At 42.2% G+C, this 124041-nt stretch overlaps 2 protein-coding genes and 1 long non-coding RNA gene across 8 annotated transcripts; 1 reads left to right on the top strand and 2 right to left on the bottom strand.

The window, feature by feature from the left end:
• Positions 1-2697: 2697 nt before the first annotated feature.
• On the bottom strand, positions 2698-92980 carry Herc3 (HECT and RLD domain containing E3 ubiquitin protein ligase 3). 5 transcript variants are annotated; one of them, NM_001108631.1, is given in 26 exon segments: positions 2702-4392; positions 6226-6328; positions 6546-6729; positions 32914-32996; positions 33417-33483; positions 37497-37663; positions 38948-39091; positions 40208-40378; positions 42768-42857; positions 42944-42967; positions 50845-50958; positions 51080-51243; positions 53208-53397; positions 53774-53885; positions 56994-57053; positions 58419-58543; positions 61615-61691; positions 64498-64658; positions 65772-65902; positions 67114-67205; positions 68092-68313; positions 69098-69174; positions 69990-70149; positions 80895-81149; positions 91881-92021; positions 92485-92909. In NM_001108631.1, coding segments are annotated over 24 exon segments (3153 nt in total). In that variant the 5' UTR covers positions 81121-81149; positions 91881-92021; positions 92485-92909; the 3' UTR covers positions 2702-4183.
• Nap1l5 (nucleosome assembly protein 1-like 5) lies at positions 20650-22520 on the top strand. Of its 2 annotated transcripts, none has more exon segments than NM_001044293.1 (2): positions 20650-21256; positions 21516-22517. In NM_001044293.1, a coding segment is annotated over 1 exon segment (468 nt). In that variant the 5' UTR covers positions 20650-20772; the 3' UTR covers positions 21241-21256; positions 21516-22517.
• Positions 92981-93072: 92 nt separating the features above from the next.
• LOC120102287 (uncharacterized) lies at positions 93073-103268 on the bottom strand. Its single transcript, XR_005503614.1, has 5 exons — positions 103150-103268; positions 102326-102383; positions 97231-97374; positions 97103-97127; positions 93073-93467 (listed from the first exon to the last, which is right to left on the bottom strand). It is a non-coding gene; the product is annotated as an uncharacterized LOC120102287 (long non-coding RNA).
• Positions 103269-124041: the final 20773 nt, after the last annotated feature.

Raw genomic sequence — 124041 nt, 5'->3', positions numbered from 1 at the left:
AACAACTCCTATTCGGTACTATGCTCATTGGTTAGTGGTTCTCTCAACCCTCATCAGAGACCCTTCTGTTTGCAGTAGATGGCAATTTACATACAGACCCACAGCTAGTGTATGTTCAGAAAATAAAAGATTTTCAGTCTTCAGCCCTAAATGCGATGTCTCTATCATACTCCTCCACTCAAGATTGCAAGACGCAGGAGTAGTAGATAATAAACTCTATTTTATAGACACAATGGGGCAGATGCACACATAAACTAAAAGAGATCATAACAGTGTGCACAAGACCTGTGTACAAGCTCAAGTCAGACACAATTAGTATAGAGTAGGGGGGTGGACAAAAGCCCCATCCCTAGCTGAGGATCCATTGGCATTTGATGGCTGCTTTGATAGGAAGAGTCAAATGTTTCTAAAGTGGGGATCATTTAATGGGCTGTTGCACTCAAGAGTATCTGGGCAACACAAATTGCACTCCATGGCTTTAAAACAAAAAGAATAGAGAAATAAATGGGTAGGGAAGAGGGGTAGATCTGGGAAGACTATGATCAAACTGCAGTGTATGAATTCTCAAAGAACTGATAGCCATATTTAATGCAAAAGCAAGAGAAACCCACCTGAGATGGAATCAAGCACACAGGAGCTGGGCTGGGCTGTGGAAGGTCTCTGAAGGAGTCAGTGAGAGAATTTCAGATTGCTTTCTTTACCTAGTAAGGTACTCTAAGAGGGTGACCTCTACTGGAGAAACCATGTCCTGGGCATGCTCCCTGGATACAGGTTTTGTTGTTTTCTTTTGAAATGTAAAATGATTAAAAGTCAACTTCCAAAAGGTTTCAAAAACAGTTTTCTTTAACTATCTTCTTTAGTTACTTAAACTATGAACTATTAATAAGAAAGCCATGTTTTTAAAAGTTTCCAGCTGGAAGGTTGTAGAGCTATTGTTACAAGAAAAACAATCTCCATCTACTTTTATCAGTTTGGAAATGTGAAAACCTAACTATTCACATATAAAAGTCTTACAGTTTGTGACATAAATGCTTATTAGAGAAAAATGTTACTTACATGAATGGAATAACCTAAAATTAAAAAAATTAAAAATTATCACACACACACAAAAATACCAAAGGAATGAATTTTGCAGTAAAAAAATTGAAACACCTTATTTGTGTCCCAAGTCTAGTTCCCTTAAACTTAGCATTTATGGAAGTTATTGTCTACTGCATGGGTCTTAGCATTTAGAAGCTACTGTTCCCCTTACTGCTTTCATTTTGTTTTTTTATTACGTATATTTATGTATGTATATATAGGGATATGCATGTTAATAGAACACAAGTAGAAGTCAAAGGACAACTTACAGGACTTGGTTCTCTCCTATCATGTGGGTCTTATGACTGAGTCACACTGGACATGGTGACAAGTGCCTTTCCCCCAGAGCCATCTCATTAAACCATCTATTAACTATGTCAAAACAATACACCATATGAACATTACAAATTTATTGAAAATACTTTCCTGCTGGGCTCCACACACAGCTATTGTACGTGGGCTAATACTAATTAGCATGAGAACAGAGGTTCTGACTCACTTCAGTGTCTCCCCTTCTTTCCTTCCGCTTCTCTATCATTCAAATATTCTTTGCCATTTGCATTGTCTGCCGCCCTCAATGCTCCAAGCTCCTTTCTGCTTCTGTCCTACCCATTCTAATGCCCCTAAATCACATAAACCACATTCTTCAAGTTCATGTCTTATCTCTCCATTTCTGAACTCTTGAACACTCCTGTGGAGCCACTCAAAAACATCTTAATCCTAGCTCTGGGCCCTTGAGGTCCTGCTTCTGCCTCCGCTCTATTGGCCATTACTCTTTCTTCTGATTTACCCTTGAACTATCCTAGACTCCTCCCTGTGTCTTTCTCCATGTTTGAACCTTTGCTGATTCCTCCCCTGCTCCCGGAAATGCTTTCTACCTTCACCATTCCCACTTGGCTCGCCTGCCCTTTGGCAAGAATGGTTTAATTCTTTAGCTATATGGCTTAACAATTCTATGGAAAGCATGTGGAGAGGCAGGCTGTGAAAAGTATCCTGATTCCTCCTGGTCGACATAGGCTGAATCCCCCTGGAACCCTAAGGGACCGCAGGTGCTTCCTAATCTCCCCTGAGATCAGGTCTCTCTCACATAGCTACAGTCCCCCGCCCCCCAGGCTCCTGTAGAGAGGTTTGAGACAGATCAGCCCCATAGGGCAATGCCCCAAGCCCCTCCTCCACAGGTAAGGACAACACCTTAGGCTCAAGACAGATCAGTCACAAAGAAGCAGGACCACGCCCCCAAACATGGAGATCTTCCCAAGCTCTCCGGCCAAATAGGAAGTACCTGCTGTCAGAACCTGACCCATCCCAAAACTGTATATAAGGATCCCATCCAGAAGGATTAAAAGTGTATGCAGGAATTACTCCATGGTCTGAGAGTTTCTGTCATAAGAGCTGTAACACCACCACTTGGGGAAGAGATCTGCTCTCCTGAAATCGCCTCCCGGTTAGCACCAGCAGTGGAAGCAGGGGAGGCAGCAGAAGCAGTTCCCCCTCCCTACCCAAGTTTTCTTTCCCTCGCCTAAACCCGCACACCTAGCCAGACCAGAGATTTCCATGGAAAGCCTCCAGAACGAAGGCCAACACGCAGCGTCTCTCCCACAAGTACAACACAAATTGTTTTAAGTTAAAACACCAAATTTATTGGATAATATTGAACTATATGCAGACACATAGAAAATAAACATTTCATATAGTTGTGTATCTTTTTTAAATGTTGTATTTATAAGGACAGAAAAACTACCAATTTAGCAATTGGAGAAACTTTTAAAAAAACAAAAACAACAACAACAACAAAAAAGGAAAAGCAAAATCTACATTCCTTCATCAAGACTTGGTGCTGCATCACCATCTATAAGTACTTCTTCAGTTTAGATAAATAAATACTTTATCTACCACAGATTTAAAATTAGAATTACATAAACTCTTTGACCACGTAGAGTTTTCTTACACAATGATGAGCAGTCAAACATGTCACTATTGAGACACATGTATTTGACTTAACGTAATCCCCCTGCTGAAATATCACTGTCAATGCACATTTCATATGTGATAAACAAAAACTCTATTATAAAGAGAATCTTCATATTTTCACAGTTAGAGACAGAGGTTTAAAAAAAAACCTTACAAAATTTCAAACAGAAAAGACAGCATGCATCCACTAGCAGAAGGAAGAGTGGAACGGATTCAAGCAGCAAAGACAAGGAAGAGTAAGAGAGCAAGAGCACAGTCGGGAGCACAGGAAAGAAGGGAGGAGAAAGCAGCAGATATAACGTAATAAAGAAGGGGGAACCTTTATTAATTGTACTGTTCTTAGGCAATATGGAAACAAGAAAATGCAACCTGCATTTCAAAAAGTAAGGTCAAAGGGGTCTACCAATTCACTGTAAATCCAGGGGTCACGGCGGACAAGACACATGCAGTCCACCCGCGGCTGCTGCCTGTATGTGTTTCAGGAGGCCCAGGCAGTAGGCAGTCATGGCCTATTTTCTTTAAGCAGCACATCTTCATAAAGGTTCCCATATAGACTCAAGAGCTATGGCGAGGCTCAGCTTTTTGGAATTAGGAGTTCTGAAGAAGCCCGTTCTCTCTATGCGCTGGGGTGGGCTGCAACAAGTCATGCACTTCCAGTGCTGAGGAGAAAGGAAATGCTCTACATGGCGGGCAAGAAGGGACCTATCTGTCAAGTCCTCCCTGCAGGGGACTGAGGAGCCAGGAAGACAGCAGCAAAGCATGGTGAAGAAACATCAGGGCTGACAGACATCTGGGAGACGGGAAACCTACTGCCCTTAAGTCCAGCAGACTGCAACACATTCACAGATGAAGGAACAACAGGTACCTTGGTTTAAAACAAAACAGAACAAAACAAAATCCACTTCCCATACTAAAGCCAATTTTGTTCTTGGCTCATCCCCAACCACTGATTTTTCAAAAAGACATTTACTATTGAACCCCAGAAACGCCTTGACAAGGGTTTAGGATTCAAAAGTCTCAAACCATTTAAACAATAAAAAAATAGAAATCACTTCCCATGATATTTTTCTATCAGCCTCAATGTGGCCACAGAAGAAGGAAGGGATGGGTGTCTTGGGGAAGCTGGGGTGCCTCACGCCAAACTAAAACCCTCATAGTTGTCGAGGGCCTGGGTCAGCCGAGCTTTCATAATCTCTTTGCTGCTATATTTGGGAAGGTCGAGAAGGTTGTAGCAGGTATGGGCCACAGGTAAGTAATCCTCCCCAGTGGCTGTAGACTGGATGACGATCTGCAGACTGGCCATTCCATAGATGGGAATCCGGTCACTGCCTGTCAGGAACACTGAGGAGAAGAAAATGGCATCAATGGTATACAGTCTTCTAAGCAACATAAAAAGTTCCCTGTGGCTTCCATGGGAACTACAATGCTCTTGAGGTACCAACGTGTATGCCCTAGACATGTCCTAGAGCCCCTGTAGAATGCATGTCCTCATGAACCTTCACGAAATCAAAGAGGAAAGAAATTACCGTCATAGGAAAAGACAGGCAGCAAAGAACCCAAGTTCCTGTGGCCTTGAGATCTCCCCTTTTCTCAAGTATCTGAAAACAGCAGCTCAGGCTGTTTCCTCTTAGGGATCTACTCGCTTACTTTCCTCCTTTCAAACACCATAGAGCTCCACCTACATGTTCTTTAAGCAGTTCACTATTGTGACACACTGCTACTTGACAGAAATAATTAGATTCACCTACACAGCGTAGAGGGAAGCAGCTGCACACTGCTTTTGGTTGCTGTTTCTGTTTTTCCCATTGTTGAACTGCCAGAAGTTACTAGAATGAACTCCTTATCCATTCTTTCTTTCTTTGATTGATGGATTTCTTTCTTTTCTTCCTTCCTTTCTTCCTTCCTTCCTTTCTTTCTTTTGGGATAGGGGGTTATATCCAGGCTCTTTTGGGTGCTAGACAAGTACTCTGCCACTGGACTATGTGCCAGCCCTTATCAGTCACTTCGAATTACCTGGCATTGCCTAAGGCACATAAACATACCACTAGCCTTGCCAACCTTCCAGAATTAATAACATAGTACCAATAACAGACAATAAATTCCTTAAATCCAATGCTCTCAAGCTACACATGCCTTTTTCTAAGGAAACTCCCAAGACCAGTAGGAAGGCTTCTCCTGAAAGTAACAGCTTTTCACACCACTTGGCAGCCCAACCTTTATCAACTCCCATGACACTGCTTAATAGCTTATGTACATGGGTAGGTGTTCTAGGGTGAGACACTTTTTTTTTTCTGCACATGAACAGGAGAATTAGTTAATATTAATGTCTGCTTACTCTTAGAAAGCAAAGAAGTTTTTTTTCTTCATGAAGATAAAAATTCTATTCTATTCACAGCTAATTTATGGGCCTGGTTACACAGCTGTAGACAGAAGATGCAACCATTTCTAAAAGGCTGGGTTTGAACATGGGGACTAACTTCACTTTATTCTCTAAAGCTGTTGCCCTACTCAGCCAGTTCCAAAGGACTACATACTAGATGGTTCTATTTGCAAGAAATGTCTACCACAGACAAACTCGAGATTGGGTGAAGAGAAGAAATGAGGAGTGATGCTGATGTGTATGGAGTTTCTTTCCAGGAGATGAACATACTCTGAAATTGCGAGAGTTTCTCAAGGCTGTCCACATTCAAACCCTCTCAGTTTTGCATGGTGAACAGGGAAACTGCACGCTAAGGGGAGCATATCACAACAAAGCTTTCAGAAGACAAATCTTCCACAGTTTCATCTACAATCTTTCCAGATCAATCTCTTCAGATTTGGAGGGGACAGGTTATCACTATGTTGCTCAGACTGATTTTAAACTCTTGGGCCCCAAGCAATCCTCCTGCCCCAACCTCCAAGTAGCTGGGAACAAGAACTACTGTTTCTAGCTAAAGTGACTGTTATTCTTAAACGAAGCGAAGATTGGAGAAATGATTCTTATTTTTATCTTCTTGTTTCCCACGTATGCTAACAGCCTCCAATGCACTTTAATTAATATATTGTAAGTATATTGAAGCTTAATTTTCTTTACTATCTTTAACCATTTAGAAGTTAACCTTAACCTGTAAATCACATCGCCTTACACAAGGTCACATAAAACATGAACAACCCACTGATGTGATAAATACTTACAGAGAAACCTCTTCTTCTTCTCTAATGGGAACTCGTGGAATGTTTCCCAGAATAGTTTCACAGTGGGATGTGTGCTTGAATAATCACCCTTGTAGACAGCAGTCTGTCCAAAAGAGAGGGGGTGGAAATGAATCTTACAGAAACATCACAGCACACACTGGCTATCACTTGCACTTTCTACAGAAGTCACTAGGAGGCAGGAGACCTCCAGCAACTACTCAAGGGCAACTCATGTGAAGATGGGGTGGGGCACACCCACCCAGGTGCCACACCCACCCAGCTGGTACTGCCTGGCTGCACCATTGTTCCCCAGAGCTTACCTCTTCCAGCTCTTCCCAGTTGTAATTGCTGTTCCCCACCATCATGGCCCTCAGTTCTGCAGGCTGGAAGAGCTCGAGGACTTTGCCACCACACACCTTCAGGAAGCCACTGGAGAAGGCTGTGTACCACTCATGAACCGAAATTTGGAAGATGTAATTCACGTAAGCATCCACGAATTCTTGCCTATGGGAAGACCCGAGGAGTAAGCACATAAGCATGGGAGCACATAGGCTTTAGGGAGCTGCGCGTCTACACATAGGTTGAAAGTGATGGAAATGGCCTTTCATCGGGCATCCTGTAGTAGCAGGGACTCTCCTCCCCAGCTTCTAACCCTAGGATTCTACTATCCTGTGTGCCTAAAGCAAAGATCTGCAGCACGAGAGGCAAGTGCATAATAAAACTGAACTACTGATTTTACCTGAGCTACTCCAGATGCCATCTCTTTAAGGTCTTCCTTAGAGTTAAGGGGAAAAAAATACCCTTTAAAAATGCCCATGGTTATAATTGCAGGCTAATTGCTCTGTCTTCGGAAACTAAAGCTACCTCTTATTTATACTTGTGCATTTCTTTTGTTTTGAACGTACTCGTGTGCACATGTATGTGCATGTCGAAGTCAGAAGACAATTCCTGGTAACATTTCTCAGATGCCACCCACCTTGATTTTGGAGACAGAGTTTTTATCACTGCTTAGGACTCACCAAGCAGAATAGGTTGGCTGACCAGCATGCCCTGTGGCTCTACCTCCTTCCACCTCCCTATTACTGGGTTACAAGTGTGTACTATCATGCTTTGGGTTTTTTAACCTGGATTCTTGGAATCAAACTCAGAATGTCAATGAAGGGAGTCTAGCCAGACCAGGCTGGGCAAGCATAGCTCTGACAGGCTTCGCCCTAGTCCCCCATTCCCTCTGTATCGCCAAAAACCGTTAGATTGCATTTCTAAAGCTAGTCACCAAGGTCTATTCCCTTATTTGGCCACTTGCTCCTCTTAAGGGTGACTACCAAGGCCCAGCTATCAAATTATTAAAGTCCAGCAACCAAAAGCCCCCTTTGGTTTATCTAATCAACCTGCCTAATCAAACTATACCATTGTATCCCAGCCCATCTAACACAAACCACCCTTTTTCTCCTCTTAAAAGTTATGCTTGCTTATTGATTCTTGACCTTAGTGCCTAAGCCGTTGGTGTTCTGCTCAGGAAACTGTCTCCTGTACTGACAAGTTCAGGGCTGCTTTTCATTTTCTTCTCTATTAGATTTGGTGTATCTGGTTTTACACTGAGGTCTTTGATCCATTTGGACTTGAGTCTTGTGCAGACTGATAAATATGTATCTATCTGCATTCTTCTACATGCAGACATCCAGTTAGACCAGCACCATTTGTTGACCATGGTTTTTGCTTCTTTGTCAGAAATCAAGTGTCTGTAGGTGTATGGTCTTTCTGGTCTCCAGTTTGATTCCATGGATCAAACTGTCTGTTTCCATGCTAACACCATGCAGTTTTCACAACTTGAGGTCAGGGATGGTGATACCTTCAGAAGTTCTTATATTGTTCAGGATCATTTTATCTGTCCTGTGGTTTTCGTTTTTCCATATGAAGTTGAGAATTGCTCTTTCCACGTTCTGATATCTTTTGCCTCTGGAGTTGGGCTCACAAATTTGTTCCACCACACCTAGCTGCATCTGCTTTTTTATACATCCTTTAAGTACTTCAGGAAACAACTGTCCTAACAGTCATTCTATCTCCCAGTGATTGGGCAAATGTAAATGCAAACAGCAGTGAATTACCATTTGCACCCATCTGACTAGCATATGCCTACACCTGAGATGCCAACATGAGGAAACTGGAACCTCAGAGAGAGCCAGGGGAGGATAAACCAGGGCAGGACAGGAACCATGCATGCTGGCTGTGGAAAGAAATGAAGACCAGCCAAATGAGAAAAATGAAGCCTATTTAATCACATCATTCTATAACAAAAGAGTCAGCCATGGTCGCCTCTGACTCAAAAGCAGCCAGAAGAATGCAGAGGGAGCAACTCTTGGCAGAAAATGGGACCATTTTAAAACAGCCTGATGGAGTGGTGGCTGGCTGAACAGAGGTGGGCATCCTAAGCAAGTACTCAGGTGTGTATACTGGGTCAGTCTCTCTCTCTCTCTCTCTCTCTCTCTCTCTCTCTCTATCTCTATCTCTATCTCTCTCTCTCTGTGTGTGTGTGTGTGTGTGTGTGTGTGTCTCTGTGTCTCTGTGCCTCTTGTCTCTGTCTTTCTCTGTGTGTCCTTTCTGTCTCTCTCTCTCTCTCCTCTCTCTCTCTCTCTCTCTCTCTCTCTCTATCTCTCTCTCTCTCTCTCTGTGTGTGTCTCTGTGTCTCTGTGCCTCTTGTCTCTCTCTGTCTTTCTCTGTGTGTCCTTTCTGTGTCTCTCTCTCCTCTCTCTCTCTCTCTCTCTCGCTCTCTCTCTCTCTCTCTCTCTCTCTCTCTCTCTCTGTGTGTGTGTCTCTGTGTCTCTGTGCCTCTTGTCTTTCTCTCTGTCTTTCTCTGTGTGTCCTTTCTGTGTCTCTCTCTCTCCTCTCTCTCTCTCTCTCTCTCTCTCTCTCTCTCTCTCTCTCTGTGTGTGTGTGTGTGTGTCTCTGTGTCTCTGTGCCTCTTGTCTTTCTCTCTGTCTTTCTCTGTGTGTCCTTTCTCTCTCTCTCTCTCTCTCTCTCTCTCTCTCTCTCTTTCTCTCTCTGGCTAAACTGGTAGTTGGGTCACAAAGAAGATTGCTAACTGTTTACAATCCTGATCATTTTGATCTGATTGTTATAGACGTTACTGAGAAAAATAGAAAGGCTGACAGAGCGATCTGGCCTCCTGCATGGTTTAGTTTTCCTCTGCAAGTCAATGCACATTATGGATCAAAATTCTATCTTGTAGGTAGGTAGACTGATGCCCATGTGTTTATGTATTCTTTCACAAACAGGAGCATAAACTAAGAAGTGAGACATAAATACCAAGGGGAGATTTTATCAATATCTGGAAAAGTTGACAATACAGATTTCCTTTCTTCCTGAGCTCGGTTTCCGCGGAGCATTTCTGAGACTGCTTATTTTGAGAACTGCGAATGTAGGTAGTTCCATGGTGAGGGGTCCTATTGCCTGAGGATTCCTGTGGAGACAGGGCCCTAAGGCTACTTCCACCTGAACCTGAACCCTGATTTACCAGTGCACCCACTCCCTGTCACAGAGCTAAGATGAACAGGCTGAGTTGGTTCCTTCTAACGCAGAACTCAGAGCTCCATTTTCTCCTTCCTCCTCTTTTACTTAACCTTGCATCTTCATTTTCTCCCCCCACCCCCATCCCAGCCACTTTATTGTAGTCTTCACTGTTATTCCTTTAATCATCATGAATGCTTAAACTCCATACTTTATTTGGTACTATTTTCCCCTAAAGTTCTTAGTATAGTTCTTGGCTTTAGTTAGTTGGATTTCATTTGTCTAAATAATTTATTTTGCTGGTATTCTAACAGCAGTTTGTTTTACTCTGTGGCTGGCAGAGCCCTCAAAAGAAAGCTGGCCACCCAGAAGACCCTATTCATAAAACCAGGAAGGATACCATCCCAGCATGCACATAAGCTGTACCTAGAAACATGCATAGGCAAAAAAAAGCAATGCAGCACAATTTGTCTCAAAGTTAACCAATTCTCAGAAAAGCCAGAATTCCTAAAAATGGTCAAACTCCCAAATAATTCAAAAGTTTAGGGCTTTGCTTTTTTTTTTTTTTTTAATCATCAATGACTTCAAAGATCACTCAAAATAAACAGAAGAATGAAGAAGTCAATTCAATATCTAGATGAGAAATTCAACAACGTGGGATATTCAGCATAGAAATATAGATTGTATTGCTATGATTAAGAAAGACTCAAGAGATAGCACATGCTGTTGAGGATATTGAACAAGGTTAACACTCACCATTTCTGATGGGACTACAAACTTGTACAACCACTTTGGAAATCAATTTGGCAATTTCTCAGAAAACGGGGAAGAGCTCTACCTCAAGACCCAGCTATACCAGTCCTCAGATATACCCAAGAGAGACTCCAGCATCCAGCAAAGTCTACTGAACTACGTTTATAGCAGATTTATTTGTAATAGCCAGAGACAGGAAGCAATCTAGATTTCCCTCAACTGTAGAATAGATAAAGAAAATGTGGTCCAAAATGTGAATGCTTCACTCTTTCTTTAAAAGGGGAACAAGAATAACCTTGGCAGGGAATAGGGAGTTTAAAACAGAGGCAGAAGGAACACCCATTCAGAGCCTGCCCCACATGTGGCCCATACATATACAGCCACCCAATTAGACAAGATGGATGAAGCAAAGAAGTGCAGGCTGACAGGAACCAGATGTAGATCTCTCCTGAGAGACACGGCCAGAACACAGCAAATACAGAGGCGAATGCCAGCAGCAACCCACTGAACTGAGAATGGGACCCCCGTTGAAGGAATCAGAGAAAGGACTGGAAGAGCTTGAAGGGGCTTGAGACCCCATATGAACAACAATGCCAAGCAACCAGAGCTTCCAGGGACTAAGCCACTACCTAAAGACTATACATGGACTGACCGTGGACTCTGACCTCATAGGTAGCAATGAATATCCTAGTAAGAGCACCAGTGGAAGGGGAAGCCCTGGGTCCTGCTAAGACTGAACCCCCAGTGAATGTGATTGTTGCGGGAGGATGGTAATGGGGGGAGGATGGGGAGGGGAACACCCATATAGAAGGGGAGGGAGAGGGGTTAGTGGGATGTTGGCCTGGAAACGGGGAAAGGGAATAACAATCAAAATGTAAATAAGAAATACTCAAGTTCACAAAGATTAAAAAAAAGAAAATGTGGTCAATTTACATAATGGAATGCTATTTGAGTATTAAAAACAAAGACATTATGAATTTTCAAGCAAATACATGGAACTTGAAAATACCATCCTGAGTGAGGCAAACCAGTCCCCAAAAAACCTGTATGGTATGTACTCACTTACAAGTGAATATTAGCCATAAGATATGAGATGTTCATGCTATAGTCCTGGGGGAGGGGTGGGTTTGAGGATCAGGTGAGGGGAAGGACAGGAGAGATGTCTAGATGGCCATGAGAATGAGTGGAAATCTGCAACTGACGGAGGTAGGGAAGGGGGGGAGCATCTCCAGGCAAGACAGAGCCCTGGGATAAGGGAGGTACCCAAGAATCAATGGAGGTGACCTTTGTTGTGTCTCACAGCATTGGGGATATGGAACCTGAAGAGGCCATCTACTATAGCCAGGCAGGACACCACCCAACCACAACACTTTCCACCCAAAATTTATCTTTTCTACAAAAAATGCGGGAATGGGGAATGGAGCAGAGAGTGAGGGAACGGCAAACCAATATGCAGCCCAACTTGAGACCCAAATGTCTAACACTATTAATGATAGATACTCTGTTATGCTTGCAGACAGGAGTCTAGCATGGTTGTCCTATGAGAGGCTCCACCTAGTTGACTCAGAGGGAGGCAAATGCCCAGAGCCAAACACTGAACAAGGAGTAGGAACTCTTATGAAATAACAGAAGGAAAGATTGTGGGCCCTGAAGGGGATCGGAACTCCACAGGAAAACCAATAGAGTCAGTTCATCTGGACTCTTGCGGCTATCAGAGGCTGAACCACCAGCCTAAGAATATACATGAGGTGGACCTAGGCCTCCATGCACATATGTAGCAAATGTGCAGCTTGGCCTTCTTGTGGGTCCTAAAGAACTGGAGCAGGGGCTATCCCAAAACCTGTTGTCTGTACATGGGATATGTTCTTCTAGCCGGGATGCCTTGTCTAGCCTCAGTGGAAGAGGAAGCACCTAGCCCCACAGAGACATGAAGTGCCAGGGTTGGGGGATACCCAGGGGTGGGGCCCACCTACTTAGAGAAGAAGGGCACAGGGAGGGGGAAAGGATTGTGGGAGGTGGTGACCTGGAGGGGAGGCAGTGAGCTGGATGTAAAGTGAATAAGTAATAAATAAATAAATAAATAAATAAATAAATAAATAAATAATAAAAAATTTTTAAAAAGAGACAAAATATAAATTTAAAAGATATATAGATTCTAGTGAAAAGAGTGAAGAAAAGAGGAGAGAGGGAGGGCAGAAGGGAGAAAAGGGGGAGAGGGAAAGGGACAGAGAAAGGGAGAAAGGGAGAGAGAGAGGGAAGTAGGGGGAGGGTGGGAGGGAGAGAGAGGGAGAGAATAGAGAACAGGGAGGGAAGGAGAGAGGGATAGAATGGGGGAGAGGGAAGGAGGGAGAGAGGGAGAGAAAGAGAAAGGAGGAGGTTGAGGAAGAGAAAGAGAAAGAATCAAAAACATCAGTAGGGAAACACCAGAGTTAAACTGGACCATAGAACAAGTGGATGTAACATTGACATCCATAGACTATTCCATCCAACAGCTGAGGAATATGATTCATTTTAGCAACCCACAGTACTTTTTCTAAAATAGAGTACATTCTAGGTCATAAAGCAAGTCAATAAGTACAGAAGAAACTGGAAAATTTCCTTGTATCTCATCACAAAATAGAAGAAACTCAGGAATGAACAGTAAGAAAAGCTACAAAAACTAAGCCAATACATGAAGACTGGATAATGGGTTACGAAAATCAGCAAGAAAATTAATAAATCCATACGTTCAAATGAAAGTTAAGATACAACTTACCACAACCTTAGGGACACAGCAATACTAGCTCTAAGTAGGAACTTTAGAGCCATGAGTGTCCACATTAAACTTCAGAGATGTCAAATAAATGGCCTAACATTGCACAGAAACAAGAACGAGACAAATCCAGAAGTAGCAATTAGAAAGAAACAGTAAGGATTGAAACAGAAATCAGTGATGTGAAGACGGAAAAAAACAAACGAACAAACAAACAAACAGAAAAAGAACCCAGTGTGTGTGTGTGTGTGTGTGTGTGTGTGTGTGTGTGTGTGTGTGTGTGTAATGGGAAAAACCTGAAAGCATTTACTCTATAATCAGGCATGAAAAATGGGTGTCCATGTTCCCCCCCCCCACTTTATTCAATATAGTCTGAAATCATAGCCAGAGCAAAAGGCAAAGAGAAGAATGAAAGTAATATAAATAAAAAGACAGACACAAAGCATCCCTATTTTCAGACAATAAGATTCCATCCTTAATATATCATAGACTTCACAATAAGGCTGAGATCTGATAAATACTTTCATTAGAGCAGCAATATCCCGAATCAGTGTTCGAAAGTCAGCAGCTTTTCTAAACACCAATAACAGACTTACTGAGAGATAAATCCAGCGGAAATGAAATTGTCCAAGAAATGCCTGCGCTGCCATATTTATTGTGCTACTAACCAAAACAGTCACGTTATAGGACCAACCTTTGCCTGTAATTACTTTTCTTTCCCACTGCTGTGATAAAATTTCCTGATGAAAGCAACTTAAGGGTCAAAGGGCTTATTTGGTTCCCAATTCCACATGCATTATGGGATGGAAGTAAAGGCAGAAGGAGCCTGAGCAAACTGGTTGCATTATATCTGTAGTCACGAGCTGAGAGCAATGAATTAATGCATGCTGGTGCACATTCACTCCTCCATTTTATACAGTTCAGGACCCAACACCCAAGGATTGGTCCTGCTCACAATTACAGTGAGTCCTCCTACATCAATGAGGGCAGTCAAGGCAATCCCACAGGACATGATCAGAGACTAACTTTAGTCTAGAGAATCAATCACAGATGTGTCTGGAGACTTGGCCACCCTACACCCTACCACAGTACCCAGTTGACAAAGAACAGTACCGCAATGCTTATCAGCAGATAAATAATAAGGTGATGTATATACATGATTAAGTATTATATAACCATAAAGGATAAATTATGTCATTTTCAGGAAGATGGATGGAATCAGAGATCATGTTAAATGCCAGACTCGAAAGACAAATTCTGCACGTGCTTTCCCACCTAACAAATGAATGTTGCAACACAAAGGAAAACCAGAGCAGACAGGTTCAGATCTAGGCTGTGCTCTGTTCTATGCCTAACTATTAAGCCACTCTTCTCATTTTAAAAATTGGATGAATTTCTTTACACTCGCCAAGAAAACAACTCTCATTCCATTCATACCACATATATTTGTTTTCAAGTTTATTTTGGCTCTTCTCTTTGTCGTTCCTTTCGATCTGATTTAGGCTTTGTTTAGACCTAGGTCACCCTTGAGAGCTGAACTGTGACTCCGATCGACCAGCCTTCAGATGTAGTATTCAATAAACCATCTCTGTTTTACTGAGACTGAATTTGAGTGGTTTGTGCAGCTCGTCCCAGACTCCAACAGGTTTGGTGCATTCTGCTTCTCTAAGTCCTTGAGATGCCTTATTAGTTTCCTTATTCAAAGTTTTTTTTTTTTTGTTTTGTTTTGTTTTGTTTTTCAAGAGTATTTCTGTGTAGCCCTGGCTGTCCTGGAACTCAATCTGTAGACCAGGCTGGCCTCAAACTCAGAGATCTACCTGCCTATGTCTCCTGTGCTGGGATTAAAGGCGTGTACCACCAATGCCCAGCTTATTCCAAGTCTTTTGTTGACTGATACCCTCCTTCATTGCTGCATACTTCCCTACCAGTGAGGCTCTCCACAGCCTCCAGCGGTGGGCTGCTGCATTCCCAATTTCACTGGTTTTAGGAAATGGGTTGAAAGTTTTAACTCTTTAGATTCCAATGACTTCCTACTTCTTCAAAAGGATGACCTGCAGAACTCTGCTCCATCACCAGACCCTGAGGACTTTCTCCATTGCACATGCTTTGTGCCAGCCCAGTCCCGTCAGCTTACTTGACTTAGCCCACCCATGTCGGTCACACCAACCTTCATGCCTTATCTGGGGCACTCACCCTGTGCCCAGTCTTAAGAGTTCCCTGAAGACTAGCCTGCCCGCACTCTCCTGAGTCCTTAGAGCTATTCCATCAGCTCATACACTAGTGCTTCTGCCTAGTCTGGGTGGTCTTGTCTCCACCATTCCAACCCCAAAAGACTTGGTCCCATTTGCGTACTTTGGGCACCAGCACAGCCTTAATCAGATCCACCTGCACAGCATTCCAAATTCCTAGGCTTGCTTCAGTTTGTACACAGCCCTAGGCTGGTGAAGCAAAAGATCTCAGCCTATCCACAGCATCACCACACTCCTAGGCATAGCTTGGTTAGCAATGACTGAAATCCAACCTAATCGGATCCAGCTGAAGGATCTCATTCATTTCCTTCCACCTCCCCCCCTCCTTCCTTCCTTCCTTCCCTTTTTTCCTTCTCTTTTTCAAATGTTTTCTTTTTTCTTCCTTTTTCTTTAATTTCTAGGTCTGGGTTCCTGCATAGGACCTATGAACAGAAGAAAGTGCTGCTGTCACAAGCTGCGATCTCGCTTCCTTTCCATTTCTGAGGTAAGGTCTCATGTAGCTTGATTTGTTTGTTTGTTTGGGGTTTTGTTTTGTTTTGAGACAAGGTCTTACCACCTAATCCTAGCTAGCCTGGAACTCATTATGTAAATCAGACCGACCTTGAACTCAAAGAGACCTGCCTGCCTCTGCCTCTGAATAAAAAAGATTTATTCATTTTGTACACTGTAGCTGTCTTCAGACACACCAGAAGAGGGCATCGGATCCCATTACAGGTGGATGTGAGCCACCATGTGGTTGCTGGGAATTGAACACAGGACCTCCGGAAGAGCAGGCAGTGTTCTTAAATGCTGAGTCATCTCTCCAGCCCCTTCAAAAGTTTTCTTAACCTAAAGCTTACCCACATCATTCCTTTTAAAGATTATTTTATTATATATGGGTGTTTTGCCTGCATGAATGTCTGAACACCACATACACTCTTAGTGCTTACAAAGGAAAGAAGTAGGCATCAAATTCACACGGAACTGGTTATAAATGTTATTCAGATACAATATGAATGCTGGAAATCAAGTCCTGGGCCAGTGTTCTTAACCACTGAGGTGTCTCTCTAGCCTGTACCGTGATCTCTTGCTCACCACTGAGTTGGAATCACCCCCATTCACCCAATCCATAACCAAACTAAGCATCTGGAGGACTGACCTACCAACTCCTCAGACTTGACCTGAAATCATCCAAACTTGGGCAGCAACAACACACATCTCTAACCAGGCAGCCTGAAAACTCATACTAAGACACATAACCTATGACAGAAATTTACATACCCAGGTTGCATAGCAACATCAGAAATATACTACAGAAATGTTCCCTAATGAAAAAGTACAAACCCCAGGACACAGGATATGAAAGAACAATTGTAACCGTCATCAAATAATTCAGAGAGTTTAAAGATGACATAAGCCAACACCTCAATGAAAGCCTGAGTAACACTCAATAGAACACACAAATACGGCTGAATGAGAGGACAAAGACAGTTCAGCATTGGAAAATTGAGTTCAATAAGGAGACAGAGATACTGAAGAGAACTCAAGCTGAAAAGAGGATGGAACGGCAGTCCTAAATGGACTTGGCAGTTTGTATTTGTATATTAGACAGACAGGCAGGCAGGCAGGCAGGCAGGCAGGCAGGCAGGCAGGCACGCCCACACACATACATACACACACACACACACACACACACACACACACACACACACACACACCAAAAATAATACAGAACTTGAGAAGCACAGTTGGGAACTTGGAATGAAAGTATTGTAGATACAGCACACATACGTGCGCTCTGAATGGGAATTTTCCCCTAGACTCGCGTATTGGAATACTTGGTCTCTAGTAGGCAGTGAGATTTGGGGAGGTTTTATGTGACACAGCTTTGCTGAAGGAAGTACGGCCCTCGGAAGCGTGAGACTGAAGGCTTTGTACCACTTCCAGGTCATGCTCTCTGCTGACAATGGCAGCTTTCAGCATCCTACTCCAGCTGCCATGCCGCTGACTCTTGCTGCCAGAGCCATGATGGACTTTCATGCCACTGGAACCAAAAGCCAAAATCAATTCTTTCTTCCATATGTTGCTTTTTACTACAGCAGCAAGTAACTTATACAGAATTTGGTACCAAAGAGTGAGTTGTTGCTGTAAAGAACCTTCCCTTTCTTCTTCTTCTTCTTCTTCTTCTTCTTCTTCTTCTTCTTCTTCTTCTTCTTCTTCTTCTTCTTCTTCTTCTTTTGCCTACTTAAAGTCTACTTCTGATTTCTAGTATAAAACTAAAAAGTCAGTCTAGAAAATATGTATAAAATACATATTTCACAAAGAATTTGCATCCAACACTCGGCAAAAATAAGACATTTAGAAAATGAATAACTGAATTAAATGCACGTTACCAAGGAAAATGTAAGGATGGTAATTATGCACACTGGTAAACATCCAGAGTCATTCATCATAAAGGACACCGAGAACACTGCAATCCTAGCACTCGAGATGCGGAGGTGAGCGAGTTCCAGGCCTGGCACACAAACTGGCACGGTACAGAGCCTCTGTCTCAAAACAAAGCACACAGAACAGCGATTGCTTCCACACATTCCTGTATGGAATCAAACCATCATAGCCATGTGGAGAAAGTGTAGCGGTTATTTATGAAGTTAAATATACCAAACAACCCAGCAATTTTACATAGGAAATAAAGGTGTGGTCACATAGAAATCTGTAGACATATGTCCACAGTGACATTATTCATTTTTTAAACGGAAAGTAATATTACTGAAAATACTCCTCGACAATACAGTGAAACAAATGGAGAATGTACATGACCATATAGATGAGTATCAAATGCATTTGCTTGTGAAAATGGTAAACTCCAAAAGCCATATGAAAATTCATGACAATTTAAAAAGTACAGAATTAGGGTGGTGGTGGTGCTGCTCACCCTTATTTCCAGCACTCAGAGAGGGGGCGGCGGGGGTCGGGGGATGGGGGAGCAGGTGGATGGATGTCTTGCCAGCCTGGTCTCCAGAGCAAGCTACAGGATAGCAGAGCTACACAGAGAAACCCAGTCTTAAAAAACAAAACAAACACATTTTAAGCGGGTGGTAGTGGCACACACCTTTAATGCCAGCACTTGGCTGATGCTGGTGGATCTTTTTAGGTTTGAGGCCAGCCTGTCTACAGAGAGAGTTACAGGACAGCCTCCAGAAACAAAACAAGAGAACAGAATTACTAAGACAGTATATAGATCAATGTGTCACATGCACTGTAGGGGAAAGGCCCCAAGGGTATTTTAGGGGCGTAGTTACTCTTCTCTTCTTAATTAGACAGAGCTTACATTAACACATTTGCTTGTGGAAACACTCCCCAAATGCTGGGCTTTACTAACAGCCTAGTCTAAATTTTAGGATCTTGTGAGTGAAAAAGTAAAAGTCTTAAAAGAGGGCTAGGAAGGTGGCTCAGCAGATAAGCCATTTGATCCTAAGCCTGAAGACCGATTCCCAGAAGCACACGGTCGGAATGATAGAACTGGCAGACTATGAAATGTGCAACTATTCCATCAACAGATAAAGACAAAAATATAATGTAAAAAAGGATAAGGGGGAGGGAAGCAAAACAAATGAAAGGGCTCATAAGTACGTTAAAAACATATTTTGTAAAAATTTACTTTCTTTGATCAGAGGGACAAAGGTATTTGTTTTTGAAAGACCTTTTGCATTACTATTTTTGCATATTAAAACAATAGTTTTACATAAAAAATCCAGTGCTTACTCTGTGATTTACATATAATTAAGGCAATTGAGCACTAAAAGATTTACATATAATTAATTTGATATACGTAAGAACCAAAAGATAGAAATCTCTTATGGAATTCATGTGTGTAAAATTCTTGCAAGACCCAAACAGAGAAAAATGGACCTAAACAGTAATGAATGTATCCTCTAGGAACCACCGAAGAGATTTGTGCTCTGCTCTTTATTCCAGAAGCTCTAAGGAGGCAGGAAGGACCTGGAGCTCACACCCATCATGATCAGAAATTTAAAGTTAGACTAGACCAGCTAACCAAGTAAATAAATAAAACAAAATAAATAAATAAGTCTGCGCAGACCATTTTGGGTTCTCTAATTCTGGCTTGAATGGGTAAAAAATAAAAGATCACTTCATTATCAGAAAACACGACTTTGATGTTTATGGTCTTTTCCAAATGCTCTCACAGACAAGCCACAAGCAGACTCAAAGAACAGATGGTTAACTGTGAAGTGTTTGGTGACAAATGGCTGCTGAAGCATCTGTGGGTCCCTAAGGAAGAGGAGGACCAAACACATGCTTTTCAAGATGTGTTAAAACGACCTTTTTCGCCCAGCCTTTATAGGCACGTCTAACCTGCTCTCAGGAAGAAATGAGCCTCTCAAAAAGAAGCTGAATTTGGCCCTACACATCTGTACATGACAGCGTTTTTTCATAGTGTCACATGGTTGGACATTCCAAGGGCTTTGCCTTTTTTTCTATTTACCCTCGCTTTCTTTTCATAGGCACCTGTGTGGACTCTTCAGTGGGTAACATTACCAGAGTACGCACAGCGTGGAAATTTGCCACGCAAACTCTTACAGAAGCAATTCCAAGGTCCCTCCCGACACAATTTGCCACTAGGATATATGTAACTAGGTTCAACAGAGATGTCTGACTGGCTGCTCTAGGAACCCAAAATGGTCAGCGCAGATACACGCACTGCAGGTCTGCGAAAGAGAAGGAGGAAAATGGTTCTCCCACATTTCTGTTCTTTGGAAGTGAATTTAAGATGCATTCAAGATTTGGAAATGTACCCATGACCAAGGCTGACCAGCATCAGCTATGGTGCATTTCCGACAAGATTGGGCAGATGCATTGCGGATTTTGGAGAGCTGAGATGGGAGGGGGAGCACACAGTAAACAGATGGGGGCTGTATAAACAGGTATGGAAAAATACAGTCTCAGCCTCGATCTGGTTCCAGCCAGTTCTGCAGGGGTGGGGGCGGATGTTGAGGGCTGGGTGTCTAAGTGGCAGGCTTTAGAGACCTCGGAGATAGCAGCATAGCAACAATTTGGTGCAGTGTGTGCGCACAGCCATCAGCTGATAGTGAGCAGCCATTCACTTGCCGCGAGCCGCGAAGCGGCCGCGCGGACGTCACCACAGCCGTCAGCGTTTGCCGCATCCTCAGACTCACTCTGGACCAGCCGCAGTCACAGCTGCAGGACCTCTCTGGACCAGCTCAGTCGCAGACTGCGCAACCACCAGACCACTGCGGCAAACAAGCCCAGCTGAGCCAAGCAATAGCGATGGCCGACCCCGAGAAGCAGGGACCCGCTGAGAGCCGCGCCGAGGACGAGGTAATGGAGGGCGCTCAGGGTGGCGAGGATGCAGCAACCGGTGACAGTGCCACTGCACCCGCGGCCGAGGAGCCCCAGGCCCCCGCGGAGAATGCGCCCAAGCCCAAAAATGACTTTATCGAGAGCTTGCCCAATCCCGTCAAGTGCCGGGTTCTGGCGCTCAAAAAGCTGCAGAAGCGCTGCGATAAGATCGAGGCGAAATTTGACAAGGAATTCCAGGCTCTGGAGAAGAAGTACAATGATATCTACAAGCCCCTACTCGCCAAGATCCAGGAACTCACCGGAGAGATGGAGGGCTGCGCGTGGACCCTGGAGGGAGAGGATGATGAAGACGACGAGGAAGAAGAAGATGAGGAGGAGGAAGAAGAGGAGGCTGCAGCTGGCGCAACTGGGGGTCCCGACTCTGCCGAGAAGTGAGCACAGCAGCTGACAGGTGACAAATCCCCTGCCCCTTTTATTTCCGATGTCGGGAGACTTTAAAAGGCTCAGAATTTGCCCAAAATACAATGTGAATCTATTCTAACATTCCAAAAATTAAATTGAATCAAGTAGATTCTGGCTAGCCCGTTTCTAATCTAACTTTGATTTGTGTAAAACAGATGCAAAAGACGTTTTTTGTTTTGTTTTGTTTTTTTTTAAACGGCCTAATTAAACTTATTTTTTTTCTCTCCCTGCTCTTCTGTGAGAACCAGACTTGAGACTGATGAAAGGTTGTCAGTTAGATGGGAATTAAAGTGCGTCACACGTTGAAATCCATTCATCACACTACACCTTAACACCCAAGCTAAGACAGAACTCTTCTCAATGCTTAATTCTTCAGTTTCTTTACATTTCCCAGCGCAGAGGAAGAGGAACCCAAGAACGACGTCATCTTTAAGACTTTTGCTTTTGCAAACCCAGACATCAGCTTTACACTCCAGAGGAGACAAGGCATGGAGGAAGGCTGGACTGACAGCATTTACTGTTTATGTGGCTAGAAAAACTGCCATTTCAAGTTGTGAAAAATGTTTTGAATATTTGAATTTACAGAAAGAACACGGTTCCAAAAATAAGGGTGTATTCCATGTATAATATTGTCAACACGTGTTCATCTGTAATGGTCTCATGTTATCTGTTTTCTTGGTAGTGTTTGTTTACAAAATCGTAAAAATTACCCCAAATGTTTTAAGTATTAAATTCCCTTATAGCATTTTAGAAATATAATTTACTTGAAGAGATGTAGAATGTAGCAATTCTGTAAAGCATGTGTATCCAGTGTTGCCTAGTTTGACTTTGTGAAGTCTTTTTGTCTTGTAGCTTTTAGCAAGTAGCTGTGAAAACCATCAGAACTCCTCAATGAAGCTAATGTTTGGAAAAAAGTATATACTTGAAGAACCAACCCAAGTGTGTATCCCCAACCCCAGCTCAGAAATAGGAAGGATTTAAGTTTGCTTGTATTAGCTGTGCCTTCATTATTTTGCTATGTAAATGTGACTTATTAAATGGTGCATAATCAAATTTTATTGCTTGAGGACAAAAATGGCATAAAGGGAAGACTTTTGGGAAAAGACATTTAATGTAAAGGCCTTTAGCTTCTTTGTGGGTTTTGAACTATCTGTGAATCAATGTTCTGTAAAGAAACACAAACGTAAAGTTGTTTACCACTGTGGTGTTAACAAAACAGTATTTTCAAAAATAAAAAAAACTTGTTATTCTGACTGCCTGTATTGTCATCTATAAAAGTGGGTGGCAACAGTCCCTTCCTCGCAATTATTATGAAGAGAAAATCAGTTACTACACTTCAGCCCACACAGCAGCGTCTGACACCTAGGAATAATTCCCAGCTATTATTGTTATAATAAAGACAAAAGATCCTGATAGAAAACTCAACTCTCTCCCTCCCCTGCTATGCAAGAGAAAATGGTAGCTTTTTTTTTTTTAATTTCTACCTTGGTGATTCCTTATTATCAGAAAAGGATGTGGCTTGTAATTCAGAAATATAAGACATTCAAAAACTGTCTTGTTTGGGTTTCCTCCATATAAAGCCTGATTTTAATTTGCTCTCAGACAAGGTAAGAATTTAATGTGACAATATGAATGTGCGTGCATACCCACGCAAACACGCGCGCACACACACACACACACACACACACACACACACACACACACATATACACGCAACGACGCCATTCTTTTCCATTTGCTGCAAGGGTTAATTACACTGCAGCAAAATCTGATGATGACGTGGGGGATGGGGGCAGTGCTAACCTGTTGCTAATGACAACAGATGGCTATGAACAACTCTAAGGTAGTGGTAACCATCTTTTTGGTCAGACCAATCCAACTGAAAGTGTGTATTATAAATTATGGTCATCATAATCATATGATTATTTTAATAAGAAAAAAGGTAATGAAAATTAACACTCACTCATCTTCAGAAATGGAAGGAGTGTCACTTAATATTTCTCTAGGTCTAGTAAGAATTAAAAAATAACTAAGTATTAGGGTCTAAACATTGGGAAATTTATTTTCTAGGTATATGATTATTAGATATAGAAAACCCAAAAGAATAAACTAGAAAACAATTAGATGCAAGTTTGAATCGACTGGTTGTCAGGTAAATATATAAAAATAAATAATCAAGGCATTAAAATATATAAGGTTTCTTTTATACTAAAAATAGTATATACATATATAAACATAAGCTAGCCTATAATAAAAATGTGTGTGATGCATATAAAAAATATGGGATTTCACAAAAAAAATCCCTGATTTAGAAGATTATCACAGAATATAAATTCTTCCAAAATTAATTTATAATTTATCACAACTCAATTCAAAACCCAAGTAGAATCTGGAATTTAATATAATTTTTATGCTGTTTATCCATAAGAATAGCTAAGACAGCTTTCAATAATTCAGAAACAAGTTAGATTTTGACTCAAGGAAACATTTTTAATGAAGAAAATACATAAAATATTTGTCAATTATTAGGTACAGAAAGGCTGAGATTAGGACACATACAGCCAAAAGAAATAAACAGACATGACAAGACAAAAAAATCAGAAAACAATCAAATCTTGGGTATTTACACTCATTTCAAATGCAAACATTAGTACTGCAAATTATATCTGTAACAGATATAGACGACAGAAAGTCAAAGATCTTAATAGCTTGACAAATCATGTTCTAAATATACTACTAAAATACAGTGAAAATAAAATTATTTTGCACTACTAAAATGAAGTGAAAATAAAATTGGCAGATATTTACATAAAATTAAAATATAACCAGAAGAGATTTACATAAAGAACCCCAGCTGATTGTTTTGAAAAGAAGAGATGCTGGGGAGGGAGACTTGTTGCTACGCCCAGATCGAGGTGAGGCAGAGCTCTGACAAGGCTGGAGACACACATGTCACAGCCGTATGCCGTGGCTGACAGGCACTATTTTATATGACATACATACTATATTTTATAGGCATGCCCATCAGGGATGTTTAGGATGGAGGTCAATTCATTTCCTCACTGAGCTGATCCTAAACGTGGGTCTCCTGAGCTGCTTATTTGAAGTGCGTCACAGCTGCACTGCAGTGTCCGCAGGACACCATCTCCTCCAGGCAAGTAAAATACTGCTTTGCAGTAAACCATTTTAACCCTTGACAGGCCAGCCAGGCCCAGCAACCGGATGTAACCAGCCAGCGGCGTACATTATCTATTCAGTGCACGATCTCAAGAGTGTGACACAGGAAGCTGCAGCACTTCAAGGCTCACAATGTAAGCTTGGTGCCTCAGCTCTGCCTGTCTGCAGGGTCGTACACACGCACGCACGTACATGGAAACAAACGTACAAACATGGAAACAGATGCTGTTTTCTTTTTGAGCTGAAAGTCATAGAACATAAAACAAACTGTTTTTAAAGCAGCAATTTCAGATGTGTACAGTGTTGTGCAAACACTACCTCTAAAGCATATTTTTGAAAATATTTTAGAAGTTCACACAGCCATTTGAACGGATCAGTGCTGTGAAGAATCTTTAAAGTATGTATGAAACAAATGCAAATATTTTGAAGATACTGTGAGGATGGAGTGAAATGGGTATTCTTGTACACTGATAAGGATGAATAACCTGGTATAATTCGTTAATAAGAATCAACCCAGCAAAAATATTTGTCAACAGATTCAAAATGGCATACTTTCAAATTTATCCTTGGAATCTGATCCTTAAAAACACATTTTTTAAGGCAAAAATAATCCTTTTTTTATACAAAAGATATTTATAACACTTTTGATAAATATGGGGGAGGGCTCAAAGAATAGAGAAAGGTGGATTTAAAAAAAAACATATAAACAGAGCAAAGAGCCAAAGAAAACACATTTACATAGAAGACTATAAGACTACACAGAATGACACATACCCATGAGGCGGTTGTTGGTGTTTTGTTTGACTGATTGATTGTTTTTATTTTTTCAAGACAGGATTATATAGCTCAAGCCCTGCCCTGGAACTCACTTATGTAGGCTGGCCTCAAACTCACAAAGATTTGCTCGGCTATACCTCTCCAGCACTGGGATCAAAGGCATGAGCTGCTCATGAAGGTTTTACCACATCTTAAATGCTAAACATGCCCTGTATTCCCTAGTTCAGCATCCAGGCATTCAATTTCACACATTTGTAGTATGCGCCTAACTATACCAGCTTTCTCTTCTTAGAAAACTGTAGTCTGCCTGAGAGGAGACACAGTAAACCGTTCAGTCATGTCTTTTGCCCTGGAGGAGAGGACAGGAACTCTCAAGTTCCGCTGTGAGCTCTCAGTGGCAGGGTACAACTCCTGGAGCACAGGCCCCGAGTCAAGTCCTTTTCTTCTAGCTGAAGAGCTGGCCAAATGATGTAATTCTTTGTTTCAATTCCATCACCTGCCAAGTGGGAAGGTTTACATGCTGTCCTTAGCAGAGCAGTCCAGGAGTGGGACTGGTGTTTTCATTACCTTTTGTTCCTGTAACCATTTACTACAAACATAACTTAGCCCTCACCAACGTCCATGAGGCGTCAAGAGAGGTCATTTAGAGCCACAGCTCCATTCTTAGGTCCTTTCTATAGCATTTAGATGCCCTTTAGAACAAAGCTGGAATTTAACTGCACCAACTTAAGGTCTTTTCTTTTCCATTAGTGGTAATAACACATACTAAAGAATATAAAAAATACTTAAATCTCAGGAGTGACGTAGTACAGTTTCATCCAGATGTGACCACCACTACCACCACTAAGGAGAGACTTGGCTTAGGTAGACACCAGCAAGTGGCCACAGAAGTGCTTGTCTTTGGATGCATGCAACTCATTTGAATGGAATTTGTATTCCTCTGGTTCTTTGATCCAAACATCTTACTAGTGACAGAGCCCAGGGTTCCATACCCAACACACACACACACACACACACACACACACACACACACACACACACACACACACATACACACACACACACAAACATACACATACACACACACACACACACACATTTGCTACACAAAGGGGGGGGCAACAACCCGTAATTCTTTAACTAACCTTGTCCTATAAAAGGTCACAAGTCCATTTCAAGGGCTTCTACCTTATACTCTAGATGAAGAAATTCTACAAAGCCCAGGAAAAGCCTGAATAGGCCTCACTGGGTTTCCCTACTCAGTACACTAGCATTAGACTGCACCATCTTATCCACTAAAATTTCCTTACCATTGGTCAGGCTTCCATGCTTATACAATGAACTGTCTATGAGACCCCAAAAGGATAGAAAATAGCTACTGGACGGTCGAACACGCGGGAGTTCCTAGAGAGATGCAACCTGAGGGACACACGCTTCTTCCAGACTGTACCTCCTGAGGCATCTTCTCCTGTGTATCCAGTGTAACATTGTTACAACAAACCGGTAGAGGCAAGTGTCTGTCCCTGAAACGTGTGGCCGGCTGAAGTATAGCAATAGAACCGAAGGCAGTGGGTTATAGCAACTTTAATTTACAAGCCAGTCAGTCAGAAGCCAAGGTGAAGCCAACCTGAGGCTCCCAATTGACACCTGACAGGGGTCACAGGAGTGTGGAAACTTGAGCCCTCAGCCTGTGGGAGATGGCCATGGAACAGTGAAAGGAAAAGGTGGGTTCGAGGACTGCCGGTCATGTTTGCTCTAGAACGGCCTGCTCGCTCACTGGTAGTGTGAAATCCCTGCAGCTTCAGGAGCCACTAAGGAGACTGGCGTTATGAGAGTGCAGGAGAGCGAATGGAGTTTGTGTGTCCTGTCTTGTGACTGCTCTTAGGTTTGTGAATGATCTTTCTGGTACCATTAGAGCATCCCACAGGAGGCATTTTGTAAGAGTAGCACTGATGTCAAAGGGAGTCCAGCAACTGAAAAGCAAGACTTCTCAGCACCAGAGAATGGAAACCTACCTTCTCGTCTAACCCCCACCTATGCTGAGTCAGCTGTACAATGAAACTTCTCCCAGCAGTGCCCCACTCCTCTTTGTTTGGACAACTCAGGCTTCTCCATCACCCCACAAAACACCTTTTCATGTGTGTGTGTCCCTTCTTCCCCATTTCCTAGTGTCCAAGTGTTGGTAGGCTAGCACCTAGGTTTAACATGACCTCTCTGTCTTCACATTAGAGGACAGCAATTACATCTTCCGGAGCCCAGTTCCGGTGGCCTGTGAGAACAGCTTATCTCCCTGATTAAACGGTTTTATTGCAGTATTCCCACACAGTTTATCTTGCAACTGTTGACTCAACTGAACTGTTGATTCAGAGAAATGTCTGCTAAATAAGGAAAGTATGAGAGAAATGATTTTATAACAGTATGAAAAAGATTTCTAAGTGCATAAATAAAATTGTCGCAACCATTGACTATATTGGAAGCTGTCCTGAGCTGGGTTGCTTTTTCTTCTCAAGAGCGCACATGGCCCTGTGGAGACTAACCAGAACATGAATGAAATATTCCATCACCCCTTTTCAGGCTGCTGTCTATCCCAGTGTTAATTTCCAACAAATCTCTCCCTCTCTCTCTCTCTCTCTCTCTCACACACACACACACACACACATCTAAGACTAAGTTAATACAAACAGTAAGACACCTTATGAAAGACTATAAAGTCACACGTCTTGTGGATGCCCTGTATGAAACACACTCATAGGATATTTTGTCACTCTGTGACCTTCAAAGTCTGTCCTTACACAGGCCTAGATGACACACACCTGATGCTGAAGGTGACTGCCAGTTATCACTGAGAATGAGAATTCCCAGAAAGAAGCTGCGTCTACAAATCTGAACTACTGATTTGAACGTCAGTGGTCTGGTGCGGTTAGAATATGTTCACTGCCTAATTACAGTTAATCCTGGATTAGATTTAGCCCCTTAAGCCATTCTGTGATTGGCAAACTGTTGGGCCTACCATTCTGTGATTAAGAGAAAAAAACCTCCTTTGGGATGGATTAACTTAGCAGACAGAAGTCATCAGACAGCATCTGAGGCCTCCAGGAGATACTCTCCCATCTTGCTGGAACCCATCTCTCTGAGGTTTCCAGTAATGTACTTTTTGACTTCCTTATTGAAACATGGAACCTAGTTAAATGAACTTCATGCTTACCATAAACTGGTTACTCCTTTGGCTGTAAATAAACTCTTACTCCCTTTGGGGTGAGAGCTGTGCTTTTTGGATATCAACAACACTCTAAAATAATTATAGAAAGTAGAGTATGACAAATATAAAACCCGGTGACATACTTGTTTACTCTCATGTATTCTGTTCTGTAGGTGTTGTTCCTGCATTTGGTCATAAACCAAAATGTCACCCTATGTCATATAGCTGTATATGTACCTACATATGCACATGTATCTGTTATAACACAGTGACCAAAATCAGGAGTAAAGGAGAAGAACCGGAACCAAACTGTAAGCAATACTTGCTTTGTAAATTTGCCACAAATAAGCCCGTTCTTGCAAAAGAAAAATATCCTGAGGATAAACTATAATGCTAATAAAAATACCTGCTTTTTGGTCCCTTATCCAATACAGATTTTTAATGACTGCAAAATCATTTGAGTCAAGTCCTTCCACAGCCAAACATGGTGGTTTGAATGAGAATGACCCCCCATAGTCTCATTGTTTGAATGCTTGGTTCCCAGTAAGTGGAACTCTTTGGGAAGGATTAGGAGTTGCAGAGTTGTTGAAGGAAACGTGTCACTGGGCATGGGTTTTGAAGTTTTAAAAGGCTATGCTACACTCAGACACACACGCTCCCTCTCCCTCTTCCTCTGTCTACTGGATGCAGATCAAGATGGAGAGCTCTCAAACTACAGATTCAGGGCTATGTCTGTTCGCTTCCTGCCACGTAAGGAACATGACTAACCCTCTGAAACTGTAAGCAAGCCCCAGTTAGATGATTTCTTTTATAAGAGTCACCATGGTCATGCTCATACATTACAGTAGGACGACAAAGATACCAAGGTAACTATCATCTAAAGCCATTTTTGCTGTGTACATAATATTCTGGCGGCAGGATTAACACTTTCCAAAGACAACATCCTAGATTGACTGGAAGGTTCATATTACAGAAGAGGTTGCTGTGTGCTATAAGATACCATGCAAAGAGAACCCTAATCCAGAAACCTGAAGTAAAATGCTCCGGCATCTGAAACTCCAATACAACATGTTACTTATCATGTGTCTGAGTTTATATTTCTAGATTGGGGATGCTCAGCTGCTGAAGTCGATGAAAATATCCACATGCATAAAAACAGGAAGCTGCGGTGCTTGATCCGGAATATATTAGGTGAAAAAAAGATTATCAAACCTGCACTAGCTTCTACCTCTTTTGTAAAAATGCGTCAATAAAAATTAAGTCAATAAAAAATAAAACTATCAGCTTGTCTATCATCTCTTTCTCTTTTCAAAGGAAGGAAATAAAGGTGGATCACTTGTCACAGGTTCTCTGTCAGCAGCTTCACAATTATTTAGAGTAGGAAAACTAAAGCCTGAAGTCAGCTTAGGAATTAAAATTCTCCAGATTTCTTAGGCAAACAAGAATCCAAAGACAAGCTGTGCCTGCAGAAACTTTCTGTTAGAACCGCAGTGATACGGAAAGGGTGGAAGGCTGTAGGTCCCAAGCCTGATGTTTACACTGCTGTGTTTTGAAACTGCCTCAGTTTATGACCTTCCTTGTTCCGCTGCAGTACAACTGCCTCGACATGGGAACGTGGAACCTGTGATAACCTAGCACCATGTTTCTAGGCCACAGTCACTTAAACTGGGCTCTAGAATAAGCTATCTCTTATTCACTTTGAAGTAAGAGCTGTGGGCTGTATGTGTGTGGGGGGTCAATACTTACAAATAAAATCTTGTGATTCTACAGTTTAACTTGCAGCCTAATTGAAGCCCTGCTTCCCTGTGTCCAGCTTCCCTTACTCACAGCCTTCCCCCTTGGAGAAAAGCATTTTCTCATCCTCCAGGTCCCTTGCTTTTCTCACACAAGCTCTACTGATAGCCAATGAGGGTGGCAACAACACAGAAATTCTCACCGAAGTGGCTTGACTTGCAATCTAATTATACAGGTCCTCCTAAAAAATGTGTATTTTCTTTTAACATTTCTATCAATTTCCCACTTCAAGTGACTTCAAAGTCACTGTCAACTGAGGCTGGCAGGCATAACCGAAGATTTCTAATGAGACTTCTTTCCTGAGACCCACGCCAATTTGCTGCTTTAAATAACTCCCTAAGTATTATCAGCCAGACAGCCAAAGTAATAGATAGATTCAAAACAGAACTTCCCTTGACGAACCACCTTTATTTATAGTCTGTTATCTATTATATAGCTACCCAAATCAGAAACTGTGGCACGGTTACCAGTTCAAGCCTTACTCACACATAATCAGACACCTACTACTGGTGCCATTCATGTATTATCAACTTGATATTTCTACAACTTCCACCCTGGCCCTTGCCATTCTTTATCTGAGCTAGCTCAATGGCCTCCTCTCAGATCTCTGTACACACTGTCTAATTCTATAAGGTCATTAAAGCTATCTTTCTAATCTGAGGCCAGTTATCTTTCAATCCGAGCCCTGTTCCAGGCTTTGCCAGTCTTCACTATAGACCTCCTACGCCCACCACATCCTGGCCCACTCACGAATTCTTAATAATCTCCATCCTCTATCAACCCGGGAAATTCTGACTCACACATTCACCAGCCTAAACTATGGCCCAAACATCTGCACTCCTAAATGCCTTATAAAAAGTCCGTTGCTTCTCTCCTACTTCCATGGCACTTGACATTTAACTCATATACCATATACTATGATCTGTCACTTATCTGTGTACATTCTCGACTCTCACATTGAAGGAAGGATAGAAACTAGTCATCTCCTATGGTCTGCAGCATGATGGGCGCACAGCAAACATCCAGTGTTTGTAGATGAATGTGCAGATTATAACTGTTCAACATAAAACTAAATAAAACAAAATATTTACCTCCCTCTCACAAGATAACCCAGGGACTGAGATTCATCCTGAAAAACTCAGCTAAGTCTTCAAACCTGAATTACGAATCTCACCTTAAAAATAGTTAAGTCACCACTGAGACATTCTGGGACGTATATGTGTTTTGTTTTGACCTAAGGTCCTGGGTTATTGTCTCTGCCATACTCTGACCTGCCTGGGTAATAACAGATGATAAGATACCCACTTCAGAAGGGATTCTGATCCACACTAAGAATGTAACGCAGTCTGAGAACCATATAAGTACACCTTGCTGAGTTTCCCACTCACTATTAGGATTGGAAACACAAGGGAAGACTCTATAAAACCCAAACCAGACAGGATTTGGAGACACAAAAGCTCATTTCCCTCAACTTGCGTGTCTCTTCATCGGCATCCCACAAAAGTGACTATTTCTCTGAGTTCTGTGAATCAAACAAATTAATCTTTATGGGAAGGGTGGGCATAGAGGAAACTCCATTTATAGGCCAGTCACTCAGAAGCACAGGTAAAGGAACCCAAGGCTTGGGGCCTCTGAAGATATTTTTGAGGAGTAAGTCCCAAAATGAGTCTTCAGATAGCCACATCTGAATTGTACCTTCTAAAGGCGTGTGTGTTGAAGTTTAGTCCCTAGCTTGTGTTGTGATGAATCACAACAGTACCAACTTTACCAATGGGTTTACCCATTACAGAGTTCATATTAATGGGGCCGTGAGGAGATGGCCCTAATGGAGGAAGTAGGCTACTAGGGCTCATCATTGAAGGATGAATCTTGCTCCTGTCCTCCTATAGCCTCTCTGCATGTCTGGCTCCCACGGAAGAGGTGGCTCCCCTGCACCATACCCTGCTACCATGATGCTCTGCCAGCTTATGTTTGACTGTGAGCCAAAACCTTTATTCTTTAGGTTATTTTTCTCAGGTTATTTGTAGTAACTGTGATAAAAAGTCTCATTATCACAACAGTGCAGATCACAACTGAGCTGGGTTAATGAGCACAGAGCTGCTGTCTGGAATGGAGTTAATTGCTTGTTTACTGTGAGGTGGAAATCCTGACAACTTTCAGGGTTGAAAAGCAATTAGTTGTGAAAGTATAGCACCAAGGGCTCTGAGTCAGCTTCTCCTTCTACACACACACTGAAAGTTTTTATTTGTTCAACACATATTTATATAGCATTTTAGCACTAGGCATTCTACTAGATAGGAGAAACCCTGTGCTGTTCATTCATTTTGTAATTCAAATACCTTCATTCATAAAGTTTTCTATATATTACAGGATTCACAGGACTATCCCATGAGATACGAAGGGTGATTTTTATCATCTTTGCTTTATAGATGAGATATCTAAAAGCAAACAGTTTATGTGACTTAGTGACTTACTCAGCTTCAAAGCCAAAAGGATGCAGATCTGTAGCTAAACAGATATCCACCAAATTCCTTGGCTTGCCCTGCCATTAAAAATTCTCTACAGTCTTCAAGTTCCTGCTCTATTTCCCTCACCTTCTCTATAGAGAAATTAAAGTATAACTTTAATCCTAGTTTAACACATCAAACTTCAGGTAAGTAAAACACCCTCATCTTCATCAGCCCAAGGTCAGGACTAACCTGTTGTCCTTGCACACGGCCACTCTGTCTCCCCCGGGTATCAATTTCTTCTGTTCTATCACCCCATAGCTTTCTCGGCACACCTTCAAAGCAGAAAAAGATGTGTTTCCATTTCTTGTTAACTAACATTTGCCACTCTAGAACCCAAAGGACTCAGGAGAAATTAGGAATACATGTAATTTCATAACCATGTTTACCAGAAATCCGGGGTAGGATAAAAATCGGAGTCAGAAAATATCAACATCTTAAAAACATTATAAGCCATGGAGTAAAGGAATCAAGAGCGAGTGACACGAGCTGTAGAAATGTGAAAAGAAGACCAATCTTCTGGCAGTTTTCCTAAGTGCACAGATAAACAGATTCCTCTCTGTAACACATTTACTGAATTCAAGATATGCTGACTGAAAGTCTCTGGTTCTGCTGTTTTGTTGGAAAGCTAATGTTAATCATGACCTGCCATCACCATGAAGAACAGCCACAGTCATACATTCAGGAGTGCATACCGTGAAGTTGAGGCAAAAGGTCTCTTCGATGTCTTCGCCAGGATAATCTAGAAGCTCTTGAAGACTCCTAGTCACGGAAGTAAAGGAAAAGAGCCACGTCAAACGTTGCAATCATGACTCTACCTCATTTAGCTCCAGGCTATTTGCCAAAAAAACTAAAAAAGAAAAGTCTATAGTGAATAAAAATTCAGAAAATAGAAAGCCATGTACCCAAACCTTGGGGGGCTAAAGGAGCAGATGTACTGACTCCCATCCCTCCTGACATATATCCCTAAACTGACAAAGGAACCAAGATGGGTTTATCTGTGACACACTTATGTTTGCTCCTCCTTAGCATTGCTTACTGTATACGTGCTTACTATATACATATATACACAAGAACAAGGTATTCTAATGGCCCCATAGACTGGTTTTGCCCCCATACATTAGGAGAATAATCCTAATGCCATTAAAAAAAAAAAAAAAAGGCTACAAAGTCACTTGGTCCCCACTTGGTGGCTCTGTTTGGTTAGGTTTAGAAGGTGTGGCCTTGCTGGGGGAAGTATCATTGGGGAACTTGGAAGTCTCAAAGCCACTATGATTCCCAGTCTGCTGTGTCTGTTTCCTGGTTGAGGGCTGAGACATAAGCTCCCAGCTGTCCCTGTCACCATGTCTGCTACCTGCTGCTGTGCACCCCTGCAAGGACGGACTCCTAGCTCTCTGAAACTGGAAGCCCAGAAAGCTCTTCATGACTTTATATCACCACAAAAGAAAAGTTATTCATACAGTCACCTTATCCAGATGGGACCTGATCACACAAACCACAATTCCAAATGTTGAAATCCTCAAACATCAGGATCCCTAATGTCTAAACTAAAATTCCTAATGTCCAAAATCTCAAATACAATTCCAATAAAACTAATTTAAAAAAGAGACCTTTGGGATTGGTGGGTGTGGCTCGACCAGCACACTACAGTTCCTAGTTCAATAGGCAGTCCTAAAATTGATGAGGAACAAAACAACCCCCAGAAACAGACAGAAAAGACACTTAAAGCAATTGCTTCCACTCTTAAAGGAGGGTTTGGAAAACATGACACAAGACTGTACTTAGGAAACCACTAAAAAACACAAAACGGGCAAATAATAGAGGCTTTCAGAAGCATCAACCCTGGAATGAATGAACCCCTGTTGCGCAGGTGCAATGGAGAAGATCTCACACACATTATTCACAAACGAATACCTTAAAAAGAATGAATTGGAAAAGCAAGTAGCACCTGCTTGGTAGGTGTGAACAGCAGCTTACGTGTGGCCGGTGGAAATAAAGGGCAGTGCAAAGCCTCTGAAGAGAAGATTCAGCATTACACTGGGTCACCTGAAGAGCTAGGATCTTGGGAAGTTTTATCTTTTCATAAATACTTATGTATAAAAAGGAAATACCTTTCCTTCTGAGAGAGACTACACAATGGTACTTTTTCCAGCTTTCCTCTTGCTGGGTCAAATCATTAACATGGCAGGCTTCTGAGGAAAACATCTAAAATGCCACACACCAGCCTCTGCCTAGGAAGAGACAGGCAAGCTCTGCAAGTCAGACCTGCTGTGCTCTACTCCCTTCTGCCTCTCCTCACAGGTTATGCAAAGCCTTGTGGCTGTGTGAGATAATGTCAAAACAATGGGGTGAGTCAGCAATGAGGAAGGACTGCAGAGAAAGCAAACCAAAGAGCCACCTGAAGGAAAAGTTCCTTCCATGGAACCGGAGTCTAGCACCAGGTACCCAGCCAAAACCACACCCCAAAATATCCACTTTTCAGACAGGGTTGCAAAGCAAAGAGCAGCCACATCTCTTACTTCAACTTTCTCTTCAGCAACCAAATAAAATCCAGCCTGTTGTGTCTCTTCCACTTCTTTTCGTATTCTAAGTTTCTCGGTGCTCCCATCCCACTATTCCTGAATTCTTAGTATCCTAGGTAAGCATGGCAGTCTCTTTTCTAGAGGGTATTTTAGAAACTTCTCCTTTCATCTTTAAGTAATGTTGTTTTTTTTTTTTTGGTTTTTGGGGTTCCACCCCCTCTGGCACTAGGGACTAAACCTAGGCTATACCCCTAAGCTCAGTACACACACTATTTTCTGAGATATTATTGCTTTGAACCAGCTGTGAAATGGAAGTGAGTTTTAAGCTCCTGGTTCTTCTGCCCCAGCCTCCTGCATGCTGGGACTACAGATGTTCACTACTGTGGCAGGTAGGCTTGTTGCTTTATACTGCTGAACTGAAAACTCAGAGGCTTTGGGATGCTACACAAACATGGTGGAACCGAGCTATATCAGCAGCCCCTGCTCCAACTTAAACCAGCACCTCTTCCTCTAAGAAGAAGCCACTCCCTCCCTCTCCCTCCCTCCATCCCTCCCTCCCTCCTTTCCCTTCCTCTGAAGCCAGCTGTGTGTTTGTTTGCTACCCAAAAGCAACACAGAGGAACTCAAGAAAAAGGGGGCACTTATGCAAAGAAATTAGAGTAACATAAAAGCAGGGCTTGACTACTTTGAAAAGCATTCTGACAGCCCCTCTAAAAGCTAAATATGGAATTAGTATATGAATCAGTAATGCCATTCCTAGGCGTACATCAAAGTAACAAAAGTTTTTGCCTACACATAAACCTGTATATATAAATGTTCTCAGTAACACCGCTCACAGTAGTTCCAAAGCGGAAACATTTTAAGTGTCCATCAACTGAAGAACAGAGAAACAAAATATGATGTATATGTACAAAGGAGTATTACACAATAGGCTAACACACAATGGTGTGGTAGACCACAGAATGGTGCACCATGGAGTATTATCAGCCAGTCTGAAAAATGAAACACCAATTCATGTTATAACAGGACAAATCTGGGAAACATACCAAATGAAATAGATAAACTGAACAACACTTATGATTCCATTTTAAAAAAAATATCCAGAGTAGCTAGGCATGATAGCACACATATTTAATCCTAGCACTCAGGAGGCAAAGACTGTGAGTTTGAAGACACCTTCCATCTGCATAGTTAGTTGCAGACCAGTCAGGGCTACATAATGGAACCTTGTTTCAAAAAAACAAACAAAAACTAGAATAGGCAGACTGACAGAGGGGAAGGCAGACTGGTGTTTACCTAGGACTCATGATATGGAGACCAGGGTAACATAGCAAGGTCAGGATGGTTTTCTTTCTTTCTTTTTTAAATATTATTTAATGTACATGAGTACACTGTAGTTGTCTTCAGACACATCAGAACTGAACAACACTGGGCTATCAGATCCCATTGCAGATGGTTGTGAGCCACCATGTGGTTGCTGGGAATTGAACTCAGGACCTCTGGAAGAGCAAAGTCAGAGCTCTAACCACTGAGCCATCTCTTTAGCTCCCAGGCTGCTTTTCAGGTGAAGAAAATATTTTAGAACTGACTACAGTGATGGCCACACAACTCTGAATACACTAAAGTATATTTTAAATACTCTTTACATGGGTCAGTTGTATAGTTTGTAAATTATCTATCACTTTATCAATAAATTTTTTCAAAGTCTCTCACTTCAATAATCTCCCTCACTGTTATCTCTGAACCAAGGCAAGGCTCAGTTTCCTCTTTTATTTTCCCCCTTCGCTGCAAAATAATGAAAGCAGAGATTATTAACTATTCCTGAGGAGCTAATATGCCCCACCCCACTCTCCATTTTGAGGTTTACTTGTTTTATGTGTGGGGGCATTTTTGCCTGCATGTTTGTCTACGCATGCCTGATGCTTGTGCAAACCCAGATGTGAGCACTGAATCCCCTGTAGCTGGAGTTACAGATGGTTGTGAACCACTATGTGGTTCCTGGGAATCAAACCCAGGTCTTCTGAAAGAGCATCTGATGCTCGTAACCACTGGGCCATCTCTACAGGACCAAGCCTCTCCTTAATTTCCTCACTTGTCTACGCAGTGACAAAGGCAACGCTTTACACGATACTGTGTGATCTACAGTGTTTGAATGCACCCAAACTTGCACATATATTGCTTTCCATCTTCGCTCCCGGACTAGAGCGACAGGGGCAGGTGGCCACACCATCAGCCTAACTTTTAGCTCTTTACCTTCCTTCAGTTGGTGACAGCTCCTTCAAGTCCTCCAAGCTGGGCTTTACATTCAGTAACTTCTTGTAGAGAGCCAACGGGAAGTGGAGGTCAACCACAGTGGAGTTGTAGATAGCTAATCCACAGGTTATGCCAATCAAGTGAAACCAGTTGTGCTCTACAAAACACTGTTAGGGAACACACAACGTATTAGAAAGAAATATTTTCTGAAGACTCTGAAACACTCTACTACCCATTCAAAATATTTCAGTATATTAGAATAAAGCCCTGTTTATGTTTACACTCTGAGGCAGAGAAACTTCCCTAGTCAAAATTCATTAGTGTTAATATATGCAATGTAGACCCAGTCAAGCAGCCATAATTGACAATAAATAGCTTCGCAGTCTCTCCAGCAGAACGGCAGACTGCTCTGTGATGATGAAACAGTTGTATTGTGTACTGCCCATTACCATAGCCACTGGCTGCATGTATCTACAAAGCACATGAAATGTGAATAGTGATAAATATTTATTATCAATTATAATTTAATTTTAATCATCAGACATGATGATTTCAAGGACTGAGCAAGATCTATTCCAGCATATAGCAAGGCATTGTTGACTACCAAGTCCCTAAGATGTAAGCCAGTCTAACAAAACCTTTTATATAATACACGTTTATATTATTAGTTCTAGTCTTCTAGAGAACTCTGACTTACTCAATCCCCACAATCACAGTTTCCAGTATCTGGGGATTGTTCTGCCTAACTCATTCTCTGGCATCTGCACTTCAGGATTTCTTCTGCCTTGGCCTACAGACCATATAGTGGATGGCAATGTTTTCACTTCTCTCAATGCTTAAAGAACCCAAAAATATATCTAGCACTGGTTCTGCCTTTGAGCTGCTCCAATCCCTGGGCTGACCAGGTCAGTCTGTCTCTCCTATCCATACATGTGGAATTCTATGTAGGTCCTCTTCTCATCTTGATCCTGAGCTATGAGAGAGGATGGGAAGAGCTAAGGTAATAACACTATTTTACTTTGTTATGTGTGTGGCTCTTTTCCCTGCATGTATGTCTCTAGACACATGCATGCCTGATGCCTGAGGAGGTAACAGAGAACATCCCCTAGAATTTGCGATGCATCACCGTGCAGATACTGGGAGCCAAACCTGGGTCCTGTGTAAGAGCAGGCCAGTGCTTCTACCCACTTCCCCACCCTCCACCTCCTGAAACTAATTCAGCACACTCCTTTTTAACCTTTGTGTATACTGTGCCCTGGATCTTACCACTAGAAATGATACTAGGGCTCATGGCTGACAAAATGCACTATGAATCTTGAAAATAGGTCAACCGTGAAGGCTGGACATGTTGAGCATTTTAGTGGTTAATTTTGCAATGATAGAAAGCCAAGGGATAACAAGCAGGAAGTTCAGTATAAATGGTACACTTAATTGTGACATTATGAACTTACTGTGTCTGAAAACCACAAGAGATTTGAATCTTGATAGTAGGTAAACATCCCATAAATGGGATTCAAAAGTTCTTTTAGCAGCAAAAGAAAGAACTCCTTCGTAACACCACCAGCATCTACTCCTTCTTCCCCATCAAAGATTACCTTGAAACATGAAAACAAAATGAATACTTCAAAGAAAGAGATGGCCAGCCAAAGACTCAACTATTCGACAAAGTAAGAGAGGACTGTTTGAATAACTGATTGAAAACAGTGGCTGTGTGTTATAAAACCCAGAAATTCTAGGGAGAACAATCAGATAGACTAGTAAGATTATTAGAGTCTTTGAAAAATTTCCTTTTTATAAGGTAGTTGAACACACAGAAAAGCAAGTGTTCTCACACTGAGCTATACCTCTAGCACTATTCTAAGAAAAATTTTGTCCAGAATGGCTGTGAACCTACATTCTCCTGATTAGCTGGGATTAGAGCTAGATATATGCGTCCTATTAGGAGATTTTGAAAATGGTAACAATGTGAGCTGTTGAACAAATCAATTTAATCTCTTGTGGACTGTGGTTCTGAAACCAGCATTTATGAGGTAATTTGCAAGAGACAGAAATCATTAACTATTAAGTAATTCATTAACTATTCCTCAGGATATCACACAGCCTAGCAAGCAGTCTTACACACTAATGCACAGTCTATGGGAAGAGATACTTTATTACTAATTACAAGTTGAGCTCGCATTTACTGCTACGCCAATAGCTTTCAAGAGGACTTCCCACTTTGCTGTTTCTCCATTTCTCATTTACCTTCTCATCTTCCTAGCTGAGAGCCTGGCTGTTGTATTTTGTCAAAGCCTTACATCTTACATGACTGTTTTTGACAGTCTAGAGCAGGAACACTACAGAGAGCAGAGGCAGGACCAAATGCTCATTTAACAAGCCAATAGCATTTAACCTAACACTACAATGAGATGCTCTTTCTGGTGACTCACAAAAGGAGGTGATTAGATTCTTGTAAAAAAAGGAAAGAAAGAAAGAAAGAAAGAAAGAAAGAAAGAAAGAAAGAAAGGAAGGAAGGAAGGAAGGAAGGAAGGAAGAAAGAAAAAAAGAAAAGGGAGGGAGGGAGGGAAGGAGGGAGGGAGGGAGGGAGGGAGGGAGGGAGGGAGGGAGGGAGGGAGGGAGGGAGAAGCAAGCAAAGAATGGCTGCCCTCCCTATCCTAGTAAGCTCTCTGCTTGCTGCAGAGATACTAAAGGAATGCAGGGGAGGGGCTCACTTTGAGAGGCTTCTTCAAATCAATGTCAGAGTGAATGCTCAGCTCTCTCAGGGCATCTCCCACAAGGTGGTTCCTGCGGACATGAAGGACCAGGAAGGGGCTTCTGGCCAGCAGAGGCTCCAGGGTAAGAAGCATGAAGACATTCTGCAGGTTGGCTCCATTGACTGCCACCTGGAATGGAACAGAGAAACTTCGTGAGTACAGCACACAGTCTGAAGAATGTGAAGTATTAGCATGTGAAGCACCAGAAATGGCTGACTTCGTTTCCATTTTGCCTTTTCTCCAAAGCCTTAACTTTTTCCACTACTTATATTTACAGGCTATCTAAATCTTTCTAATCCGGACTCAACAAGATTAGCTGAAATAATTTGTGAGTTATATGATCTAATTAAGTAGGCCAAGTAAAGCGATTTCAATTCGTTATAACAATACGATTGAAGAATCATGGCAGAGGACATGAAAACACAATTCTCCGAACAGCAGAAAAAGAAACCAACAGGCAGTGTGGAAAGTGTCCATTTCAGCAGAAAACCTGCAACTCAACAGAATCAACACTACATCCATATGAAAGCAGATATAAGTAGAGATAGAGACAAAACCGGAGAAGGACAGAAAGACAAATGAAGACAAGCCCACTCACAGCAGGGCTCGGGATTTCTATTGTCTCTGTATAGATTCGAACAAAATATATTATATTTTATAATAAAGTGCAAAATAAATCAAACCATTAAACAATTCATTTTTAATTCATTAAAGATCACCCTTTAATCCCCCTTGCATCAACTCAGCAAAATGTGCCCCCCCAAGCCTGGGAACTGATTTTGCATAACTATTGAACTAATAATGGTTTTATATCATTTTAAAGGTTGGGTATAATATTTACAATGTAAGAAAATATATGAAATTCAAGCTTTAATTTACATATTTACAAATTTGCTTTAATTTTGGGGTGATTTGATATTCTAACACTTTTTTTTTAAACTCCTTTTTCTTTTTCTGAGGCTGCTGTCTACAAAAGAGATAAATAGTTCTTAATAGAGACACAGGGTCCACAAAGCTTCAAGTGTTTACTATCTGGCAGAAACAGAAAATACCCATTGCTCCAAGTCTACATGAATACACACTGAACATAAAATTACTGAAGCTGGCATGGTGGTACACACCTGTAATCTTAGCAACAGGGGCCTGGAGAGAGGCCAAGACTGCAAAGCAATCTTACACAGTGCAGTCAAAACCAGCCTGGAAAGAAACTCAACCGCTGGATGAAAAAGACCTTGACAGTGAAATGTGTAAGATGCACGGGTAGAAAGTGGAATCCTAACCCAGAAGACTGAAAGATGAGTCTGATGCAGCAGAGCAATCATCTGCCAAAAGCAAGACAGAGATTCAATACAACCTCCATCAAAACTTTTACTTAAAAAAATCACTTTATTTTCTGTCTATTGATACAATTTACATACTCCTATAATAGTATTATTTGATATATTTTATGCAGAAGAATAAAGAGAAAAAATTCAGATTACAGAAATAAACCCACATAGCTAGACTCCTCACCTTTGACAAAGATGTTAAAAACACACATAGAAAAAGACAGCCTCTTCAACTGGAAAAGCTGGATAATCACATGAATAGAAAAAGAAAGAAAAAGGAAAGAAAAAAAACCCAACTAGATCTGAGTCTCTCATCCTTGTATAAAAATCAACTCAAAATAGATCAAAGAGTCCTTCATATAAGACTTGGAAAATACTACAGAAAAGGTAGATTAAAAAATATTTCAAAATAGAGACACAGCCAAGGGCTTTCATAAGAAATAACTCTAAAGAGTTCACTGATAGGATTGCCTGAAAATATGACATTTGCAGAAAAGAGTCTGGAGGGGAATGCTAAGCAAGACACCAAACGCAGGAGGAAACATCCATCCGGCTTTCATAAGCACAATATATGTTTAACTGTAAACATTTACGTGGAAGGAAGAAGGGAACTTAGAGAGTAGAAGAGGCCTAACTGGGGGCAAGACAGTAACAGAAGAAAAGGTGAAAGGAGGGAAAGGTATTTTATCGGAGGAGAGCAGAGAGAGTACGGCTCAGAGGGAGATAGAGGGTAATGCAAAAAAAAAAAAAAAAAAAAAAAAAAGCAAAGAACAAAGTATCCTCTCTCTCTCTCTCTCTCTCTCTCTCTCTCTCTCTCTCTCTCTCTCACACACACACACACACACACACACACACACCTCACACACACACACACACATGCTCACAAGAGCACACACAAAATTTATATACACATAATATTGTATGTGCGTGCGTGCGTGCCTGCGTGCGTGCGTGTGTGTGCGTGCATGTGTGACAATATACTCCATTTCCAACCAGAATTTTTTTCAAAAGAAGCCTGGACTATAATTAGAGCCTTTCTCAAAAAATAAAATAATAAAATCATTTAAAAATATAACTCTTTAAAGTCATAGTAAGAATTTACTCAGAAACACCCTTTCCACTAGGAGAAATTACAACTGAATGTGGACAATGATAATGGCAATAGGAGGAGACAGTCCTGAGGAAGCCACCTGCATCTGTAACTCGGCATCAGTCTGCAGCATCTTGGTCTTGGCTTGGGCATCAAAGATGAAAGGATAGGAACAAAGGGTTACAGCATCCTGTAAGAAAACACATCGTTGCTGTTATTACAGCATCTACAGAGAACACTGGAGATACATACGCACAACCAAAAGGCATTATTTACCTGCATGATAGACGGTCTGGCCTTCTGTAAAGGATAGAAAAGACAATTCTTACTTGAATTATAAAAGCATAATTTTATCTCTCCCCATATATATATAATATATATATATTCATATATATATATAACAAATCATATATATATATATATATATATATATATAACAAATCTTTTCACATTATCTGGTTATTCAGTCATCAACCTAATTCCATTTCAATAGCTAACAATGTTTTGATGAGAGCTTGAAGACATGTTTTGATGGGCAAAGACTGAAAAAAAAAGCGAAAATAATTTCTTAAAAAAGTAAAAGACCCTTAAAGGTCATTTTCATACTTCATGGGATTGAATTCTCTTCGTACAAAATCTAACTGCACTTGGCAGAGTGGCACAGGCCTGTGACCTAGCACCTGTGAAACTGAGCTGGTGGAACTGCCAGCTGAGGGCCAGCCTGGGCTACAGAGGAAATGTGAGGCTAACACTCAGGATTCCAGATTAGAGCTGCTCAATCCGGAATGCAAGCAACACTTTCTGTCTCCTGAATACATGCTTAGAGGAACCACACAGTAATAATTACATTAGACTGAAGTATTTTGCCCTTAAAAGATGCTCTATGAATTTGGTTATGATTCTAAATTTGAGAAGAGTCATAGAAAACAAATTCAGCCACAACAGAAATGTTTGTAACAAGTACAGTACAGTTTTATGTCAGGAAAATGAGGGAAACTTGTGGAGGTCAGGCTGCTGTCATTGAATTCCTCCAAAATGTGAGCCCTTTTCCTTCCGGGTTATGCCCTGTTACAAAGCCACAGCTGGCTTAGTGTAAAGATAGGCAGGAAACAATGACACTGCAACTTATGTGCAAGTACGTGCCACACCGTCCAGCACTGACCAGCGGGTGTACTCATAAGTAGATGACACTTATCAACACAGACCACGAACTTAACACACGGTGGATTGAAACACAATATGTAGAAAACCAGGCAGGAGAACTTATCAGACACCACAAGCCAATAGAAGTGCACCGTACCTACCTGGACCCCACAGAAAGAAGGATATATAACAAGGAGGTAGTAAAAGAGCCCAGTCACTGAGCAGCCCGTGAACATTTCACGGGACTGACTGCCAGGTAGAGAATTACTAGCTGTCCCTGGGGCTTCAACTCAGCAAACATGGCCCATCTGAGTAGTTATCTGTCCATCCATCCGCCTACCTTTTTGTCTGTGTACCAGGACATCTATCTGAACCAAGTCCTGTACCTCACGATAATGATTCTACAGCCCTGAAGCTGAGCTTGATGCTATCTCTCACTGTTGATTCTATGGCTCAGTTCTGCTGGCCTCCAGTAGCAATCTAACTGGACTCAACCGCCCTGCAAGTACCTGCAGTAGGGTTCTCGGAACCTGCTTCTCATATGGCCTGTGAACTCCTCTTGAACTCTTCTGAAATAGATATGCAACCTGTGTATACACTATGCAAAATGTCACTTTGGTTTTCACAGGCACGACTAATAATTAAGGCTAGCATAAAAGAGCTTGAAAATTACTAGTGGCCAGCCACTGGGATAGCTAGCTCTTATGGTCAATTTACAATCTTCTGAGAAGCATGTTGGATCTATTGGTAAGGGTTAAGAGAGGAAATGAAGCAACGTGGAAGTGTGAAACATCATTCTGTGGGCTGGGGTCCTGGCCAGAATAAAAGGTGAGAATGTCAGGTGAAGGGAGTAGCTCAGCTATTGGAGCGCATGCCTTGCACGTGTAAAACCTCCAGTCTCATTCCCAGCACTACACAGACTGATGGTGGTGCATGCTTACGATCCTCTCACTCAGAGAGAGCAGGAGAGGGGATAGAAGGAGTTCAAGGTCACTCTCTGACTTTGAGGCCAGACTGGGCTACAGGAGGGCCTATCACAAAAATAAAAAAGGAAAGAGACAGAGAGAGAGAGAGAGAGAGAGAGAGAGAGAGAGAGAGAGAGAGAGGGCGAGCGCCATCTCAGGAACTGAATTCTGAAAGATACCATGAACTCGGCTGCTCCCAATACTGTGCCTCATCCACCATGAGGGACTGCATCCCTTTGAACCCTTTAAATTGCTTTTTTTTTTCAGGCTTACAGCCAAGCGATGTGGAAAATGACTAGTAAATGTGAATTCACTGTTGCTTAGTGCACTGATACTACAGAGAGACACAATCATATCTGCCTGTTTCCAGCATAGTGTGCTCTTGACAGTTATGTAATAAATATCTTTAACAGAAACCCAAAAAAATGAGCAATAAAGATCATTTTGATTTGCGATATTTATCAAAAGAAAACAATGAGCGAAATTCATGCTGAGAGACCTGAGCGCCGCTGAGCTGCTGTCACTTTAATGTCTCCTAGAATGTTCTGTGTTCTTAAAAATGATTTTCTGAACAGCATAAGAACACTCTGAAAGATCTCTTCTTACGTGTGTGTGGTGTGTGTAATCACACAATTTACACTTATCTGTTAATGACTTCAGGGGTGAATTATAAACACTTAACTGTGTGAGTACAGTGAGAAGAGAAAAAGAAATATTTGCCTGGTACATGCTGCGTTTACTAAGGAAAAAGCCACTGCTTCTGTAGCTTGCTCCATGAATATGATTTAACAGCAGAGAGAGAAAAGAAGCTGAGTCATTCCCAAAGGCCTGTGGGAGAATCAAGCCTGTGCCTGGTGGCGGAAGTTCTTCTCTAGAACGCTGGAACACTTGCTTCCAGGGGACACACTAGCTCACCACTCTGAGCCAGTGCAGCTCAGCCTTTGGCTGACTATATTTTCTTATTTAATTTGGTTTATGTATATTATATGAATAAGAACCTTTTGTGTTTATGCATATTTAAATGAAGTCATGTCACAGCAAAATTAATTAAAATCCATCCTATTGAAACTTTAGAACTATATTCCTTGAGGGGGTCTTAGAACATTCCTCTACACTGAGAAACACCAGAGACAATTCCAGTCCAGGGAACCAAGTCTGGACCATATAATGGAGGTCAATGCACACATAATGCAGGTCACTCTTATTTACTCTCATGCTAATATATCAAAATATTTGGAAATTAAGTATTGAATTGGTCACCTCTTATATAAGGATGTTTATCCTGGGCTATCCATATGCTAGAAATGGGTCTCACAAACTTAAGGTTCCATGGTACCAATGAACTTCAAGATCTCTGTCTGCAACAGAGTTGTATCTATGGCACGAATTCACTCTTCAAACCATATGAAAACAAAAGCCATAAATAAGTAAATAGTTCAGAGCTGAAGAATTGGAAACATCTTTTCTTAAACATGAAATCAACACGTCCTAGATGTACTGATCAGGAGGCTTTCCACATAGACACATAGCTACCTCCGCTCAGGCTCCGCCTCCTCTTCCCTCCAGGTGCCCAGGATTGACATCTAAAGGCAAACATTCCCCATCTGCTGCACCTCCCTGATGCACCAGCAAGATGTCAATGTTTCTCAAAGCTTTTGTCTCTGAAGGCCTTTGCAAACCATGAAATGGCTCCCTTGTAGTGCCCGGTACAGAGCCTACAAAGACATTCACTGTATGCCTTTTACTTTTCAAATGAAGACTACAGCACGTTATTAACAAGTAAGATAAACCACCATTGCCTCCCCCCTTTCTACCTCCTCTTCTTTTCCTTTCTTATTGTTTTCCAATGTAGTATTTTTCTTGATTAATCTCACTTTGTGCACCCTGATCACACCTACTTCCCAATATTCCCAGGTCTGCCTCCTCTCTACTGGTGTGACCTCCTTCCGCAAAAGAAGAAAAAAAATAATACAAAAACAAAGTCCATTTTATGCTGTCTATATACTTGGTGGAGTATTGTCAAACTAACAGTGGCCAGCACCTTAAAAGAAAACCAAGTCTTTCCCTAATCACACTCCTGCCAGGAACCATTATGGAGAACTACACTTCAGCATCCTTATCATGATTTTTAATAGTTCCCAGTTCACAGCAGCCTTCTCTCACACTGACATCACCACTCTGCCCCTATCTCCTTGTCAGTGCTTCTTCACCCCTCAATCTTCCCTACCTCTCCCTTGCATAACTGTTCATTGTAGTAGCCCTGGAAACTGCACTGGGTCACAGGGCATATTTTTTGCCCAGATTGATGTGCAATTACTTATTGCAATGAGTCATCAGTCTGGTCAAAGGTTTCTGGTTTCTGAAGCACCATAAATACTGGACCATTGCTGAGTCTTGGGTGCCCTGCTGTCGTCGCCCAGTTAGGGCAATGTTGCAGCTAGGCTCTGTGAGAGCTCTTGGCTGCCTCACACCTCCAAGCCTTTGATGTCGACCACCCCAGCTTCACCAGTCTTGCCCTTTGTATTTGTAGCCTGTAGGTACCACAGCACTGCACTATCTGCCTTCCGACAGGGAAAACAGCGTGGGCTGCAGTCACAGCAGTTCCATGCTGGGGGCCAGCTGGCAGACCTACTGCTGAGCTTGCAGGCTGCAGGCAGCACCATTCTCCAGTCACAGCAGCTCGACATTAGTGGATGGCTGGCCAGGAGGTCTAAGGCAGCCCTATTCAGTAATGACATGTTTCCAAGGGGGCTCCAGGCTACTTGCTGCACACCACCCCGTCCTCAGTGCCAGTAACCAGGCCACTGTTAGGCTTGTAGGCTGCGGGCAGCACTGATGCCCTGAGCCTTTTGTCTCCCAGCAGGACAAGCTGCACGAGATGTGGTCCTCGTGGCTCCATGTTGGGGGCTAGCCAGAGGGCCTAGGGTGAGCCCTATTCTGTATTGACTGACCTGTTTCTACAGGAGCTTCAGGCTGCCACACAAATCCCCTGTTATAGATGTCACCCCTGCTCCTGTCTCCTTGCTCATCAGGCACCATCTTTGGGCTCGCAGCTGGATGAGATGCAATGGATTGGTGGTGATCTGCTGCACACAGTTCTGCTCCACCATCTCTCTTTCCCATGCTGTGAGTCCATTGTACCAGCATTTTCACACAAGCCTTTATCTTTATCTTTGTTTGTCCATCAATAGATCCCATCCTCAGAGGAGATGCCACACGTGCTTTATAGCCTAGTGACCTCAGATCCTCTCCTAGGCCCTTAAGTTATGGAACCCGTCTTCATGATACAGACCATGTGTTCTTACTAAACACTTTTGATGTAGTCACACCTTAAACTTTATTGTGCACTTTGGATAGAGATAATCATTACAGGAAACTTTTTCCCAAAATTGAACTGTACTTAAATATGCCTAAAATAAACTGTCAGACTTCAGAAATTTGAACCAGCCTGGATAGATCTTGCTGAACGGAGTTTCTTTCTTGCCTCTCCATAATTCATTTCTCTGCAAGCCTCAGCATTTGCAGGGACCACCACCCATGCCCAGTTCTTTCAGGATGGACTGTCTGCTTTTTCCTATACACTGTGCTAGCACCAGGCTAAAATATTAATACAGCACACCAACTATTCTTTAGTTTTGTTTTGTTTTTCTTTTTTTTTTCGGAGCTGGGGACCAAACCCAGGGCCTAGCGCTGGCCTAGCAAGCGCTCTACCACTGAGCTAAATCCCCAACCCCTATCCTTTAGTTTTAAGTGGTTAAAATAAAACCTAGGTAAAATACCACTAGCATTTAAGGCAAAACTTCAAGATTTCAAGAAACTTAAATTTCAATTTCTAATTACACTGTACCTATAGAATAGAAAAATTTCTTCAGGAAGCATAAAATGTCACATACTAACTTCAGCTGGTTTTCTATCTTGTACTAATGGCTTTAACTAGCAAAGAGGAGATGAAAATTTTTCAAGATCTAGTAAGACATTTGTTTACCATATACTCACAGAAAGAAACTCGTAAAACTGTTCATTTAAGTACCTTTACTCAGAGACCATGATTATGATCATCAACATTCTCATATAATCAATTTCCTTCTTAAGGCCAGAAAGAAAAGAGAAAGACATTTTGTCAGAGCAAACTGAGCTAGAGAAAAACTGTTCAACTTGCTCTGTGTTCTACCTGAAGGCAAAGCAGTTACCTGAAAGACTTGTGTCTATCTCTAACATTTCATAATTTACAAAGTGACATTTCATAATTTCTAAAGTAAGACTAGAGCTCACTGACGCTCCCATGTTAAAATTCCAATATCAACTCTTTTGAAATATGATTTCTATCGAAAAGTATTTTGTTTTTCAAAATAACAAAACCTTAAAAGTTAAAAAGTGCCCCATAATTTTTAATTCTTCGTGAGAATAGTTTGTTCATTTATCATCTGACAAAAACAAAACTAACATGGCTATTTAGTTAAATATACTTCTTAGAGAACTATTTTCCCTAGAGACCACTGTAGAACTAAAAACCATTCAGAAAAAAATGCCACCCTAAAGTTGGTGATGAATCTGTGAGAGTAGCAAAGACTCATTTCCAATGTACCTACTGCACCGGCTGGATTAAACATCAGTACCAAATGATCGCTTGCTTTCTGATACTCAGATGTGCATAAATCCTAAATCCCTTGCATATATGGAAGCCAGTCTGCTTTGGCTGAGTAATTGCTGCCCCGCCCAGGGTGGTAGGCAGGAATCCACAGACCCTTGAGTTCTGTGTCAAACATCATCAGAGTTGGGTCAGGAATATATGACATCTGTATTTGAGCTATCCTCAATAAGAGGTGGCCACAGGGTCTGGAAAGTTGACATAGCAAGAGTGAAATAGGCTACCTATCAGAAAAGGAGTAGCCAATGATCCTAAATGTCAGGCTAAATCACTGGGGATGCGGCTCGCAGAGGCTCATCCAGAACATGCTTTTGCACCAACCAGCCACCTAGTGACTTCTGGAAGCCAGTTATGGATCTCCCAAGATCCAACAAATGCTGTAAGTTTTTATATTAATGTCTTGACTTCTAATTTGTGGCTCAAAATGTAAGCAAACAGTGCAAATATGTATCATTCTCACTATTTTCAAATGTAAATCAGCAATATTAAGAATATTTGCATCAACTAGAGACACAGCTCACTAGGTGGGCACTTGTCTAGATGAACAAAGTCTTCGGTATGATGCCCAGCAATACATCAAATGCAGGTGTAGAAGCACACACTAATAATCACAGGACTGGAGAGGAGTGAGGACAGGAGGATCAAAGTCATCTTTGGTCATGTGAGTTGGAAGGTACCCTAGGATACATGAGATCTCATCTCAAAAACAAAACAAGGGTTTACACAGATGACTCAGCAGTTAAAGAGTACAAGACTCAGGTTTGATTCTCGGCACCCATATACCAGTTCACGGCAGTCTGTAACTCCAGTTCCAAGAGCTTGAATGGCCATGCTTGGCTTCTGCAGGCACCAGACGTGTACAATGGTACACATTCAAATAAAACACTCAAATACATAAAATATTAAAATAAATAAATAAATGCATAAATCCATCCGTAGATGAACAAGGGCCCCTGAAACATTCACACTGTTGTACGACAGAATTCCAGAATCTTGGTGAACTGGAACCTAAAATGCATTAAAAACAACTCCAGTTTCCCAGTGCCTCCGGACCGCCTCTGCCCACCATTCCACTTTCTGTTTGTCAATATGACTGCTTTAGATACTTGGATTTACTTTTCTTCTTTTTTCTTTTCGTTAAAGGTAGAATTTGGGATCAAACCTAGAGCCCTGAGCATGCTAAGCACAAAGTCCTCCACTAAGCTACAACTCCAGCCCCAGAGACTTGATGAAACTTATGACACATAAGGCTACTTAAAATACTTGTAGGTTCCAAGAATTCCAAAGCGAATTGAGTGAAATAGAGAGGTGTGGCAGCAGCCCTTAAGTCAAAGGCAAGGTGTAAGGTTCAAGTGCACTGCACGCTTCAAACACAAACAAAAAGGCTAAAGCCTTAAAAAATGCTTTCCACGAATTCTTACCATTCCGGATTGATGCAAAAACCACATGAGGTAGTCTTCCTGAATGTCCACTAGACTAGAAATCTCAGGGATATAAAACTTATCGTACTCCACGTGCTTCACCTTAAGATTTACCTGATGAAGAGCAAAATAAGAACAACTAAAACCACAGAACTGGAAAATCTCCCAGAGAAAGCCACAGCAGAATACTTCATCCATCCTTTCACACCCTCCCTTCTCCATCCCCGAGGGTTACCTTGTACAATTTCTCCAGAAGCTTGAGGGTTGCGGTCATGTAATTGTTAAACAGTACAGGGATTAGGAATGTCTTCCTTCCCCTTAGGAGGTAAAGGACGGCACTTTTATAGAGGGTTACCAGCTTCATGAAGTATTTTGGGCATGCCTGAGACCACCAGTTATCTTAAGGAAGAAAGACAGACATGTCTTAGCACATAACCTTGGGCAGGTGTTCTTATGTCGTCTCCCTGCTAGCTATAACTCCTGTGTCTAGAAGATAAATATTAGTCTACAATACAGCTTCCCAAAAAACGATTTTTAAAAGGAACCATTAAAACATGTGTGGAGAAACAGCTAAATAAAGAGGCCTTAAGTTAACTCCCCCCCCCCCACCTCCTGCATTTCTTTCTTTCTTAAAAGTGTTTATGTTGTTGGAGTTTTCATCTGCCTTTTTCTCAGACTCATGCTGAAGGCTAATCTTAAAACATTGAGTTCCAAGGCTGTGTGGGGATCAGGCAGGAGGCTGACTGCACCAACTGCAGTGGTATTTGTGCAGCCTTGACCTTTTGGGACTGACTCAGCCACTACTGACATTCTGTACAAGGGACACTTCACACTTAGAGGATGTGGAAACCATTCCTTCCTGTTATGACGCATAGTTAGTTTAAGAAATTGGTACTATTCTCTCCAAGCAGTACCTTTCCATTCAAGCGGGAATCTATCAGTGTATCTTCATAAATGAACTCAGCCATACTGAAATCCGTAAGGTTTTCTTGTTTAAAATAGTTCATTAAAAATTGACGGATGCCGGAGAGATGGCTCACTGTCCAAGAGCACTGACTACTCTTCCTGAGGTCCCAGGTTTGATTCCTACCACATACACTCATGCTCACAACCATCTGAAACTCCAGTTCTCAGGGATCTTCTGGCCTTCATGGCACCAGACACGCAAATGGTACATCGACATACATGCAGGCAAAATATCTATACACATAAAAGAAACCTTAAAAAAAAAATCACAGTGGGAGAAACATCCACTAAAACGGACGACCTATTGAGAGCTGCTGGATTTATGTGACAGGCGTCTGCTGGGTTTACTCTACTCTGAGGTTTTCTCTTCAACTTGAACTGTCAGATGTTAGAAACAAACTGATTATAAAACTGAATGGTCCCGTTCTGTGTTGTGCGATTTGGCCTAGGAAAATTGTTAAAATTTAAAATGCCAAAAATTTTAAAGTCTGATAAAATGTCTTTAAAAACGGCCATCACTCTAATTTTACACCTATTGGAAATGCCTAAGAAAACATGCTCTGAACATGCCCTGATAATGGTAAGTATCAAGTGCTTAACGCATTACTGATGCGGTCATTATTACTCTTGTGTGAAGGGGGAAGCAATAGAAAAGCCAGAAGCAGGTCAATCTACTTGATGGAAAACCATCCTCCAGTGATACTCAGGCCACTGGAATCACAGAAGTTACCAAGTCGAAAGGAACACTGAGAAAAATTACCAAGGGAGGGGAAAAAAGTAAAAAGCAAGGGGACAGGTCTCTGTATTCGATTATTAAAAACAAAAAAACAAAAAAACAAAAAAACAAAAAAAACCTGTCGGGTGCTACTCCAGCCTCTAGAGACCCTTTCCAGCCCGCTGAGGAACAGAAGGTTCTTATCTCAGCAAAGTGTCCGGAGCCTGCAAAAATCAAGGTGGACTCAAGTGTCCTAAAAAAGAAAAAGAAAACAAACATTCCGTGAGTCCTCACTAGGTCCACCCCCCCTTGCATGGAGATCTCTGCATCACAAAAGCTGTTCATGTGGCTCTCACCCGCTGAAGTCAGTACTGGAGATGGATAGACAGAAGGATAACTAATATTTGAGGCATTACAACAGCAAGCAAATGTGGGGGTGGGGACAGTTTAAAGTTCAATAACCTCACTTTATGAATTTCTCAAAATTGGGACTAAGTTAAATAAGAGATCAATTCGCCTGGATTGCAAACAGGGTTAGCTGGACGTCAACAGCAAAGAAAGGAGTAAGTGGTGAAGCTATTAAATGGCAAAGGTAGATTGTTAGATCTCAGTCCACAAAAGCCAGCTGACAAAGCAAAACAACCAAGTCCAAAGCCAGTGGTATTAAATCTGATGAATTTACCTAATACTTTGCTAGGGTTGGTTTCCAGCCTCAGAATGGCCATCGCCAGGGGAATGGTCAGCGTTATGTAATACTTAGAATCCTGAAGCAGCGGAAACTCTGGTAGTATTAAATAGATTCTCATTGCCTCCACATCTGGAGGTGAACTTGACAACTGGGGAATGAGGCAACTTTCAAAGCTGTTTAGTATCTATAAAAAAAGAAGGAAAAGTAGTGATAAATTTAAACATATCTGAGACCTAAATAACTCATCTCCAAATTCATAAGTTATTTAATGAACTCGCAACCCTTGCTCGTTCAGAGTGCACTGAGCAAACAGACGGAGCCAGGTGCTAGTTCAGACTCCCAGCACATCCCGGAGAAGGAGGAGTCCCACCTACAGACCTCATACTTGAGAGAGGAAACTCCTCAGGAAGATATAAGCAAAAGACAGCCCAAGTCCCAACACTAATGTTTTACAAAGTTACAGCTTGCATAAGAGTGTATTCTTTCATCTCGCTGTTCCTTTTGTCTTAGGGGCAGAACTCTTCAAGGTAAACGGAATTTTATAAATGTAAACCACTTACCTGCTCTAGAATCATGGAGTGCTGAGAGTGCATTAACTTCTCAAATAAAACCCTAGTTGAGTTCAGGTCAATCCCAGGGATTTTGGGACTGGTTTTAAAATGTTCATCAATTCTAAATAAAACAAACAAAAATCCATAGGTAATAAAAACATAAGGCAAATACTGGTTTAAAAAAATACTATAAGTACTTAATTAATTAACCCAATCTAGACAGATCTTAATTTGACTTAGTAGATAAGATATTCGAGAACACTAGTTTGGGGAAGACCAACTGAGTAAGCCTTTAGCAATTCTATCTACCCCACTTTGGTTGTTTCATTTTTAATTTGTGAAAGGAAGCCCCTGTCAGCTTAGAAGTCTCTCTGTAGACCAGGCTGGCCTTGAACACAGAGATCTCCTGCTCTGCTTCCTAAGCAATGGGGACAATTCCACTGTTAAATATGACTTAATTTTTCTCAAACCTTTTCCCCCTCAAGTCCAAGTAGAAACCCTTCTATCTCAAGCTAGGCTTTCACAAAGCAGAAGGCAGGTCCCGTGCCCAACCCACTTCTATGGGTTTGTGCAGGTGTGAATGCTGTGGCTGGTTTTAATCACCCACACTCACTTCTCTTATGCGTAAGGGGCCCACTCATGAACAAACAGCACAGCGACCCCCTTATTTCAAGCCTTCCTCAAGAAGTATTCAAAATGAAAATCAGATTTTAAAAAAGTCAAGCTATTATCTCTCTTACTTAAACAAGATTCAATTACATTTACCCACCAGAGACTTTACAGCTAGTGCTCAAATGTTATTAGCAATAAAATCATTTTTCCAGCTCAACACAGTCTTAGCTTCCCAGAGACAAAGGATATCTCTAAGATTGCCACTCATGAATATATCATATCTATTAATTTGCAAAATAGCCATTTCAAACACAGGCTTTGTTCTGAGTAATATATACATTCAAGTGATTTAACAGTCTCTGACAATGTTACAATAGATGCAAACTAGACATTGAATACATAAGAATCAAAATGGCAAAACCCAGAACAGTTGCTTAGACTTCCTTGATAGGTATTTTTCTCCTGTTCCTACAATGATTTAACCGAGACATTAACTTTAATAACCTAAAGGTAACTTGAAGAAAGGTGGAAGGACTTTTTCCTATGGTGTTAGGAAACATCCAAATGGAAGAGGGTTCCCTTTCCCCACTCTCCTCAGCATTATCTCTTAATTTTTTTCCCTGAACTCAGCCATTCTGACTAGAAAGATGGTCTCTTAGTCCCTTTAATTTGCATTTCCCTAACAGCTAAGGATGTTGAATAATTTTAAAGATATTTCTTAGTCACACATTAGATGGGATAAATTTATGGGATTTAGTAGAATGGCTTACAGGTCGTAGTCTGACTAGTCCAACAATGGCTGTTTCCCATAAAATGACCAAGAATTCAGTAGTTGTTTTAGACCATGTGGCTAATATCTCACTGCTCTGTGGTTTAGGTTAAAATCCTGAAGTAGGTTTTAATACCAGCACAGGAATGCCTCAACAACCTGTTGGTTCAGATGACCCTGTCCTGAAGAGTCAGGGTAAACAGGCAAAAAGCAAAAGCTTCCATGCCCTTTTATGTGGCTGGTCCAGACTTGAAGTTGGTCTGCTGAGCTCACAAGATACACACTGGGGTGAGTACTCTCACCCTAAATATGGATGAACAGGTATCCTTATAACAGGACATGGAGTCCTTTGGGTTTATGCCCAGGTTATAGCAATAACTGAATCACATGGTAGATCTATAAATCACACAGAGAACTAAAGTCTAACTCATTGCTATACTTAAAATGCTCTTTGATTATATATATATATATATATATATATGTATATGTATATAAATTATACATAGTGCTCTTTTACATAGGGACATTTCCATACTAGTAAGTGTGGTGCATTGAGCTCACTGCTCCCCATCTATCCTGATCAGCTTCCCCCTTACCCACTCCTGTCAGTCCTCACTGCTATACTTGCACTTGGAATGTTTGGTTAAAGACATGTATAGAAGGCATGGACGTCAGCCTGTAGCATCACTGGGAGGTGGTGCACTTAGAAGGTGAGATACAGTGTTTGTACTTTTCGATACTGGACCTTCACCCTTCCCTACCTCTTCCCTGACAGCCAGCATAAGGTGAGTGGTTTCTACATGGAATCTCCTACAGTGATGGATGTCCTCACCACTGGTCCTAAAGAAATGTGATACCTGATCATGGACTGAAGAAGCTGAGGATGCACCTAAGGTATTGTCACGATAACAGAGGGCTAACATATTTGTCCTAATATTTCATTAACCTAGTCAGTAGTTAAGGACCACGAAATGATAGGACTTGGGATCCCTGATGATCCCAACTCCTGGCAAGGCCATTCTGCTGCATGAGGTCCTTGGGGGTGGGGGGGGTGGGGAGTGGGGCATCTGCAGAAGAAATAAGGCCAAAAGAGACATCCTATTTTCTCCCTCTAGTTTTAGTCAGAGCTGAGCCCGACTGAATCCACAGAGTCCCAGAAGGAAGCTTCCCTAAGACCTCTACATGACACTCCTCTTAAGAAATGAAAAATTACCTCAACAAACTAAAGAAACAAAGAACTACTGGAGAATATTGAATTTAAGAACAAATCATACAGAGCTGCTCATGGAGGGCACTGTTGCCTGTCTTTGGTGGCTCCATGAACAGCAGCTACACTCCCAGCCTTTCTGGAACTATTTATCGGGCCTCTGTGCCAGCTTTCTCAGAAGGATGGGCTCCTCACATTTTGTAAGTAATTTGGACTGACCATTTTCTTTGTATGTAACTAGAATGTATATATGTATTATATCATACCTATACTAATGATATAAAAGCAGACTAGAAAAAAATAAACCCACTTCAGCCTCGGCATTGGCTGGAGTCATGTTTTAAAAAGAACAAATCATACACACATGTGGGAGCAGCACTTTGGGACAGCCTGGATTTCTGGCTTTGGGTCAGCCATACTAGATCTCCCAAGGGACCATTTCTTTCTGTAAATCTGCCCAGTGAGGAGTGAGCAAACACCACTACCCTGGGACCCTCTAATTCATCATTACTGGATATTTCAATTTTTAGGCAAATGTCAGCTTTCCCCTGCAATTGAAACCAAGCACTATGGAGAAGTCTTTTATAGACTTGGTAAGTATTTATACTACACACGGCTTCTGAAACGTGTATGACACTTACTTTTTTTCCAGAAAGCTTCCATTCCAACAAGCTGCAGAAGACAGTATCTGAACAACACCACTATTCAAGACAGAAAAGGAGAAAAGGGTCTTTAAGAATTACAAATCGGAGCTTATATAACCATCAGTAACATCTTCCTAGCTAGCCCTTATTGGGTCATCAGTGTATACCTCATTAGAGGACAATGCTTTGCCTCTAAATGGACAAGAACAAGTAACCCACAGGTTACATATATATGCATGTGTAGGTATATATAAATGTGTGTGTATGTCAAAATCATAAAAGAAAAATTGCTTCCAACAAAAAGCTTGGACACTCTCTTACCACCATTCCAAGCAAACAGAAAATGTGAGCTGTTATTTCCCAAGTACAGAAGTTAATAAATACCCAATCATGTCTGCCTATTCTATTGACCATCTGAGAAAGAAACTAAAATGAGTGGAAATAAAGACTTATTCCTATTACCTAAATTCTGCAGAGTCTGAGGAAGGGTCTACTGTGAGGACCCAGGATTGCCACAAAAAGCAAGGGCTAAAACAAGTAAGTGATTGGAAGGAGGTCGTGGTAACTTCTGCCAGCTGAAGCATTTGGATCAAGTAAGATCATTAGTGATGACTCCTTCTAGCCTCAGTTGTTAAGTAAGAAAACTGAAACCCATTCTTCTAGTCACCTGCTGATCAGCAGCCTGGCATCTCTTATCCTCACTCCCTTTCTATCCTCAGCTCCTTAACAATGCTCAAAACATAGGGGATTCTGTAGGCTGCTTCAGGGTGGGGCCTGGGCATGTGCTGCAGCACAGCCTTGACCACAAAGCAAGACCCGCTGTGCACTTGTTAAGATAACCGTCTTTGTTACACAGATTGATTTATTTGTTTTCATAAGTGAGACGATAGGAAAAATATGAAAATGCGTTCAAAGTAAAAAAAAAATGTGCAAAGAAAACTATTTTTCAAACCCAACAAGTTTTACATTTTTAATATACCTTTTACCCAGAAGACTCTGAATTACCATTTCAACAAATCACATTGATTGGCAAAGCTGTAGAAGTTACTCAGATTAATTAAAATAATAAAGGCTATTAATATTCAAGATTCCTTGAAGCATCACTATGAAGAAAACCATTTCTATATGCAACATGATACAGAGAGCTCTGAGCAGAGATACGACCTCAGGCCTTCCTTCAAAGGATGTCACAGATCTTGCAATGATGCGTCAAGGTGAGGAGTGAGAACTGGAGGGCAAACCACTGTGTTAGGTGGGGGCTAATGAGATGCGATTCCAAATAAATATACAAAAATGATTCCGTAAATGCAAATCTCCATTCATATTCACAAGCTCGGGGTAGGTGCAGGGAGTATCAGTCACTAGGCTAGAGGACCCCAGCATGCTTTGGAAGAAACAAAATGAAGGCTGACAAACGCATACTTGACTGTATTTGCGTTGTTGTGTTCTGTGAGCTTTTGTCTCCAAACTGCTATGGTTTCGTCATTTATTAAGTTGGTATAATGTGCTTGGTTCACAGTTCTGAAGTCAACAGCAGGAGAAGAATTCTGGAGAAATAAATACAAGATTAAAGAGAAATGAGAGGCATGGATCTTCTCCCCTTCTTTCCAAATCCTCTCCTGTGGAGCAGAGACCCATCCCCACTCCTGCAGCGAGGATGGGGCTGTTCCTCAGGATCTTCCCTAAGCCACTGCACTGTTCTATCACACTCGGTGGCAGGTAGCTGTGGTACAAATGCTCAGCTCCCTCGCCTCAACTTCAGGACACCACACCATAAAGGGTGAGGTCTCTTTGCAAGTGACCTAAGCCCCGTCTCTCCCTCTATCAAGCCCTCTGTCCTTCACCCATGAGGAGGTGCTCTTCTAGAGTGTCTGTTTCAACTCCATCACAAGCTTCCCGGGTCTCCTTCTCCTTGCTCTGAGTCACCAGGCTATAGAGGTATTGGTTGCCATAACTGCTCCCTCAACTCTGATGAAATGTAATATAAAAAAAGGTTAAGTCAGACACGATGGTACATGCCTGTAATCTCAGCACTTTGGAAGTAAGGAGAGGGAGGAGAATCAAGAAGAGTTCAAGATCATCCCTTAGCTATGCAATGAACAGAGAATTCTCAAGACCAGCCAGGGCTACAGTAAAACCCTGTTTTAATACATTTAAGAAACACAGAATTTAGTAAGCAATTTCTGGAAATTCAGTGCCCTTTCCCCCTTCAAGTGCTTGTGTGTGCTGTGCATGCCTTTACGGGTGTATTTTCATGTGTGTGGGTACACACATGCGCATATACAAGAGGTTGACCTGTTCACTCTTCCGTGATCACTCTCCACCTTATTCATTGAAACAAGGTCTCTTAAGTGACCTTAGAGTTCACCAATGGCTCGTCTGGCTAGTGCCACAACCAACCGACTTTTACAAGGGTTCTGGGGATCTGAACTCTCATCCAAACACTTTGCAGGGCAAGCATTTTCACTACTGAACCATCTCCTCAGCTCAAGTATATACCTATAACTTAAGATGTCGTATAACATGCCTTCAGTATGTTTGAGTTTCATGTTCACACATGCAGTGCTTCAAGAGGTCATATGGTCCTACCTCCATGATGTACTGGAGTTGGTATTAGTTTTTGTGTAGACCTGGGTTCCATTTCCAACATACTTTGTGTATTTGCAAATATTTCAAAATCTAAAAGAATCTGAAACATTGTTTTTCTGGCTGTCACTTCACATTAAAGTAGTGATAAGGTAACTAGAGGTAATTAGGTAAGAATAAAATTTTCATTCTCTGTATCTAATAAGCATCTAGAGTGTGTGCATGTGAGTGCATATATACACACATATATATACACACAGTATTTTATACACATATAAGATATGCATATATGTAGTACATATAATATAGATATTGTATACATAAGCATATGTTGTAATAGCATGTAAATAAGTATGGCTTTATACTTGAAAAGACAGGGGTACCACGGCTGCAGGGACAGCACTTCAGAACCTGAGACAAAGGCCAGCCGTATGCTTCAGGTGAGCTTGGCTACCTTTTTCAAGGTGGGGGGGAGGGATGTTCCACTGTGAAGTTAAAACTTTAATGGGGAGACCTCTCACCAGTTGAAACTTTAACTTACCAGCTAACTAACACTATCATATACCTTACTGTTTTCCATGCCCAACACTACTGATATATTTAAAACTCAGCTGCCTAGACTATATTGTATATTTATTAAAGGAAGGAAATTTACGTTTTATGTTTAATTCTCAGAAAAAAATTAAAAATTGGATATTATTTAAGTCAGTTTCTCAGGTGGCTATGGTATAGAGCTTTAATCCCAACACTCAGGAGGCAGAGGCAGATAAATCTCTGCCTTAGAGGCCAGCCTGGTGAGTTCCAAGACAGCCAGGGCTACACAGAAAAACTGTCTCAAGAACAGCAACAAAAGACAGAATCTTAAGTCAGTTTCATTCAGAAATAAATTCCTACAAGCCAATTTTTGAAAACCAAATAAGTTACTGAAGAGACCCCATGTTTTCATCATTCATTTTATAGCCTCAGCTCCCTGTAGGATTTTTCTGTGAAGTTATAAAGCTGAACCCAAGGCAGCTATTCTACATCTCCCTTAAGACGGCTCATACACGGCTTCCTGCAGGCTCCTGACCTGAAGCTTGGCTGAGCAGCTGCAGAACGTCACAGAATGGTACTAAGGACACAGATGGTGGTGTCAGAGCAAAGGGGAGGCTTTCCCAGTGTCCCATAGTCTCCCGCTTTTCCAGTTACTGCCTTGAGTTTGCCCCCCTTCTCCCTGCAGAGCTTGTTAAATAGGGAGCATGAGAAGACAATGGAAGAGAACCACAGCTCAGCACTCGTCAGCTGGCTGCCCTTGACCATGAAGAGCAGAATGAATTAAATAAATGCCACTGATTCTTCTATCTACACACTTTGAGCCCTGAAAGGCCATATGCCACATCTCCTTTCCCTTTCGCCCCACCTCCACACCCTTTCTTTTCCTTTGAGACAGAGTCTCATGTAGCTCAGGCTGGCCCAAACTAGCCTCCTAGATAAGAACTGCTGTGTCTACCAAGTAAGAGCTAGGGTTACAAGTGTGCCCTGCCATACCCATCCATACCCATGTATGAGACTCGTCCTTTGTGCCTTAACAGGAACAAGAGAAGGGAAATCTTGGTCTGGTATCATGACTAGGTGATAAATAATAAAAAAAATCTGAACTTTTTTGAACCTCTCTTATATATTTATTATATACTCGGTCACACCAACAATGAAACCCACTAACTTATCAAACGCCTAGAATTCGTTGGTACTTAACAGTGAAGAAACAGAAAAATGGTAACACAAACGCTCTAGGCCCCCTTAAATTTCTTTTACAACAAATATGAATATAAGGGATTAATTCTACACTATAAATCAGAACTTTACCATGTTAAGAACAAGATAATTATTAGCAAGTCAAAGGAGTTTAGTTGAGCTAACGTTGTTCAGTTTGATTCTTTTAATAAGAAAAAATCATCAGTAGAAACAAAGAGCCGCAAAGCTTTTGTGTATCTATTAAAGAAAACGCTGATTACCATCATTCTACTTTAAATGTGATAAAGGAAACTCTTACCTCATATGTGGAGCAAAGTACAAATGTCTGGTCCCCTCCGGAGAAGATCTGCTTAACCACGCGGTACTTAAAGCGATCTGTCAAAAAGCATTTCAAACAGTATGTCTGTCAATAGTCGCTCCCTCATCCGCTCCTGATGTTCCAAAATATGCTCCAGAAGCTTATCTGCTTTAATTGTATGAGGAGGGAGGCCCTCCTTGTTCACTGCCCAGGACTGTTTCTAGTTCAGTTAAAAATAAACACATGCAATGGTGCCCAAACCCTCCCAGCCTGCCTCCCTGGCAGCCAGCTAACCCTGACCCTGTTTCTATTTCTCATGCTAACTCTGTCATGCCACCAGCCAGAAACCTAAAATGGACACTGCTATAAATAGTAACATATGCATAGCCATTGCACAACTGCAGGCGCCCCTCTCTGTCTCCCTTCAGGATGATGCTAGCAATACAAGGACCTCTTTTCCAAGTCCCAGGTTGATATCCCATCACGGGGATATTCTTAAGACCACCTAATAGCTATTTTTAAAAAATTTAAAAAATTTTTTAAATTAAAAAATAATTTTAAAAATTAATTATATCATTTCCCCTTTCTCTTTATTCCCTTATCACCTACCATATACCCTCTTCCTCTCTGCCTTTTGAAATTATGGCCCTTTTTACTTGGTACTATTACACACACACACACACACACACACACACACACACACACACACACAAATACACAAATATACAAATATACAAAAACCTTCCTGTTCTGTTTAGTGTTACCTGTATATATGTATGCACTTCTGTGTATGTGTGTATGTGTGTGTGTATGTGTGTGTGTATGTGCAAGTCTGTGTGTGTATGTCTGTGTATGTCTGTGTGTGTATGTCTGTGTGTGTGTATGCCTGTGTATGTGTGTGTATGTGCATATGTGTATGTGTGTATGTGTGTATATGTCTGTGTGTGTTTGTATGTCTGTGTGTGTCTGTGTGTATTTGTGTGTGTTTATGTGTATGTCTGTATGTGTGTGTATGTGTGTGTGTGTCTGTGTGTGTATATGTATGTGTATGTGTGTGTATGTGTGTATGTGCATATGTGTATGTGTGTGTATATGTGTGTATATGTCTGTCTGTATGTATGTGTGTGTACATCTGTGTGCGTATGTCTGTATGTCTGTGTGTGTGTGTGTGTGTGTGTGTGTGTGTGTGTACAGATAAACATGAATGATTACTTCTTCTAACACCCCTAATCTCTTGTGCTGTTTCATCTTCCCATACCTCTCCCCTCCTCTCACACAGAGCATACTCTCTTTAAATGGTTTGCCTCCTTGGACATAAATTTACACTTCCAGGTAAAGCCCTGCTCCCTCACAGTCCTCCTCTAGCTGTAAGACTCCTCGGTGCCTTTCCCTGCAGTCTCATATCACCACAAAGGGCCATGAGTACATAGCGTATGACATGAAATTTGGAAATGTTCTTATTTCTACCATACTTTGTCAAAGCTTACAGACATAAGCTTACAACTACCTAAGTCAAGCCAGACTGTGATTTCATTATTAAAAAGTATGGTTTCAAATAAAACTTGAGTTTCTTGACTTGCTTATTGTCTGGGAGGAAGAAGGGATTGAGACAAGCCCAGGCTGACCTAGGACTTGCAATCCTACTGTGTGTCTGTATTACAGGCGTGCACCATTAAACCCAGGAGCACACTTGCTAAGCGTATATATTCTGAGTACAGGAGAATGCCTGGAGAAAGACACCAAGCTACTCTTTGCTTTGGAGAATACTAATGTGCAGCCATGCTTTTTTTTTTTTTTTTTTTGGTTCTTTTTTTCGGAGCTGGGGACCGAACCCAAGGCCTTGCACTTCCTAGGCAAGCACACTACCACTGAGCTAAATCCCCAACCCCCAGCCATGCTTATTTTATATTTTAAGCTAACTACATCTCAGACATATCTGTCCTTTAAGTATTTGCTGAGTGACAGGTTTGAAGCAGCTCTGCGATGTATGATAGGTTTACAAAGATTAGACTATTCATTCCCTGGCCTTGTGGGTCACTGGACCCTTCAATGGTTCCTCCTCCTAGTGTGCCTAATTGACTGACTCTCTTTAATTTGCTTTTCACAAAACAAAGTAAGGGAACAAATAATTGTTATTTTAAATCATTATTAAGCCCTAAATTTGTTTAAAATTCAAAATTAAATTTATTAAATTATCCTTCTATTTAGTAACTCTGCAGCTCCATCTGTACCTCTGGATTTATGATTTCAGCATGAGGAAGCTGGTCAATACACATAACTGTCTTCCTTTAATCTCCAGTGAAATAAACAGTCGGCTTGCTCGATCTTCTCAAGAGAATCTTTCTTTTAAGAGGTCTCACCCCATTATCACCAGACACCATGCAAAAAGGGCACAGATTTTTGAATGAGGGAGATCTGAGTTCAAATCCTGCCTCTAGAATTTTTTTGATCTTCAGCAAGTTACCTCACCTCCTGGGAGAACAGTCCTTTGCTCCTGACAAGGGGGTGATGGCCAGTAGCTTTACGCTTGCTTTTTAGCAAACAAATTACCATTGCTATGGTAACAGAATTTGTTAAGCAATCAATTACGACTTGAAGATTAATTTTCACCACTTAACCACTGTAAGATATACACTACCTAGCACCTTGATGCCAACATCTTTGATTGTTCTTTAGGCTCTCGGTTGCAGACTTTCATGCAGGGTGAGTACTCAAATGATTTGATAATAGGTATCCAAAGACAGAAAGAGAGAGGGGGAGGGGAGGAAGGGAAACCCAACTCTTGTCTATTCCCTCTAAAGTAGTTAAAGACAAGTAGCAAATACATATTAAAATAATAGTTATGATTACTTAAAATATAATTCCAATGAAAATCATTCTTACCAGCTCGAGCTGAAAGCTGACCGCTGTGCGCAGCCCAGTGGCCCTTCACAGGAGATGGGCACTTGACATTACATGTATGTCCGGTTCCCAGCTGACCTTTAGCTCCACAACCAAATGCATAGATGAGTCCAGAAGAAGGCACAAGGGCTAGAGTGTGCTGTCTGTAGGAATAATAAACTCACTTTCACATAAAATCACAGAAATTCCTAGGTGTTCCCGTGTAGGGTAGCCTTGTCAGACTCTTAACTTCTAACATCTCATCAGGCATGGCTAACATGTGGCTGAAACCCATGACAGCTTTGAAAGTGATCCAACACTAAAGCATAAACTGGCTTAAAACGAGACGTTTATAATTTGATTTTGTGTGTGTGTGTGTGTGTGTGTGTGTGTGTGTGTGTGTGTGTGTGTGTGTTATAGAATTGCTAGAATGGAGGTTGTGCATGTATATGTGCATAGGTACATGCATACCTGCACAAGTGGGTAGACCAGAAATAATTTTTCTCTTATATTTAAAGATAGTCTCTCACTGAACCTTTTTAAAGGCAAAGTCTCTTGGTGAATTAGACTGACTTGACAGTGAGCCTGTCTCAGCCTGCCTCCGTGCTGACATTACAGATGGCTTTTCATGTGCTTCGTGGGGGTCCTAATTTGTGTCCTTGTGCTTGCAGGGCAGACTTGTAACTCACTGAACCCAACCATAGATGACAACCTTGTATTGCTGTGACAAAGGTCACACATGTGCCTACTGATAATGATATGTGGGAAGGGATTAACAACCTGTCATATCCTCCCTTTGGGATGAAAGAAAAGCAGAAGAGACCCAAGCAAGGACCTGTCTGTTACCTTCCTTCATTTCTTTCCTTCATTCTACTACTTGTCCTCTATTCTGTAAGAGGTCCAATGTCCACCCATCCGTCTGTTTACCGAAGTCCCTTCCTTCCCATACCTACTGCAGTCTGACTTCCCTAACCCAGGTGATCATGGAGCTGAGATTTCCTAAAGCAAAGCAGTGCACTGTGGCACATGCCTGGAGTCCTCCCTTCACTCAGGAGGTAAAAGGAGAAAGCCTCTGCTACATACCAAGTTTAAGGCCAGAACAGGGCACACTGACCTATACTATCTCAAAGAGGTGAGGAGAAAAGAAAAGAAAACAAACAACAAAAATATCTCTTTAAACGACCATGGCTCAGTGAGTCCACAGGCTTTCCCACTGCCAGATCCACTCTGCATCTCCCTACCATCACTACCATGAGAAGGCTTTTGGGGATGCTCACCTGCCACAGGCAATCTGAGTTACTTCACTGCCCATCAGTTCCAGGACTCTTCTCGGATTAACTTCATCATTCACAGAGTCGTGTCCAAGCTGTCCACAGGAGCCAGCACCAAAGGTAAACACGCCCCCACTCTAGCAAGGAACAAGGATTGGGTGACTTGGTAACTGAGTTTGAGGGCTGCCCTCTAAAACTTATTCATAAAATTCCATCTCATCAGTCTGTTCAAGGTATTATATTCACCCGATGGCTGTCAGCATTTCCTGAGAACATTTATTCCGTGGGAAAGAATAAAGGAAGGTAAGATGACAGCATTAGGGAGCAGGTCCACACTGCTTAAAGGACTGGTTGCCATTGGAGATTTGAAGAGCATGTAAGAGTGAGGTGATGTGGGGCTAGAGGGTTAGCTCAGCAGTTTAGGGAGAGCAATTGGTGCTCTTTTAGAGGGCCTGAGTTCTATTCCCAGAACTCACCATCCAAAGTTCACAACTACAGGTAACTGTAGTTCCAGGTGATCCAGCCTCCTCTGCCCTCCGCAGGCAACAGGCATGCACTTGCCTCAAATACATAACATGGGCGGTCACTTTTTTTAAGTGGAGTAATGTGCAAGGAGGCAAAAAATTTTAAAGGAAAAAAAACAGGTAAAATGAATACGATTCATCAGGTTCACTCGCATGTAGGAAACTGAGGCTCTACCAGCTCCGTAGGAAAGATTTTAAATTTGTACTTGAATAAATGCTGCATCAATATAAGATAACAACATGAAAAGGCCTTTCCAAGCTAGGCCTGCTGGCCCATGCTGGCAATTCCGGTACTTGGGAGGTAGAGGCAGGAGGGGCAGGCGTTGAAAGTCATACTAATGCATGCTGGGTGACAGGATAAAGAGGTTACGTAAGACCCTGTCTCACAACCACCACCAAAGTGAAGGAATGAAGGAAAGAAAGACAGACTTCTATTCTTTCTAGCATGTTAATGTTTTTAGAATTTTAAAATAGCAATTAAATTACTATCTGTTTTATATATTCAAATGAATTATTTTAAACGAACAAAGGATGGGAACTGTTTTTGCACAGGGGTACACACCACACTTTAAGTTACTTCCATGGAACTATTTTAAAATGTTACCTAGAGGAGATAGAAGGTTATCCAAGAGGAAAGCATATGCATATTTTTACAAAGCAGTCTTCTTTCTACTCCTCCCAAAACAATCAGAACAAAGCTAAAGAGAAAATATAATTCCAAGAATAGTGACTTACCACCATAGCTTCTCTGCGACATTTGAAATCGTCCATCTCACTGCCCGCCCCAACCCCAGTCCACATCCCAACCCCGTTAATCTCCTCACCTTTGTGAGAACTGCTGTGTGCTCCTCTCCACAACTAATATAGACGACTTTCTGTGTTCGTAAAAGCTTCACGTGGCATGGAGACTCTCGATCTAAAAGAAATTAAGCCATCAGCATGTCACGTGACCACCACTGGCCTTCTGCATGAGATATATACAACAATCGGCATGAACTTCCTATCCCCTAGTCTCCTGACTCACATTCACTTCACCTCTCTGCCTCCAACTCAACTTGAAAAGTCCAGCAAAATCTGAGTGTAATTTATCGAAACCTTAACTCGTAATCTCTCTAACTCCGTCCACTGCAACTCACGCCATCTTTCCTTGCCCCGTGCACACAGCCTGACCCTTCCGGCATCCCCTTTGTTTCCGACTGCACAGCCTTATCTTCATTCACCATCAAGCACTACAAAAACTTGACTCCTGTTTCCACCTCCCAGCAGATCCCTGCCCCTGGATCCACAATAGTGACTTAAACTAGACCACACCTCTCTTCAAAACCCTTAAGTTTCTTCTCCCCTCATTAGGAAAGGAAGTGAAAGTCCTCACATAACCTGGGGTCCTTAGTAGCAGAGCCCACATGGCCTCCCTTCCTTCTACTCTGCTTCCCCACCACTCTTCTTCCTGTTCATTCTTGTTCCTTTGACTAGAACATCCCTCACCAAGTCATCTACATGCCCCACTTCCTAGCCCCACCATAGGACTCAATGTGAATGTGTTCTTATCAGAGAGCTCCTTCCTGACGGACTTGTGATAAACACAAAGCTTATTCCAAAGCCATGTGACACATTATTTATTGTTTGTTAGTCCCATCCGCCCACTAGAACGTGGTCACAATGAAGTCACAGATGTCCTGACTCATTCACTGCTGCTCCCTCAACACCTAGCATCAGGCTATCTCACAGTAGGTCCACAAGAAGCATTTGCTCAACAAACAAACGTGGTTTTGAACTGAAGAGTGTACACAGACTTTACATACCTTTTTCATCACTGAGCCCTAGCTGCCCTGCATTATTCATTCCCCAGCCAAAAACGGCTCCTGAGAGAGACAGGGCAAAGCTATGAGCCCCTCCTGCAGCCACCTGAGCCAGTGGGATCCCTTCCAAAGATCTCACCCTCTGTGGGCTGGTTTGGGAGGGGAACTCCTTCCCCAGGCCCAGCTGTCCATGGCTGTTCTTTCCCCATGTGAAGAACTGGCCATCTGAAAGAACAACAGGGCAAGGGATGTTACAAACCAAATGATATAGATGACAGGTACAGACTCCATACGCAAAGATACTTCAAGCTGTTACACCATTCATTAGCTACCCTATAGACACCAAACTCGCCCAAATGAAAGGAGACACTGTGCTTTAAGATTTCCAAAGCCTAAATTAAATTAGCATTTCACAACAGAGAAGTAAACCCAATCCTCAGTGGCCTTCAAAGACTATCAACACTTATCTAAAGTGTTGAGGTTAAGTAAATCTACAGGGTTAAGTAAATTCAAGTACAAACAGGCTGGTGACCAGGCTCTTATCTAAGCAAGGTGACCTTATTTCTGACCACATTAAACCAGGAGACTTGGGACAGTTTCAGGAGCTGCAGCTGCAACCCCAGACTGCTAGAACAGAAGCCTGAACGGTATGCCCGTGCACTGCCTTACACTTCCCTAACTCCCGATTTTACGTTGATCTGGAATCCCCAAAGCAGAATGGAGCTTGAGAACAGATGGTAGCTTTTAAAAATAAAGTCCCACAAGTATTTTATATTCTCCAGCGGCCCCCTCCCCGACCCGCAGGGCACAGTCCTGGCCTTTGTTTCTGCTTTCCATAAGAGCTCAAAGAGCAATGATGCATCGTCCGCATCTCCAGGAAAGGATGAACTGCAGATGTTGAGTGACAAACGTCGCTGTTGTTAAAGCTTTCAAGTTAGATAACACAGGACTTCAGAAGAGAAATGCTTTCAGAATTAACATAGCATTAGCATATATTTATATAAATTACCAGCTGCCAGAGCCAAGCAGTGCCAGTTGCCACAGGAAACTTGTAATATGGTCTGCTGGTTCAGCTTCTGTATTAACCTGAAACAGAAAGGGGTCTTCTTAAATTTGCACTTGCACAGAAACACAATTATCACAATCATTCTCGAGTAAGCAGATTGATAAAAAGTATTATCTTGGCTAAAAGACCTTCAAAAGAATCAAGCATGTAATCTTGTCTGTTAAAAATTGGACTACAGCTTTCTTTAGGCTGCCTTAGGAGTTTACTGTTTAAACCAAACAAAAATTCTCCCACCCTTGGACCCATTTCTAAAATCCTACTATCTGCCACCCCCAATTCAGAAAGGAATTATTGGAGCATATGAAATCTTTGGGATCTCCGAATGATGGACTGTTTTCATAAATGCTAAGGGCAGATTATGGCTGACAGTGCTCAGGAACCTAAACTTGGGAAGTACAGATCGGAGGACCAGAAATATAAGGTCAGTCTCTACTACATAGTGAGTTTAAGGCCAACCTGGGCTAAATGAGACCCTGTCTCGGGGGGGGGGGGGGGGTGGAGGGAAAAAAAGGAAAGGAAAGGAAAGAAAAAAAGAAAAGAAATTTAAAACCTCCTGAACATCAATCAGTTCAGGGTAAATAAGTATAAAATAAAAAGGGCACCCTTTTTAGTCAACACATTTACCAGTTGCTAGGAGCTCATCCTGTAACTAGTCCACTAGAACAATTTCAGTTCTGGACCAGCTCACACGTTTACAACTTGAGGCAGACATTTCTAACAATAATCATTTTCTGTGTAAGGCAATGTGTCGTTACCAGGCGTATCAACAGCAGAAAGGAGATAACGACATGAAGGAGACAGTCCAAATCGAGAAGCCGTTGGGTAACATTCTCACCTGGGCACCGCCACAGAATCCTCAGTGGTCATGAGGCCCAGTTGGCCATCACTCCCTGCACCCCAAGAGAACAGCTGGCCCCGGTCACTGAGAGCCAGACTGTGTGACTCGCCACACGCCACGTGGATGATGTGCTGATCAGCCAGTGCTCCAATTTGCTCTGAAAGAGATCAACATACAGGAAGGAAATATATGGCGGGAAGAAAACAGTTGCCCCCCACCCCCCGTGCATTAGCCACGTTCACTGCCTGCCCAAGTACCTAACCAGGGGGCGGGGGCAGCATTTATTTCACCACACAGCTAAAAGGGCATGGTGCACTGTGGCACAAGGAGCACAGTGTGAATCCTCACGGTTGACACTTGGAAAGACAGTCTGGAATGCGGGCATTCCACCGGCTTTCTCCCTTACCTTTCTATTAAGTCTAGGACCCCAGCATACCGTATGCACGGTATCACCCACACTTAGGGCGTTAAACCTTAGAAACATCCAGAAACTGAGCCTACATCCAGTTGTAACAATGGAAGTGAACGACGGCAATCACCATCCCAGGCAATTTTATTTCATAACGAGAACCACGAAACCTGTAGGTTCACAGAGATATAAAACTTTGGGGATCCATCAGCACATGTCTGACATTTCATACCTGCAGACTAGACTTTGGTCATATTTATTCTCCTTGCATGTATCTAACATGCCTCCTCCTACATCCCCTTCCTGACCGCTGATGTCCTCCTTCCATTTGGCTTTTTTTTTTTTTTAACTGAGATTCCACATCTGAGAGAAAACACAAGCTACTTGTCTAAGTTCAGCATATGTCACTTAACTTGAGACTCTCCAGTCGCCTTTGCTTCTGCGTGGCTACCCCAACGTACGTACATGTGTGGAACAAAAGAAGCAACGCCGAAAGCTCTATAGCATCTGAATCAAATAACGCCGTTAACAAAATCAGTGACACAGAAAACAGACATGTAGACTAGGAGACTCAGAAAGAACCACACTATTATAGCCATTGAGTTTCCGATAAACGTGCTGAAAGCATGCAGTGGAGGACAGAGCTTTTTTAACAAGGGGTCAAAGACTGAAACTATGGACCTACCTTATGTCCTATTTTTAAAAAAAAAAAATCAGCTACATCTAGATGCAGTGACACATTCCTATAGTCCCAGCCCTTAGGAAGTAGAGGCAGACAGATCAGGAGTTCAGGTTATTTTCTGCTGTGTAGTGAGTTCAAGAGCCAGCCGCGGCTATATGTGACCCTGACTTATATAAAAAAGAAAAACTAAAATGTGATTCACAGATCTTCATGTAAGATCCACAATTGTGATTCTACTGCCAGTTTATATAGGGCAGGCGATGCTTTATGATGTGAGCATGGGCAGTGACCTTCAGGTTAGGCCTGAAGTTCTTCAGGAAACAAGAATTGGCACGTAGGATTGCACCTACGTAAAGGGCTTCTGTTGGACAAAGTAAACCATTAGCAGCCAAGGCTCGCCCACAGAACCATGTGTTCACCTGACAGAGGATTAGTCACCAACACACGTAACGCATTTTAAAACTTAAATGCCAGAAGGATAAATAATGCAGTTAATAGATGGGTAAATGAATAAATAATGTAGTTAATAAGTGGGTGAATGAATTAAGTCTTTTATCAAAGAAGTTGTTCAAGTGGACAATGAATAGAAACGTGTTGTCTTTAGTCACTTCTGCATTGAGACCACCCCAACCTGGTCAGAACGGCTGGCACTGAGAGAACAATGAACATGCCCGAGAGGCTGGCAAGGACATGTAGCTACTGTTAGTAGGAAAGTAAGTTAGTACAGCAACTGAGGAAGTTTCTCAAAAAACTAAAAACAATGATGTCCGCACTATCCAGCTGTACCGCTTTGGATGTACATCTGAAAGAGACAACGGTAGCATGCAATAGAGATGACCTGCATGGCTAAATTAATCAAATACTATTCACAATGGCCAGGTCATGGAACCATTAGCCAATAAAAACACAGTGCGTGCGCCCATGCACACAAACACACATGCACACACACTGTGTGATCACAACTGAAGAAATGATAATACATGTTTTCTGAGATGCTTTCTCTTTACCTCAGTCTATGACGCCCATCACTAACTGTTTTCTGCAGTGTGTTGAGGTCATCTTTTCCCTATCTTCTGCTCTCCAGATTTTTCTATTCTTGAAATTTTTGTTACATTTAATATGTGTGTATTTTACACAATTTTGTAAATATTATCAATATAGGTTCTGGCTATACTAGGTAGAACACATGCCTATCGTAGCATATACATCCTCAGATATTCCCTGAACTTAGGCAGACAAATGTGTACATATCTAAGCAGAGAGAACTGTGCAGGTTTACTATGCAGACATGTTGAACCAGAGTCCCAAATGTGAAAAGGAATGAGGCATAGTCTTAAAAGCAACGGGAGTGCATGAAATTCTACCAGGAACAATGACACCCCTTTCTCCCATCCACAAAATATTAATAGTTTTAAATACCTTTCTTGGCTGAGGTCCAAAACACACTGATGTTTGTACCCAGCCAGGAAATATGAGGATTTTACTCTGGGAAAATCACCCAGCTCTCTGCCACCTTGTCATCAGGTGTACTGCCTTGAAAGCTAGTAGCCACAATACATCTCCATGTTGAATTTCTTCCTTCATTTCACCACAAGTACATGGGCAGCTGCAGCACCTAATAACTGCACAGTGCCTAGGGCCAACCAGAAAGGCTGAAACTCAAGCTGATTCCCAGGGAACAGATAGATCTGCACATCAGAAAAGCTGACACTTTTGCCATTGCCTACCTGCAAGCCAAGGCTTTTAGGTAGGAGGCCCAGCCCCAGCAGAACGGTACCACATCACCACCACTACAAACATCCATGGCCTAAGTCACAGTGGACCCATATACATAGTTGACATGTGTGCACTCAAAACGCACCGTGACAAACCAATAATCCAACAAATAAGTAATAAACTTGAGAGCCTCGGCACCAGAGTAGATGAAGCAAAAGAATGTAAAATTAAGTCAAAGAAGAGACTCACTTACTGAGGAAGGAAACAAGTAAATAAACGTCAATGCCAGGCTGAAGATGGTGCACCTGCCTACCATGCAGCACTAAAGAGGGAGATGTCGAAAGAGCTAGAGGTGGTTAGCTCCGGACATGACATGAATATCAAACCCATGAACTCAAAGCCGTTGTGGTTACACGCATAAGATCCCATGTAAGATCCCATGAGTTAAAAAGCCCAGCATGGGGGCTGGGGATTTAGCTCAGTGGTAGAGCGCTTACCTAGGAAGCGCAAGGCCCTGGGTTCGGTCCCCAGCTCCAAAAAAAAAAAAAAAAAAAAAAAAAAAAAAGCCCAGCATGGAGCAGGGAAAGGATCCTGACCCTGACTGAGGAGCTACAACAGCTGATAGCTGCTGGGGGAGGGAAAGTCACTGAGCAGATATTTCCTGAGTAACTAGATTATTAGTCTCATTCATCTGGAAATGGTTGGAACACAACAAATTCAGTCCAGCCCTACTCTTTGGAAGCTTATAGACTAGGTGGGGATGGACCTTAGAGCTGAAAAGATTATCCAAAGCAGTTCACCATGTACTATAGGATGAAGCCTTCAACATATCAAAGTAAGCTGCCCCTGATCTAAGACTGGCCACTGCCAGTGCTGCTCTTTGATCTTTAACAAGCATCACAGTTAGGAGACACACGCACTCTTAGGAGCTCTGAGCAGTGTCTTTTGGTCAATGCACCGGCAATGTTTCATAACTGCAGTGACTAAAGATACCTGTTGACTCTGCCTTTTTGTGTTACAGCAATGACAATTTTGATTTATTCATTTATCTCATTTATTGTAGAGGGTGAGAAGCCCTTGTGCACACAGATAAACATGAGGGAAACCAGGAAAAGTTAAACACACATAGGAGCACTCACATGCACATGGACTTTGTGTTTAAAAAGCTGGCAACAGTTGTCTAATGATCAACGAAACAAGAACTGTCCCTCCATACATTTAACAAATACCTTGTTGTGCACTTGGATTTAGCTAGTAGGTTAAAAAATGCGAACTTCCTTATGTCCCAGCTTATACCCTCTTTGGTTCTTCCATAGGGATGAACGGAAAGTAAATATAAACAAGGAAAACAACTTGAGAATCAAATCTTATCAGGAAGACCTACTTGACCTGAGACACTTGTGTGGGGGCTGCAGAGATGGCTCAGTGGTTAAGAACACTGGCTGGTTTTACAGATGACCTGGGTTCCTTCCCAGCACCCACACGGTAGCTCACAACCACTCCAGTTCCAGGGGATCTGATGCGTTCCTATGACCTTGGACAGCAGGCACATAAGTAGCACCTAAACATACCATGAGGAAACACTTAACTCATACACATAAAAATAAGTCATCTGTGGACAAACATCCTAGAATTATTGAATCCCAACTGTCAGCCCGAACTCAACTCTTTTGTCCTTTACATATACTTCAGACAATAATACTGACCTACTTTAGAGCCAGCATGAGGATTAATGTGCTTTAAAAAGCTAATCATAGCATAGATGATGACAGCTTATAACAGGCATAAATACTCTAACAATGACAAGTAGCCAGAGCCTCTTGTTTTCAATGCAAGCCACTGGGTTAATGTTCTAAAATAATGCTAATCACAGAACACTAACACTCCTCACATAAAGATGGATGCTAGTTAACAAGTATAGCTTTTCAAAAATACTCAACTGTCTTTAAAGAAATTAGAATAACTGTCACAGGTAAAAAGCAGTAACTTCCGATTGCTCCCATCAACTGGTGGTCTATACGTCACCAAGCACGAGCACTGGGTTGACTACTGCTGTCATCCCCATCCGAGAGGGTGATGTAGCTTCCCAGGCCACCTGCCACTCAAATGGGATCAGGGGAAGCCTGACAAGTGCAGTGTTGAACCTGTACGTTTCCTATGGTGACTTCTGCCTTTTACACCAATGTTACACACTTCAATAACATGGAGTCTGTAAAGGATCTCGACTGTCTCCTTTCAGCTCAGCCAGGATCCTTTTTTACCAAGAACTGTCATATCCTTCAGATGCCAAGAGAAAGCAGATACCTGAGCTGAGAGGCTAACTTCCAGCAGCAGCAATAGCAGCAGTCCCAGTTCTGGGAATTGAGGCTTTTAGATGTTCTTTATAAACCTCATTCATCAAACAGTGGAGCTACTCCATTCAGTGATGGCATTATGGGAAGTGCTTAGATAGAATACAGAGTGTATGAAATGACTTAAATTATCTACAAGAAAGGGAGAAACTAACCATGAGGAAGTGCAAAGAAAGGAAGCTAGCTATGAATCAAATAGGACATTAGAGACTTGTTATAAACTGTCACCCTTCAGGTTCCCTACAAAAGGTTTCCAGGGATGTCTCTGCAGAACTCGAAGTCTAACAGAGTTAAATTCAATTAAACTTACTGTATCCACCACAGTTGCTGTCTATTCAAACAGGAAGGAAGGCTAGCAGGTATTTATACAAGTCCAGACATCCCTAATAACACAAGGAATAGCTTCCCCCAAAATCTCAACATGGGAAATCACTGTGTGCGAAGGAAGTAGAGGGTAAGATGCTGAAAACAGGGTGGAAGCCACACAGGGGCAATAATTGGACAGACGGCAGTTTCTACTGAGCTCGATAAAAGGATGTCCATGTTTCCTTACTTATTTTTCAGTGACAAATTAAGTTGCCTATAAAAATATTGTCTTATGAAATGATGAACAGACAGGAACATAAAGGAATTAGTACTAGTCCTCTAATCAGTAGGACTATCTTGATGAAGGAGTGAGGGTGGGCTGAGATATGAGAACGTAAGATGGAGAAAGGAAAGAAAAGGCAGAAAGCAAAAGAACCAGAGCCCAGGAAAGCTGGACACTGGATTTGGATGAGGTTTAATAAGTTGTCAGGAAAAAGCTTCTGGTTGTCTCAAGCCTCATTGCCCTTAGGCTGTTTGCAAACAGATCACACACACACACACACACACACACACACACACACACACACACACACACACACACCTACAATAACCCTTCTCTCTGTTACACAGTTAATAGACAGACAAAGCCGGGAGTTTCAATATTCTGCCTATTCTCAAAATATCCCCTTCTTGCATTCTGGAGATTAACAGCATGCACTGCTCTTGCAATAGAGCTAAGTTAGGTTCCCAACACCTGGCTGGGCAGCCATAACTACCAACTATAACTCCAGCTCTGGGGATCTAATGTCTTCTAGCCTCAATGGGCAACTGCACTCATGTGCACATAACCTCACACAGATATGTACACATGTACACATAACTTGTAACAATTCTTTAAAAAGAAATCATCCCTCCCTGTCACACACAGGGATTGGGGTGCATTACTAATCTGAGAAGTTGAAAATGGCAGTCTGAGGGGAACACGGAGCCTTAAGGGCATCTACAGTAACACGTATTCTCAAGGAGAAAAACACTGGGTCTCTGAATCAGAAAGCCAAGTCCATGTGTCATACCAGTTAGACAGCAAGTAAACAACCTGACAGCCAGCTAGACAGACTGCCAAACTGAAAACCTCTATCCTGAGACCACACAACAATCCTCCTCCACAGGTCTGACTCACAGTTCCTTGGGTCATTGGATTTTCAAGACAAATTTGATTTATAAGGCAAAGCAGCGAGTCCTCCATAGCTGCACTCATCATCTGCATCCACAGTGCTGCAGGCCATCTGAGTGTGACGACTTCGACACAGACCACAGTCTCACATTCCCTGCAGCCACAGAAGGACGCATTAACCATTGCCATATCTAAGACCTTAGAGCCCACAGAACACCTCCAACTCGCTTCTCCTCACATCCTCAAGGCCTTAGGGTACATCATCGCATACTCATTTCTGAGGCACCTTCATATTCCAAAGACAATTGATCTGTATCATGTGGGCTGAAAGCTCAACCTGGCACTCACAGGAACACCCTCTTAGCAAAGGGCTCTCATGCAGCTTCCTCCCCGGTGGCACTTGAAAGACCATTCTGATGCCAGGAAGGTCTCTCCAGTAGAGCCTGTCTGTCCTGTTTCCCTTCCTTTCTTTCCCACAGCACAGAAGACTACACCCTTGTTCTGTGTGTTCTGTCTACTGATTTCTACCCATAGCCCTCTGCTGCCCTTCTCTGTCTAGTAGCTCTCCAGGTAACGATTCCCAAGAAGCACACAGAGCATGAAAGCTCAATCTCTTTCCTCCCCTCATTAAAAATAAATCCAATGGTACCCAGATTTATAACACCATGAAAAAGTTAAAGCATGAGAGGGAGGCACCCACCTACACGCCTCTCCATTCAGAGGCACTATTCAACAGTGGCTGTGAAGTTTATAATTAACATACTAGCTTAAAGTGGAAGAGAAATTTCTGGACTCTCTTTTAATTTACCTAGGAGTCTGGCTTACCAAAGTTACATCCCAGGTAGGACCCAGCTCCTCCCCTTGCTGACTCCAAAGGCCTTCTCTGGTTTTCTGCAATCACCCAGCCCTGGCTGTGGTAGGTGCTGGCCTAACCCTGGGTCCAAGCAAAGGGTTGCTCCACACTGCCCACTTACTTCCAGAGGCCCGAGGGCTCTCACTAGCTCTTGGGAACTGTGTCCCAAGGCTCTCTAGAGACATGTGAGACTGCACTTACACCCATCACAGCGCCTTCGAATGAGAGTTGACATTATTGTGCCACCAAGTTTCTTCCTTTTCCTATCTGCTGCCACTCCAGGCTTTGAGACGGAGACATAGAGTGAGACGTGTACACCTGTGCCTCTGAGTAAAGCTACCTGCCAAACGCACGGCCGGGAAAAATGAGGGTGGTTCAAAGCTGTAATCCCAGCCCTTGGAGTGTACACAAGAGATCAGTTGTTCAAGGTCATGTGTGGTATCACATAAAGTTTAAGTCCAGCCTGGGCTACATGAGAATATGTGTCATAAAGAAACACACACCCCCTGGGGGTTGGGGGGTGACAATCTACAATACCAGAAGAAGTCTCATCCTTTAAGAGAAAATAGAACTGAAGCTCAGAAAGAACCCTGTCTAGGACTACACTTACTTCCTAATGGTAAAAAGACCAGACTATTTCTCAGACTCTCCGCTCAGGCATTCAGCCTTGTAATTTCAGAGAAAGGTCAGAGTTTCCCAGCTGCTAGAGAGAGCTTCAAGGAGCATGACTCATCCTGCTGGAGATAGGGCCTGGAAATACTGTATTAAACAATAGCACAGCCTACCTCCAGGATGGACGAAAGAGTCAGACAGCGTTGAGCAATCCCTGTACTATGCTGCCTGACTTGAAATCCTCCACAAAGTTGTACTTTGACTTCCAGATACATGCTGTGATATAAGCATAAACACACGTGCATGTACACACACACACACACACACACACACACACACACATACACACACACACACACATATTTAAAAAAAAAAGTCACTGGAGTGAGAGTCAGGGGCACCAATTTCTGTCTGAACATCAACATTCCCTGTGAGAGGTAGGCTGTGAGCTGCCACACCCCTCCGCAGGCACTCATCAACAGACAATGCCTCTCACCTGAAGAAACAGGATGTTAATGGGCGTAATGTGACTCAGTGAGTTATAAGAGAAGGCAGAAAAAAGTGCTAGGTTTTAATGTTTTCCACTGAGACATCCATCAGTAAAAAGCAGAAATTTCCTGCTATATTGTACTAAGGATAAAACATATAACATGCTTTGCTCATTTACTAATTATTGGCACTTTTCCTTGAATAGTATTTTACTGCACAAAACAAGCACTGAGTATTTTGCATACCCAATGCATTGTATAAAAGCACATTAGTGGATAGGTGAGCCTACAAATCCATTCCCCAAAATTCCAAGAATCAGGGCAACGTGTTAGGAAAGCAAGCTGCGATTACATCTGCAGGAGCACACACAGTGGGCACTGTCCGAGTGGGAACTCAGTGGCAGACAGTGAACAGAAGGAAGCCCTCTAAGGACACTCACACTTTCATGATTTAGAGCAGAGGACACAGTTTCCCATTTCCCAGGCTGACCTGCAATTGCTGTACAGGTAAGTGCAGCCTTGAAGTCTGGGGTCTCTTGCTTCTACCCCTCAAGTGCTAAAACTATAAGCATTTCCCATTAAACGCACCATAAGTTCTGTCTAAAACCAATCCTGTAGTCTACTGTTTTCAAATGTTCAACGTGAAGTCTCGATTACAAATTAAGACTGACATTTGGGTCAGGGCAACACAGGGTCTTAGGCACATGCCACGTGGTAAGGTAAATGAGGAAGAAGCATGAATCAGGTCACATGATGCAATTCCCCTTAATGACCCCAGATGAGTGCTCCTGACCTGCAGGTTCACGACACTGGAGGTAATTGAACACTACCCATAGCCTTTTCTTTTAAAAGGAAATTGTGTGCATTCATGTTTGTCTGTGTGAGTATACGCCAAGCATATCTGGTAAACACTGGGACCAGAAAAGGTCACTGGACCCCCTAGAGCTGGAGTTACGGGAAGTTCTGAGCCAATAAACCGGGATGCTAGAAAAAGCAACTATTGTCAACCGATTGTCAACCGCCACACCAACTCTCCAGCCCTGGTGACCGCTCTTTCATGAAGCTTCGATGTCTAGACTTAATCTGGACTGAGTGAAGGAGCAACAAGGAGCCAAGAAACTGGCTCACAAGTGTGCCAGGTTCTAAACTGCGAGCACAGTAAGGAGGTTCGCCTCAGTACAACCACTCTAAGGTCTCAAGTCTACACTGAAAGCACATTGAGGGTCAAATTTAGGTTCTATAATGATAAAGTGAAAAGAAAAAGATGTGGACTATCAGGCGTTAAAATGCACACTGGCTGTCAGAAATCAATGAAAAGCATGGATGTAAGAACTCTTAATGAGTTCTTGTCTTCCACTTAGCCTTTCTGCACCCCCCCACCACCACTATTACCGGTCTCAGCACAGCACTAGTACACCTGTCCACCCACACCCCAAGGTACACTCAGTACTCAGCAACACATACACACACACACAAGCACCTGCCACCCCTACCCTGAGGGACACTCAGTACTAGGTCTCACACAGGCACAGGCACACACACACACACACACACACACACACACACACACCCTGGGGTGCGGTTAGTTCGTTCTCTCTCTCTCTCTTTCTCTCTTCTCTCTCCCCTTCTCCCCCCCCCTCCCCCACACACATACTCACACACACAAAAGCATCTACCACCCACACCCTGGGGTGCAGTCAAAACTAAGTCAGTCTCTCTCTCTCTCTCTCTCTCTCTCTCTCTCTCTCTCTCACACACACACACACACACACACACAATGTTCATGGGTCAAAAGTCTACTCATTCTTTTTGCTCTGCCCACCTCACCTCTCCAATCCACCCTAGCATATCTGTCACAAGCCTGCACCCAAACATCCATGTGGAGAACTTGACATGAGAAGCACAGGTTCACCTCATCACAGCATCCCTCGTCTCCGCTCACAAAGTCCCACACAGCACTCAGCACCAAATGCTTTACAAAAGCATGTTCCAGAAATAAAAGAATGCAGAGGAAACCAAGGAGGAAACTTGATACTGATCACATGAGGACTCCTTGTTTAAAGCCCTCATGTCTTGGCTTTCAATTACTAAGGAAAATCACCTCTCAGTCCTGCTTTGCATGTTGTATAATAAGATTAAAAGAAGAAAGGCTATTTTCCCATTTCATGGCTTAAATTAGACACAGTTCAATGGGGAATACTGCACTACTTAAAGAACCCAGCGCTTCCCTGAAGAAAGGGGATTGGTAAGACATGAGCTGCTACCATTTGTCTTGGAGGTGTCTAACAATCAAGGCACAGGTGGCACTTACCTGGCTTGTTACCTTCCCTCTCGTGGCCAAGCTGCCCCTTGGTGTTTACTCCACACGTGTAAACCTCCCCATCCTCCAGCAGGAACACTGAATGGTTTCCTCCACACGCCACTTCCTTGATGCTTCTGTCCGATACGAAGCGGCACACCTGGGGCTCAGCCACGATTCCTTGCAGGTTGGAGCTGATGCCTGGTTGGCCCAGGGACCAATACCCCCAACATAGCATTGTTCTTATCCTTCAGGGTCTCATATAGCCTAGAAAAGAGTTTTGTTTTAAAAAATAGGAAGGTTAGGAAAAAATCATTTAAAAGCACCAGAAGAAATCAAGTAACAAATACAACCGATTAAAATGACTCTCCCATGTGAGCAAATGATGTGAGAGCTGAATGAACCCTCACAACAAGATCCATTACTTTTGGGTTAATTAAAAATAGCCCTTGCCTAATAATCATCACGCCTTGCATTTTAAAATAAAACATGCTAATATTATCAAAAGTAGTTCTCTAAGTTAGAAAGATGCTGTTTTGTATTTTAGTAGCGCTTAAAGGAAAATTTTAAATAAAACTTCACATCCCTTGGTGAATCCAGTCCTACCTGAAAGTGGGGCCCTCTACAGACACAATCTCTACATCCATCTGGGCCTGCCTCCTCTGGCATGGATACTTGTCTACCTGAACTAATGGTTTCTTCTTTCTACTCTTCAAATATAACCCCATCATATTTGTAACGCCCTTCACCAGAGATCAGAGAATAGTGTAGCCTTCTTCCAGATAGCCAGGTATCAACTTTGGCCAGCGGACTACTGCTGACAACATCCTCAAGCTTTTCAAAATACACAAAATCCACAGCGGGATGCTTTTCCAAAGAAGTAAAGACAAAATCTCCCTCTCTACCAGCTCATACACACCAAAGTGGCCAGATTAAGATGGAGCCCTTCTACAAGGACACAAAATAGTGGGGCTGCTCTAGAAAATGATGGGTAGTTCTTCAAAAGTTCTGTGGCTCTTGCTCTCACTACAGTTGGAAATATCAAACAGGGCAATTCCTTACTGAAGAAAACATCTAGTGAGTCTTGACATCCTTACAATAAGTACTGGAGGAGAAAAGCAGAACCTTGGCGGGAGCAGGGAAATTCTATTTTTCTTTTTTTTTTTTATTGCATTTTTTAATTTCCAGTTTAAATGTTATCCCATTTCCCAATTTCCCCTCCAGAAACCCACTATCCCACTAACCCCTGCTTCTATGAGGGTGCTCCCTCACCCACCCACCCATCCACTCCTTCCCACCTCCCCTCTCTGATATTCCCCTACACTGGGGCATCAAGCCTTGACAGAACCAAGGGCCTCTCCACCCACTGATGCTGACAAGGCCATCCTCTGCTACATATGCGGATAGAGCCATAGGTCTATCCCTGTGTTCTTTTGAGATGGTGGTTTAGTCCCTGGGAGATCTGGGGAGGTCTGGTTGGTTGATATTGTTGTTCTTCCTATGCAGATGCAAACTCCTTCATCTCCTTCAATCTTTTCTCTAACTCCTCCATTGGGGACCCTATGCTCAGTTCTATGGTTGGCTGCAAGCATCCACAAGAGGGTAATTCTAAAAACAAAAAACAAACAGAAAATCCAGAGTACTTCACGAAGACTAAAATGAAGATCATGAAGATGGAGGATTGTGAGGAAACCAAGAATTACAGGCAGGTGACAGACATTTAAATATTACTTCCTGCCCTAGCGATTCTGGAGAAGACTTCTAGTCAGCAGAGTTTGTCATTTAAATTTCTTTATTTGGATATTAAAGGAAATCTTCCCAACTCTGGCCTTAGGAACACTCAGAATCCATTTCAACTTTCTGTAGTACACACATTTCAGGCATTCTACTTGATCACTTCCGGGCTCTAAGAACACACAGTCTCACTACGAGCAACAGGGCTAGACACAGCGTGACAACACCATCAACCAGCCCACAGCGAGAACTCTGACTGACTTCTAAGGACCCAGGGACACAAAGCACACAGCCTTTTTCCACAGCGCAGGCTTTAAGATAGACAACTCCTTCCTCGGAGCATAAAAGCAATAGCTGCAAACATTATAATCCAATGACAGTGGGTTTCTGGAGGGGAAATTGGGAATCCTGCTTCAACCCTTCTTGACAACAGAAACAGTACTGTGTCCTTGATTTATGTAAAATATTCCCACAGTGGCACTACAGTAATCCGAATTTATTCTTTAAATTTTTTGAAACTTTCTATAAAGGCAGGAACATACAAAACTGAACTTAATTTTTTCTTCATAACCAGAAAGTATTGCTTCTTCCCAAGAGTTTAATATCTTGTCTAGATGCTAGACTAAGCAAGCATTAAGCTTAGGTATCGTTCTTCGATAAACTGCTAAGATTAGGAAAGAAAACCTCTAAGTACAAAACAGGCAGAGACAGAACAAGGATAAGACATTTGTTTACAATGGAACTTCCCCAGGTAACTCAATTGCTGGTCCATACTCAATTCTGTCAATTTAATAGTTTGTGGTTTTGTCTTCTTTCTCCTATCAATAACGGTATTAGCACCAAGATGTTACACTATCAGCCACTGCAATATTATGTAGTTTACTATTACGTCCTGTCGTCATTGTAACAACCACTTTCAGATAAAGCAGCACTCCCAGCGCTCAAAAAAACACCATAGTCACACAGCTGGAGGCTACACATCCACACTCCACACACAAGACCAACACCAGTGTCACACGGATCCACAGGTCGACCCTGCTACTGGAGTAACATGTTACCTACAATACCACAACACAAAAATACTCTAATAATGACTACACTGTATCAGTATACAAAACACAACTACACTAGGATAAGTCTAATTTATTTGAATTTTTCAGCTTTCAACAAAAGCATGAAATCGTAAAATTTAAAATATATGTTCCCTCTGAGCACAGAATAGTCATAATTAAGAGATGTGCAACTACAGGATCAGCCAAGAGAAGGAAATGTGTCTGGGGACCAGAGATGACTCAGCAGTTAAGAGTGTCTGCCATGTAATCAAGAGTTCCAGAGCTGAGAGCCTGCTCAAATGTTAGCTGGAATTATTCTTGTAGACTCGTTAATGGTGTAGCCCTGACATGTTGGTGATTCTGCTGTTCAGAATTCCCTTTAAGCTTAGAGCTGAAATGCCTTGCAGTGACACTTGGTGCAAGAAGGCTGCTGTGAGAAGAACATGTGTGTTTTAGGTGAGTTTTCCTCATGAATAAATTGTTAGTTGTTAGTCCATCAATAATCAGTAACAGAAAAAAAAACAGAAATTCATCTATCTTTACATTAAGCCACCCCTCAAAAATGCCAGAGTAATATCTGGACGACATGACACTGACACAGAGACTGTGGGGAGCATCTGTGGGTTTGTGGGTTCACACCAGACATCAGAGGCTCACAGTACAAACACCAACATCTCATTACCCAGACCAAAAAAAAAAAAAAAAAAAAAAAAAGAGAGAGAGAGAGAGAGAGGAAACTGTCCTCAATTAGTGTATAAAGAGATATGTAATTAGTTGTACTGTATACTAAACAGGCACACATAAAGCAACATTCATGGTGACAAAAACATAGTGGCCTCCTCTGCCTGGAAGTAAGGTTTCCATAGGTCACTAATGTGCTGTTCATAGTAGCTTTATAAAATGTAATTACTGGAAATAATGAGAATCAACTAAATCACATAAATCATGCTTTTTAAAACATTATTGTTCTAGGCACCTACTTTTGTCAGAATTGGGTATTTTTTTTAACTTGGAATAAAATTAACCCCTGACTGTTAATATTAATAATTACATCATTAAGAACATATAGAAGTAAAACATAGTTTGAGCTTATTCTAAGTCAAACTCAAAGGTATTGGTCTGTTTAATCTTCTATAAGATTTTACACATACAGAAAGACCAAAAAATGACTATGTATGTATGCATGCATGTGTGTATGTATGTATGTACAAATACACATATGAAGGGAAGGGAAGATGAGACAGTATGCTAAGGGAAGCACCCATAGGACCATACTCACACTGTGGCACAGCCAGGGGAGGGGGGGTTGAATTCAGACTCTACGCTTGACCTTTCCAGGATGGAACCTACAATAAGACTGCTGAATGTTCAGCATTCCCAAGAATCCCCAGAACTGTCCTCTAAGAATGAATACCCTGATCAATAGTCAATCTATTTGATGTACTACTGAAGAATGACGTAATAGTGTATATAGGACTCCATCACACCAGTTACTAAATTTGTCCTTCTTGGGTTCCATGATGAACGAGCCCAACCCCCAGGCAGAATCTACAACAGTGAGGAAACACATTGACCAATGAGGTGCGAGCATCCCGACCTACACACGGCATCTCTCTTCAATACTCTGCTGGCATCCTGAGCCAATCAACTTTAGAGGAGTTTGTGCTTGAGACACAGCTGAACTTGCAGTGCTCTGGGTGAGGATAATCCTAGGCGAGCAGCCTGTGGGTGTGGGTGAGCAGCCTGAAGTGTGACCTCCGATTGACAAGTAGCAACACTTTAGGAAGAAACAGTAGACAGGTGAAATCTGCCAGGAGAACTAGCAGTAACATAAACCAGAGGCATCTCTGTAAGAGGGTTGGTTTCCTAATTGGAATATCGTTAGGGTTTTATCATAATGTCTCAAAATGGCAGTGAGGGTCACTGAAATCATCCAGCCCTCAGGTTAGGCTCAGTGTGTTAAAGAATCCAGCTAATCGGGCATAATGGAAGATGCCCGGAGATCCCAGTACTTGGATGGCTAAAACAGAAGAAACATGCATTTGAGGTCATCATAAGTAAGAGTGAGACACTCTCAAAAGGAGGAGGACCCCGCACATACCAGTAATCAGCTTTCACTTACAGACCTGCTCTAAACTGAACCCCTAAAGCTGGCTGCTTCCAGTGTCCACGAACTTAATGTCTAGTTCAGTCAGTCTATGTGTCACTGGGCATTTTGATCCCTTCACTTCGCTCATCCATTTTTCTACATTTACTGCCTCCTTACTATTAAGGAAGGTATTTCTTTTGTTTCCCTACAAAATACACAATCATAGAGCCTATGACAGAAGACTACAGAATGGCACCCATCTCTACACCTCCTCCGTCTCAGCTTCCACTTCCTGCCTCTCGTTCCTTCGACCACAAAACAAAAGCAGAGATGGCTTTCAAAGGACAACTTACTCTGGGTGTTATACGTGGCTCATTTGTTTTCTCGTTTAGTCTTGGTAAGAGATTGATACTCTGAATGGTCAAATGGGTCAACTGAGCTCAAGTCAACCACAGACTAGCTGGGAAGCCTGGAGAAGGGAAGTGTAGAGACTTCCGGGCCTGTTTCCCTTCTCTCCAATGGAGAAGAATAACTAAGTTCTAGGACAAAATGTGTAGAAAGGGCTCAGCACTGTCCTAGCATAACTTAGTAAGTGACGTGACCACCAAGGGTCACTGTGATTCCTACGAGGCTGGTGCTCTGCATTAAGTCCTCTGCAGACAAGACAGTTCCAGAAGAGGCTGAGGTGTCACTCCTGATCTCCTTGGCCAGGACTAGCATCAGCTATGTCCTGCCAAGCCTGCACCACAGCAAAGCTGAGCTTCCAACACGGTCATCTTTTTCTTTAGGGCATCTGAGGTTGCAGGAGAGCTTTCCGGGTTTCCTTTAAAATCTGAAGGGAGAAGGTAGATAGATAGATCTGTGTGTTCCAATCCTAGTGAGTGAGCTGAATACTGAATGGCAACCTCCATTTCCAAAACTGTCTTAACTTCATGTCTACAGCTCTACCTAACAACCGATTCCTACTCCTCTGAAAGTCATGGAAACCTAGTAACATGAAGGCAGGACTCATAATCTCACTTAACATAATGATGTACATCCTCTCAAATATGCTTACCAATAGATACATGAATGGTGATGTGTGTGCAGGTGTTAAGTCTGTGTACAAGGATTCAGTGCATTACAGGCACACCCCAAATGCAAGCAAATTTAGAGACAAAGCTCAAATGCCAATAACAAGATTCATTCTAATGACTTGCTTTATTATTGACATTTTTTTCTGCCAGCAAGAATTGCATAAAAGGCAAGCAAATGTTCGACAAGACATCCAGTCCCTTCTGTGGCTTCCTGGTGCTTTAGTGGGATTTGGGTCCTCAGACCCTTTCAGCCATGACATAGCATTCCTGCTCCTTCCCATTACCTTCTTAGCATGGTGCCTTCTTCACAAGCTGGCATTAGGCTTTGTGAAGCTCACTGAATGGGAGGCTCTCCATGGGAGCTGTGGGCTGCCTTCAAAAGACACCCAGCCAGCCTGGCGAGAATGTGACAGTCTGGTAACACCAAAACAGCCAGAGCTCTTACTCACAGCTAATGAGTGTGAACTGCCATTAGCAACTCTGGAAAACAAGCTGGCATTTTCTGGGAACGATCCGGGGACGTGGATGCTGCACAGCACAGCCATTTCATTCCTGAGTCTACAGCCAGACTGCCTAACTCATTAAGAAGCTATGGGCGTTCGTGCAACTGCACAGAGACAGAGATGGACAGCAAACCCGGAAACCTGGAGCTTGAAGCAGGGGAGAAATACTGTATGTTGGCACTGTCCACTATAGTGGCTGTGCATTTGAAATGCGGCTAATATAACTGAAGAACTGAAATTTCAATACTATTTGATTTTAATTTTAATAGAAGTGAGTACATTGGCTACTGGCTATCTCACCATACAATACAGTCAGAAATTCATTAATCTAGACATCATGATATATACCATAGACTTATATATAAATAAGTATTTATATATTATAATAAGTATAAATACATATCTTTCTATATATTTATTTAAACTTACATAAAAATATATTTAGACTAAAAGTGAATAAACATATAATTCATATATATAAGAATTTCATTATGATTAGAAACAAACATAAAAAAAGCCGTTGCTGGTACACACCTATAAGGCATCCCCTAAGAGGCTACTCAGGGCAGAAACAAGAATGTTTTATGGGGTGACTAAAAAGTAATCTCAGTAGGGGATAACATTTGAAATGTAAATAAATAAAATAACCAGTAAAAAACAAAAAGTAATCTCATCATCTAATACAGGCAGAAGGATCAGGGGTTCAAGGCCAGCCTGGACTTAGGAGACTTTTCTCAAAGGAAACAAACTACATATGCATAAAATAGAATCCTGCACAGCAGTTAAAAATAAACTAATGGTATAACTGTGTCCCAGGACGTTTTGAGTTACAAAAGAAATCAGAATGTTACAGAGTTTAAATGCTGTAAAACAAATACATTGTCATTGTAAAGGTACGAACCAAAAACCTTCATGAACACAAAACAGAAGGCAGTGCTTATGGAGGTATGAGGGGCCGAAGGGACAATCTGGAACACCCAGGAGGAGCTCCAGTAGCAGGATGATGTTCTGTTTCTGTCCTTCTAAACACACATCACCAGCATTACTTTATGATACAAGTATTTTTCAATTTAGCAAAAGCACGGGTTAGGCAGTGTTCCACTTCTCGGAGCCTCCCTCCATACCCTATGCCCACACAGACGGGCAGCCTCGATGGAGGAACCGAGCTCCATGCATCCTTGCTGTCTCTGGTTCTCGGCAGAATGTGAGGGTGCAGAGAGCAAGTGAACCGAGTCCTGATCCCAGAAAACCACACTCCCCACGTTTAACCGGTGTACAGTTGTGTTTTCCAACCTGGATATGGCTACTTAAGTCTCTATTCATAGCAAGAATAACAATGTATTTCTCCACTTAAAATGGACCTCCTGTGCTTCAGCTGTACCTGAAAGTGAAATGCCTTTTACAATAAAGCTCACATTAATCCTCCTGCCTCAGCCTCCCAAGTACTAAGATCAAAGAGGTGAGCCACCACAGCTAACAAAACGTGGGGTTTTGCTGTTGTTTGCATTACCTACTGGGGACTGAAGTCAGGGCTATACCATGAGCTGCACTGCCATCTATCTAGACCTCCATTGTTCTGTTTCTGAGTCTTGCTATGTAGTACAGGTTAGTCTAAAACCCATGAAAAACCATCCTGCCCCAGCTTCACCTGAGAGGGCCATAAGCGTGAAGCGTCATGCCCAGCAAGGCCCAAACATCCAAACACCTCTCTCTCTTTCTCTCTCTCTCTCTCTCTCTCTCTCTCTCTCTCTCTCTCTCTCACACACACACACACACACACACACACACACACACACACGGGAGGGGAGGATCGAGGCAGCATGCACACCAATGTGCTACGACAGACAGAATGGCATTCTGGCTCTCCATGGTAGCTCCAAGCCTGAGACTCTTGTTCATTTCTCCACCATTAGAGACCACACTGGTGTCCAGTACATAGAAGGGGCTTGTGCTGGGTACTTTTATGCAGCTTAGCAGAAGCCAAAGTCATCTGAGCAGAGGGAACCTCAAGAAAACCCCTCCATTAGATCAAGCTGTAGGCAAGCTTGTAGAGTATTCTCTTAAGTATCAATTAATGAGGGAGGGCCCAGCCCACTGCGGGTGGTGCCACCCTGAGCAGACAGTCCTGGGTGCTATAAGCAAGCCAGTCAGCACCACTCCTCCATGGCCTCTGCATCAGCTCCTGCATCCAGGTTCCTGCCCTGCCTTCCTCTGTGATGGACTGTGGTGTGGAAGCATAATGTGGAACAAACCCTTTCCTGCCCATGCATTGGTCATGGTGTTTCATCACAGCAATAGTAACACTAAGTAGGACAGGGCTCAAAAATGATTTCTGAACCAAGGGGGGGGGGGGGGGAAGCAGTGCTCCCATGACTGCAAACCTACCCAGGGTCTAGATCTGAAAACTTTATTTAATTCACCCTCTGTCAAGCAAGGATCTAGAACAGCCAGAAGTCTTATTATGCACAGCTGGTGGGAGTTTAAGTTGGCAAAACCACTTTAGAAACCTCAAGATTAGCAAGAAGATTAAATCACTTGCCCAGGAACATGTAAATAAGGAGCTGAAATAGAACCTGCCTGCCGAAGTCAAAAGGCAGAATTCAAGTTTCCTCTGCCAGACGGCAAGCCATGCTCTGGAGCACGACCCTGACCTGTGTCTCAAACAAAAGCAAACCAAATCACAAAAACCACACTCTCTACCATTTTATAAATAGGAGTTTAAAGGCAAAGCTGCATATGATCAAAATACATTATGAATTTATAAAATGTGATAATAAAACCACTACTATATGTAATTAATATATGTCAATAGGACATTTTTTACAAAAAAAATGTAAAAAGACAAGCTGTGGGCAATAAGTGAGCTCATATTCGCTAAATCATTGGTGATTACACAACCAGAACTAAGGCAACAGAGGGAGAGGGGGAGCGAGCCAATCTCAATAGTTAACCAGACTGTCCTCTACAACCTTGACTCGTGATAAAAGAGCTCACCTGCACAGAAGCACACACTTAGCACCAGCAAGTGTCACTTCTGAATGTTTCACATGTTTAAGAGGGCAAGGGTAGTACTGTCAAAGGGGTCATCTTGCCGAAACAGGTTTACCAATCCAGCAGAAATGGCAGCTGAGCGAGTCACTGGTTAGTTAAGTGGCTACAGAGAAAGACGACACTTAAGAGGGCGAAGGCAGGAGCATCAACCATGAGTTCAAGGCTGGCCTCGGCTATATAAAATCCAGTCTTAGAATGAAGGGGGGGGGGGGACGAAGGGAAGAGAGGACAGAGAAGCTGTTGAAGAAGAGCCCAACAATTAGGCCCCCCACTTTCTGAACTTACCTTTTTCTCTGCACTACCTCAAAGCAAAGGGAATGCATGAAGATGTGTTAGGATCCCTTACCAAGCAGCTATATCCGTTTGGGCCTTTATGTTAACTTTGTTTAATCCTCTTTTCAGCTCTGGGCATTAGATATTATCACCATTTACAAGACTGGGGGTGGGGTGGGAGGCTGGGACTAAGGCTTGGAGACCTTAAGTTAGCTCACCCCTAATCAGACACTAGGCATTTGGACTAGAAGCCAGGACTGTCCCACCACGTTAAAGAGATGCACATTAAAGAAATAACTTCAGAACAGGGTTCTCCTAAGTGCTTAAAAATACATAAGGTGATGGTGCACACCTGTAATCCCAGGGTTTATAAGGCTGAAGCAGGAGGATTACTGAGAGTTCTATGTACACTTGGGCTATAGTAACTTAGAAGCTAGTTTATACTATATAGTATGACTCCACCTCCAAAAGAAAGGTATGAGTAAACTTCTGAAACTAAGACTATGTTTAGCTATTAAAGAGGGAATGTTTTTCAGTGTATATCAGGACCAGGGGTAGGTTAGGCTAACCTCAATCCAACCTTGATCACGTTAGTCATCCTTCATGTGACCAGAGCCAAGTGAGTAACTTATAAAATTCTTGCCACTTAATAGGGGCAGTAAATTTTCACTACTCTCACATCTTTTACATAGATTGGACAGAAACTATTGAAAAATAATGCGATTTTCCTGTTTATTTCTCCAGGCATCTTTCACAGCAAGCTAGCCACCTGACCACAACTTCTACTTTCGTTTCTCCCTGTTACCATATCCTCTCCGTGCAATACAAGAAGTCACTGACAGGCACCTCCAGTCACCCAAATAAAACAAAGGGGGAGCATTAAGATGTGATAAGATCCCCCACCGAGCAGCTATGTTGGTATGAGCCATTAATATAGTCCGTGGTCCTGAATGAGTTTCAGACATTTCCACCTTCGTAAGAGAATCCCTTTCAATTAGACTATCGCTTTTATTTCTGAAACTAGTGCAAAGCCGTTTGTCTCCAGCAGAGGCGCGACTTTCATTACTTACACAGCCGTATTTAAGTGGTATACAGATCTTAAGAGATTCAAGTTTGTCCCGCAACATGAAATGCAATACCCAACGACTTCTCCAACAGTTTGGACATTTTTGGACTCCTGCTTCTTTTTTTTTTTAACACGATGAATGCCCACTATTTACTGAACAAGTCCAAGTGGCTACCAGTGAACCAGGCTTCTATTTTTTTCATGACAAAGGTGTTTTGCATCTAATTTGATTCCTGCAGTCTAACTTCTCAGATGGGGTCAAAACTGGAGTGTGTAAGCCACCGATTTTGTTTTTCTGATTTATATCCGAGGAAAGGAATACAAAAAAGGGCTGCACTGTAATTTGCCTCTGAAAGTACCACATTGCTCTGGCTGCATCTTAAAATCTAATCCTTTTTACTTCGCTTTCCTGTCTTTCCAATCTAAAACTAAAAGTCAGTTCACTTTATCAAATTATCAAGTGAAAGGTTCTAGAAATAGCTTCCTATTTGTGGAAAGAGCCAGAAGGCACATAAAAATGGAAGATATCACTTGAATCGTCCTCCCCCAGAGCACCCCGGATGAGACAAATCCCAGCAAAATCCTAGACGCCTTAGGTAAAATTTAAGGCACTTCTTAATGGGGCAGGTGTGAACTCTAAAGGAAAACAGCCAGGATGAGCAAAGTTCAAGCATTCCTCCCCTAGGGCCCCGAACTGCACACGCATCCCGCAGTAGCCGGAGCGAGTCTCCCCAGGTTCAGCCCTTTGGTTCACACACCTGCTCCAAGGTCCAGCCGTCGGCTCGCTCGGCCGCAGCAGCGTCTGCACCAGACACCGGATCCCCGAGCCCCGCCCGCCAGCTGGGTGGGAGGAGCCCGCGGCCAGCCGCAACGCGAATTCCCCTGCCGCCGCGCCGCGATGCTCTTCACGCAGGGAGGTCACCCGCTGCCGGCGGCCGAGCAGAGCCGGTAGGCGCCTCCGCGACAGGGAGCTGCGGACAGCCCAGCCCCCTCCCTCCCCCGCGAGTGCGGCGGGCTCGGTGCCCTGAGATCGTCGCCCCGCCTGCACCCGCACCCGGGTCCGCAGCGCCGACCCGGCGGCTGCAGCCCTCAGGCAGCTCGGGCCTCCCCGGCCTTCAGCGTCACAGTAATAATGAAGTTTCCCCCCGCACTCCCGCAGATCGAGCTAGGAGAACGACTTCCCGCCTGGCCAATGGTGGCGGCGGCAGCGGGGCGGGGCGCGGCGGGTGCGGAGAGGGCGGGGCGACGTCGGGGCGGGAGGGGCCCGGGAGATGACCGGGAGGGGGCGGGGAGGTAGCGGTACTCAGGGCTGGAAGGAAACTGGGAGGGGGCGGGACCTAGGGCGGGGGAGACGACCCGGAGGTGGTGGGATCGGTGGCTAGGATGCGGGACCCACAGCCCGGGAGGTAGTAAAGAGATGGCAGGACCCTGGACCCAGAACAGGAGAATGGAGGAGTAACCTTTGCTGGAGTGAAATTGCTTTTTCCCAGCGAGGATGCAAAGGAGCGATGCCCAGTGGTGTAGGGGTTTTAGTCGATTGGGTTGGTTGGTTGGTTAACTTCTTCCTTCGTTCGTTCTTATTATTCATGCAGAGGTGAAAGGGGACTGTGACTGGCAACTGGCATGGTGTGCTGTAGGGTGACTGCCAGAATAGAGAGTAGTTCCAAACCGATGTCACTCGGGGGCCAAGTACTGCGGGTCCGCAGTGGTGCAGAGTAAGGGTGAACTAGAGGAGAGCACACTGCAGAAAACAGAAAGCATGAGAATCACCAATTCTAAAATCATAAAGCACTGTCTTTGATCTAAAACTCCAATGGGAGTGGGGGAAGGGAGGATGGGTATATAGAAGTATCAGCTTCGATTAACCAGGCCTCTAAGAGGATATGCAAGCATTCTTCTTCTCCCAAGGCCACAAATGCTTCCAGCTAGTGTTCCTTTCATCTTCAAATAATCTTCAAGAAAACTATATGGTAACAGTGAACTTATGTATCTGTCTGCCTTAAATTTGAAACGCTGAACATGGGAGCTTTAACCCAAAAAAAGATGTACAAAATTCTCCAAAAACTAATTTAAAATGAAGGCATGAGCCCCTGTCAACATATACGATTTTAAGAACATATACAAACAAGCAACTCTTAAAGGGACTCCTCAGTACATCCTGACTTAGTCATACAAATGTAGCAATAACAAAGAGGCCATGAATTTGAAGGGGAGCACATGAGAGAAGTTTGAGGAAGGGTAGTGATATAATTTTATTTTAATTAAATTTTAAAAGGAAATTGACTGTAAGTAGAAGAAGTTTTATAATCTGACATTTCCAGAATAATTCATATCTCATTAGGTCTTCAGGTGCCTACTCTGAAAACCTGACATATTAACCAACAGGAAAAAAGTCTCAAGGACTGACTAGATCCTGAGGATATGGCCTTGCCCTGGTGTATCCTGAGGCTATGCCAGTGCCCTGGTGTATCCTGAGGATATGGCCTTGCCCTGGTGTATCCTGAGGCTATGCCAGTGCCCTGGTGTATCCTGAGGCTATGCCAGTGCCCTGATGTACCCTGAGGATATGCCAGTGCCCTGATGTACCCTGAGGATATGCCAGTGCCCTGGTGTATCCTGAGGCTATGCCAGTGCCCTGATGTACCCTGAGGATATGCCAGTGCCCTGATGTACCCTGAGGATATGCCAGTGCCCTGGTGTATCCTGAGGCTATGCCAGTGCCCTGGTGTACCCTGAGGATATGCCAGTGCCCTGGTGTATCCTGAGGCTATGCCAGTGCCCTGGTGTATCCTGAGGATATGCCAGTGCCCTGGTGTATCCTGAGGCTATGCCAGTGCCCTGATGTACCCTGAGGATATGCCAGTGCCCTGGTGTATCCTGAGGCTATGCCAGTGCCCTGGTGTATCCTGAGGCTATGCCAGTGCCCTGGTGTATCCTGAGGCTATGCCAGTGCCCTGGTGTATCCTGAGGCTATGCCAGTGCCCTGGTGTATCCTGAGGCTATGCCAGTGCCCTGGTGTATCCTGAGGCTATGCCAGTGCCCTGGTGTATCCTGAGGCTATGCCAGTGCCCTGGTGTATCCTGAGGCTATGCCAGTGCCCTGGTGTATCCTGAGGCTATGCCAGTGCCCTGGTGTATCCTGAGGCTATGCCAGTGCCCTGGTGTATCCTGAGGCTATGCCAGTGCCCTGGTGTATCCTGAGGCTATGCCAGTGCCCTGGTGTATCCTGAGGATATGGCAGGGATATTGGCTTCATGTGGACCTTCAGTGAAAACAAACACCTCTGAGACCAAAAAGATGGGGAAGTAGCATCTGTTTTGGGGTAACTAAGGTTATCTAAGACAAAGTTCCCTAAACTTTCTCCACTTGTAATCTCTCTTCCCCCCCCCCCAAATGTTTACATATGCACATATAAAATAGACATTGAACTCATAAGAAATTTAACTTTAAGATGATTCTTTGTTATACAGTGTCACCATTTATTAAAGAGGACAGAAATTAATATGCTAGTTAGATTGATTGCTCATTTATTTTACATGAGGAATTAAACCTTACTCCAGGACAGAGATCAATGTCAATGTGTTTCAGAATTAGTTTGATTCTATAAGCATTAATGCCGAGAAAGCTATTTGATTTTGTATTTCAGCCATTTTGTACTATTATTTACACACACATGCACACCACACACACACATATGCATAGTATAAAATAACTGATGTATGTTTAAAGTGGTTTCTGAAATGATAAGAGATTGTTCTGATCTCAGGTCAAAATTTATTGACTGATTTGATTTTTTTTTAACTGAAATTCAAGTCAGGAATTTAATTTCTTAAACATTCTACCACACACAATCCAACCCAGAGACACACTAATTTAATATGAACTTGTTCAGGAATATCAATAAGTAAATATTAAGTCTTTTCTTCTCTTTAATTAAACCAGTATGTTTCTATAAGAGCAGAAAACCGTATGTGCAGGAAACAAACTGTAATTCATTACACCATAGTCTCCAACCTGAGCTGAGCTGTTTAAGACAGTGTTGGTGGATGATGGGTTAGATGCTCAGTGCTTTGAGAATTTGTGCAGTGCAAAGCCTGCTACTGTGTGTTCAAAACCAAAACTTCAATGAATTATAAAATTGCAATTCAGAGGCCTGGGGTACTTTTGACTTAGTATTTGGTCACAACGTTTTCAGAAATTGACAAATTTTTTGTGACCCTTACATTCAGTGATGTGATTCCATATGGGGTTGCAATTCATGGTTTAAAAAGCCGTGGTCAAAAAAAAAAAAAAAACCCACAAACCTTTAAAATATGAATCATAAAGGCTGCTGTTAGAAACACTAGAAACAAGAGTAATCACTCATTCTCCAGATGTGTAGCAGGGTTAGAAAAGCTCAATCTATTACAAAGCTATAAATGCAATTAGAAATATCACCAGCAAGAGCTGGGTAGATGGCCAAGAAGAACTTATGGTAAACAAAAACAGGATCCTATTTCTTGTGTCAAATATAAAGTTTATAATAAGTCTCAATCTTGGCCTATGAATCTAGTTGGTTTTGTGTAAATTTTCGAATTGAAGAGAAAGGTTTGTTATCAAAGACTCAAGCCTAGAGGTAAGGTAGAAATGAAGTCTAATAACCAGGGTACTGTAATCTTCCTCACAAAATGTGAGAACCCTAGGAACTTTATCATGGGTGGAACAGTAAAGAAACATTATTTTTACTCCTTTAAAAAATTCTTTAATTTAGCTGGGCAGTGGTGGCACTCACCTTTAATCCTAGCACTGAAGGCAGAGGCAGGCAGATCTCTAAATTCAAGGCCTCCCAGGGAGTTCTAGGACAGCCAGGGCTATTCAGAGAGACTCTTGTCTTAAAAACAAAAATTATTATTGCTAATTGTACCTGTGTGTGTGTGTGTGTGTGTGTGTGTGTGTGTGTGTGTGTGTGTGTAATTTCCTGATAGTTTTCATTTTTTTGCTTAAAGAATAAAATACAGCCCAGGATCTGAAATGTCACCTGTTCTTCCTTACATGTGGGTCCTCAGGTTCAGATATTTAATTTGGAGTGTCTGTAGAGGCCAGGAAGCTTGAGGGCCCATGAGTGTGGGGAAGGGAAGAGGCCTTCAGCAAGGGAGGGATTCTAGAACCCATAATACATGAAAAGAGAAGGGAGGGAGTATTGGGAAGTGGGATGATTCATATAGAGAAGGAAGAGAGGAAAAAGTGGGAGAGAAGATTAATTAAGGCTAAGGTGCCTGACAAAACTTTATGGAAACCTATTTCTTTGTGAGCTAATTAAAATATAATAATAATAATAATAATGATAATAATAATAATAATAATAGACAATAGTAATAAATAATTTGAATAGACGTACCCTGCAAATATGGATAATGATGCTCCTGGAAGCCAAGGGTTATTTAATGAAAATCCAAGGTATGGGAAACCTCGTTATGAGTTGCTCGAGGTAACTCCAGAGGACCCCAGAACAGTACAGGTTATTACCGTCGCTCTTGGTTGCCACAAAACTGGATTGTAAGACCTCGTTCCTGAAGATTCCTCTTATTCTACTGTCAGGCTAGACAGCCAGAGGGTTTCCTCTTGCTGGTTAGTTTTCAGAAGACCACGTGGTGCTATGCAGACTTGTGGCTGTCGGGAGTTGAGGGGGAGGGGCATCATCAATGATATTAATCAGGAGTAGACGCTGCATGCTGCGATACCAATCTGCCAGGCAGGATGTGCCCAGTCATACAGGAATGGTGTAAATGCTCTGTGAGTGGCCAGAAGCTTTCTCTCGAGATAAGAGGCCCACTTCACAGGGAAGAAATTCATGCCTGGTACTGTAAACCTGGTCAAACACTTGAGGCTGGAGAGATCATAGGCCTTCAGTGGAGCTTACTGTCAGTATTTTACCAAACGATCACTTCACACTGTGTTGTAAATAGACTGGTTTAAATGATTGGTGTCCCCATAGCCTCATCACCTACTTCTAGTTCACCCTCTATGCTCTGTGGTTACAGTAAAGGCTGTGACCTCTCACCATGCTGCTCCAGCCATCATCAACTTGCTGCCATGTTTCTTCACTGTGGACTCTAACCCTCTGGAGCCATGTAAATTCTTCCATCTATAAATTGCTTTGGTCATAATGCTTTTACAGGAATAGAAACCCTAACCAAAACACTTGTGCAGGCTAGTTTTTAAATCAATCTGACATGAAGTCATCTGAAATTGGGAAACCTCAACTGAGGAAATGCCTCCAAAAGCTCAGGCCATAGGCAACCCTAATATTGGAAGTTTTCGTCTTTGTGATTGATGGGGGAGAGCCCAGTTCATTGTGGGTGGTGTTACCCCTGAATTGGTGGTCTGGGTTCTGTAAGAAAGCAGGCAGGACAAGGCATAAAAAGCAAGGCAGTAAACAGCGTTTCCCCCATGGCCTCTGACTCAATTGTGCCTCCAGATTCCCACTCAGTTAAGTTTCTGTCTTGGCATCCTTCAATAGACACTGACTTGATTAGGTAACCCAAATAAATCTAAACCCTAATAGGTCCAAAGGAGACCCCATCACCTCAGATTCTGGTAGTTAGACAAAAGCCAGCATTCCTCAGGAGCTTGGTACTTCTCCACCATCAAGGAGCCACTTATCACTGACAGTGAGGACAAATGGCCATCTCTGGTGCCTATGAGCACACCAAAGCACATGCTGACCTCCAGGCTTCCTCAGTATCGCATAACTGACGCCTTTCAAAGTCCATGCTTGCTTCCTGGCTCTTTTCATTACTGCCCCCAAACTTCCTCCAGCTCAGGAGCTTCTTCCTCCCCCCCACCCCAGCCACTCATTTCTCCTTATTGCTCTGCTATCTTGGCTATGCTCTCCCCATGGTCTTCTTGGTCCCCTCTTTCTCTTCATCTCTAGCCCACCCTGTCTCTTTCTCCTCTCACATCCAAGTCCAATCTTCTGACCAGGTTCAGTCTGTTTCATCTCTACTCTGAACTCTTCCAGATGCCTTAGGCAATTCTCTTCCTAATAGCTACAATAAAAAATTTCCCTTTAACCATACCATGAGGCAGTCATGGCATCAGTTTATACGAACCCTTTCCTCCCCAAGTTTTTTTTTTTTTTTTGGTCCTCGTGTTTTACTATAGCAACAGTAAACCTAACTAAGACATAACTAGAGAATGGGAAGAATGTGAACTTTGGAACTTTAGACTAGAACATTAGTTGAAAATTGTTATCAGACTCATTCTAGTAGGTGCTTGGAAGACAGTAGTAAAAATAGCAATGTGAACTGTGGAGGGCCAGCTCAAGAAGTTTCAGAGGGGAGCATCATTAGCGACTGGTCTAGAGGCCATTCTTCTAATAGTTTGCCAAGACTATATCTGCTTTCTGTCCTCATCCCAAGAACTTGCCTGGGGGGGTAAATTACAAAGTAATGAACTCGTTTATTTATGGGAAGAGATTTCAAGAAAGCCTAATTGACCCTGTTGAATGGTTATTAGTAATCACTTTCGGCAGTTCAACTGTGAAAACGATCAAGAACTTTGGGTTGTTGCCCACATAGTGCTGGTTTTGGAGTCAAGTCAGGAAGAATAGATACAAGAGTAAAGGGATCATGGAATCTTCTTAGCAACAGAAATACATTAAATATTTGCGTTTATTTACATAGATAGTAATTGCTGTCAATCTCTGTCAAAGAAGCTTCTTTTGGCACTACTAATGCAGTGATTAATAACTGGAAGCACTGAGTGTGAATGTTGAGTACCCAGCCCCAGACAGGACATCGCCACTGCTACCCCAACCAGAGCTCAGGGAACATCAGGGTAAAAAGATGTAAGAGATAAGAGATAAGGAGTAGTATTATGTAATTTGGTCTTCTGAGGGGAAACATGGCCTTTGTTCTCCTGAACTTAACAGCACCTATGTTTATCTGCACAAGACCTATATAAGGTGGAATAGTCAACAATCCAGCATGGATGGGTGACAGACTCTTGAGGCCCCAGTTAATGGCTTTTGAGATACAAGAGACCATCCTTCTAAAGTGATGTTGCCTTGTTAGTTGCCCATGTTCCAATAAATAACCCCACATCGGTGCTCATGCAAGCAACACTATTTAAATAGTGTGTCATTAAAAAAAAAGAAAAAAAGATGTGAACGTAAGAAGCAGACAGATAGCGTACAGATAGCATGGGCAGATGAAGTACCAGGTGGAAGTAAGAGATAATAATGGAGTAATAAAGGTAAATTTGACCAGAATACATTATGTAAACATGAAATTATCAAAGTGTAAACTTTTAAATTTAATGAAAAATACTAAACGTAAAAAGTTTGATTTTCTCTTCACAAATATATATCTACTATATAAAATATGTTAAAATCATTTAAGAAAAAAACTGTAACATAAACTGCCATTCATCAACTATATTTAATCCTTAATTGCCTGGCATCAAGGGCTAGAGTACAGCTTAATATCGCTGCTTTAAAAACCTTTCATTTTCCAATGCATTTATGTAATTTTAAATTTGATTATTCTAGGCGTAATATTTTTGCTGTTTTCTGAAATTAATCACATAATTGAACATTTTTGTTGTTGTTTTACTGTTTGAGGCAAAGTGCGTATAGCCCAGGATAATTTCAAAATTGATGTATAACCAAGAGTGACCTTGAACTACTGATCTTCCTGCCTCTCAAGTGTTGGAACTGCAGGAGTAAGACACCAGGTCTAGCTACTTTGTTTGTTTGTTTATTTGTTTGTTTGCTTATGGTTCTTGTTTGTTTATTGTTTGGGGTTGGTTTTTATTTTACTTTATTTTTTGAGACAGGATGTCACTGTACCCCAGATCAGCCTTGAAATTTGCCAGAACCGAAGATGACCAGAAACTCCTAAGCCTCCTGACCCGACCTACCCAGCACTGTGTTTATAGACGTGCACCACCGCAGCTTTGTTTCTTTGTCCTTTTGAGACAATCTTATATTCCTGGGTGGCCTCAGATTCCCCATTTAGCTAAGTCTGGCTCTGAGCTTCCAGTCCTTCTGACTGTGTCTCATAAATGTTGGGATCACAGACACACCCCTCCCTGCCTGGTTTGAACCTCTTTAATAAAACTGAGTAATACTCTACAACATTGTCAACAACTGTACGCTATCTGGCAAAATGAATATATTGTTATTTCTTCCTAGCACATTTTAAATTGTTTTTAGTTCTTTTCCATTATAAACAGTTGTGTAACAAAGACAAATATTTGTTCTCAAGAATAACTTCTTCAAAGCAGAATTGTTAAGTTAGGCAGAATGTAGACTCTAAGTTCTTGAAATTTATCAGGTTTCATTCAAAGAATGGCACCAACCAAATATAGCACCTGCGTGGTTTCTGCTTAGCTCCCCCCAACTCTCAAAGCCCTGCCTCAGCAGTAATTTTTTAAAAAATTTCTTCTATTACAGTGATTTTTTTAAATCAGTTTAAGTCTTTATTTAAATATGTTTGGAATAAACCAAAAAGTCTAGTAGTAAAAAATTAATATGCCAAGACCTAACCAATAGTTTAGGCAATCTATTTCTACCTACTTGTTTAAAAAATTAACTATAAACTTAAAATTTTATGATTATAGTTGTCAGTACACAACTCTGTTTTTTGTTGTTTTCTACAGTACTCCCACGTATTTGCCAAAAATAAAGTCTCTGAAAAGGAAGTTCTGCACAAACTCCGACTACTGTTAGCCTTTTTAATTTTTAGCACAGAATGCAGTAGACAGTACCAATGAGCTGGTGGTTCACCAAGTTCCAGGCAAAGCATCAGAATTTGTCATCAGCAATTGAATGACAGCCAGAGAAAGCATTTAACTTTCCATGTCTAGATAGAAAGAAAAAAAGGAAGGGAGGGAAAGAGGGAAGGGCAGGAAGGAAGGAAGAGGAGGAGGGAGGGACGGAGGGAGGGATAACCCGCACAGTAATGAGTTAAATAAACATCCTGCATGGTCTAATTGCCTTTGTCCATCACCTTCCTGTATGAGCTGGTGCTTCCAAAGCATTACAGGAAAACCACATTGCTGGCCAGCCATAAGATGGATAGTCTTTATGACTGCCAAAGTCTTAATGTTTGGTCTTGGTTTCATGTTGAAATCCTCAGCCCCAGAGTGACGGTGATAGAAGGGAAAGTCTTAGGAAGATAATTAGGTCAAGAGAGTAGAGCCCTCCTGGCTAGAATTTGGGTCTTTATTAAAAAAAAAAAAAAACTGGAAGAGCTAGATATTACCATCATCCTTGTAAAGAGACAAGAAGGCTCCACCTGTAAGCCAAGAAACTGGTCCTTACCAGTCACCAAAACTGCTGAAACTTTTAGACTTTCCAACCCGAGAACATGAAAAATAAATTTGTATGTTTAAGCTACCTAAGCTATGCTGCATTGTTAAGCACACTCAAGAAATTAAAAGACATCTCCTAAGACAGGTATAGAATTGTGCCATTGACCCAAGTGTCTTGTCAAGCATTTTGAGATAACTGGAAATGAAAATACAATATAGGTGTGTCTTAGTCCATTGTGTGCCTCTTTGGTAAGAGTCTCCCAGACTGGTTAATTAGAAAACAAACACAGTTTTATTGACTCACATTTCTTGAGCCAGGGAAGTCTGGTCTCCACTTTCTGGTGTTTGGCAAGGATTTCCAGCTGTATGATAGAAAAACAGAAACAATTTTGCATCTCATAAGACAGAGAAAAGCAACAAAGGGAGGCCCAAATGCACTCTTTGGTAGCCTTTTACCTACAGCCTAGTTATATTTCTCTCCTTCCCTCTCTCTTTTTTTCCCTCTTATAGGTCACACAGGGTAGTGTCAGATGTCTTCCTCAATCACTACCCACTTTATTTTGGACTCAGGATCTCTCACTGATTCTGGATCTCACCAATGTTGCCAGCAAGCACCAAGGATCCTCCTGTGTCTGCTTTAACAGTACGGGGATTAAGGCACACGCTCCTATATGGTTTGCTTGCTTGTTTGTTTGATTGACTGTCTGTTTTCGTGTGTTTTTAATATAGGAACTAGAAGTCTGAGCTCATGTCTTCATGCCTGTGTTACAAGTACTTTACCACAGTCATATCTATGACTCCCAACCCCAATTCTTAGCACAAGTAAAATGACAACTAAATTTCAACTGAGTTGTGAACGGGACAAACTATAGAGACATTTAGTCGTGAGTCTAGAATCAGTTTAGAGTGCCTTTCCGATCATCTCAGTGGAACACAAACCCTGTAACTCACAGCTTTATCTATATGCCGTTGTGCCAGAAAGTAGATAACTTTGACTGGCTAGCAGTCTGGCCCAGCAGAAGGGACTGGGTGGAAAGGAAGTGGTATTCAGTGGGTGTGGGTTTTGGCGAGTGATGGGTCCTGAATCCACTCTCAGTGGTAGCCGTGGGACTTTGGGAGGGTTCTTACCAAATGCTCTGAGTGCAGCAAATCCGGGATGCCTCAGCATATGGTGTCTTCAGAAGAGCAGACTAGCTAGCAATCTGTCCCAGCAGGAAGGACTGGCTGGAAGGGGCTAGCAATCTGTCCCAGCAGGAAGTGAAAGAGCGTACCCCAAAATGGGGAACTGCGTCTCTCGCTTCGATCGTGGGGTGGGGTGCCCCCAGGAATCACGAGTCGCCATTCTTGATGTAAAAGCAAGAGGTAGCTTTATTAACGAGATCCCAGGTCTTAGCGGGATCCCGGGTCGACACATATCTCACACAGGAGACAGAGGAATCGACCCCGAGCTTCCAAACTCGGGGGTTTTTATAGGGGAGGTAAGGGGCATTCACGCGGTTACACATGATTGGTCAATTCAAAAGGTGCACGGTTACTTTCGGCACGAAATGACATCAGCAAGGAGTATGTGTTATCTAGCAGCTCGGCAGGCAGGTAGGGTGGCTCATCTCACTCAGGGGGGTGAAGGAAGGGGAGGGGGTGGCTATGGATGGTCAGTGTCCTTGGGGCTGATAGCTGGTTTGGCAAGTCCTATCTCTGGCTCTCCCTCAGGCACGTCCGGCCCTGCACATCCGGACTCTGACAATGAGCAACCTTTATGAAACTCTAGTTCTACATTCCCCAATTCTTTTTTTTTTTTTTTTGTTAATAGTTCTAATCCTAGAACTTCATGGAGAACTCAGCTTCATCTAGCATAACAGCTTGGTATTGTTGTCTTAACATGAGGATTCTAATCTGGACACTATCCAAGCCTATCCACCAAGGTCATGACTAGCTTTTAGAACTTCTAAGCTTATACAGACTGTGATCCCTGAGGCACAGTCCCAAGAAGTGTTAAGAGTACTAACATATACAATGTTACATCATTTGTAATGGAAATCAAGCCTATCCCACACCCATCTTGATAGAACCCAGGACAAACATGACTGAATTTCCCTCTAGGTCCCAGCTCTCAGCCCCAACAGCTAGTACACGAGGGTTGAGAATTGACAGCTGTCAGGGTGGTCAGCAGCACCAGGTACAGTCCTTGCCAGCGAGGCTCGAATGTCTGGGCTCAGTGTAGCTGCAGTCTCCGACCTGGAACTCAGGGGTCTCCGGGGCATAGGCTGCTGTCAGCTGTGAGCAGATTTCTTTCTGTATCACCTGTAGGTCTTTTATCCTGGCACACAAATCATTATTACTATGGCACTATGACATGTTGGTTCAGTAACATCATCTAATACATTCGGGGGTGGGGGGCTGAGGCCCCATATAAGATCTCAAAGCGGATAAGGCTGAATCTGGAAGGGGTATTTCTTGCTCTGAAGAGAGCAAGAGGGAAGGAGTGTCACCCAGTCTGCGCCAGTCTCCATGGTTAATTTAATTTGGTCAGGGTCTCTTTGCCCTGTTTGCTTGCTAAGCATTCACTTATTGACATACCTTATACTTTCTACTGTCTCTCTGGCTAAAATCTTAAAGTCTATTACACACACCTTAACTACTTGGACAAACTTCTTATCTCCTAAATGAGTCAATTTCTGTATTTGGCAAAGTGAGTCTTTTCTTTGTTCTCTGGGGAGTATAGCTTTCCTCTCAAGTGTGCCATTGTCCTTTATCTTTTAAGCAATTTGGGCCTTTTCTAAGTGAGGCCATCCCTTAGTCCGATCCTAGTTCTCAGTGGCTGTCTCTTGCAGGCCTGCAACCAGGATAGGCTCCTGCATAGTCATTTTTCGAGCCGCTTGATCTGCTTCGTTATTGCCCCATGCCACTGAATCTCTTCCCTCCTGATATCCTGAGCAATGAATAGTACTCACAGTTGTTGGCTTCACCAGGGCATCCAAGAGATGGAAACAGCATCTGAAGTGCTGATGTGCTGGGGGGGTAGAGGTTCAGCCATCCCAGATGACATTGTGTTGTCCACCATGGCAGCACCCACTTGTCTCTGACCTTCATTCATGAAGAGAACTGTTCCCGTCTGTGGACAAGGTCCTCGGCTTTCAGCAGGGGTCAATCAGCCAGTCGCAGAGGTCTTTCCTCCACCCATGGGCTTCTGCCAGTACTTGACACTCGTGCTGTGGTGGCTCCAGGTCCGGATTGGGCAGCAAGGTGACCAGATTGTCCCCAACCAGTGGAGAATCTAGTCCATGGCAGCTAACCAGTGGTCCCATCTTTTGGGACACTCTATTATCACAGTTTAAGTCCTGGATTGGGTGATAATTGTTAGTGCCCGGCTGGCAGGAGTGATATGTTCCAGGCAGAAAAGCACTGAGCCACACATCTCCCAGCATCAGGTACTGGTGCACTGAGACAGGTCTTAAGCTCCACATTCACAGTCTGCAGATATGCATACACATGGCCTCACCCAGCCATTTCAGCCCACGCAAGCCATTTTGGAGAGCAATTTTCTCATGAGCAAGGGATAGGGGCAGTCAGGGATGACCATGAATTAGTGGGTGGGTTACCCGGCCCAGGCCAAGGTCCACTGTTCTTTGGGCAGTCCATAAGTATTGTTCGTTGCCAGTAGCCCCTTGCACTCAAGGTCTTTGGATATTGGCCCACTGGGGGGCATAGGAGCACAGAGCATTGGGTCCCTGTATCCACACTTCCCTTCTATCTCTGTACATAGCCAGCACTCTAGGACCAAGAGGCTCTCCAGTGGCCCCTCTTGTTCTTCTTGGGCAGTCCCTGACCCAGTGTCCTTTTTTCTTCGTATTAGGCACACTGATCTTTAGCCAGGAATTCTCTTCTGTTGCCAGGTACTATCTTCCTAGGTTCCCTAACTACTGTGGCCAGTATATGTTCCTCTCTCGTCTTTTATCTCTCTTTAGCTCTCTAATTTCCTCTTCTTTTTGTCTCTTTTCTTCCCTAGCTTCCTGCTCTCTTTACCTCTTTCTTTCTTTCTTTTTTTTTTCAGTCTCTCTGCATCTTCTTCTACAGCTATTAGGTGCTGTCCACTTTTCTGCACAGACCCTGAACCATGCATCAACTTATTTTCTCTGCAACTTACAATAACTCTCTCAGTGACTTAGCTTAACCCTTCAAGTTTCTGTAACTTTCTCTTCATATCTTTTCCTTATCTTAGCCAGATTGGTGGGGCATTTTCCAGCCCCTCAGAGACCCACCCTTGGAGCCTGGCAGCAGACCCGGCACTCCCTACCTTCAGGCGTCTGAAGAGAGCAGGCAGAAGTGAGGGCCTTCTATCCATGTCTGGAACATTTTTTCTGCTCTCCAGTAGGATTCTGTCTTTCCTCAGTGGTAAAGAAGACCTGTAACAGTTACTAACAAGCATCTCAAGTGGGATGGTGAGAAAACAAGAAGGGAATCTAGAGGAGAGAAGTCCACCGAAGAGGACAAATAGCATTTAGTCACACAGCTAAACCAGGAGGCCTTTTTTGGACAAAAAGGCCATTGTAAAAATAAGCACAAGCTTTGCCTATGAAACTGAAAGGTGAGCAGAGAGGCAGCCTATCTGTTACCGGCTGTCTCTCTGGACTTAGACTTTCCCTTAAGGAGTACCTTCCTTCAGTGTCAGCTTGGTGGCTTTGCCTCTCAAGAGAACCAGCCTCCAAATGACACTAGGCTTCTAGTAACAACTAATAACACAATGATGGAGAGATGGTTAGAACCCGGGTGCTAGATGCCAGGTGGCTGACAAAAGAATCGTAACCAGTTCACCTGGGGCTATCAGGACCTCAGTAGCAGCCCTTTACCAAACTGTCTCACTGGGTTTAAAGGGCCCAAGGAAAAGAAAACATTAATAGTGCTGGAGACTGACTCCTCCCTTGGAATAAAGACAGCAGATAAGGCAGGCTTCCTTAAAGAACTTCTCTAAATGAGTGCTCTCCTACTGGGAGCAAATGTCAGAAATTCCTTTACTGTTCTTGTTTTCCTTATAGCCCCACCTAGCTCTCAGCCTTTTTAGATTATTCTTCCTGTAGCATTTCTAACACAGCCTGTCCCCCCCTTTTTTTTTTAATAGCCTGTTGACAGCATTTCTGATCTTTTAGGCAGCTACGCACTAAGTGTCATACCAGCTGAAACTCCACCTTTAAGATTCTTTGCTCCCAAGCAAAATTTAAATCCTTTTCCAGCTTATCTCAGCTGTCCACCGTGAGATTCCCAGAGATCGCGAACCAAGGTGTAGTAATTCACTAAGAAATCTCTCTATAGTGTTTCTTTTTACCTTAAGCCTTTTCCTTTTAAACAGCTCCTGAAGAGCCAGAAAAATTGGGTGAGACTTGAGAAGTCCCCATGCTCGCTGCAGCAGCTCCGCAGCTAATTTCGCTCCCCTCTACTGTGTGCTGCGAGCACAAGCACAGATAAAACACTATTTTAAAAATTAACTTTGGCTATCAACCAACACACTGCCACTAGAGCGGGGTCCATAAGATTAAGTTTCTTACTCACTAAGCATTAAGGGGACCAAGTAAAACTCTTCGACGAACAAAGCATAACATGATTTCAAACACAGTCGTCAGTCCAAAGTCAAACACGAAACAAAAGCCAAAAAAGACACTAGACAATACCACAGAAAACAAACCAGACAAGCAAGACTAAAACAAAGCATCCTATAACCAATTTCCACAGATGCCTGGTACCTTCAGTACCTGGCCCAAACTTCAGCTTAACCTTAGGTGCTTCCGGGATACCAAACACAGAAACAGAATACAGACAACAGACACTAACACATCTAAGCACACTTGTCCGTGCCTATACTTAAATAGGCAGCCGAACGCGACCTCCAAAGTCAAGTCAGATCTTTTTGACTGCTAGTTGCCGGGTGCTCCCGACAAAGGCTGTCTCTCGGAACGTCTCTCACGCGTCCCAGAGCCTGCGCGATTGGGGCGTCCCCCGGTGCGCTTTCTAAAAAGGAAAAAAAAAAAAGAAAGAAAGAAAGAAAGACTATTCGGAGTAGGAATCCTTCATCTACTCACAGGCGCCTATTCGGGGTGGGGAACCTTCTTCCACCCATGCACAGGGCAGGAATCCTTCTTCTGCCCAGACAGTGCACTCTCAAGCTAGCTTTCTACAGGGCGGGAATCCTTCTTCCACCCGTGCACAGGGCAGGAAACCTTCTTCTGCCCAGACAGTGCGCTAAGACTCTCGTGCACAGGGCAGGAATCCTTCATCTGCCCAGACAGTGCACTAAGACCTTAAACCGGTACCGAAAAACACAGACTACAGGACTTAATTCACACACACTCACACACAGCGGCCGCTTTCCAGCACTCACACTAACGTACCTCCAAGTGGCATTCGGGGTTCCGGGGGTCACGCTCCGATCCTGGACGAGCCCCCAAATGAAAGAGCGTACCCCAAAATGGGGAACTGCGTCTCTCGCTCTGATCGCGGGGTGGGGTGCCCCCAGGAATCACGAGTCGCCATTCTTGATGTAAAAGCAAGAGGTAGCTTTATTAACGAGATCCCAGGTCTTAGCGAGATCCCGGGTCGACACATATCTCACACAGGAGACAGAGGAATCGACCCCGAGCTTCCAAACTCGGGGGTTTTTATAGGGGAGGTAAGGGGCATTCACGCGGTTACACATGATTGGTCAATTCAAAAGGTGCACGGTTACTTTCGGCACGAAATGACATCAGCAAGGAGTATGTGTTATCTAGCAGCTCGGCAGGCAGGTAGGGTGGCTCATCTCACTCAGGGGGGTGAAGGAAGGGGAGGGGGTGGCTATGGATGGTCAGTGTCCTTGGGGCTGATAGCTGGTTTGGCAAGTCCTATCTCTGGCTCTCCCTCAGGCACGTCCGGCCCTGCACATCCGGACTCTGACAATGAGCAACCTTTATGAAACTCTAGTTCTACAGAAGGACTGGCTGGAAGGGGCTAGATAACTTGGAAATGATGGTGAGCTAAGTATGTTCCTCCTCAATTTCATGCCTGTCTAGAATCCTAGAATGTAAATTTATTTGAAAATAGAATGTTCAAAGATGCCATTAGTAGGTGCATAGAGCATTTACAAACTAAGTGACAAAAAGCTGCCATCAGAAGCTAAGGGAAAGTCAGGGAATACGTTTTCTTAGAGCCTATAAAGAGACCAACACTACTATTGCCTCAATGAAAGATTCCTAGATTTCAGCGTTATGAGATACTAAATTTTAGTTGTTTCAAACATCTATTTGTAATACTTTGATGGATCTAGAAAACTAGTATAAATAATATAGATGACATTATAAAAATCTATAACATCTTTTAATGTGGTATGGCTCTTGCCAGATGAACATTTATACCTCTCTGACTATGACCAAGAAGTTGCAGTTTGGCTGAGTGTTTTCAGGACCATGGCCTCGTATTCAAGAAGGAAAGACATGGTTCACCCAAATTGCAAAGGGATCAGGGAAATTTAATTCCAAACAAAGTGATGACACAGATTAGGGAGGAACACACTGTCGATATTAACAGTAAGCCACGTGAATGAAAAGGGCCTCAGTAATTATTTCTGTCTTCCTTTTATGATGTTTGGGGAATAGAACAGTTTGGTTACTATGGGTGCAGTGTGGGTGGTTTTCTTTTTCGAGTTATGTAGCCATTTTCTCACTTTGCATTCACCTTCTCATAATGCATCTAATTTTAATTATATGTGTCCAATTATACATAAGTACCTGTCCAATTATGCATGGTAAACAGGGGAATCTCCATAAGATTTCCCTTTGAAGTCACAATTTGTCTTAGTACGTGAGCCTCCAAAACCAGATCAAACCTGATCATCTCTACTTCAAACCTTGATGTATAGAAATGCGTTTGAATATAAACTGTCAGTTAACCTATCATTAAGGGCTGAAGGAATTTATTTGTAGATGCAAGTCCTAGGTTACTTACATGCTGCTAGGCTCATTGTCTCAGGAGAGTTTTGTTATCATGGGTACAGATAAGGGTCCAAGGTTGCCATTGATAGAAGGAAGTTGTGGCTATAGGCCAAGCCAGGTTGAGTCCTGAGTTGCTAAAGTATTTCCTATTCTTACCTGCCTCTCTTCAACAACCAGCTGGATTCTTTCTCTGAAGACTTCATGTGAGATCTCCTCAAAGTGTCAACTCAACAAAAAGAATTCCTACCCATGGCATTCAAGGGGCTATAGTCCTTGACTACAGCTTGAACGGTGTATTTACATCATTTCGAGCAAGCGCAGAAGCAAACCTGTTATATATTACAATTTCCCAGTAGACTATTAAAGCTTCCAAATACATCCCTTGTCAGTTTCATCCAAAGAGATTTGGAAGATTTGATTTTTATGCATTTTTAACCTTAATGAAACTCTAGTACTGTAAAAGACAACACATTACATACAGCAGAGGACATACCCTTTCCTAAGGAAACACACAAATATTTAGCCATTTTACTTTTCTTTTTTCTTTTTTTGAAAAAGATTTATTTGGCTCAAACTTCTATAGTACTTAAACTGTTCATCATTTTTAAAAAAGATTTATTTATTTATGTATTTATGTATGTATTTATTTATTTATTACATATAAGTACACTGTAGCTGTCTTCAGACACACCAGAAGAGGGCATCGGATCTCATTACAGATGATTATAAGCCACCCTGTGGTTACTGGGATTTGAACTCAGGACCTCTGGAAGAGCAGTCATTGCTCCTAATCACTGAGCTATCTCTCCAGCCCACATTTTACTTTTCTTACAGAAATAGAGTTTTCTCTGTAAAGCCAGACTGAACATTGTAGCAAAAGTTCATGATTGTGGATTAAACCTAGACAGGTGACTAAATCAGATACATATTAAACTCCTCAAGGATAGACATCACCCATTACTTCCATAAAAGGAAATTTTGACATATAAAATTTTATTTTAAAAAAATGTTTCTACAGCATACTGCTTTTTTAATTTTATTTTCGAGATTATTATACAATTACATTTTTTCTCCCTTCAAATCCTCCCATATACTTCTCCTTGCTCTTTTTCAATTCAAGTTCATGGCCTCTTTTTTCTTTAATTGCATGCAGATATGTATGTGTATCTGTATCTATATCTTGTGACTTGTGTATAAATTTTCAGGACTCCCGTTTGGTACTGGATAACCAATAGCTGTGCTCTTCCCTTGAGAACACTATTTCTCCCACTCTCAGCGTTTCTCAGTTGCTTGTAGTTCATTGTTCATGGTTCAGGTATCAAGATTCCCCACCCCTCCCCCATCCACTTTGTCATGTTTATTGTAGTCCTTGTTCAGCTCATGCTTAGGCAGCCATGTCCATGAGCCTTTATAGATATTCTTCTTGACATTACTAGGGGACAATCCCCCAGCAAACTCCCTAACCCCACAGCTCTTAGACTATTTCTGCCCCCTTTTCCTCAGTGTCCCCCTAAGACTTAAACACAGTAGTTGTTTCATAGATGTATCTATTGGAAGTAGGCTGCACAACTCTACAATCTGATTGGTTGTGGTTTATCTGTGTTGTGGTAATTATTTTAAAATGGAACTTTTTATCCCCTGCTAGTGCCAGTATCATAGGGCCACATGGCATCTGTGGGGTACCTTCATCTCAGTAGCTGCCAGTTCCAGTGTGGCACCATGCCATGTTACCTCTTGCAGTCCTCTAGCCCCAGCATTTCTCTCAGTCCCCATTGCTAGCCACATTTTCTTGGCTGTCCCTGCCAGTCGGGAACTCTCTGGTCCCAGCTACCTGGTTAAATCAGGACACTAGAAGTCCAGCAGCGCTGGCCTATCACAGATACCTATTGAGGACTCTGCCCACACTCCCAGCAACTCCCCCCTGATAGTTATTGTATAAACTCCCAACAATCTGTTAAAATCAAGATTCAATAAGCTGTAATTTAGCAATCAGATTTATGTGTTAAATTCTGTCTACAATATGTCCACGAAGTAAACTCACAACCAATTGATAAATATATAAGCCACCCACCTAGATAAGACAAATTGATCTATAGAAATCCATCTCTTAAGCAATATTCATAACTACCTATGGCCATTTAACACCACATAGATCCGGGTCGTCCTTTTCTGCCTCCATCTTGGTTCTTCTTTTTCTTTCCTCTTCTTTCTTGCCTTACAAAAACTTTGTCCCCACTTTACTTTTTACTGTCCAATCATGGGCCTTGACCTAACTTGGACCAGCCCTCGCCTGCATCAACCTATAAATCTGTAATGGTCTCTGTCTGTTACAAAGAGAAATGTATTTGACAAGGGACGAAGACTAAACGTATCTGTGGATATAAGAACAAATATTTAGAGAGTCATTAGAGATAGTTTGGGTTTATTAACGTGGTGGTTTTAGGCTCTCCTCCAAGATCCATGATTTACTATCCGTCTAGTTGGCTAAGTTTCCAGTACCAGGAATGATTGTTTTCTTGTTGAGAAGGTCTTAAATCCAACTAGAGAGCTGTTGAGTACTGCCAAGGAATGTCTTCCACCACTACTCCTAGGATTATCACGCCATGTTGATCATTGTGGTTGAGTGGTAGCACTGGCCAAGCAGGCAGCAATGGAGTGAGGAGGCCAGATAGCAACCCAAGGACATGGTCCTTTGTCTACTGCAGCCCTGCCATGTCATCAGATCCACTTCTCTCTACCATGCTCCAATTCCATTTTATAAAGGCATCTCCCCACAAAACCTGCCTTTTCTTAGTTGGTCCATGGATATTGTGTGCTCAGCAGGCTCATCTTCTGTCACCCAAGGTCCCTGTGAAGCCTCTCTGTGGCTCTCCTGAGTGCTGGTGGCTGCTCCATCTTCTACACAGTTGTGAGAGAATTTGTATAATTTATTTTTTAGGTAAATAATCAGTAGTATGATTCCAGATATATTACTACTATTTTACCCTCCTCCTCCTCACTTCTGTTTCCCTCTCTGTCACTCTCTAAACCCCTGCCTTGGCAACGGTCCCTTTTTACTTTCCTGGTTTCTGTAGTTCTATTGTGATATGTATTCACATTTGATGAAATGGAGCTAGGAGTTTCTAATAAGAGAGAGCTTGCAACATTTAATGGGGGGGGGCAGTGGTATCGCACTTAATCTTATCTTTTCTTGTTCCACCCGTTTACCTACAAAATACATGATTTTATTTTTCTTTACAGCTGAATTGTATACTATAGTAAATAGACCACATTTGCATTATTCATTCTTCAGTTAAATGACATTAGGTTGTTTCCATTTCCTAGAGCAACAGTGAACATGGCTAACTAAGTATCTACGGAGTAGAATGTTGAGCCCTTTGGTCTTAAGCCAAACAGTGGTATAGCTAGATCATATGGTTGATCTGTTAATAGCCTTTTAAGATTTCCCCACACTAATTTCCATACTGGCTGCACCAGTTTGCAATCTCACCAACAGTGAGTAAGGGTTCCTGTTCCCCTTCATCCCGTCCATCATTTGTTTTCAGTTGTTTTTGTTAATCTTTGTCATTTTCATAGGGATTGAATAAAACCTGTGTTGTTTTGATTTGTGTTTCCCTGATTGCTGGGAATGATGAACATTTTTTGAGATATTTTTTGGCCATTATTTTTCTCTTCCTCTAAGAGCTCTGGTTTAGGTGTCTCCCTCATTTATGGTACATAGTTTTGCAGATACATTAGAGGAGTTTGGCCATGGTAGAGTTAGAATGCATTGCTCCAGGCTCTTTTGATTTTCAAATGTCTATTGAGAAAGCAGCTATTATTCTCCAGGGTTTTTCATTTATATACGATGTGTTTTAGTTTTTCAATACACTTTCTGTGTTCTGTATACTTCGTGTTTTAACTCTGATATGCAATGGAAATTTCCCTTACTGGTCTTGTCTGTTTTATGTTCTGTGTGCTTCCTTTGTCTATGTGTCTTTCTTTTGTTTCTAGAAGAATTCATTTAGGATCTTGTTGAAGATCTGGTCTATGCCATTGGCTTGGGATTCAACTATAACTATAATTTGAGGATTTGGTTTTATCATAGTGTCTCACATCTCCTGTATGTTCTTTTGTTTTGTTTTGCTTAATTTTGTTATATTCCTTGTATATCTGGCCCAGATCCTCCACTTTAAAATTGAGTCCTGAAATTTTATCTTCTGCTTGATTCATTCTACTTGTAATACTATCCTTTGAGTTTTCTAGTTGAGATTTTTAGGTTTTTAAATTCCACCTTCCTTCCAGCTTGAGTTCTTGTCAGTGTTTCCACTTCCTTACTGATTCTATTCTCAAGGCCTGAGTTGTTTTCAACCTTCCCATCAGCCTCATGTTGTGTTTACTTAGACATCTCTCAGGTAGTTAGAATCCTTATCTTCTTTCCTCTTGATTTCATTGAGATTTTTTAAACTCCTTAAATTCTTCGATAATGTTTATACTTGTTCTTTTAAATATTATGTTCTAGCGTTTCATCTAGGCAATTCTCATTTGCAAACATTACTTTGGAAAGAAGATATTCTCTTTATGTTTCATATTGTTTATATTTTTGACATGAAATCTGAGCCTTCAGACCTCTTTTGTTAGTTCTAATTCTGGTATGGCTGGAACATTTTGGGTCAGAAGAGAGGCTATGTGGTCAGATTAAGCCTAGAGGTTGGAAATGGCTTAAATGGAATGAAGTCAGACAGACAGAGGGGACTGTATTTGCGTATAGGATGTGCCTCCTGATTCACACTTGTAGTGTGGGTGTTGTGAGAGGTGTCTGTGGTTTAGGGGATGGGGAGAAAGGGTCATGGAAGAAGAGATTGTGGTGTAGGCAAGGGACACGAGCCCAGGGCACTGGATGTAGATCTGACACTTTAAGAAGGTGATAATAGTGAGGGTATACGAGACTAACAGGCGTAGATCTCAAAGAATGTTGAAGATATAGCTGGTGAAAAGGTAGGCTGTGACACAGAAGGAGCCGGGCTAGGCCCTGGAGAAAGATAAGGAATTTCTGGCTTGGATGAGGTTCAGAAGGGATCTATGTGAGGTAGATTATAGGTCGGGTCTCAGGGAATCTAATTATTAATTTTAAATGCTCCCTAGATGACCCATAGAAAAAGCCGAGACACATATATTTGTACATTTAAGAAACTTCTCTCTGGTTTGTAAGCTTCCTCAGACTAAAACTAGATACCACCAAGCTGACTAGTGAGTGAAGTGATTGTTTTCACTACATTAATCACAAAGTTTTTCATTATTTTTTCTACAATAAACAGACTAAAACTATGGGTTTTTTAATCTTAATTTTAAAGGATCCATTATCCATTTTCCTTGGATCCTGTTATCAACAGCTTTGGGGATAAAGGGTGCAAAATCATGATTTGAGTAGTTAATGGCATTTAAAAGGCCCCCTTCAAGTTTTATTGGTCTTTTTCCAGATTTTTACTAGCATTTGGTCCCCAGACTGCGAAGGATGGATTGGACATTTGTGCAGAGCAATCTGTGAGAAGGTCTGGTAACATGAGAGAAAGCAAAGTGGGGGGAAGACCCATAATTTCTGAGAAATTGATCTTTAGTTTCCATGATGGCAAAAGTCTGTGAGCCCATTGAAATGCAGGAAGCCACACATTACTTTTGTGGTCCACATCCCTTCTTAGAACTATCTTAATCCTAAGCAAAGCTATAAGGAAACATTTAGTCTGGGTTAATGTTTGATGTATGAATTAATTCTATATTTCTTAAAAGTTGATTCACTCATCTTATTTTTCAAGACTAGGGAGTAGTGAGAAGAGTATGATAGCTTCTGTTAGTGTCTAATGTCTTTGTGAGAGCTTTTAGGATAGCAGAAGTATAGTGTGTGTGTGTGTGTGTGTGTGTGTGTGTGTGTGTGTGTGTGTGTGTGTGTGTCCCACAAATCATGGTACACTTATTCACATTATCAGCAGAAATAGCTATGATGACAGTGGCTTCTGCCTACCTGGAGAGGTGGTCCACTATCACCAGTTTTTGTTTGTTTGCTTTTTGTTTGTTTGCTTTTACCTGAAACATTTTTGATATCCACCTAAAACTTTGAAAGATTTAGTATAAGAGATCTCTCAGATGAGGTTCATTTTTGATATTACCCCTTTGTTTATCTTTTGTTTATCATGTATTTCTTAAAACTTTTTAGTGATTGTATGGACCCCCATACAATCCTAAATTTTAAATTTCTTTGCACAAAGCCCCAAGCCCCCCTGACTCCCTCTTCTTATATGTGCACTTGTCAAGTCTCTGGTGTCTCTAATGTCTCTGATCAAGAGAACAGGGGACTTATCAGAGGTTTGTCATCCCCTGGGCCTTGACTGGCCTTGGAGGACAAGGATCAAAAATTTGGCTGTGTTTTGAACATCCTATCCCCACTGGTGTAGTCTCTAGAACTTGTTGAACACCCAAATACTTCACCAGCCCTGCAAGTTTAATTTTTGTATAATATTTAGAATACACAATTAGATAATAATTAGAGAAAACAACCCAAACAGTTTTGAGTAAATCTTGGTTTGTTATGACTGTTTCCCAAAATAATTAAAGCACAACAAAGTAAACAAAACCACAAGTAATTATCTTAATTGCTTAATTAACTTTAGAAATTGACTTTAAGCATTGATAATTTTGCCATTTTTTATTTTTCAGGCAAAAGTCTAATTTTATCATATAAAAATCCATCCTCATCTGAACTTTTTTCTTTTTTAAACTATTCATACCAGAAATATAATTTCATATTTATATACCTAAAAAATTTCAGTCCTACTTACTCTTTCTCTCCTATTTTATTTTCCCAATCAAGAGTTGAATCCAAAAAACCATATACAACACATTATGGTTACCTGTCCATGTACTTTGAACTATCAAGCTTTTGTTGTAAATCTCAAAAAAAATTGTTTTTCTTGGATTTACACTGTGTGTGTGTGTGTGTGTGTGTGTTGTCACAGAATCTGAGAATCTGAGAGTGAGGGAAAACAAACTTTACATTTTAGCAAGAGCCTTGGCACATTATCAAAATGATCTTGAAGTGAGATCCTCTTTGTAAACAAAACTCAACAAATAAAGAAAAGCACAAAGAGCCTAAAAAATCTTTACATATCAACCCTATAAGATTTTTTGTTTTTCTCTAAAATTTATATTTTATGTATATGGGTGTTTTATGTACATGTATGCTTAGAGTGTGTTGGATCCCCTAGAACTGGAGCTACAGACAGCTGTTGAACCTCTCTGTAGGTGCTGGGGAGCGAACCTTAGTTCTCTGGATGAGCAGCCAGTCTTCTCAACTATGGAGCCATCTCTCCAGCCCATGTAATTGTAGCTTTAGATGACAGAAATATGTATTGCTCTTGTTCTCGTCAAGAAAGAAGGAGTATGCAGTTTCAAAGTTAGGTAGGGTAGTTATTGTCCCGGTCTGCTTCCTTCCATCTGTTTCCACTTCATATCTACTGAAAGCTCCTGATGGGCTCTACTTAGTTGGGGGGAATCCCTTAATTCTCATCATGAACAAACGTGATTAAAGGAGATCACTTCTTGTACTCTTTGTAAGCTGGGCCATCCTTGAAATGCTCTTCTCCCTACGTTTACAGATTTTCCCCTGCTCTGTTCTGGGATTATCTGATCAATACCAGAGCATGTGGCCCAGAGATGTATTGGGTGAGCGTGAGGTGGGGTATATTTTATTAGAATCAGATCCTTTGTTTTCTTATTAGTCAAACAAGAAGCATCATCTTCCATTCCTATCTTTCCTAACACGAAAACCCTCAGAAAGCATCACAGTCCTGTCTTATTTATTGTTGGGTCAGTAGGGCAAACCACCTCATACTGTGAGAATGTATGCTCCAGATAAGACCCATTAGGTTTCATGTAGAGATGTCCTGCATTCTGCTTTATTGTTTTCTCTCCACCCAAATTCTTCCCAAAAGATGAGAACCATGGATTGGAAGTCCACACCCCCTTCACTTTGGAGTGCATACTCATTGCCTCACTAAATGCAAATGTAATGCATCGTCAGGGATGTCCCAACTACCAAAGCAACACTAATGCTTCAATTTTTTAACATACATTTATTTATTTTTTTAAGACTTATTTATTTATTTTACGTATATAAGTAGCTGTCTTCAGACACACGAAAAGAGGGCATCAGATCCTATTACAGATTGTTGTGAGCCACCAAGGGTTGCTGGAAATTGAACTCAGGACCTCTGGAAGAGCAGCCAGTGCTCTTAACCACTAAGCCATCTCTCCAGCCCTTATTTATTTATTTATGTATTTATTTATGTATTTATGTATTTGTGTATTTATTTATTTATATTTTTGCTTTCCTTCATTTAGAAGCTGTCTGCCCATAACCTCGACAGTCAGACAGTCACCTAACAGACTATTGAAAGACTGTCAGAAGGAGAATTCCCATCTTTCCTTTTTCCTATTCTCTCTGGAGTTTTTCCCATCTTTCCAGCACACACACACACACACACACACACACACACTTACTTTTATTTCTTTTTCTTTTTTTGATTTCCCATTTTTGGAATAAACTCAGACTCTCCGACTAATGCCTTAGTAACACCCTCGAATCACTGAGTCATACTCCTTAATACAACGTTCTGACCCTCACATATCTGCAGCCTTACCCAGTCTCTGCTGGGACTTGCATTGAGTCTTTGTCTCATGGAGCCAGTTTACTCTTCTTTTTGGGTTTCTGTTAGTTTCAAAGCAGAAAAGTGTCTTCATATCCAGGTTTGCTTTGACAGGGGAGTGGGCTCACAATAAAAATCAGTCTTGAAGGCCCCTGGTCATAGAGCGATAGCTCAGTGTAGGGCACCAATGTGCAAGAAATGGTCTCAAGAAAATGATCGCACAATTCAAAGTACTTGAGCAAGGAAAACATTTTTTCTGGAAGAGTACAAACCATATCAAATCAATCAGGCAAGCACACACAGCTGGAGGCCCATTGGGTTTTTATTACTAACAGGAAGGAGTCCTGTGCCTCACTCTGAGTGATGAGAAGCCTACCTCACACTTTTACATGATTAATAGATTTAAAATGATATAGTTGATAAGTAGAATGCAAGTTTGAGCACAAAGTTCAATTTCAAGAAGTGTTGAACTTTGAAGAATTTTAATTTTTGCCAAACTGCTTTTTTATTTTTATTGAATTTTTAATTTACATTTCAAAGGTTATCCCCTTTCCCAGTTTCCTGTCCATAAATTCCCCCTTCCTCTGCTTCTATAAAGGTGTTACTCCACCCGCTCACCCCTTCCTGCTTCCCCGCCCTGACATTTCCTAAACTGGGACATCCAGCCTTGGCAGGACCAAGAGCTTCTCCTCCCATTGATACCCAACAAGGTCATCCTCTGCTGCATATGCAGCTGGAGCAATGGGTCTGTCCATGTGTACTCTTTGGATGGTGGTTTAGTCCCCAGGAGCTCTGGTTGGTTGGTATTGTGGTTCTTGATGGGGTTGCAAGCCCCTTCAATCCTTTCTCTAACTCTTCCACAAGCATCCGCCTCTGTTTTTGTCATGCTCTGGCAGAGGCTCTCAGGACACAGCTCCTGTTAGCATGCACTTCTTGGCATTAGCAATATTGTCTGGCTTTGGTGGCTTTATACGGGATGGATTCCCAGGTGGGGCAGTCTCTGGATGGCCTCTCCTTCAGCCTCTGCTCCAAATTTTGTCTTGGTATTTCCTCCTGTGAATATTTTTGTTCCCCCTTCTAAGAAGGACTGAAGCATCCACACTTTGGACATCCTTCTTCTTGAGCTACATGTGGTATATGGATTTTATCTTGGGTAATCTGAGCTTTGGGGCTAATATCCAGTTATCAGTGAGTGCATACCATGTGTGCTGAGTCCTGTTTTGTGACCGATTATATAGTTAAGTCTGGAGAAGGTACCATGAGGTACTAAGAAGAAGGTATCTTCTTTTGTTTTAGGATGAAATATTCTACAGATATCTGTTAAGTCCATTTGGTTCATAACTTCTGTTTTGCTTTGTCTAGGGTATAGTTTCTCTCTTGAGTTGGAGTTTTCCATCTATTATCCTTTCTAGGCTGGATTTGTAGACAGATATCCTGTAAATTTGGCTTTGTCATGGAATATCTTGTTTTCTCCATCTATGTTAATTGAGAGTTTTGCTGGATACAGTAGCCTGGGCTCAAATTTGTGTTCTCTTAGGGTCTGTATGACATCTGTTCAGGACCTTCTGGCTTTCATAGTCTCTGGTGAGAAGTCTGTTATAATTCTGATAGGTCTGCCTTTACATGTTACTTGACCTTTTTCCCTTACTGCTTTTAATATTCTTTCTTTGTTTTGTGCATTTGGTGTTTTGACTATTATGTGATGGGAAGAATTTCTTTTCTGGTCCAATCTATTTGGAGTTCTGTAGGCTTCTTGTATGTTTATGGGCATCTCTTTCTTTCTGTAAGGGAAGTTTTCTTCTATAATTTTGTTGAAGATATTTACTGGCCCTTTAAGTTGGAAAGCTTCATTCTCTTCTATACCTATTATCCTTAGGTTTGATCTTCTCATTGAGTCCTGAATTTCCTGTATGTTTTGGGTTAGGAGCTTTTTGCTTTTTGAATTTTCGGTGATGGTTGTGTCAATGTTTTCTATGGTAACTTCTGCCCCTGAGATTCTCTCTTCTATCTCCTGTATTCTGTTGATAATGTTTGCATCTATGACTCCTGATCTCTTTCCTAGGTTTTCTATCTCCAAAGTTGTCTCCTTTCTTTATTGTTTCTAGTTCCAATTTTAGATCCTAAATTGTTTTGTTCAATTCCTTTACTTGTTTGATTGATTTTTGTGTTTCCTCTTTAAGGGCTTCTACTTGTTTATCTGTATTGTCCTGTGTTTCTTTAAGGACATTATTTATGTTCTTCTTAAAGTCCTCTAACACCATCATGAGTTGTGATTGTAAATCAAAACCTTGCTTTTCTGGTGTGTTGGGGTATCCAGGGCTTGCTGTGATGGGGGAATCGGGTTCTGATGATGCCAAATCGCCTTGGTTTCTGTTGCTTAGGTTCTTGTACTTCCCTCTAGACATGTGGTTATCTCTGGTGTTAGCTGGTCTTTCTGTCTCTGACAATGGCTTTATCCTCCTGTAAGCCTGTTTGTCAGCACTACTGGAAAACCAACTCTCTCCTAAGGGTATCTAGGTACAGAGAGCTGTGGCACAGGGTCAGCTCAGGGTGCAGGCAGGAACCAGAAGGATCCTGTCCCAGACTGCCCTTCAGATCTTGTGTCCTGAGGGATCCCAATGGGTTCTTCTTGGACTGAGAATGTGAGCAGAAGTTATTGTCTCACCTGTGCTCTCAGGTGAGTCAGTTGTTCTGGAAGCCCAGGTCTCTCTCAGCGAGATGTGGGTACAGAGAGATGTGGCACAGGTTCAGCTCTGGGTGCAGGTGGAAACCAGAAGGATCTCTTTCTTATTTTTTTTTTTATTAACTTGAGTATTTCTTATATACATTTCGAGTGTTATTCCCTTTCCCGGTTTCCGGGCAAACATACCCCTCCTCCCTCCCCTTTTTATGGGTGTTCCCCTCCCAACCCTCCCCCCATTGCCGCCCTCCCCCCATAGACTAGTTCACTGGGGGTTCAGTCTTAGCAGGACCCATGGCTTCCCCTTCCACTGGTGCTCTTACTAGGATATTCATTGCTACCTAAGAGGTCAGAGTCCAAGGTCAGTCCATGTATAGTCTTTAGGTAGTGGCTTAGTCCCTGGAAGCTCTGGTTGCTTGGTATTTTTGTACATATGGGGTCTCGAGCCCCTTCAAGCTCTTCCAGTTCTTTCTCTGATTCCTTCAACGGGGGTCCTATTCTCAGTTCAGTGGTTTGCTGCTGGCATTCGCCTCTGTATTTGCTGTATTCTGGCTGTGTCTCTCAGGAGCGATCTACATCCAGCTCCTGTCGGCCTGCAGTTCTTTGCTTCATCCATCTTGTCTAATTGGGTGGCTGTATATGTATGGGCCACATGTGGGGCAGGCTCTGAAGGTATTCCTTCTGTGTCTGTTTTAATCTTTGCCTCTCTCTTCCCTGCCAAGGGTATTCTTGTTCCCCTTTTAAAGAAGGAGTGAAGCATTCACATTTTGATCATCCGTCTTGAGTTTCATTTGTTCTAGGCATCTAGGGTAATTCAAGCATTTGGGCTAATAGCCACTTATCAATGAGTGCATACCATGTGTGTCTTTCTGTGATTGGGTTAGCTCACTCAGGATGATATTTTCCAGTTCCAACCATTTGCCTACGAATTTCATAAAGTCATTGTTTTTGATAGCTGAGTAATATTCCATTGTGTAGATGTACCACATTTTCTGTATCCATTCCTCTGTTGAAGGGCATCTGGGTTCTTTCCACCTTCTGGCTATTATAAATAAGGCTGCAATGAACACAGTGGAGCACGTGTCTTTTTTATATGTTGGGGCATCTTTTGGGTATATGCCCAAGAGAGGTATAGCTGGATCCTCAGGCAGTTCAATGTCCAATTTTCTGAGGAACCTCCAGACTGATTTCCAGAATGGTTGTGTCAGTCTGCAACCCCACCAACAATGGAGGAGTGTTCCTCTTTCTCCACATCCTTGCCAGCATCTGCTGTCACCTGAGTTTTTGATCTTAGCCATTCTCACTGGTGTGAGGTGAAATCTCAGGGTTCTTTTGATTTGCATTTCCCTTATGACTAAAGATGTTGAACATTTCTTTAGGTGTTTCTCAGCCATTCGGCATTCCTCAGGTGTGAATTCTTTGTTTAGATCTGAGTCCCATTTTTTAATAGGGTTATTTGTGTCCCTGCGGTCTAACTTCTTGAGTTCTTTGTATATTTTGGATATAAGGCCTCTATCTGTTGTAGGATTGGTAAAGATCTTTTCCCAATCTGTTGGTTGCCATTTTATGCTAACCACAGTGTCCTTTGCCTTACAGAAGCTTTGCAGTTTTATGAGATCCCATTTGTGGATTCTTGATCTTAGAGCATAAGCCATTGGTGTTTTGTTCAGGAAATTTTTTCCAGTGCCCACGTGTTCCAGATGCTTCCCTAGTTTTTCTTCTATTAGTTTGAGTGTGTCTGGTTTGATGTGGAGGTCCTTGATCCACTTGGACTTAAGCTTTGTACAGGGTGATAAGCCTGGATCGATCTGCATTCTTCTACATGTTGACCTCCAGTTGAACCAGCACCATTTGCTGAAAATGCTATCTTTTTTCCATTTGATGGTTTTGGCTCCTTTGTCAAAAATCAAGTGACCATAGGTGTGTGGGTTCATTTCTGGGTCTTCAATTCTGTTCCATTGGTCTATCTGTCTGTCTCTGTACCAATACCATGCAGTTTTTATCACTATTGCTCTGTAATACTGCTTGAGTTCAGGGATAGTGATTCCCCCTGAAGTCCTTTTATTGTTGAGGATAGTTTTAGCTATCCTGGGTTTTTTGTTATTCCAGATGAATTTGCAAATTGTTCTGTCTAACTCTTTGAAGAATTGGATTGGTATTTTGATGGGGATTGCATTGAATCTGTAGATCGCTTTTGGTAAAATGGCTATTCTTACTATATTAATCCTGCCAATCCATGAGCATTGGAGATCTTTCCATCTTCTGAGGTCTTCTTCAATTTCTTTCTTCGGTGTCTTGAAGTTCTTATTGTACAAATCTTTTACTTGCTTGGTTAAAGTCACACCGAGGTACTTTATATTATTTGGGTCTATTATGAAGGGTGTCGTTTCCCTAATTTCTTTCTCGGCTTGTTTCTCTTTTGTGTAGAGGAAGGCTACTGATTTATTTGAGTTAATTTTATACCCAGCCACTTTGCTGAAATTGTTTATCAGCTTTAGTAGTTCTCTGGTGGAACTATTGGGATCACTTAAATAAACGATCATATCATCTGCAAATAGTGATATTTTGACTTCTTCTTTTCCAATCTGTATCCCCTTGACCTCCTTTTGTTGTCTGATTGCTCTGGCTAGAACTTCAAGAACTATATTGAATAAGTAGGGAGAGAGTGGGCAGCCTTGTCTAGTCCCTGATTTTAGTGGGATTGCTT

This window comes from Rattus norvegicus, chromosome 4 (genome assembly GCF_036323735.1).
Source record: "Rattus norvegicus strain BN/NHsdMcwi chromosome 4, GRCr8, whole genome shotgun sequence".
Taxonomy (NCBI): Eukaryota; Metazoa; Chordata; class Mammalia; order Rodentia; family Muridae; genus Rattus; species Rattus norvegicus.
This window is presented reverse-complemented; position numbering and strand designations above follow the sequence as displayed.

Coding starts and splice junctions, on each gene's coding strand:
- Herc3 (XM_006236584.4), bottom strand. CDS start 81,120: ATGCTATGTTGGGGGTATTGGTCCCTGGGCCAACCAGGCATCAGCTCC. Junction 70,150..80,894: donor GAGGGAAGGTAACAAGCCAG/GTAAGTGCCACC, acceptor GATCTCTTTCAG/AGCAAATTGGAGCACTGGCT. Junction 6,329..6,545: donor ACTGGGAAGAGCTGGAAGAG/GTAAGCTCTGGG, acceptor TCTTTTGGACAG/ACTGCTGTCTACAAGGGTGA.
- Nap1l5 (XM_006236587.5), top strand. CDS start 20,773: ATGGCCGACCCCGAGAAGCAGGGACCCGCTGAGAGCCGCGCCGAGGAC.